This window comes from Vipera berus, assembly GCF_964194415.1.
Source record: "Vipera berus genome assembly, chromosome: 7".
Taxonomy (NCBI): domain Eukaryota; kingdom Metazoa; phylum Chordata; class Lepidosauria; order Squamata; family Viperidae; genus Vipera; species Vipera berus.
In genome coordinates, this window is record NC_138209.1 from 21,253,422 (window position 1) to 21,397,600 (window position 144,179).

The 144,179-nt window shown below is 39.5% G+C and overlaps 1 protein-coding gene across 1 annotated transcript; it reads right to left on the minus strand.

Moving 5' to 3' along the window:
- Nucleotides 1-37,585: 37,585 nt before the first annotated feature.
- On the minus strand, nt 37,586-96,409 carry TACR3 (tachykinin receptor 3; the record flags this gene model as incomplete). The annotated part of the gene is made up of 5 exons (XM_081332064.1): nt 37,586-37,895; nt 43,569-43,765; nt 72,542-72,692; nt 73,535-73,723; nt 95,976-96,409. The coding sequence occupies 5 exons, from the start codon at nt 96,407-96,409 to the stop codon at nt 37,586-37,588; spliced, it is 1,281 nt and encodes a 426-aa protein (XP_081188190.1).
- Between the last annotated feature and the right edge of the window lie 47,770 nt (nt 96,410-144,179).

A 144,179-nucleotide genomic window follows, 5' to 3' on the forward strand; every position in this document is an offset into this window, starting at 1 on the left:
GTTGATCTCCTCTAGGACTGACCGGTTTGATCGCCTTGCAGTCCAAGGAACTCGCAGGAGTCTTCTCCAGCACCATAGTTCAAAGGCTTCAATTCTTTGGCACTCAGCCTTTCTTATGGTCCAGCTTTCACTGCCATACATTGAAACTGGGAAGACCATAGCCTTGACTATACACACTTTTGTAGGCAGGGTGATGTCTCTGCTTTTTAGTGTACTGTCTAGATTTGCCATGGCTTTCCTCCCAAGGAGCAAGCGTCTTTTAATTTCTTGGCTACAGTCCCCATCTGTGGTGATCTTGGAGCCCAGGAAAATAAAATCTGTCACTACCTCCATTTCTTCCCCATCTATTTGCCAGGAATTGAGAGGGCCGGATGCTATGATCTTGGTTTTCTTAATGTTTAGTTTCAACCCAAGTTTTGCACTCTCTTTCTTCACTCGCAACAAGAGGCTCTTTAGTTCTTCTTCACTTTCTGCCATTAGAGTGGTATCATCTGCATATGTTAGGTTGTTGATATTTCTTCCGGCAATCTTAATTCCAACTTTTGATTCATCTAGCCCTGCCTTTCTCATGATGTGCTCTGCATATAAGTTAAATAGGCAGGGCGACAGTATACAGCCTTGCCGGACTCCTTTCCCAATTTTGAACCAATCAGTGGTTCCGTGTCCAGTTCTCACTGTTGCTTCTTGACCCGCATATAGGTTTCTCAAGAGACAAATAAGATGGTCTGGTATGCCCATCTCTTTAAGGACTTGCCACAGTTTGTTATGATCCACACAATCAAAGGCTTTAGCATAGTCAATGAAGCAGAAGTAGATATTTTTCTGGAACTCTCTAGCTTTCTCCATGATCCAGCGTATGTTAGCAATTTGATCTCTAGTTCCTCTGCCTCTTCGAAATCCTGCCTTTACTTCTGGTAGTTCTCGATCCACATACTGCTGGAGTCTAGCTTGTAGAATTTTAAGCAAAACTTTACTAGCATGAGAAATGAGTGCAATGGTGTGATAGTTTGAACATTCTTTGGCACTGCCTTTCTTTGGAATTGGGATGTAAACTGATCTTTTCCAATCCTGTGGCCACTGTTGAGTTTTCCAAATTTGCTGGCAAATTGAGTGTAGCACTTTTACTGCATCGTCTTTTAAGATTTTGAATAGCTCAGCTGGAATACTGTCACCTCCACTAGCTTTGTTGTTGCTCAGCTTTTCTAAGGCCCACTTCACTTCACATTCTAGGATGTCTGGCTCGAGGTCAGTGACCACCTCATTGTGATTATCAGGGATGTTAAGCTCATTCTTGTATAGTTCTTCTGTGTAATTTTGCCACCTCTTCTTAATCTCTTCTGCCTCTGTTAGGTCCCTGCCATTTTGGTCCTTTATCATGCCCATTTTTGCATGAAACATTCCTTTCATCTCTCCAATTTTCTTGAAAAGATCTCTGGTCCTCCCTATTCTATTGTTTTCTTCTATTTCTTTGCATTGTTCATTTAAGAAGGCATTCATATCTCTTCTAGCTATTCTTTGGAATTCTGCATTTAATTGGGCGTATCTTTCTTTTTCTCCCTTGCCTTTCGCTTCCCTCCTTTCCTTAGCTATTTGCAAAGCTTCCTCAGACAGCCATTTTGCTTTCTTGCATTTCTTTTTCTTTGGGATGGTTTTGGTTGCTACCTGTTGTACAATGTTGCGAACCTCTGTCCATAGTTCTTCAGGCACTCTGTCTATCAGATCTAATTCCTTAAATCTATTTGTCACCTCTACTGTATATTCAACCGGGATATGATTTAATTCATACCTGACTGGCCTAGCGCTTTTCCCTACTTTCTTTAATTTAAGCCTAAACTTTGCAACAAGAAGCTCATGGTCTGAGCCACAGTCAGCTCCTGGTCTTGTTTTTACTGACTGTATAGAGCTTCTCCATCTTTGGCTGCAGAGCATATAGTCAATCTGATTTCTGTGTTGACCGTCTGGTGATGTCCATGTGTAAAGCCGTCTCTTGGGTTGTTGGAAAAGAGTATTTGCTATGACCATCGTATTCTCTTGACAAAATTTTGTATTACAGTGATTATATTCACTACCAATCACTAGGAGGCACTATGTGAGTCCTGTTAGGAGGAGGAGGATTTGGAACTGGGACCATCCAACAGGGATGGCACATCTCCCTTGGCATGTTTGGAGAGGCCAGGGGCTGAGGATGATGCTCTCCCAGGTCTCTCAGGTATTGGGGAAGGTGGTTGACCAGACAGAGAGCTTCCTGCCTTCACAGACATAGGGGAATGTTGGCTGCTGACAGGCAGTGGTGCTGATAGGTAGCAGATTCCCCTCTGATGAGGAACAGCTGCCTCCTCCACTCAATCCAAGGGCACGGAGAGCAGAGCATAGGCAAGCCCAGAGAAGGGCTACTTGAGAGAGGATTTTCCCACCCCTCCTCACAAGGAACACCTGGAGTGGAGTGAATTAAGGAGAAGCCATGGGGAGTTATCTTTGTAAGGAACAATTGTTTGTTTTGTCTTACACTCACCCTAGGTTTGACTCATGCGCCTTGCCTTGCCATTTTTCACCTTTTGCTTTGTTTAGCTGTAAGGACTGCCTTTTGTCTTGGACTTTGCCCTTGTAGACTGCCGTTTGCTTTGTCTTAGCCCCAAGGACTGCCATTTGTCTTGTACCTGAACTTTGCCTTGTGGACTACAGCTTGTCTTGTGGACTTGCTTAGCTGGGTGGACTGGACTTGGAACTCTTGTCCTTGTCCTGTGAGCACGCCGGTACCCTGTGGACTTTCTTTGTGATATAGGGGATGTTGTTTGGGGTACTGAGGATGGCTGCCTTCAGGGTACTTTGATTTGAATTCACAGTGTTTCCTAGAGATTTCCAACAATTATTGTGCCCAAATAACATAAGCTGGACAGGCTTTAAAATGGCTAAGCAATGCTATGAAGATGGGAAAATAAAATTGAATATGTAGTTGTAAAAAAAAAGTTCATATATATGACATGTAGATAGATAGATAGATAGATAGATAGATAGATAGATAGATAGATAGATAGATAGATAGATAGATAGATTATATTTATATGCTGATATTCTACTTAAACTTATATTTTTATTTGTGTGCATAATGCATTATATTAGAATTGTGTATCATTGAATCATGACCTCTGTAGATATGTTGTTGTTATTAAATATTTATAAATAAATAAATTATTTTTTTTAAAAAAGATGCTATAATCAGTAGTGCCAAACAATGTTAACATAGCAGACTTCATTTTGTACATGCAGATGGTACACAATCCATCATCTATAAAATTTGTGCTACATGAAGGTTCCTGGAATGGATCCCTCATGGCATCTGGGGACTGCCTCTATCTGGTCATGTTTATTTAGATGGAGTGCTCTTCATTCCCTCATTGGCAGGCACTGATAGGATCATCTGACTTGTTTTCTAGGTCTTGCCCATATGGGGGATCTACAGCAGTCTATTAATTTAATTCCAAAAATCTTTGCCTTACTTCATTCTCTGTTTTGGCACACACATTAGCTGAATGAAGGTAGAGATGAACTTGCATATTAGTTATGACCATGCATTGAATAGGGGCATAAATCTTATAAGGATCACAAGTGAAAAACATTTGCAAAACATTTACATGAAATGGAAACCATTTCCACATATGACAGCTACTCGTTCTTTGTGATTTTCATTTTTTTCTTGTATCTTGTAGCATTATGAAGGACAGTTCCTCTATACAGACTTCATATATCTAAGTGCCTTCATTTGATTCTTTGAATGAATAACTTTTACTGACTTTATATTTCATTTCATGGCTGGAATCAATATACTCACTTGTATTATGTGCAATGCCAAAACAACAAAGAACAATTGTAATGCATTTCTTGATATTCCTTACTATAATTACAGTATTTAAAATATTTAATGCAGACGCAGCAGGGAGTTATATTACAATTCTTTCTATACCCAAATTTCTCAATATGTATGCAATGCTGCTGGTAGAATAACCATAAAAGGCTTCTTAAGTTTGGATCCAAACAGCAGATGCCTTGTTGAAAGTGTGACTGTGTTTGCAAGAGTTCATTAGTTCTGATTCTGCTTTCCTCTGTAACATTTGATCAAAGATTAAGATGAGCCTAATTTCTTTGCCAAGAAAAGTTTGCTTTGCATTTGCATATGTTATGTCTGTAATACTCCTGTCTGTCAAGGGAAGAAGGATGAGAGATAAGAGATACTGTACATTTCTTATGTTGCATTTGCACTGTCTCCTGAATCTGCTGCTTTCTAGATGTGCTAAATTGCAACTGTTACAAACCTCACCCTAATGAAATAATTCATTTTATTCATGGGGTGGGTAGTTAGGATCCTAGAATAACAGGTTTGGGGATTTTTAAATTCATGGATAAATCCTATGTTTTTGTCAAGTGTGGACACCAGATCGGTATATGTGTTTATTTTATTATTTTTTTCCAAGTCCTTTCTTCTTTCAAGGAACAGCATGTCAAGAGTGAAAACCTGGCAGCTACATGCCTTATTGTTTTCATCTTGTCAGCAGAGTAATGGGGGGGGAGGGGGGGGAGAAAATGAAGCTTTGAGTGGGTTAGAGAAATAAAATCTATCCAGTTCTGCAGTTGTTCGTTGAGAAAAAAAAATGTATGGAAACTTTTCAAGGACATTCTAACCACAGACGGTTCTCAAATCAACGAGAATGTCTTTGCATGAACTACGTGGATATCTGGGAGATTTAGCTGGGAAGGTTAATGTTATTTGCTTTGGTTAGAAGTCTTGGGATTTTCGAGTTAGTTTTCCTTTGCCTATATACCACGTCATGTATTCAATAAACCAGTAAGAATTTCAGAAATGAAATAAATCCTGGACTTTATTTGGATATTTGAGCTGGAGGTTAACAGTTTTGTTTGATGTTTACCAAACCCAGTTATTATGGTTTGTAAGGTGTAACCTATGGCTTAGTGCATTATGTGAAACCATTCAGTGGTAATTTATTCACTAAATTATGTTTAGTTAAACCATTGTTTAGAATAATATACTGTTATTCTTTATCATTGGGAAATGAACATGAAAAAGCACAGATTCAACAGACATATTGAACAGAAACGATGGTCTCTATGCATTGGTGTTTCAAATAAGATCCAGATGATCAATCTCAATTGCTGTAGTCAATTTGCAATGGCTTTGGGTTGGCCTCTTCCACATTCTTGTTATAAACGCCTATCTCTCCCTATAAGTATTACAAAAACAAGTGGAAGAAAACTGGCTTATGCTGCAATTATATGAGACATTCTTAATATAATATATGCCAAAGGCCTTAGCACTACTACCTGAAGGCTTTAATGCAACAACTGACAAAAATGATTATATTCTTTATGAACAATATTGTGGCCTCTCTGGTTTAGTCCAAGAGCCAGTTTCCCATTAATGTGAGATTCTAGAGACAGAGAAATGAATTATGCAGGATGGCATCTGACCCAGATAGTTAATAATTTAGACCTGTTAACCTTAAGTGGCACTTGGGAGAACAACTTATTGCACTTATTGGGAACCCCTCTGAGCAATTGAAATTGATTAGTTCATAATCTCCTGTAGGGTCACTAGCATGATATTTAGGTTTAACATAGGCATATTCCTGAGCAGTGATTATTTTCCTCTAAATCTGTGTCTAGTTTTAAAAGACAGATATGTAAATGCAAAAATATTACTACACAGAACTCCCATCAAATTGTTAATTATATCCATGTAAAATTGACAGAGGAATTGGATAGAACAAGCCAGTATATAAATCAGATAAGGTTAATAGTTTATATATTTCCTTAGTTAATGAAATGTCCCTGGAAAGGATCTAATATATATCATCGCCTAATCACTATATTCAAAGATGTACTAGCCAGTAAAATTACAGGTGGCTTCAACTTATGACCACAGCAGGAACTAGAAATTTCACTACTAAGCAAGTGAGTCATACTTGATTTTATGACATTTTTTGTCATTAAACAAATCCAGCTTCTCCCTTGTAAAAGTACCCTAGGAAGTTCGTAAATGGCTATAATGTGACCCTGAGACTCTGTAATCATAGTTGATATGAGAGAGAGAGAGAGAGAGAGAGAGAGAGAGAGAGAGAGAGAGAGAGAGAGAGAGAGAGAGAGAGAGAGAGAGAGAGAGAGAGAGAGAGAGATGACAGGTAGAAAGCTTTCTGGGGAAAATTGATTCAAACCTCCAAGATCAGGGATAATATCATGTTTTGGTGTACTATCTTGATCATATGAGAGAAACTAGCCCTAAATTAGAGTTTCAATTACAGCTCCTGTATGGGAAGTTTATTACATAAATTCCTTTTATGTTTCTGAAAGTTGTAACTTTATAACCATCAAAAACATATAGAGAACCTTCCATATTGGTCTTCTGACATCCCAAATGAAATCTCTAAACTAATTGTACTACTGAAAAATGGCAAAGCCTCCTCCCATTACAGACATTATCCCAACAGAGCTGATTAAAGTAAGCATTGATACAAATTGTAGCAGTTCTCTTTACAGCTATAAATGGTCTATTAAAAATGCTCCTTGAATGTAACACTTTTATTGTTCCTATTTTTTAAAAAGGAGAAAGGTCCGGTCCATCCAATTATTCTATTAAGCATTATCAGTAAGTGCTAACAACATGTTTTTACTGGAAATTAATGGACTGGTTTGACAAGAAGACCATTCTTGCAGATGAGCAAGCTGGGGTCCATATAAAGAGCTGGTGCTTGGTTCTACATCATCTGAGAAATATATATTGCTCCCTAGAGAGCTTTGTATATGGCTTTTGTTGATTTTAAAAAAAAACAACTTTTGACTTAATCTCCAGAGAATGACTATGGTTGGAACCGCAGAGATCTTCTATGGATAGGTGTTGGTTAACATTTATTAAAGTGCTCATAGTAATTAAAGGTAAAGGTTCCCCCGCACATGCGTGCTAGTCATTTCCAACTCTAGGGGCTGGTGCTCATCTCCGTTTCAAAGCCGAAGAGCCAGCGCTTGTCCGAGGACGTCTCCGTGGTCATGTGGCCGGCATGACTGGACGCCAAAGGCGCACGGAACGCTGTTACCTTCCCACCGTAGTGGTCCCTATTTTTCTACTTGCATTTTTACGTGCTTTTGAACTGCTAGGTTGGCAGAAGCTGAGACAAGTAACAGGCGCTTACTCTGTTACGCGGCACTCGGGATTTGACCCGCCAAACTGCCGACCTTCTGATCGACAGGCTCAGCGTCCTAACCCACTGAGCCATCCTGTCCCTCTCTCATAGTAATTACTTACATCCTAATAAGATTTAACAACCAAGGATATCTTTCTTACTTGGTGCCTACTTATAAGGGTGTAAAAGTTGCATTTTAGCTCCCTTATTACTTAATTTCTATATTAATGATATGGTGGCAAGACTCATGAAATTAGAACATTATCCTTTATTTCCTAATTTATTATTTGAAAGCTATGCAGAGTCACTGAGAGTGAGTGGACGGCCATATAAATCTTCTAAATAAATAAAAACATCCAAACCTGGTTGGTAGACCTATTGCACTTCTCTTGTAGGCAATTGATGTGACCATTACTTCTACATCTTTGAGGAAAGCCCTAAAATCAATTGCCTCCTACTGCATAGAGCAGAGGTCCCCAACCTTTTGGGCACCAGGGACCGGCTCCATGGAGAGAGGTTTTTCCACGGACCAGAGGTTGCGTGGTTTTGTGTGCTGCCTGCATCCCATAATTGGGGCTTTGCTTGTGTGGATCAGTTGCTGGCAGGCCACAGCCCAGTACTGGTCCATGGATTGGGTGTTGGGGACCACTAGCATAGACAATGATTTAGTTGTTCTTAGGAAAAAACCCCAAAAATCTTCAAAGAAATTCTCTAAAAGCAATCACAGGTAACAAATAAATGTGAATGTCATAATGGTGCCAAGAAACTAAGTTCAGATCTTCAAATATCTAGGAATTGTTTTACACCGGCTCATGGAGGCCCCAAATTTAATCCCTAAAAAGGAAAGTCAGAAGAAGTGAAGCTTCTTCTAGAATAATTGGCTGTAACACAGCGGTCTTAACACAATAGACTTAATTTCCAGCAAACCCTTGCACGGCTTTAGCAAGTATTAGATTTAATTTAAGTTAAGTTAACGTAGCCTTTCATACTTTTTATAAATTCTAATATTATTTATGTCCTTTTATAGCTATTTGTTTTGTTTTATAGCATTTAGATTATTCATTATAAAATCTAATTGTAATTTTATAAAACTCTTTTGTGTTTTAATACCTGTTCTTTGTAATTTTAAGTTAATAATTTTATAGTGCTCTTATTTAATTCTATTGACATGACAAATTATTTATTTTCCTTAACTTCCTAGATGTTTCTAGTATAATTTAAATTAATCAGATTTTGTTGTTTGGCAGTTAGCTTGATGACAGGTTGCAGTTGGCTTATCTATAATGGAAGCGATCTGGCTTGAAATTCAGAGGACCCCATTCCTTTCTTCATGCAGCACCTCTTTTGAAAGAGTCAGAGCCTAATTAAACTAAGCCATAGAATCATTTGAGCATCTCAAGAAGATTCCTTCAAGTTATACATTAGAAAGACGGGAGTTCTTTTTGAAGGAAATAGGAGGCCATTAACTTATGAAGCTTAAACGTTCAAAAATGTGAAGCAGGAAAAATTGCTTCAGCAGCACTTTGATTGGTCTTTTGAGAAACTTCACAGTAAAAATAGAAAGAAAAAAAATGATTGTAGCCCATTATGAAATGTGTAAAATCTACTTCCACCTCCAGAGGGGAGAAATAACCATATACATAGCAATTATTACTGTGTGCCATTCTAGGGAGGTCTTTAAATCTGGAATCTAAGGCTTTTCTGTCAAAGATAAAAATGTACTCTAAAACAATAATTGGTTTTTTTTCCAAGCAGGAATTGATTTAAAATAAGTTATAGACTTATAGGATTTGTTTTTTTAAATTGCAATTTGTACTGAACAGGAAAAAGTGTCTTATGCGTTTTGCTACATTTGATATAAAAATTGAGTTAGCAATCCTGTTCCTACTCACTGGAGAATAAGTCTCATTGAACTTAATGAGATTTTTATTTGAGTAGCCAAATATTAGGATTCTGTGTTATGATTGCAATCTGTAAACCATAAATAGAAAAACTGTACTCCCCTAGGTAAAGGTATAGGTTCTCCCGCACATGCGTGCTAGTCGTTTCCAACTCTAGGGGCCGGTGCTCATCTCCGTTTCAAAGCCGAAGAGCCAGCGCTTGTCCGAGGACGTCTCCGTGGTCATGTGGCCGGCATGACTAGATGCCAAAGGCGCACAGAACACTGTTACCTTCCCACCGTAGTGGTCCCTATTTTTCTACTTGCATTTTTACGTGCTTTCGAACTGCTAGGTTGGCAGAAGCTGGGACGAGTAACAGGTGCTCCCTCTGTTACGCGGCACTCGGGATTCGACCCACCAAACTGCTGACCTTCTGATCTACAAGCTCAGCATCCTAACCCACTGAGCCACCGCGTCCCTTGCGTACTCCCCTAGATGCCCCAAATTCTGTGGCAACCAACTCTCAGTTTCTTTCTCACTTGTTCTACTATCTATGAGATTTGGGTCTATCTCTTTGGATGTGTTTTGAGCTCTGAACAGTTCTTAATTTATTTTAAATCTGGGAATCAATGCAGCTGTCAAGGAATGCAGATCACTATAAAGATGTAGTTGTGTTTGAAAATGTAATGATTAACTGCATCAAATAAAGCTAATATGATTTAATTAATTTGAATTTAGTTGCCATCTCTGTGCACTTCTCAATGGTTTTTCATATGGCTGGCCTCTTTGTGCAAGGCAAATCAAGCTGTTGCCCAGTTAAATTGCACAGCCTTTATATACAGGTGATTGAATACAGTATAGTTGCTTTCAGAGAGATGACTGCTATATAAATTTGATTAATAAATTAAATACATGCAAAGGAACCCAAAAGGCAAGATAGGACTTGTCTGGTCAAAACTCTGTCCATTTTATATGTGAGTTTGGGGAAAAGAGGAGGGGATTCCATGTCAGGGCATCATGTCAGGGCATCCAAAAAGTTTACCTCTACTAATAGTAACAAAAACTGTTTAAAAAAGTTTAACAATTTTGGAGCATATTTCTCTTCCCAGCTCCCAAGCTTTGACTGAGCATACTGCATCCAGTTTAGTAAATATGGGTACAGATCAACTTTGCCATTAGCTGAAATGTGAATACATTTGTTCTGCGTGATAGAAGTAGATTGATTCGGATTGGAAAGGACTCCACAATGTTTATTATAACAGACCTTTTTTTCTTGAGTAACTTCTTTAATGAAGTATGGCAAGCTTTCCTACTCCCCATTCTTTTGAATTTGCACAAATGTAAAATATGGGTTTTTAAATTTAGTAGGGTTGTCAGAAACACCTGTCTGGATTGGGTATCATTAATACCTGGATGAGCTTCTTCTGTGCACAAAAGAGAGGTAGGATAGGAAATGAAAAAAAAAACATTCTAAAAGAAGGCAGTGGCAAGCTTCTTCCTTGCTGCTGCTAAAAATAGTACATGATTCTGTCTATCTTAGTGTTTCTCAGCCTTGACAACTTTAAAATGTGTGAACTTCAACTTTCAGAATTCCCTAGTAAGACTGGATGGCTGGGAAATTTGGGGAGTTAAAGACCGCACATCTTAAAGTTGCTAAGCTTGAGAAACACTAGTCTACATAGTTATCAGTTTGACTCAAGAGCCTATTTATCTACCCATTTCACCAGGACCAGTTCCTAGTCAACCTTGACTGATTTAAGAAATATAGGTTGGCCCTAAACAATACATGGATAAAGACCAGTTGGAAATTCTATAGCTGTAGACTAAATTTTAAAGATGGGAAACATCCTAGAAGAAGCTTATGGGGAACCTGTTCCATAATGCTGCCAAGAAAACTGCTTATTTGTAGATATAGTCATTGGCAATTGAGCTTATTAAAAAAAATCTTTATTTTTAGCTATTTATTTATTTATTTAATTCAATTTATATACCGCCCTATGCAGAGAAAACTAAATTTTTCTTAAGTGAGATCATGTCATGATTTTTTTCAGCAAGTCACAATGTTGGTTTTGGTTCAAGAAATATGTTTTAAGAGTCAGTGTTGACTGTAATGTGCAAATTTTGAATTTGTATGTGGGAAATTCTAGTTCTGTCTTCAGCCTGACATATCCATTTATTTTAAGGGAAAAGCTATAACTTTGTGGCCAATCTGATAATCTGCATGCAGAAAGTCTCAAATCCACTGCTATCTGCATGTTGAACTGAACAAAATCCATGCTTGAAAGAGACAGCCCATTTGCTTGTAAATGTTGACAAGAGAGGATTGGATGGATCAATGCATGCTATGTTTCTAAATGTACAGTATTAGACGCTGTGTAAAAAGAAGGCAAAGAACAAAATAACAAAGGAAGAATGGAATTATTTCAGATATACAACTGATGGATAAATTATATATTAGATAGGATGTGGACAGCATACATATTATTCTGCACAAGAAATATTTGACTGGACTAGGTAATTTGATTTCTTTAACAATATTATGTAAAGCTTGCTCTATTTAGATCAAGATGACTAGGAGAAGGAACTGATCCAGAGTAGATGGCAAGAGAAAAGGTTTTTTTACCGTAAATAGTTGTAAATAATAGTGATTCTCTCTCAATGCTTACCTTGTTGAACAGTGGCAAATCCATGCATGTGTAATAACTTTACACTGTTCCATGTTTACAATTATTGCTTCCATATATCAGGGATGTGATAGTGAATGAATAAACCTTTATTGTCAAAGTACAACCATGTATACATTGAGATTGGCTGAGCCTCCCTTTGTGCCCCCCACCCCAACTCACAGTGACAACAAACCCACCATCTTGTTACACCATGTGAGCTAATTGCACAACACACCAGCCTCGCAAGTCAATCATACATAAAGTTATTTCCCGTTCAAGAGCCTGACAGCCCATGGATAGAAGCTGTTCTTCAGCCTGTTGGTACAGCTGGCTACAGATACAGCTGTATCTCCTACCCGATAGTTAGTTTGTTGAACAGTGGCAAATCCATGCATGTGTAATAACTTTACACTGTTCCATGTTTACAGTTATGGCTTCCATATATCAGGGATGTGATAGTGAAGGGCTGCAGAAGTAAACTTCACAGTGCATAATGTCCTTTCTTATTAGGGCAGTGATGGTCTATCTGAAGTCCCATGCCTGCACATTGTTTTCTTCATAACAGAATAATAGAGTTGTAAGGACCTTGGAGATCTTGTCCAACTCAAGCAGGAATCATTATACCATTTCAAACTAATGGTTGACCAATATCTTCTTAAAGACTGCCAATGTATCCATGACTTCTGGAGGCAAGTCATTCCACTGATTAATTGTTCTAACTGTCAGGAGATTTCTCCTTAGTTCTAGATTGCTTCTCTCCTATTAGTTTCCATCCATTGCTTCTTGTCCTACCTTCAGGTGCTTTGGAGAATAGGTTGACTTCTCTTCTTTGTGGTAGCCCCTTAGAACACTGCTATCATGTTATCCTAGTTCTTCTTTTCACTGAACTGGACATATCCAATTCTTGCAACTGTTCTTCATTCTTTTTATTTCGACCCCAAACCACCTCAGTGATGCCCTCGATGTGATGCCCCGTTGCCTGGAAGCAGTTTGGATCTGGATGGGGAGGAACAGGCTTCAACTCAACCCTGACAAGACTGAGTGGCTGTACGTACCGGCATCTCGGGATATTCAGAACATTCCATCTCTTTCTATAGGGGGTGAGTTATTACCCCCCGTAGATAGGGCTCACAACTTGGGAGTCCTCCTAGATTCACAGCTTTCTTTGGAAGACCACATAATAGCTGTGACTAGGGGAGCCTTTGCCCAGGTTCGTCTGGTGCACCAATTACGGCCCTATCTAGACCGGGATGCCCTGCGTACGGTCACTCATGCACTCGTGACCTCTCATTTAGACTACTGCAATGCTCTCTACATGGGGCTGCCCTTGAGGACCACTCGGAGGCTCCAACTGGTACAGAATGCAGCCGCGAGAGTTGTGTTGGGAGTCTCCCGATACTCCCATGTTACACCTCTACTCCGTGAGCTGCATTGGCTCCCAGTTGTCCTCCGGGTAAGATTCAAGGTGCTGGTAATGGTTTTCAAAGCCCTACATGGCATGGGTCCGGAGTACCTTAGGAATCACCTGCTGCCAGCGTCAACTTCCCTCCGTCCAGTGCGCTCCCACAGAGAGGGCCTCCTAAGGGTTCCGCCGTTCGGAGAATGCTGTCTGGTGGCTCCCAGAGAGAGGGCGTTCTCTGTGGCCGCGCCTGACCTATGGAACCGTTTACCGGTTGAGCTCCGGATGGCTCCTGACCTTCGCTCCTTCCGATGCGACCTAAAAACCTATCTGTTTGAGCAATCCAGTCTGGTCTGACGGGTTCTGTTGTAATTATTGTTTTAAGGTAACTTATTTTCTACATTAATGTTTTCAATATCTGTATTTGTGCATTTGATATTTATGTTACTGTTCACCGCCCTGAGTCCTTAGGGAGAAGGGCGGTATACAAATCAAATAAATAAATAAATAAAATAAGTTTTATCCTCCAGTCCCCAGTTGGCTCTTCTCTGCACTTCCTAGAGTCTCAACATCTTTTTTTATATTGTGGTGATAAAAACTGGATGCAATATTCCAAGTGTGGCTTTAACGAGGTATTATAAAGTGGTATTAACACTTCACATGATCTTGACTAAAATGGACAATGTGAAATTTGAGCGGGCCCCAAACAAGGAGTATACAGTATATCGGAGGTGGTGACCCTTTGAGAGCTGTATGCAACGAAATTTTATTTTGATGTATGCCGATTGGTGTACATTCAAAGTGACAATAAAGTTATCATATCATATTGATTCCATTCCTCTGTTAAGTCAGCCTAGTACTGCATTGGCTTTTTTGGCAACTGCAGCACACTAGGGGCTCATATTTAAGAGATTGTCCACTAGGACTCTGAGATCCACCTCTCAGTTAGGTCTTGAATGGATTATTTAGAAGTTCCTCAATATTCTCATCAATTTGTCATTTTTGATATGGTAGAATGGGGAAAATAAATACACTGGGATTAATCATATTGATTATATTTGAATAATATACTTGTTCTTAAATGTAAATTAAATCACTTTTTGTCCTAATCATGTTTTTAATAAGGTAGCCCATGGCACATCATCCAAAATCAAATGTGTCACTCAGCCTAAAAAATTGCTGTGCATCCCCATTAGATGATTTAGGTATACATTGGGTATTGTTGCCTTGAACATACAGTATCAAATAAGATATAGTGGATATCTATTAATGAAAAAATAAGTACAGTTTACTGATCACAAGAGGCAATAAATGACATGACAAGTTAGCAACTCATAAAGGCAGTTTTGTATTATTAATGTATGAATTAAAAATCAAATTGGAATCTAGTAATTAGATTGCAATATGAGTAAGGCTATTACTAATGAGTTGGAGAGCTTGAGGGAGGAAAGAAAGAGAAGGGGAGGATGAATATAATAAAAAAAAAATAATCTTTTGCATTGCACCAGTAATGATGACAGAAAAACCAGGCACAATTTGTTAAACGGCTCTGTGCAATTAGTTTTATCCATGACATTAATGGAAAAATCATTTTATTCAGAATATGATTTTTTGGACATTTTTATATGTTTTTGGATTGAGTCAAATTTAATTTTAGAAAAGTGAAAAAAGATTCAGCATACTTAGTTGCGATACATAGAACAATTAAACTCAGCCTTTCTTCCATTTTAGGAGCAATAGGGGTTGCCAGAAAGAAGAGGGAGTCAAATTATTCTCCAAGGCACCTGAAGGCAGGACACGAAGCAACGGATGGAAACTAACCAAAGAGAGAAGCAACCTAGAACTAAGGAGAAATTAGTTCTGATACTTAGAACAATTAATCAGTGGAACAGCCTGCCTCCAGAAGTTGTGGATGCTCCAACACTGGAAGTTTTTAAGAAGAGATTGAACAATCATTTGTCTGAAATGGTATACGGTTTGTTTCCTGAGAGGGGGTTGGTGCCTTCCAACTCTGTTATTTGGTTATTCTGTCTGTTAATAAACAGAATATAGAACTAATAACTACAGTCTAAATCTGTGGGCCAATGCATGAACATGTTGACTGCAAATATAATCCAATATATGCTTTCATGGGAGTAACTCAATTATTTTAATTAGCAAGAATACATTAATACTCTCTGCTTGCCCATTGGAAAAGAACACACAGGCATAATTTGTAACCAGTCATCATGCTGATTGGATATGATGGGCAGTGGAATCTAATATAAATGGAAAACAGGAAAACTGATTCAGGGAGATTTTGGATTTATTTCCTGACCTCAACAATAAAACTAGTCTTTGTCCTTGCACAGCCTTTCACACTGCCTAAGTAGGCAAGTGTTGAAGGATATTTTGGGGTCCTCAACTTGGATGACCTGTGACTAATTATCTCCCAACTCTCATTTTATTAGCATTTTGTTACATGAAAACTGTGAATAAAATACCATTTTATAAAATATGCAGCATATAGATGTTAAAAGGTCTGTAGATGTCTCTTTCAGTGGAATCAGCCATGATCCAAAGCATTTCCCACAAAGACCTTATCAGCTCTGCAATTTGCTATCTGGGTGCTGACAATTAAGATAATGAAATCAAAGTAAGGCAAACAAAATTGAGTGCATTAATTTTGGAGAGAGAGAGAGAGAGAGAGAGAGAGAGAGAGAGAGAGAGAAGAATAATTTGCATTTGATACAAGATAAGGAACCTTTCATCTCAGGTCTTGGGGTGACATAGCAGTACATTAGTTATTCAACAGCAAGAATTCAAATTTTGTTAAAACAATCTAATGGACAGTGCTGTGACCAAGGCAAGTTAAATATTCAATTTTAATTGAAGACCTGCAATAAAACGTACTTGACTTTAATAAGATTATCTGACCAGAATATTAATATTATATTAAGTAAAGCTACAAGGACTTAAATTTGGGGAGGGTGTGGTTGGAATCATAAAGACTGTTAAAGACAGGGAGTATCTGTATTTAAGGATCAAATCCTAGCTAAAATAGCAATCCTATACATTTATGAGAGAACAAATATAATCGATATCCATTAAAATGACATATGAACTGTTTCCAGTTAACAGGATCAGCTCATCTTCTCAAATGACAAACTCATGGAACCAATTGGAGAGGCAGAGAGGAAAGAAAGAATCCATTTCACTGTTGGTTGCCATCCTGCTATCTGATAGAAGCCACTAAATGAGGCCTCCTTACTTATACATTCAGGATAATACTGAAAGTTGGTTGTACTTCTGTCCTATTGAATATAATGTGAGCTATTATCTGGGGCTAAGTTTTTATATTACATTGAAAGTCTGTCCCTAAGCTGTTCAATATATTCTATTGCTGACCCAAGCACAATTCAGACTATACAGTATTAAACTAGATATAAAAGTTTCAATCATGATATTGTTCTTTATAATAAGTAAAACAATATCCTTTTGAGTCAGGTTTGGTGCTGAGTTAAAGGTTATTATGCCATTCCAGGTTTCTTGCAAACAGTATATAAGTAGCCATGCATTATTTCAGGATTTATTTTTTACTTCCCTGTCTAGCCCAGGAGTAGGCAACCTTGGCTCTTTTATGGCTGGCTCAGGAATTCTGGGAGTTGAAGTCCACAAGTCATAAAAGGGCCAAGGTTGCCCACCCCTGGTCTAACCTATAGCCCTGGAATCTTTTGATGATCTTTTATCAGTACTAATCATGTCTAACAGTGATTAGTTTCTGGGTTCAGCTCTTAGCACAGGGTTGTCAAACTGCCAGGCCGCGGGCTGGATGCATCATGGCGAAACCGTGCCCACCCCATTGCCAGCAATGGAAAAAAAGTTGTGATACGTCGCAACACATCACATGACATTGCGAGTTTGGCACCCCTGTCTTAGCATAATTCAGATGTTCAAATTTAGAAGCATCCTGCCAAGAAGATGGTAAAATTGAGCATTTATTTAGGTACTCAATTTTACATAGAAACGCTTGTGAACTCATGTTGCTGAACTTTCTTACGTAGGTCTCTTTTTCACTAATCTACTTTTTTCCACAGAAAAAAAGGGATATGAAAGAGAAGTGCTTTCTCACATTACCTCACTTACCAGCTTCCTGTAAAAAGCAGCCAAAAATTAAAAAGCAATTGATCTCCTTTTCTTGTGTTCCATCTTCAAACATATGAAGTCATTTCTACAACTTCTACCATAGCTTTTTTTTAGCTTAAATTCATCCACCGAAAACTCCCCTGCTTCATCTGGTTTCTCAGCTTGTCTATTTTACTTTGCCTACAGTTACTACTTGGATGCCAAAACTAAAGTCACCAAGAAGAGCTTGAAGTTCTCTTCTCTCCAGTAAATTCCTGTCTGTAATGTACATTAGTATTTACATCACCAACTTTTTCCCATTTCACCATCACAAGTTCACCCATGGCTTGCAGTATAACACTCTTTGGAAAGTCAACCAACAGGAGTTGGCAGTATAAGAGTCAAAGACAAGGCTCAGATAGACACATGCTCTTATTGCAGATACAGAAAACAGATCAGCTATCTCTCTCCATTTCTGGTGAACAGAAAGAGGGGACGGGTGCTCTGGGTTTTCAAATGCCCCCCCCTGTATATTTCTCCCTATACAAAGTATATGGTTGGAATGCCATCAAAGTCCTCATAGCTATGCAGATTGCATCTGGCAGCTCTTTCCTTAAACATCTCTCATTTTTTTCAGCAATGAAGTCATCTGTCCCATTTGATTTCCTGAGCAGGTCCCAAACATGCAAATAGCATCAATGGATGGGAGTTTGGGGGATAGAATTCTCTCATCAAATCAAACTGCATGCCGGAACTGATTGGTGTATAACCCATTTGTCTCAGTAGGTGGGATTCCCCCCTAACCGTAGGATCTGGATAGTATTGCATCATGATTCAGCTCTCCATTCAGGCAGAAGGTCATATTCACATCCAAACCCTTTGACTGTTGATTCAGTAGTTGACTCCAGATTACTCACAAATAAACCTTCAGTATGCTAATTAGCCAAAATAACATAGTAAAATCTCCCCAACCCATTAGGTACATGCCATCGTGTCATCTAAATACCTAATGTTTTCCCACAACAGTTCTTATATATTTGGCTTCTGAGTAAGTATGGTCGATTAACCATTCCAGAAAATTCTTTCTTGATTGAAGTTTTTTCAATTTACAAACAGGGAACTGGGTTTATATAACTCTTAATCATCACACAAGATCTTCTGTACAGTAGGGGTCTGCCAGAAGACTCTAGAGTGGTTCTCTGAAATAGTTGGGTGTGTCATCCATAAGCTAGGAGATAGGGCTGCAACCATTTTGTTGTTAATAAGAGCATCCATTTTGGAACTTATTTTTCAAACTGATAATAAGCTGCTATGCCTTTCCAGGGATTTTAACTGAAAGCTGTTATCTAAATTCCTACGAATAAATATATAAACCAAACCAACTTGACAGCCATACTTTTACATTTCCAATCCTTGAGTTTGTCATGGGAGAGAACTTGTGTGCAAAGTATTTGTAGCGTTGAAACAGATAAAATTGTTAGGAAGCAAAGTCAGTCACTGTGTCTGTCTCACAGGTCATTTTTGAGAGGAAAAATGGAAGAAGATCATGTTTTGTTTGAAGCCTTGATCTTCTGCACAAAAAATGTGCCATAAATTTAACAAACAAACAAACAACCATCCAAAGCCCAAATATTGGCTCCAGACTGAAAAATACTAATGTGTTGTTTTCTTTTGGAAGCACTGCCAGACAACTGATGAAGGGGTAGATGTACTGACACATTACAAAAACCTTCTGGGACATATTGGTCTTCCATTTCAGAAGTTGCTCCATTCAACAGTTACCCCTCTTCAGGCATCCTAAAACAATTGTATCCAATTTAGCTTACATTTTAACAGAGCTTCAAAATGTTGTTGGTTGTTCTTGGATCAGGTTTTTCTTCAGGCTACAGTACATGTTCAACTTCAAAGGATGAAAGAACAGAATATTTTTGTTTTGGTGCAGACTTGTCAAGAATGTTATTCACTCAGTTCTCTCTCTCTCTCTCTCTCTCTCTCTCTCTCTCTCTCTCTCTCTCTCTCTCTCTCTCTCTCTCACACACACACACACACACTCAAAAGTTTCAGAGTTTCATCCTCTTTTTTGTTTAGTTTGTCTTCCCATATATTCACAGCAGCTGAATAACAATAATGGAATAAAGAAAATACCTATTTTGCAAGAAGAGACAATTGCTATGGGGTTTACAATTTTGAGAGCTTTGTCCCAGCAAATGGCTCTTGCTTTACTTCATCCTACATAAGGTAAAGGTAAAGGTTCCCCCGCACATGCATGCTAGTCGTTTCCGACTCTAGGGGCCGGTGCTCATCTCCGTTTCAAAGCCGAAGAGCCAGCGCTTGTCCGAGGACGTCTCCGTGGTCATGTGGCCGGCATGACTAGACGCCAAAGGCGCACGGAACGCTGTTACCTTCCCACCGTAGTGGTCCCTATTTTTCTACTTGCATTTTTACGTGCTTTCGAACTGCTAGGTTGGCAGAAGCTGGGACAAGTAACAGGCGCTCACTCTGCTACGCAGCACTCGGGATTCGACCCGCCAAACTGCTGACCTTCTGATCGACAAGCTCAGCATCCTAACCCTCTGAAAGAATGTGGACCACCAAGTCACTTATTTACTTGTACTCATTTACATAGCTTTACTTTATTGCAAACAAAAATAAGTTAGATAGAGTTCGAAGGAAGGCCTAATTATTTAGTGAATTACTGTTACTCTTTATTTACACCAGGGACCCAAAATAGGCCTAATATTTTGTATATACTCAGGAAAGATATTGTTATATACTGGGTTCTGTGCTTGATTGAAGAGACAAGGTGGGTGAGTTCAGCAAGAATCATTCTTTATTTGCTTACAGGAACTGAACTGAGAAACAGGGCTGCAAATGCAGCTATTTATACCCTGGCCTCTAGGTGGCGGCCAATAGGTTTAAAGCAACCTATTGCCGCCCTAGAAGCAGCCAATGGCGGCTCTGGAGACGGGTTGTCTGAGGAGTTGGGAGCCAAAGCGGCCAATCAATGCCTGCAGCTATATTTTCCTTCTGCTGATCCATGGAACCTCTCATCATGGCATCAAATTTTTTGTTGTCAGAGTTGTTTTTGTTTTCACATCCTGCATTTGCTTTTCAAAGGACAGGTAATCAGGCCCAGAGGGCGTAGTTCCTGTGGGACACTGATCATTCTAACATAACCCCTTGGTCTGCAGAGTAAGATATAATGTGGGGGAGGTTTGAGGGGTGGAATTATTATCTCAGATGGCACAGGGAGAGAGAACCAAAGGCAGCTTTCAATAAGACAGTTGCAGCAGTATTTAAAGGAAACTGATTTAAGGCAAGGAAACACCCCCCCCCTCATTCCCCACCAATGTTTCTAGTGGAAAGCTGTCTTCAGATTGAAACCCACAGTTTAGGAATTATACAAAATAGGCAGGGTCATATTTCCCTTTAAATATATAATTTAATCTCTTTCATTTCCAATGAAGTAGTTTTATTTTACAAATTCATAGAGTTTCATGATTTTTAAAATATATTACAAATGAATGTTCCTTCAATGCAGCGGTATGTTTTATTCATGGGAATGGATGTCCATTTTATCATTTTGAAGGGATATGGCACTGTAAAGTTTGAGTACCTCTGACTGAGCCTTATAATATGAACAGGGACTGGTAGCTTGAATTGAACCGCTCTTTTTGGGTTTCAATGATAAATGTTTCCTATCTAGTTATAGTGGATTCAGTTCCTTTTTAGCCTGTTTGAAATAGAGGTATAACTAAAATTATAATGTAAAGTGCAGTGATGGGTAAATGATATAGCACAGAACACCATTCCTTGTTTTCTGCTGGGAAATGGAACAACGCCATCATCCAAAATCTTTTCAATATTTTTTATCCATTTGTTTTGAAATGAAACTATTTTCAATTATCTATTACTCTAAGAAAACTATTCTACTATTCCCACTGATAAGAAACATTTGGATGATATCTCACCTGTATCAGGTCATTAGTAGTATCTGCCCAATTATTATACTTTTATACAAATAGCAATAAAGTGAAAGGAACAGAGTAGTAGATGTTAAGGGTTAATTGTTATTTGTGCCTGCCTGGCTGCCTAGCCTTTACTTGCCTCTTGTTTAATGAATTTGACTTGCTAAGTTCTGGGAATCAGGAAAAAGAGGCAATAAATATGCATTTAAAATGCTTTTTAATTTATAATGTAAGGTCAAACAAACACAACAATAACCAAGCACAATAAAAATTATTAAAATGATCTGAACTCTGCTAGAATTTGATACTGTAGGATAATTCAATATTTAAGAGGGCAGGTAAATTAGTTTTCTAAAATTCATGGGCCAAAATTGCCTTTGATATTTTAGATCAGCCTTAGCTTTTTGCTTTCCAGAACTATTTGAAGTTTTGCAAACATTTTGGACAATCTAAGGTTGCTCAGTTGCAATATCATGTATACAATTAAAACATCTCTTCACTGCTCAGTTTGGGCTTGATGCTTTAATTACACGTCAGGTTCCTAAGCTATTAATGTCATTAAAATGATGTTCCTATACTTACAATTAAGTTGTATTAAGTTAGAGGTACTGTAGGTAATTTGCAGGTAATTTGGCATAATGACATAGAATATATTGCTGTAACAAATCAATGTGTTAAGGCAGTAGTTCCCAACCTTTTCTATACCCCGCGCCCCTAGAACGCTTCTGTTATATTCTCGCACCCCTTACAAAAGTTTGAAATAACAGCAACAAATTATGCATATACACTATCATTTTGAGAACCCAAGTTTTCTCATCCCCTGGAATATTGTCTTGCACCTCCAGGGGGTGTGAGCACCCCTGGTTGAGAACCCCTGGGTTAAGGCCTTCAATAATGTTAAATTAGTAGCAAATATCTTAAAATTAATTTAACAAAAGATTCAATTATCTTGGATGCACAGAGCTTGTATAGAAATGATTGCATTTATCCTCTATTTCATAAGAGGTTTTACACAACATGCTAAGAAAAAATTGGTTAATTTGTAGTTCAGTGTGTCATATGAATACAGTACAGTATTTGAGTCATCTTAGATTTTAGGCATAACTCAGATATTTTAAAAGATCAGGTCTTCAATAGTAATTCAATCCAGAAAAAACAAACAAAAATAAAACCCTAATTTGTACACGCACAGTTTGAGCTGGCCAAAATTCAGCTCTGAAGGTAGAATAACAATATATGTCATCAATAACTTCTCTGGCAAAGTCATATTGCAATTAGACCACAACAAAGGGGTGTAAGCATTGTTCCAAATACATCCTAAATGCCTAAAATTTAATAACACATTTACAAGAAATATAAACACTAAGGATCATAGGCTTTACATATAGACCATTTAAGATTATTTCCCTGACATGTCTAAATAAGTGTCCTACCCTGGCAGACAGAAATCACAGATGCACAGGTAAGTCTTATATCTTTATTAAAAACAGTTTTCAAACAGAACTCTAATTGCAAAATGATTTAAATAAACAATCATAGTCTGCCACACCCAAAATACCCTGAGCACAAAAACTCAGCTAGCTTAAATTATAGGCAAGAGAGAATTCAGATTGTAAACAAGGTACTAGAGCAGGGGTAGGCAACCTTGGCTCTTTTATGACTAGTGAACTTCAACTCCCAGAATTCCTGAGCAGGCTGCCTCAGGAATTCTGGGAGTTGAAGTCCACGAGTCATAAAAGAGCCAAGGTTGCTTACCCCTGTACCAGAGTGTCAAACAGATGTGATATGAGGGTCCAAGATCACTACTTAAGAATGGAGGCTAAGGAGTTGAGGAACATAGTAGTAAATGAAGAATTGTTACCATTTAAGTTGTGAGGTGCATGAGCCCCCTTATATAGGGTCAGTGTGACCCTGACCTATTCCTTTGGTGGGGCCGGGTTCTTTCTGGCCTATGATCTTGCTGAACCCTTTTTGTCCAGCCTCCCTCTTTTCCTGGTGGACCCATGCTTTGCAGGGGTATTAGTTCTACCTTTTCTGAGACCAATGATTGCTGCATCTCCTGGTTGCTGCTTCCCCTACCTGCAACTCTTCCAGTTGATTCTTCTCAAGCTGATGACCCTCCCACGATTCATCTTCATCTTCTGAGTGAGCTGGCCATGACAGCAAGACTGAAAACCCTCCTAGCCAAATCCCTGGAGATCTGTTTTGATCAACTTTGAGAATATTAAATGCAACATTGTTTCTATTATTTACTGTGGGAAAATGGTCTTATGACACTGCCAATGGATCAGTTCCACATAATGTATAGTTAGACTCTTACAGCATTTCGATTTTCTATACACAATATTTTCACTATGCTGTATGAAATTCTGAGTTAAGAGTCTATAAATTGGATGGAGAAAATTGCTTGGTCAGAAGTGGAAAAATATATTTGATCCCTATATTATGGACGAGTGATATTCTAGTGCCAAATTTAGTATTAAACACAGGCATTTATGTTATTCAACTAGATGAATATTTCTCTCTAATTACCAAGGAAACAAGTACCTTTTCCATTCATTTCAAGGATGTTCTCTTCTATAATTTTATTAAGATATGCAGATGATATGACTCTAATGGCAGAAAGTGAAAAGGAACTAAAAAGCCTCTTGTTGCAGGTGAAGAAGGAGAGTGCAAAAGTTGGCTTAAAACTTAACATTAAGAAAACCAAAATCATGGCATCTGGCCCTCTCAATTCCTGGCAAATAGATGGGGAAGAAATGGAGGTAGTGACAGATTTTATTTTCCTGTGCTCCAAGATCACCGCAGATGGGGACTGCAGCCAAGAAATTAAAAGACGCTTGCTCCTGGGGAGGAAAGCCATGGCAAATCTAGACAGCACACTAAAAAGCAGAGACATCACCCTGCCTACAAAAGTGTGTATAGTCAAGGCTATGGTCTTCCCAGTTGCAATGTATGGCAGTGAAAGTTGGACCATAAGAAAGGCTGAGCGCCAAAGAATTGAGGCCTTTGAACTATGGTGCTGGAGAAGACTCCTGCGAGTCCTTTGGATTGCAAGGTGATCAAACCGATCAGTCCTAGAGGAGATCAACCCTGACTGCTCTTTAGAAGGCCAGATCCTGAAGTTGAAACTCAAATACTTTGGCCACCTAATGTGAAGGAAGGACTCACTGGAGAAGAACCTAATGCTGAGAAAGATTGAGGGCAAGAGAAGAAGGGGACGACAGAGAATGAGTTGGCTGGATAGAGTCACTGAAGCAGTAGGTGTGAGCTTAAATACACTGCAGAAGATGGTAGAGGACAGGAAGGCCTGGAGGAACGTTGTCCATGGGGTTGCGATGGGTCGGACATGACTTTGCAACTAACAACAACAACATAATTTTATTTTTCATAAGCTTTCCTTTTTACACAGAAAAGTTAAAAGTGAGGTCCAGCAGCACAAATGAATAAAATCTGAATAAAAATCCAGGATTAATTAAAACAGCATCTCTTAAATAGCTGCTTCTGTTGTGACAACATATATTGGAAACAACAGCAGTGTTAAATCATAATGAGACCATAACGTTCTTTAAATACATCATTATATGAGTCATGGAACTGGTCTTTTAGCTTTGTATAGCTGCTGCTTTTATTTTGAAAAATCTTTGTCCTATTGATCTCATTTTTATAGTTTACTGGTTATGAATCAAACTGTTTAATAGACAAGAACTGAGGCAGAATGTTAAGGATGTATTTATTTGGCCAACTTAATTATGTTGGATTCAAAGCTGTTCCTATGTTAAGAAGCCAGCTGTGACCTTTTTCAGTGAAAGGATGGAATGACATCTGTGCTTCAGTTTTTGATACCAAATATCCCTTACAAACAATCCAATAAAACAACAACAACATGCACACAGACGCACAAACCGAGCAACTTGTCTTTGATTCCCAAAGTCATTCATCATATTCAGGTGACATAGTTCATCTGAGTATTCTAGAGAAGTCCCTGTACACCAACAAAACTTGTTCTCAAACTTGTTAATATTTTTGCTCAAACTCTGCTCATTTAATGGAGTGCAAATTTTTGTAATTTATTTTAGAACGTATGTCTTTGGAAAAGACTTTTGGGAAACTGATAACTGACGAAATTCATTTTTACTGGTGTTGACTGGGTATTTGGTACATGCAATAGGTACTATGGCATCCAACTCCCCCCAGAGGGTCAGGTTTTGCATCAGTGATACAGAAGAGGGATCTCCAAGTCTTTAGCTTATCCTACATGCAAAGATGCCTGCCACATGGTTTGTTCAACAGAAAACTATATACTTGTTCCATGTTGTAGTCCTCAAAATCTCCCATTTCAGTGTTATCCCAGCATGTGAACTAGGCAGAGAATTGCTTAGACAATTGAATCCCATTCCTATACCATGCCAAGATAACTATGTTGCAGTCAGTAAAGTTATAATTATAATTTTAATGTTCATAACACATAGTTTTCTTGGATTGAATCTCACATTAATTTTATTTTTCAATTTTTTGTAAACTGAAACATCTCTAGACATGTGTAGATATAACTAATGTGTCTTCTAAGCCATGCCTTATGCTTCAGAGTATTGTACAAATACACTGAGTAGCAGTTTATTCAGTTCATGGACTAACAAACTATTGTTTGGATGTGTAAGCTCAACTGATGCAGGTTTTTTTTAAAGAGATTGCCTAGGATCCCATCAATGAAGGTTTTCCATTAGAAGTGATTTAGACTTGGTTCAGTTCAAGCCGGGAATAAACAACATGGCAACTGCTTTAGAAAGAAGTTTGCAGTTTATTGAAGAGGAGAGCCAGACAGAAAGATTCCTCTGGAAGAAAAGAGAGAGAGAGAGCACATGTAGGAAGTGAGTTTTTATACCATCTGGGGCTCTTGAAGTTGTTTCTTCTTCCTGTTTGAGGCTTTGTATTTCCTGTGTCATGTATTTTGACCTGAGTCTGAGTGTGCCCCTTTGGCATCTGTGGGTTAATCCTATTATGTCCTGTCTTAGAGTTTGGGTGGGGTATGTAGATTTTAGGTGTCTTTGTCTTCCTAAGCTTCTAGCTGGGGGCCTCCAACCTTCCTGAATGGATTTTTAATCTGCATTTCTACAGAGCTGGTTTCTGCTTGGGAAGGGAGACTTGGGGCTAGTAAGAAAAAATGGGCTTGATTTTCGGCCTCTTTAAGATCCTTTGAGGAAATATAATATTCTGTCCTTTTAATATTTCCTTCTCTGCGGGGCGGGGCTGACTTCCCACAGAAGTATGTTGAATATTTGAAATGATTGATACTTGTTATTAAAATAATATAAATGCTCAATTAAAATTGAATTCTAAAAGTTATTGAAGTTTTATCTGAATTACCCAGAATAGGGACACTAGCATTTATAAGTTATTTGTCCCAAGAGCTGCTAAAAATGAGGTTGGCCAAAACATGGTATGATTGATTAGTTGTAAGTTGGAGAATAAAATCCTGAAGCAAGTATTACACGAAGGCTTTTCCTTAATTAACTCACTATAATGAAAACTGGGAATTTACTAGCAGTTTTCAAGATTCTACTTTTACCCCACATCAGCATTAAGGAGATGAGATCTCTGTTGTTCTGACTTACTTTGTTACCAGTTATTTATTTATTTAGCATATGGCAATTACCAGTGATACGGAACTTGACAGCAAACAAGCTCCTAACCTTTATATTCATCTAACTATTAAAATTCCATTGAGTGCTGCTGATGCCTCTTCTTCTAATCTGATCTGGAAACTTTTGCAAATAACCTTCCTTAAAATTGAAGGTGAAAAATAAAGTCAAAAAAATCAGATTGCAAATGCAGAAAAGCATTAAAAATAATTCGTATTTAGGACAAATTCTTAATTTCCCTAATTTCATTTTTGTTCATACATCCAATCAGAAAATGTGGACTGTTTAGACCAGGGGTAGGCAACCTTGGCTCTTTTATGATCCTTGGACTTCAACTCCCAGAATTCCTGAGCCAGCCACGCTGAGGGGAAAGGGAGAGGTTTCCAAGCTGAGCCATGCTGGCTCAGGAATTCTGGGAGTTGAAGTCCACGAGTCATGAAGGTGCCATAGTTCCCCCATGCTGGCTCCAGAATTCTGGGAGTTGAAGTCCACGAGTCATGAAGGTGCCAAAGTTTCCACCATGCTGGCTTAGGAATTCTGGGGAGTTGAAGTCCACGAGTCATAAAAGAGCCAAGGTTGCCTACCCCTGGTTTAGACATTTAAATATATTGTTTCTGGATCTGAGCATTCTTCAAACTTAAACTTTAAATTTAAATTCAAGAGACATTTAAATGAAGTTCAGTTCAGGATTTCATATTCAGGATGGGGCTGGAAGCACAGTTCATACTACTTCAAGGTAGCATGCTTTGCTTTAAGACAAGCGTCTTCAAACTTGGCCCTTTTATGACTTGTGGACTTCAACTCCCAGAATTCCTCAGCCACACTGGCTGAGGAATTCTGGGAGTTGAAGTCCACAAGTCATAAAAGGGCCAAGTTTGAAGACCCCTGCTTTAAGAGAACCAGTGTGATGCAGTGGTCAAGATATCAGATTACAAACTGGATAACTGGGAGTTCTAGTTTTATCTTAGGCATGAAGATAGCTGGGTGACCTTTGATGAGCCAATCTCTCAGTCTTAGGAAGGCAAACCACTTTTGAAATTTTGCCAAGAAAACTGCAGGGACTTGTCGAATGACATACAGTATATGTACACACTTCAGTTAGAAAGTTTTTAAAATATAACTATAGGAAATAACTTTGTCATCTGGTTAATTTTTTAGTGAGCATATAACTATATCAGGGAAGTTATTCTGTTATTAAGTTTATATACCTTGGTTCAAATGGTTGGGTTTACATATTATAGTACACGATAATTTGTTTAATAATCATTCATTGCATTCATGCACATTTAAACTAAAATCTTATTTTACTATGGTTGGGCTTGTACACATTAAATCAAACAAATCACCATATGGATTGCTATACTGGCTCAGTCTGGTCAGTGTGATAACAGCTCTTTTGAGCTGATGTATTGAAGAGCATTTACATTTACATATTTAGGAATACCTGCAAAATTCTAAATGACCAAAAGACTCTTTGCTACCATCTCTTGGCTGTATGGAATTCTACAACCCAGACATTATGGTTTGCAAACCATGATTTATTTTGTGTGTGGTGCACAACCAGCCAAATGTGGTGTCAAAGGTGCTTTTTTCGTCAATATTCAGCCAAATGTAGCTTGTTTCATATTTTATAGTTATAGATCAGTGTGTTTTGCTAATTAGGACTACATCTAAAGTACTATGTGGATTACCCCTTTCTGTGTCTAGACCACCAACTGAGCTGGCATCCTATGAATACTCATTTGGTAAAAAAAAATCCACTGAAAAAACTGATGCTTACTTTTTGAGGAAATATTAACATGATCAGAAACCTACCCAGATAATTGCAGGTTTTGGATCCTATCCCATTTTAGCATACAGTACATCTGCCTGAACACTTAATTGAAATTAGCATGAAAGGTGTGTGCAAGTAAATGCACACCAAAGTGATGATGGATTCACATGCTGCACTAAACCTTGCCTCCGTAACCATGGAGTGATAAATGAAGCACAGCTGGCTGAGCTTATAGGACAGTCAAAGATCTTACTCATTGTTTATAAACCACCAAAATAGGATTCACACAGTATGCTGTAGCAAAACAAAAAATTGAGGTTTAGGGTGTCACAGGACAGGATTATAAATAACTAAAAGGTAAAGGTAAAGGTTCCCCCGCACATGCGTGCTAATCGTTTCCAACTCTAGGGGCCGGTGCTCATCTCCGTTTCAAAGCCGAAGAGCCAGCGTTTGTCTGAGGACGTCTCCGTGGTCATGTGGCTAGCATGACTAGACGCCAAAGGCGCACGGAACGCTGTTACCTTCCCACCGTAGTGGTCCCATGCTTAAATTGCTCTACCTTAAGATAAAAGTTAAGGCTTTGCTATGGCAAAGACTTCTATTTCTTTTACATTAGTTTTCATTTTTTTATAGAGCTCTGAGCTTTTCCTCCTTCATATTTGTAATGGAAAATCTCTTTGTACCCTTATGTAACTCCGTGGATATATTCTGAAGAGATTAGGTGCTTTAGGCAGACACCTGAGACTGTTAAGTTTATACTCAGAATGCTTAATGATGGAGTGTGTCTGATTACAGCAGCCCTGAGCTCAGCTGTGGCTTCTTTCTTTGGAAATCTCTGCAAATCCAAAACATTACAGAAGTTACTGCTAGATGCAAGGCTACTCTACGGAAGAATGCCATAAAATTTGTTGATTTTAAAAGTCCAGAAAAGCAACATATCTTATCACAGAATCAAAATTTATCTGCAAGGGTTTTAAGTTTAGTCAAAAAGAAACAAGTTGAATCCTAAACTTATATTGTGTCTGCACTGCAGGAAGTGATAAAAAAAATCACCATCAGCATTAGTACTTCAGTGAGCATTTTATTATGGAAAGTATTATATTATCAAGCTTATATAGCTCAGGGATGTCAAATTCTCAACTTTATGTGATGTGTCATGATGTATCATGACTTTTTTTCCATTGCCGGCAATGGGGTGGGCGCAGTTTTGCCATGATGCATCTGGCCCGCAGGCCAGCAGTTTGACACCCCTGATATAGCTTGAGTCAAGTGGTAGGTTTCACATATTATGATAAACCATTTGTTTAAGGTTATCTCTGATTGTAGTTTTGAATTCTGTGTAGAAAGCACCAACATCCTTGAAGAGATACGATAAAGGTTTGTTTGAGTTGATTAGCCCTTGCTATTTTTGTTATATACTTTCAATCTAATTACCTCTCACCTATTTTTGCTTAGTGAAAGCACAGCATACAATACAGGAACATGGATAATTAGGAACTGATTAAATGGGTAGAATATCATTAACCTTTTTTACACAGCCCAAATATACCTGAAAAGGAGAATTGTTTTCCCCAAAGGCAAGGAATTACCAATGAGACAATGAAAGGGCTAGTGTATGGCAATAGTCCTGTTTGGCCACTGTGTGTTTCAACATTGCATGGATCCCAAATAGCAGAGGATACTCATAGTTCATCTAAACTTTAATATGATTAAAGGTGAATATACATGTCCCAATCTGGGTCAGTCACCAGAACCAGAGGTTTTGTCTTCCAAGCTTTCAGACTCAAACCCATCTTCAGGGAACTTCTCTCTAGCAGTGTGTGTGCTTTGGGCTGTTTTGTGTGGGGTATGTGACTTTTTAGATGTTGATTGGCATGTTGATGACTGGCTGTTGTTTGCTCCTCCTGCCAAACCCTCGCCTCCTAAGTACTTGATAAGCTGGTGGTAAATCAGCACTTCTGTTGACTAAGGAGGGGCCGTTTCCCCTTAATATGATTTGTTAGACTTTAATTTAGTATAGGGTCATCAATCTTAAGATAATGTGATATAAAACATAAACTAAATTGACCCCTCCCCCAAGACATCAACAGTCTTGGAAAACGGCAACATACAATTATGTTCCATTAAGGAATAAAAAAAAGTTTTAGTCTTGAGAATTGTGTCTTCAGGTTACATTCATACTTGCCTGTTCACCAGGATTTAGACAGCTGTAATGTGGATGGTTACAGCCATTTAATTTATTTTATTTATTTATTTTATTTTAATTCCATTTATATCCCGCCCTTCTCCGAAGACTCAGGGCGGCTTACAAGCTTGAATGGGTAACTGATATTTGGCGTGGAAGGAAAGATTAAATGGCTCAAGAGTCAAATGCAGAATAATACAAGCCACTTAGGGAAGAACAGCTGCAAACCTGGGCTTTTAATTAAACTCTATGTAGTTTCATAATGGCAAAAGACTTTACTCCTGAGTGTATGCCATAATGATTCCACTATGATATTTTACTGTGTGACTACAAAAATGACTTCTAATAAAAACATGCATAAACAACAGTTTACAAAATCATTGAATTACTTTTGAAGAAAGAAGCAGGACAAGTGTTGATTTTGTCCTTTGATCTTTTCTATTATATCTTTGTTACAAGTGGACTAATTAATTTAAAATGTGCTCAACTCTATGTAGTCTAGTTTCCATAATCTCAGACAACCATTGACTAAAAACCGAGCTGACTAGGGATTATGAAAGTGGATTTCCACTTGTTTGGAGGGCAAGAAAAGATGGTTTAGAGATTCCTTGCTCCTGAGACACAAGGTATTCAATGCTCTCCCTACTTTAGTAAGCCACAAATAAACCATGGCTAAAACAAATTAAAATGGTCTAAGCCCTCTATAACTTGGTCAATGAATCAGGTTCAAAACACATCATGAGTTGGCATGACATATTAATCCAGTGCATGTTTTCTTTGATTTTAAAGGGAGTTTAAAAATTAAGAGAATCAGTGTCTATGAACTTTATATACATACCTAGGACTGGTATATTATTATGTTTACCATGGGAAACACAAGATAGGAACCATTTTAATAACCTCCCATATATATTTAGAAGAAATGACTAGCCATGTAGTACAGATAATATAACAATAACCCATATAACCTCATGTTGTCTCCTGAAATACTAGTGTGGGCATTATGCAGGAATGGAGAACAGGTGGCATTGTTGTTTAATGTTGTTTAGTATTCTATTACAATATTTTTAAAAAAATGCTTTGACTCTTTTAAGTTACATTGCTGATTCCTCTCCTTTTGTTACAAAACAGAATTGGAAAAGTAATTATTATAAAACACCGAGAATAAATGATTGGCAAGGAATAGAAAAGAAAAGAAGAAAGGATGAACAATAAGATTAGCAATATAATAAGCTATTTAAATTGGACATAATAAACAGAATGCACAAGCTAGCAGAACTAAGCCACACAGTAATAAAGAATTCAAAATGCTACTATTGGGAGACCAGCTAGTCAGAGGCACTCATTTCTCTTCACACAAATTGTTTTCAGAAGATAAAGATAAAATCCCTTCAAGTTGAGTTGGGCCTCTGGACACTACTGAGAGCTGACAGAGCCCACCCCACCCCACCCACTCTAGTGGTCCCTCACCCACACAATAATGAGATCTAACAAGTTAAGCTTTTCAAGATCAGCCAAGCTGAACAGTTGTTGAGAACAAAATCTATGCAGCTGCTTCTGTGTTCCCTTTTGCAGTACTCTAAGGAGTCAGATTGAGTTTGAAGCCTTCTAAAGATTCTGGTTCTGTCTAGGAACACTTCACATTCATCCTGCTTTACCTTCAAACAGTGAAGACCATCCAAATTCAGTACATACTTAGCACTGCAACATTTCCTAGGGCTTTCAAAATCTTCCCTGAGCCCCTTGTTTCCATCACTGATTTTAATTTAAGGCCCTGGTTCTCAGCCACAATATTTAAATTCCTTGGATTAATCAAAACAATAAGGTAAAGGTAAAGTTTCCCCCGCACATGCGTGCTAGTCGTTTCTGACTCTAAGGGCCGGTGCTCATCTCTGTTTCAAAGCTGAAGAGCCAGCACTTGTCCGAGGACGTCTCCGTGGTCATGTGGCTGGCATGACTAGACGCCAAAGGCGCACGGAACGCTGTTACCTTCCCACCGTAGTGGTCCCTATTTTTCTACTTGCATTTTTACATGCTTTTGAACTGCTAGGTTGGCAGAAGCTGGGACGAGTAACAGGCACTCACTCTGCTACGCGGCACTCGGGATTCGACCCGCCAAACTGCCGATCTTCTGATCAAGAAGCTCAGCGTCCTAACCTACTGAGCCACTGCGTCCCTATAATCAAAGCAATACATAATAGTTTATTCCTCCAATTTACATTAATGCTAAACTTTAAACCCAACGGTATAGTTTGTGAAGAAACATAAAAGAAAATAAAAATAAGATTTGATGGGCACGCTGTGGGAGTTCCTGCATCTTACGAGACCTTTGCAGCTATTCTTCCAGATTGTGGCAAAAAAGAAAATGTCACAAGGTGTCACATACCAATAAAACAAATACAGAGCTGATAAATTGCTTGTATGCTTTCTGCAACATTTGAAACTCAGGATCTCTTTCAAGCAAAATAGCAAAGTTCTACCAAGAAGTGCATCTTTTATATACAGTAAATTCAAAAAAACATAAAATATTAAAACCTGTACAAACAAATTGGCTTTAAAATACATTAAGGAGAAAAATGTCCCTGCCAAATATGCAGTCTTACAGGTAGTCCTTGATTTACAACAGTTTGTTTAGTGACCCTTTGAAGTTACAACGGCACTGAAAAGACTGACTTATAGCCATTTTTCACATTTATGACTGTTGCAGGACCTCCATGGTCACATGACCAAAATTCAGACACTTGGGAACTCATATTTATGACGGCTGCAGCATCCCTGGGTCATATGTTCACCATTAGCAACCTTGACAAGCAAAGTCAATGGAGGAGCCGGATTCACTTAACAACCGGGTTACTAACTGCAGTGATTCACTTAACAACTGGGGCAAGAAAAGCTGTAAAATGGGGCAAAATTCATTTAACAAGTGTCTCATTTAGCAACAGAAATTTTGGGCTCAATTGAGGTCATAATTTGAGAACTTCATGTGCTTATTAATAATCTTCAGATTCATATTAGGTAGTATTCCTGTCACTGCTGCATTTCACTTGTGTTGCCTAAAACTGTCTGGTACTTTAAATGCATTTGAGTACTGAAAGTGGCAGAGATAAATAACATGCTACTCTAGGAGATAATGGCCCAAATAATGCTGAAGCACACCAGAAGTGGCCAATTATCTTTTCTCTAAATGTCACATTTTGTTATCTATTTACATTGTTGGAGAGGATATTAGAGCATTACAGGTGTTATGTACTGGGCTTGTGGTGTTACACGACGTGCGTTGCTGGAGCGGCTAATGGCTCCCCAGTAACCTAGACAAGCTGTCTCCGGTCCTGTAATTGGCTAGCCCCTGGCGGCAAGCATGGGTTCAAACCTATTGGCTGCCACCTAGGGGCTAGACTATATATTGTGGCTGGTTGCAGCCCAAGCTTCGGTACAGTTCTAGCAAGAATAAAGAATGAGTTATCTTGTACTCAGCCTCATGTCTTCCTTCCTGCACCAAAGAGCTCATGACTTAACAACAGGATATGGTGATGATGTGTAGCAGAGTGAGAGGGGTTGAGACTGATTTTTTTTCCTGCTTTAAGGGATGTTTGCAAATTTGAAAAGTTTATTTTCACTGATCATAAATGTGACAAATAGGTGTATCAAACCTTATTTTTGGACAAATAGTCTCAACCAACCCATCAGAGGTTCAAGGTTTTGGTTATGATCTTCAAGTCCTTACATGGCATGGGTCCGGGGTACCTCGAGGACCACCTGCTGCCGGTGTCAACTCCCCTCCGCCCTGTGCGTGCCCACAGAGTGGGCATCCTCAGGGTGCCTCCGGTCAGGGAATGTCGACTGGTGGCCCCCAGGGGGAGGGCCTTCTCTGTGGGCGCTCCGGCGCTATGGAACCAACTGCCGGTTGAGCTCCGGATGGCATTGGACCTTCGCTCCTTCCGGCGCGGTCTGAAGACCCACTTATTTGAACTAGCTGGTCTGGCCTGATGGGGGAACGTTAGGGTTTTTAATGGGTCTTTTATTGCTTTTATTGCTATTGTAATTTTTAATTGGGCATTTGTTTAATTTCTTTTTAATTTTTGTATTGTTATTTATATATGCCCTGTTAACCGCCCTGAGTCCTTCGGGAGAAGGGCGGTATACAAATTTAATAAAAGTAAAGTAAAGTAAAGTAAAGAAAAAGCCTCCAAAACCTGCAGATTTTTAGTGATGCATCTTGAAGGTTCTGAAGTTGCAAAATTGTTCCTTATGGAATCAAATATTGAATAAAGTCCATTTCTCAATAAATTATCTCTGCCACCTAAACCAAAGAGAATATCCAGTTACTGGCACTCCTTGGGCCAAATATCGCTGGACCCTAGGACTTGAGTCTCAAGCACTGTCTTTTATTGCTGAAGTTTATCTCCTGCAATTTATGTTGATGTCTAAAACTGAACTCTGTCTGCTTTGGGAAGATGGACTGTGGTCAAGTATATTTGTAAGCAACGTTTATTTTTCCATATGATTTGGAAAATACATCTTCCCAGGGCTTTTTTCCTCATAGAACGCTCAGAACGGAGTTCCGGCACCTTTTTTGGATGGAACCTTGTAGGGTAGGCAAGGAGGGTTGTATGACATGTGTGAGTTCCGGCACCTTTTTCTTTTACAAAAAAAGCACTGCATCTTCCTAATTAGAATGTAAGACCCCATTGTAGAGTAGAAGAGACAAATTATGCTTAAAATTTCCTGCAGCTCTGCAAGTTTATGGGTAATTCATTATTTCACCATTTCTAGTATGCATGCACAAAGAATTTTAAAACATTTACAACACATGTAAATGCAACTACTCACAAGTTAAAAGCCTACAGGATTGGCAATTAAACATTTAATACTACAATAAGATAGAATCTTCCACAGCTCACAAGGACAGTCAGGTTGTTTTGTTGCACTCACAAACCCATCCATCATCTAAATATCACCCCACAGTAATGAGTGACTTCAATCCTTTTGTGGTCTGAAAGGGTGCAAAGAGTTTAAACAAGGATTGGAGAATACTGGACAATTGGGGGATGAAGTAATTCTAAATTTCTTGAACTGCTGGAACACATTGGAAACAGTGCTATCGAATTTAAAATACACAAAAGAGAACTTTTCCCCAGGACTTTTGACAGCTATATTTGATTAAAGAGAGTACTGTTCAAAGTATGAAAACCAATGGAAAAATGAAAGAATTTTTTTTATAATTGATAATTGATCCTTTTAGCAACTATAAAAAACTTTAAGTTGTTTTTTCTAAGCTTCAATATAGTAGAAGCAATCCTGCTAGAAGATATTTTGGAGATAATTAAAAGATACCAACAATTCAAAGAAGATTCCTTGTACACATCTGCAGAAGGGAGCTGGTGTGTTTGCAGATGATGAAACACACATTGAAATGCAAATCATATGTATAACATGTGTTCATACAACCACAAGATGCAAATAGGAAAGCCTGGGAGTTACATTGTAACTTTGGAATGTATGTTTTGTCATTTCCATGACATAGCAATTTGCATTGGATACCTATGGATATCAATGTGATTAACAAAGTTAAGAAAGCTATCACACAAGCTAACCTGAAGGTCTAGTGCAGGGGTCAGCAACCTGAAACAGTGAAAGAGCCACTCGGAACCGGTTCCCTCACAAAAGGAAAAACTGGGAGCCGCAAAAAATGTGTGCACATGCGCGTACATGCGCGCATGCACAGAACAGGGTTTGACTGAAGAGTGGAGCCAAGGCGAGATATGCACCTACCCTGCATATTTGAATTGATTGGTTGAACTTTTTTAGTCCCACTTTTTTTTTTGGACTGCACATGGCAGAGGACTGGGAGCCGCAGGAAACGGCTGAAAGAGCCGCATGCGGCTCTGGAGCCGCGGGTTGCAGACCTGTGGTATAGTGTGATACAATGAAAAGCACTTGTTGATTTTTTTTCTATTTAAATGCAACCCAGACATTTGTTTGTCTATGAAAGTAACAAATGGGAAAACCTGCTTCATTCTGGTCTTATTTCGTGAACATGTTCCATACCTGCTGTGCAGTTGATGGGGCAGGAAATCAGGTGCAGGACAGATTAAAAAAATAGTAACAACTGCTGTGTCAGTTTAGAGCCCTTGCACTCAAAGTTGGCAATCTCAGGTTTTCAAAAGAACAGAAGCAATTTATCAACCGGTACCTCAATGTTAAAATAATTTTATCCTCCTAGAACACGTACATGATAAAATCAGTAACATTGAGGTGTGAGCCACCCAAAGTTGTTTGCTGAGTTGGGAAGTTATATAAATAAATAAATAAATAAATAAATAAATAAATATCAGATTAGGTAACAGCCCTGTTTTTCTTAATTCCAAAGAACAGGCCCACCCCCACATAATGTTATTTCATAAGGTATCGATTAAGAGCAATCATTTTTAGGTAATATTGAAAACATGACACATTTTTGCTGCCCATTTCAGTGGGATATAAATTGTCCTTAATCCCACCTGTTTTATATAATTTACATGGAAGTTCCAATTTATCCCATGGCACTAAGTCACAATGTTGATGTAAACAAGACTCATTCTTTGCCTTTCCCCAAACACAAAAATCAGGTTGGATCAAAGAAGGTTGACGATAATAGGCAAGATATATACACATGCTGTCAGCGCTCCATATTTGAAGCAGGGTTGTTTTCCAGATGTTTGATCCTAAGGCAGAATAGCATTGTATTATTTCTTAGCTATGTGACTTTGTCTCACATCTGTTACAACCGCATGAAAGGCTTTAGGAATACTCGTCCGCTGATGTATATGGAGAGTTGATGTAACCTGACACTGCTGAAGTAGCTTTGGAACTCCTGCATGAACACCCATTTGCGTTGGCTTCTTGTGCTCCTTTCTTGCGCACAGACTTGCTGCTTTCTCCATCGCCGGATTCAAACACTACTGACATGCTGGATTCCATTCGTGTAACTGTGTATAAACTGCTTTGCCTGGTAGGATGGAATCTAGTTGTCTTAAGCTCCAGTTCATCATAACTAGATACTTCAATGAAAGGACACCATTGAAAAGCTCTCTTGAAACCAGCTCGGAACCTGGAAAACACATGCATGTACCACAGTGTATGTACTTGATATTTGACATATCTCATAGCAAACATTTTTTTACAGAAGAATTAATCAAATACAGGTAGTCCTTGACTTACAACAGCTTGTTTAGTGACTGTTCAAAGTTACAATGGCACTGAAAAATGTGACTTATGACCGTTTTTTAAAGATACAGCCTTTGCAGCATCCCCATGAACACGTGATCAGAATTCAAATGCTTGGCAACTGGTTCATATTTATGACCTTTTCTGTGTCCCAAGGTCATCTGAGCCCCTTTTGCAACCTTCTGACAAGCAAAGTCAATGGGGAATCCAGATTCACTTAACAACCGTGTTACTAACTTAACAAATGATCCACTTAACAACTGTGGAAAGAAAAAAATCATAAAATGTTTCACTTGGCAATATACATTTTGAGCTCAACTGTGGTTGTAACTCGAGGAGTACCTATATACATTTCTAGATAACTAAGTTTAATTCTGGGTTTTACATTTTCAGAAGAGTGTATACCAACTGAAGTATGTCCAGAGTAAGAAACCAATACGATAGAGATTGTCAATTCCACTTCTACTAGGAATGGTGAAAGGCTTAGAGATATTAAGCCTAGAGAAAAGAAAATTAAAATAGGAACATGATAGTGGCCTTTAAACCTCAGAAGAGTTGTCCTACAGGAGATGGAAGCAACTTGCTCTTGATTACTCCAGAAGGTAGAATTAGAGCTAATGGATAAAAATTGTAATGAACTTGGCTTAACAGTAGAAGAAATGTTCTAATTGCAACAGATGCGTAGAGACATCTTAATAGCAGAATTGGAAAAAGGACTGGAGTCCCATCTGTTGAAACTACTAGAAACCTAATAAAACAGAATGCAAATCCAGCTGCATCTCTGCATCTAATTTCAAAGAGAGTCAGACTGTGCTGTCCAGTTATCAGGGACTGGTTCCCAGTTTCTTTAATGCACAATGTCATCAGAAGAGCAGAAAACAAACATCATCTGAAAAGTTACAGATTAAATATTTTAACAGCCCTTCCTCCTTTTCAGCTGGTTAATTTACAACTGGCTTACACACACACACACACACACACACATGTATATGTGATATGATCTAAGAATAATATTGTTCTTAGATGGTACTTCACAGATGGTCCTAGTGTAACAGGCAACCTGATTATTAGTGAGGGGGGTCACTAAGTGAAACCACAAATGTGGTTATGATCTTCAGTTTTTCTTTGCTTTACATACCTGTGACTGGCTATAAAGTTTTTTTCATCACCATTGTAACTGTAAACAGTTGCTAAACATGGCAGTCAGTAAACAAGGACTACCCACATTTTCTGTGAATTAAACTCTCTTCATATAGAAAAAGAAGGGGCCAGACTGCTTGGAATTGTACAGACATGTACTTTTGTATACTTTTGTATGTGTGCAGCATTCCAAAAATGCTATTGCTCCATCCAAAAAAGTAATACAGTTGAAGAAAACATGTTTATAACTTGTAGCATTGCCATCATTAGAAAATCCATCACTTTTTTCAAAATATGATAAACTATCCTTGATGAACTGGATCTCTCCTGCCCTTTTTGCTAGCAGGGCCCATTTGTGCCCTAAATATCTACCTTGAAAATACCACTTGAGAGACTAGATAATTCTGACTACAATTTGTTTTTAAAAAGAACATAATTTGCAGTTCCTGGCTAATAGGTTGATCAGGTGGGTGCTATATATACTTAATAAATAATAAAAAATCTGGATGAGAAGGCAGTTCAAACTTAATGCTTTGTCAAATTTTGCAGTGATGGTTATAAAAGTGCCTATCTTGAAGAGGAATGCATAGAAAAGGTAATGTTTTAGGAGTAAATGTGGAAAAGGTGATCCTTTAAAAATATATAAAATACATGCATATTTAGAGTAGATGATATAACAAGTTGAGTAAATCAAAACAAAACTTCATGTACATAGTTTCAAAGCAAATATTGAATGGTTAAAATTTGTTTAAATAAAAATTATAAGAATGATATGGAATGGACTTAGACCTCAACACAATAAACACTGACTCATCCATTTCAATTACTGCTGAGTTACAGCTCAGTTGATTCAACTCATGCCTAATTATACCTTGAATGTGCAAAGCAATATTACAAATAACACTGCTGACCCCCCAAACACAAGGAAATGAAGCTCTCTTTAGATAAATTACTTGCAATATAAATTAATCTTGAATTTGTCAGATAAATAATAAATATTTCAATACATTTTCAGTTTTGATTGGAAGACAGAAAGAACAACATAGCAGCATTTCTATGCCAGATGCAAATCATGATGGGATTATGTGGGTGTTAAATAAGATTGCAACAGGCAGGTTTTTGAACAAGATGCTTAAAGGTTGTGCTTGTTATCTTTCTGTTATCATCTAAAAATATTTGCATATATGTGATAGCAATTAATGTCCCCTTTCAAAAGTCTATCAAAACTGAATTAGGTACAGATTTTTGTTTGGGTATCAATTTGCTTATATTGCACAGACAAGCAGCCTATTCCCATCTGTATTTTTGAATTTTGCTGGCTCTCAGATAGGGTGTCATGTAATATTAGACAGATTCTCTCAGACAGCATCTTCTACTTGGGTCCGGAGTAACTCAGGGATCACCTGCTGCCAGCATCAACTTCCCTCCGCCCTGTGCGTTCCCACAGAGAGGGCCTCCTCAGGGTGCCACCGGTCAGAGAATGTCATCTGGTGGCCCCCAGGGGGAGGTCCTTCTCTGTGGGCGCCCCGGATTTATGGAATCGGTTGCCGGTTGAGCTCCGGATGGCGCCCGACCTTCGCTCCTTCTGACGCGATCTGAAGACTCACTTATTTGAACAAGCCGGCCTGGCCTGATGGGGGATGGGTTGGGATTTTATTGTTGTTTTTAATATATCTATTTATTGTTTTAGTTTGGGCATTGTGTTTAATTCTTTTTTAACTTTTGTACCTTTGTATTTTTATATGTTTGCCCTGTTCACCACCCTGAGTCCCTCGGGAGAAGGGCGGTATAAAAATAAAATTATTATTATTATTATTATTACTTAAAAGTCTGACCAAAAAAGCCACAAAAATGATGAGAGGTCTCAAATATGTGGATTATTTTCCATTTGTGTTTTACTTTCCATATGTATTTATTCATATGAATTGAATGCCATTGTTTTTGTGTGTGGTAAGCATTTGATCCTTTTTGTTGATGTGTAAACTACCCATGCTATTCCATGTAAGCACTCAGAGAACTACAAATTCAAGTAGCATTTAAAAAATAATAATTAGATGACATTGACAAGATGGAGAAAATGCCTTGATATTATGATATTTTTTGGCACTGATTTTGGTCTACCATGCCTGTGCTGGCAAATACCTCTTCTTGTACATACTGTATGTTTTCCTATTGGTTCAAGTTTCATTCATGAAATTCAGTTTGGTTTAAACATTATTTCAAAGGAGAGAATTTCAAGTAAGTTTCCATAGGTCATATTGTACTTTCTTAGTTACAAAAGATGAAAAAAATATTATTTATTTACTTACTTTATATATTCAATTTTCATTGTCCAATTTAACCAAGTACTCTGGGTGGCTTATTATGCCTGTTTCATGTGATTCTACTGAATATGGAGATTATCTCATTTATACCGAATGAATGCAGGGTGCAATTTCAGCCTGTTAGCCCTTACCCTGAGATTATCTTGTCCTCTCCATTATCACTCTCACTGATGAATGGGATATTTCAAAGATTGAGTCTAGTGTTTTCAACTTGGCAATTTCAATATATGTGGACTTCAACTCCCAGAGTTCCCCAGACAACATGAGTTTTATTCTAGGCTTAGAGCTGCTTTGGTGATTTAAATAGCTAATAAATGTAATACATCAGCAAATGAAAAGACGTACTGCCAATAAAACCCTGCCCTCTAAAACAATGACATTGTTTTATGTTTGGCTTTCGCTGCCTCTTCTGCAGGGAATATCTGTAAGCAGGTGGTGGAGACACAAGGGAGAAAAGTAAATTAGCTTTCTTTGAAAGCAGCCCAGGTGGGAGATGTCTTTAATTTAGAAGATTCTGCCTACTCTTGCTTGCTGTCTCTCAGCAATGCCAGGTCCCTTCTTATTCTGAAGCTTCTTATGTGACTACTCCACTAGCCTTGTAATATCTGCATACTGATTTCATCACCGCATAGCTATGTGATAGCTCTCAGAAAATTGCAAGTATTACTGCTGTTTTTCAACTTAATGAAATGTTGGAAATAAATTATCCAAGGGGGCTCAAAACTTCTGTCTTATTCCAGCAAGATAACGTCTGAAAATGGATCAGAAAGAGATCCAATACGGCACAGGGAGAGAACCCTGAAAAAGAAATATAGGGTTTGAAGACAGGCCAGATCAGATAGAAAAACACTACAAAAACAAAATTCTCCAGTGCATCCCTATGGAAGAACCACTCAGAATATTGCTGATGGTTTTATTCTGTCTCTATCCTCTTTTCTGGGTGTTTTTTTTAAATGTAGAGTGCACTGCAGCCGGCTCTCTGCTACTGCTACTGGTTCAGATATACAGTATGCTGTATGCAAACAAAGACAGACACAGATACACATGTAGATTGCAATAAATTATTCTGATATGGGTAACAAAATACTAATGCTTTCTATGACTTGCTAGTAAAATTACCTGCTAGTTGGACATTACTACAGAAATTATGTTCTGCGTACTTATTTTTATTTATTTATTAATGGGACTTATATCCCGCCCTATCTCCCGAAGGACTCAGGGCGGCTAACAACAATAACATATAATAAATACAGAAATTAAGATAAAATTAAAATTAAAGGCCTCTGTACAATAAATTAAAATAAAAATTAAAATAAATTAAAATTAGAGTTAAAAATTGTAAACATAATTAAAATCCCTGTCAGTCCAGGTCAGCCAGGTGGAAAAGGAGTGTTTTGAGGCTGCGGCGAAAGGACTGGAGATCTTGGGCTATCCGAAGCTCAGGGGGGAGCTGGTTCCACAGGGCTGGCGCTCCCACAGAGAAGGCTCTTCCCCTGGGGGTCGCCAGCCGACATTGTCTAGCCGACAGTACCCTGAGGAGGCCTTCTCTGTGTGAGCGTACTGGGCGATGGGAATTCGTTCCCGGCAGCAGATGGTCCTGCAAGTATCCCGGGCCTAAGCCATGTAGGGCTTTAAAGGTAAGTACCAGCACCTTAAATCTTTAAACTTGCCCTATCTTGTTTAAAATTAATGACACAGCAACTCTTGCTGCCTTTTAGGATTCTTGCTCCTGTATTTTTGTTCAGTTACCTCCTATAATTGGTCCCTCACTACTTCAAATGAAATAAATTAAAGGGGATCATACAAATTAGGTGAAGAGTAGTCTTATAAATGGTGAGAAAAAGGATATGGGAAGGAAATGAATATAGATTGAAGAATGTCAACAGAAGTGTATATTTCTAAACAACTGCTCTGAGCATTTGGATAAATAATTCTTTTTATAATACAGAAAGAGAGCTGTAGTACTTTTCTTCCTTATCTCTTGATTTCCAGGATGAAAAATGAATAAATGGAATTCATTTAATATAGATGAATGAAAAAAATGCCCAGGCTTCCAAAGCTCTAAATAGATTACTCTTAAATCACAACCTTACCTTTTATTGAGACAGCAGTAGATAATGGGATTATACATAGTAGAACTCATAGCAAGCCAAAAGGTTGCTAGGTAGATTTGCTGAATATATTTCCACCGATTCCAATTTTCATAGATTCCAGTAAGAATGAAGTAAATGTGATATGGCAACCAGCAGATGGCAAATGTCAATACAACCACAATCATCATTTTTACAACCTGGAAGCAAACAGACAAAAATAATAAAAAAAAGATTTCCCCATTTTTTACAATTCTGTAGCCTGTAAGTGCCTTTTAATATTATCAACATTTGGAAAAACAAAACAGAATGATGAAAAAGGAATTAATTTATTTTGACATTTTCCCTTTTCCTTTGCTCAGATAACAGAGTATTTTGATATTGAATTCAGTCTTCTGCAATGCACTTTACTTATGACCTGAATGATTAAGTCTGACATATGGATGGATAGCTGTTGTGCTTTAGAGGATAGCTGAATCAAATAACCATTGGTGTAAACTAAAGTGAATAAATAAAATAGCAGCTTAACATGCAGCACTATAGATGACATCTCTTGGGAATATTCAGATAGATGGGAAATGCCAACAGAGGAAATAATATTGCTTGGAGTTGAATGTGGAATTCTTGGTGTCCTCTAAACAAGGCTGCTTATTTGCAGACATTTCATTGTCCAAATAGGTAACATCAGGGCCTTTTTTCTCATAGAACGCTCAGAACGGAGTTCTGGCACCTTTTTTGAATAGAACCTTGTAGGTTAGGCAAGGCGGGTTGTATGACATGTGTGAGTTCCGGCACCTTTTTCTTTTACAAAAAAAGCACTGGGTAACATCCTCAATGCAGAAGAGTATGGGGCTTGCTGCTGTTTATATGCAGTAGCTTGCCCTGCCAGTTTTGGTGGGAGTATGGTTTTCTTCTTGGTAGTTTCTTGATTAGAATATTGTTTTCTGCTTGACTGTCTGGTGTTAATCTTTGCTTATCTGAGTGTTGGCTGCTGGAAAGGATGAGTTCTGCTCTTTTTGTTTCTTAGCTTTTTATTGTCTCTTTTGAATGGCATGTAAATATGCTTTATCTCCCCGTGTCTACTGATGTTTGATTTGTCTGAAAGACAAATTTCCAAAAATTCCATGGTGTTTTTGGATTTAGCTTTGTCTAGGATGCAGTTTCCAAGAACTGGACACAATTGAACAGAAGAAGAAAAAAAGATGCTAATAATTTCCCATTTGAAACTGTGGCTGCTCATATGTTGTGAGATTAAAGAATTTTGATTGTGTTTTAGGACTGCTAATGGATGTGTTCATGGATGTGTTCATGGATATCCTAATTGCTGTTAATGGATGTCTTCTGCCTATATAACATTGTTACGGTTCTTCCACTGTATATTGTAGATGACTCCTGATTTGTTTTGTTTTAATTTGGGCTACTGGGCTTTTTTGTTTGTTCAAGATGTTTTGGAGGGTGTTAGTTTGTGTCCTACAGTGATATCATATGGTTGCAATTGTTGGTTGTTTTTGAAATGTTTTGATGTATGGTAGTGTTATCATTTTCATAGTTTGTGTTGGTTGTGCCATAAAAAATATAATCTCCAAAATAATTTTCTTACAATTGAAAAACAAAGACAAGGCCTCCAGTCCCATCCCCACCCACTCAGCTGTCAAAAGATTGCACATCTCTGAAGCAAACACTTTAATCAGTGTGTAATCTTTGAAAGAAGGCTTTTTCTCTGTCTGGCATGCTTCTTTGGTTGATACCTGGTGGGCCTGTGGCTTCTTTGCTATCCTGCACAATACTAAAATTGATATTTGCTTCCATTTACTCTCTCCATTTGCGTTGTCTACCACTTCCAAACAGAACTGTAGGATGAAAGGTTTCCATAACTCTAGTTATGTATCTGCTTTTCTCTGACAGGTATCCAGACTGCTTTGCACCACTACAGAATCAGCCATTTACTCCTGTCACACTTGTTCCACCATCATTTTTAAGGTGTAGGAGTTGGAGCCCAACAAACCTGAAGAGCCCTGAGTTGGGAGGGACAGGTTACACTGTATGTGTGTTTTGCATCCTCTTGCACTTCATTGGGTATCTTGGTACATAGTTATTTAGTATAAATTATTTATTCATTTACATTTAGAGACTGCTGAATTACAATCATCACAAGGCAGCTTACATTACAGAATTAAACAAAAACAGAGATAAAAATCATAAATATTTGAAATGTTTCCCAAAATGTTTCTAAGAAAAACAGACAGGGGATACCTAATTTCCAGGACTGGGAGAAGACCAAGTTTTTAGTGATTTTCAGAACACCATCAAGATGGGAATTTTTCAGACTTTTTTTGGTGGTGGTGGTGTCGTATTCCAGAAGGCAGGAACCTCAATAAAGAAGGCATACATTCTATGTCCTGAGTGTGTACTGAAGAGGCCTGAAGATAATCGAAGAGTCTTGGAGATATCCATTCTTCTAGTTCGTACCGGGTGGGAATATACAATTGAAGAGAGATGGCTCCCAGATACCCAGGACTAATTCTATAAAGGGATTCATAAGTTATAGCCAGCATCTTGAATAGTACCTAGAAGCCAACAAGCATAGCTTGTAAACAAGTGCAGATTGCGAGGCATTGATAACAAATGGGCATAATGTGATCTGCTCCTTATTTCCTAGTCTGCTGTATTCTGGACCACCTGTAGTTTTGAGTAGTCTTCATTGGCAGCCCTTATGAAGGTGTTGTAGTAGCCCAGTTGTGAGATGAGTAGCTTCGGTGACTGAAGGATTATGTTCTAGGAATGGGTGTAAATGGTACACAAGATGGATCTTGTAAAGGCCATCCTGGTCACAGTTGCTGTCTACTTTGAGCTGTTAGTTCCAGATGACCCTCTAATTGCATATCAATTTCAAATTGGGATATATAATCCCATCCAAGACCAAAGATGAAAAGTTCCCAGGTCTAGGAGACCCAAATAACTATAGCTACTTGATCTTGGCACAATTCACCCTGAGCTTGTTCCTCCTTATCCAAATCCAAGTAGCCTTTAAATATTAGTTCATGACATTGAAACCATCACTTGGGCAGCCTAGGATCAAGAAGTATATTAGGTAATCATGGTGTACTGATATATTAGACCCTAAACCAATGGATGACTCACTCATTGTTTTTATCTAAATATTAAATGGGAGTTGAAAGCATTGAGCTCCAAGGCAGCTCAATAGTGCAACCTCTATCCCCAGAAGAATGAAAACTGGCCCCAGAAGAATGAAAACCACTGTAAGAGAGTGACTTCAACTCTGCAAACTGTGGCCAATGGTACTGAAAGCCATTGAGACATCAAGAAGCACAAGGATAGATGCACCATTCCCTTTCATATTCTAAAATGATAATCAAAGAGTCATCATTGCCATTTTGACACTATATTCTGACCTAAAGCCCAACTGAAGTGTGTCCAAATCATAATCTAAGTAATATGTGTAAGCAACATATCATCTATTCTTAAAAGAAGCTTCTTTTAAACCTCTATATCAGGGGTGTCAAACTGCCGGCCCGCGGGCCAGAGCATCACAGAGAAACTGCGCCCATCCCATTGCTGGCAATGGGAAAAAGTTCTGATACGTCACACGACATCACGTGACGTCGTGAGTTTGACATGTCTGCTCTATATTGATTATACTAGGGGTGTCAAACTGCCGGCCTGCAGGCCAGACAAATCATCCAGAAGCTGGGCCCACCCCATTGCTGGCAATGGCCAAACCATCCCGATACGTTGCACAATGTGACGTGACGTTGTGAGTTTGACATGTCTGGATTATACTGTTTAAAATGTTCAAAATTAGAGAAATAATATCAATATATATATAATTTTCCAAATACCAAACTTATGCAAATGTGAATCCTCTGTGGTACCCTTTATGGTGAAATAGAAATATTCATCTTAGAACCAACTTTTTTTTGTTAGTGTCCCATTTCTAAACTTTAGTTCATTCATTTTTAAACTTCATGGCATTCCAGGTCCACTTCTAGATGACCTTAGAGTACTGTTCTCTTATAAAAATTTTCCTGTCTTAATTTTCAGAAGTGTTTACTTTTCTGATTACATTATGGCATCTTTCTTGGACTGAAAAGTGCTGAAAATGATTTTTGGGGGGCATAAATCATAGCATAATTTCCAAGGTAAATTACATCTCTGCACTCCATTACTCCTTGTCCCAAGAGGAAACATCATTCTGTGCACATAACTGGAAGAATTACAGCTTCATTCATCAAAATGAAAAAGCCTTTGGTGATCAGTCAAATTGATTCAATGACTTTCTAAAATGCTTCCCCAGTTTTATTTTGTAGGAAACAGGCAATGGTTTTTAATTGAACATTCATATATTTCAATTTAAAGCACAACATACAGTATGTAAATATATTTTTCTATGTATACATTTGTTTTTCTGAGGAGATTGTTCAAATCAGTCTTCAAGGTCAAGAGCAACAATTTTTGGCCAATCAGTACAGCATTCCCTGATCTGTTTTGTGAAGCTGTGGATAGGACAGTTATTGCAAGATAAAACTGAGGAGAAGACAGAAAGTGAAATAGGAATGAAAGCTGCTCAAAAGCTAGCATTTCCCCTATGATGGCATCCTGTGTGCTGCATTAAAAATATGGTTTATTCTTTTTCTAAAGAATAAGCAAAGAATGTTATGGGACTCACGATTTGCCCCGCATAAACTTTATGAGAATAATTACCACAAAGAATAAAATCTGAAGCAAATTTGAAAAAATAGTCTTCATTGCCAACACATGCTAGGGAGTTTAGAGGATAGATTTGGCACAGCCGGCTTTGACTCAAAGGCAGCTATCAGTGTAAACAGCTGTGAACAGGAGGCCTTGCATGAAAAGATTTTGCATGGAATCCCAGTTGACTCAGGATCTCTGCTCATATTTAGGAGCTTACGCACATCTTTTATTATGTGTATAATGCTAATTTTTCACTGTTGTCTGTTGTATGATCTGCAGCTCCCTCACAAGACCTCCATTCCTCAGACGCACAATTTTTATTGTGTCAATGACCATATGTTGGGAAAGGCCCATTGCAAAAGGGATCACTAAACCAAAAAGGTTAAAATGAATGAACATGAATAAATAAAATGAATGGATGAATAATTAAAAGTTGTAATGACTTTACTTGTGAAGGTTTTTTTTAAAACTTTCCCACCAATGTACAATGCTTATTCTTTCATACACATACCCTCCCATCGATATGCAAATATGGAAGAGATAACAGAAAGGTAAGCCTCAACATGATGGGTTTGCTGTTGGTGGACAAAAGAATTTAGAAGGAAAGGATGCCTGAGTAGGCTGCAAGTTGTGCACAGAAAAAAAAATATTCTGCAGAACTTTTTATCTCTTGTAAGGAAGAGAAATCCATAAAGGAGAACTGTCTCTTATTTAGCCCAATCTCTGGCCAAAGATACAAAACCAGCAAGTGAATACTAAGAGAGTTATTATGGTATTAAAGCAGTTTCTTCCTCAAGAAAGTTGTCAAAATAGGGCAAAGGTTTCATTATTCCCTCCAATCATCTCAGAAAAAAGTATATTTCTTTGACTTTTTATAGCTTAGTGCAGAGATCAAAACTGAAGGGCTGAATAAGTTACAAAAAGTTTGGGGAGGCTAAAAACTAAATCAATGAAGCTGCAAAACATGTATCATCTGAATTGGAAATGATGCTGCTGCAGCAATGCTAGCAAACAGGCCTTCATTTTCACACACATGTTATACCAGGGGTAGGCAACCTCGGCTCTTTTATGACTCATGGACTTCAACTCCCAGAATTCCTGAGTCAGCTATTCTATGCTGACTCAGGAATTCTGGGAGTTGAAGTCCATGAGTCATAAAAGAACCGAGGTTGCCTACCCCTGTGTTATACCATCAATCCATTACTGCAGTGGTTCTCAACCTTTTCTTCACTATGGACTCCCTTTAAATACATTTTGTGGCCATGGATCCCCAAGACTTAACTCAAGATTTAAATCATAACATTTCTTCATCCTTCGCGGGCCCTCTGTGATAATATTGCACTCCCCCAGGGGTCTACCAACCACAGGCTGAGAACCACTGCATTACTAAAATTAAAACTAAAATTGGAGTACTTAAAAATTAAAAATAATTTTTGAAAAATGGAAACAAAAGCCTGTGATAGGAAAAGTGCTAGAGTTTTGATTATCCAGACAGGGAAAGAAGTTCACTGAAATTTGATTTACAAATGTTGACTGAATAAGTGCATGGACATCTAGGGAAGGATAGGTCTAAGAGGTGAAAATAAAGTTTTTCCAGTGATTCATGGCCAGAAGGAATTTTGACTCAGTTACAAATACTTTGGGTATTCAGCTTTGCCACAGGCATATATTTCCTCAGATCAAAGACTTAGTTATTGTTGTGATTCAGAGTGAGCCTGTGGGTTCGGCAGTTGGGTCGGACGACTCAGAGGAGGAGGAGGAGGGGGGTGTTGAAGAGCTTGCTGAGGGGGTTGGACAGCTTGATGAGAGCCCTCAGCCAGGCCCCTCTCACCTGGTCACGATGCAGACCCAGCTGTGTGAGCCTGACAGCGTGGATGAAGATGACCCACAGCTGGCCCTGTTCAAGGACGCCCGATGCAGGAGGCAGTCAATCAGGAGTAAACAGATGAAGGCAATGGGGCTCCTCGGAAGGAGGCAGAGAGAAGCCACGCCCTGAACTGTATTTAAGGGGGAATGCGTGGGAGGGCTGGTTTGCTGAAGGCAACCGCTTGAAAAGCTCCTGTTTCTTGGTTCGTGTCTTGTTCTATTTGTTTTTGTAGCAATAAATTTGGCAGGCGTAATTCCAGCCTCTTGCCTTCTTGTAAAAGGGGTTGTCCCTGCCTTTTCTGCAGGGCCGGTAGCAGGCTGGTACAGAACAGTTTGCCTTCAGCCTCCCACCACTTACTAATATTATGGAGCAGCTACGTGCTGAGAATGCCCAGCTCACCCAGCAACTCACTTTGCTGGCAGCTCAGGTGGCTCAACTGCAAGCTCAGGTCCATGCTGCACCCCCACCATCACCCCCACCCAGGAGAAAATGCCAAGTTGCAATGCCGGATAAATTTACTGGCAATCCAGAACTGTTTCCTGCTTTCCTGGGACAATGCCAGCTCTTTATCAGCGTGAGAGCAGCTGATTTCCCCACTGACCGGGATAAGGTGGGGTTTGTGTTAAGCCTTCTTTCGGGTGATGCAGCTCGTTGGGGCACGCCTCTGCTGGCACAACCTAGTCCATTGTTGGACAACTTTGTGGGGTTTTGTGATCATATGCGTCTGATGTATGAGGACCCTATAAAGACGCAGACTGCTACTCGTCGCCTGAAAGCTCTGAGGCAGGGTCAACGCCCCCTACAGGGCTATATCAGCAATTTTCGGCTGCTTAGCCAGGATTCCGCCTGGAATGAGGCTGCGCTCGTGGATGCCTTCCAGGATGGATTGTCGGAGGAGATGTTGGATGAGCTGGCCCGTGTGGATATTCCCTCAGACCTGAATGGGCTGATCCATCTCTGCCTGCGGATTGATGCTTGGTTGCAGCAGCGAAGGAGTCGCCATGCCACCCCACAGACCCCTGCAGCCCCTGTTGTGCGTGAGCCCCCAGTTCAAAGGGAGGAGCCAATGGAGCTGGGTGCCGCCAGGTCTCGTCTATCGGTGACTGAAATGAACAGACGACGATCGGGGGGGTTGTGTTTTTACTGCGGGGACCCTGGACATTTGGTTGCTTTTTGCCCAAAGAAGCGACAGCGGGCATCAGTGACCGAGTCTGCCCCGAGAAAGTCCCCTACTTTTCTGTCGGGAAACACCCCGAGCCCAATCTAGACGGTGTGATAGATCGGGCGTCCCACAACAACACTGAGCGACGTCTTTCCGATGCTGCCTGTGGACCTCCACGGCATCTGATATTGGAGGAACATCTGATCCTTCCTGGCAAGCCAGAGGGGATTCCAGTCCATGCCTTAATTGACTCTGGGGCCACCACAAATTTTATGGACTCAGCATTTGTGGCCAAATGGGCTGTTCCCCAGTGCCCGGTGGATCCGCCCATGTTAGTGGAGACTATTGATGGTTGAGTGCTCCTGTCTGGGCCAATTACGGCCGCCATGCAACCATTATGTATGGCCATCAGTTCCCATGTGGAGTCCATCCAGTTCTATATCACCTCAGATCTGCATTTCCCCGTGGTCTTGGGACTGGCGTGGCTCCGGGCGCATGACCCACAGATCTATTGGTTGCAGAACTTGGTTACCTTCCCAAGCTTGCAGTGCGTGGACCACTCCCGCCATATCTGTGCCGGCCAGGTGGAGGGTTCCCCGGGGGTTTCCTTGCCTCCCGAACTGTCTGACTTTGCTGATGTGTTCAGTGAGACAGAGGCGGATCAATTACCCCCGCACAGGCCCTATGACTGCCCCATTGATTTAGTCCCTGATGCGCCTCTCCCAGTGGGGCGTTTGTACTCCATGTCGGACCCTGAGTTGGCTGCATTGCGGGGCTTTCTGGAGAAGAATTTGGCTCGCGGTTTCATCCAGCCCTCGTCCTCGCCAGTGTCTGCACCCGTGCTCTTCGTCAAAAAGAAGTCGGGCGAATTGCGGCTTTGCTGCGATTATAGGAAACTCAACGCCATCACGGTGCGCAATCGTTACCCGCTGCCCCTCATCCCCGAACTCTTGGACCGACTCCGGGAGGCTAAGATCTTCACGAAACTGGACCTGCGTGGAGCTTACAACCTCGTCAGGGTTCGGCCGGGTGATGAGTGGAAGACGGCGTTTGGTACTCGCTATGGACATTTTGAGTACACGGTGATGCCGTTTGGCCTGACCGACGCCCCCGCTGTGTTTCAGCATTTCATGAACGACATTTTCCGGGATTTGTTGGATCAGTTTGTCGTGATCTACTTGGATGACATCCTGATCTACTCCCCGTCGCGTGAGGTGCACCATCAGCATCTCCATCAGGTCCTGCAGTGACTCCGAGAACATCGGCTGTTTGCCAAGTTGGAGAAGTGCCAGTTCTACCGGGTGACCATCAATTTCCTGGGTCACCGCATTTCTCCTGAGGGCATCACCATGGAGCCGAGTAAGGTTGAGTCTTTGCAGAGTTGGCAACCCCCGCGTCGCGTGAAGGATGTTCAGCGACTTCTTGGGTTTGCCAACTATTACCGAACTTTCATCCCTGGGTTTGCTGCCTTGACAGCCCCCCTCACCCGGCTCCTGCAGAAGAAGACTCGGTTCCAGTGGAACGCTCCAGAACAATGGGCTTTCCAGACTTTGAAGGAAGCCTTCATGAAGGAGCCCATCTTGAAGCATCCTGACCCGCAACGGCCATTTGTCGTGGAGGCGGACACCTCCGACATTGCCATTGGGGCGGTGTTACTCCAGGCAACGACGCCCAGCGGTACCCTCTTCCCTTGCGTGTACCATTCACGAAAACTGAACCCTTCGGAGCGCAATTATACAATCTGGGAGAAGGAGCTGCTGGCCATCAAAGTGGCGTTCGAGGCCTGGAGGCATCATCTGTAGGGAGCGCGGCATCAAATCGAGGTCCGGACGGACCATAAGAATTTGGAAAGCCTGCAGACCGCTCGGAATTTGAACCAATGCCAGATCCGGTGGTCTCTTTTCTTTGCGAGGTTTGACTTCCGAGTTCGGTACATACCTAGCGGGCACAATCAAAGAGCGGATGCTCTGTCCAGGAAGCCCGAATATTCCCGAGTGGAAGACAAGCTTCTGCCCAGGACAGTGATCCCCGTCGAGTCTTTTGCTGCAGTGCGGGAGCCGGTTGATATACGGGCTCGGATCCGGGAGGCACAGCAGCAGGAGGTGTGGGTGGCTCAGCGGAAGGAGGAGGTGGGGCCAGATTCTCCTTGGTCGGTCACGGATGGACTCTTGTATTATCGTGACCGGCTCTACGTTCCGGGAGGGCCACTCAGGGGACTCATCCTCAGCCAGTGTCATGATAACCCGGCGGCGGGGCATTTTGGCCTGTTCAAGACCCTGAACCTGGTCTCCCGTACCTTCTGGTGGCCCCGAGTCCGACACGATATCCAGTCCTATGTCACTTCCTGCATCCCATGCAGGCAGGCCAAGTCAGCGACAGGGGCCCCGCCTGGATTACTGCAGCCCTTGCCGACACCCAAAAGACCCTGGGGGGCTGTGTCCATGGACTTTCTGATGGATTTACCCCCATCCTCTGGTTTTACGACAGTGTATGTGGTGGTGGACATGCTGACCAAGATGGCGCACTTCATCCCCTGTCGCGGCTTACCGTCAGCCTGCGCCACTAGTCGTATGTTCATTCAGCAGGTGTTTCGGCTGCACGGCCTCCCTGATAGAGTCGTCTCTGATAGGGGGGCCCAGTTTACAGCCGCTTCTGGCAGGAGTTGATGCATGCGTTGGATATCAAGATTTGCCTCTCGTCCGCACATCATCCTCAAACTGACGGGGGAACCGAGAAGGTCATCGGTATCCTGGAACAATATCTGCGCTGCTATGTTAATCTGCAGCAAAACAATTGGGTGGACTATCTGGCCATAGCTGAGTTTGCATTTAACAATTCGCAGCACACCTCCACACAGATGACACCGTTCTTGGCCAATGTGGGATATCACCCCCGGTTTTTCCCCCTTTCTCCCGTGGACTCACCGGAGCCGGCAGCGAACGACTTCATGGCAGAGTTACAGGCGATCCATCGATTGGTGCGACGTCAGTTAGAGAAGGCCAAGGCCGATTACAAAAGGTTTGCTGATCGGTCAAGATGGGATACGCCTCCACTATCGGTGGGAGATCGGGTCTGGTTGTCCACCAGGAACCTACCGTCAACACAGCCGGTGAGAAAGTTAGATCACCGATATTTAGGACCGTTCCCAGTCGAGGCTGTCATCAATCCGGTCGCCTATCGCTTAACTCTGCCACGTTCCCTGCGCGTGCACCCAGTCTTTCATCGGTCTCTGTTGGTCCCCGAGCAACCGGCCTGTCCACTCCGCCGAGCGGAACCTCCCCCATCAGGACCTCGTGATGGAGGCAGCACCCCCGAGTATGAGGTCGCCAGCATCAGGGATTCCCGTTGGCTGAAAGGTCGTTTCCAGTACCTGATTGAATGGAAAGGTTACGGATCAGAGGACTTCACCTGGGAAGACGTGACCGCCGTTCATGCCCCTGCGTTGGTGACCGCTTTTCATGAACAATTTCCATCCCGACCGCATCCGGATCGGCAGACCCGGGGGAAGGCCCTTGCGGTGCGGGATAGTGTTGTGATTCAGGGTCAGCCTGTGGGTTCCGCAGTTGGGTCGGACGACTCAGAGGAGGAGGAGGAGGGGGGTGTTGAAGAGCTTGCTGAGGGGGTTGGACAGCTTGATGAGAGCCCTCAGCCAGGCCCCTCTCACCTGGTCACGATGCAGACCCAGCTGTGTGAGCCTGACAGCATGGATGAAGATGACCCACAGCTGGCCCTGTTCAAGGACGCCCGACGCAGGAGGCAGTCAATCAGGAGTAAACAGAGGAAGGCAATGGGGCTCCTCAGAAGGAGGCAGAGAGAAGCCACGCCCTGAACTGTATTTAAGGGGGAATGCGTGGGAGGGCTGGTTTGCTGAAGGCAACCGCTTGAAAAGCTCCTGTTTCTTGGTTCGTGTCTTGTTCTATTTGTTTTTGTAGCAATAAATTTGGCAGGCGTAATTCCAGCCTCTTGCCTTCTTGTCCCTGCCTTTTCTGCAGGGCCGGTAGCAGGCTGGTACAGAACAGTTATTCTGTTTCTATGCCACATCTATTAAAAGAGCTGTTTAATTAATGAAAAAGAATAGGCTTATTTTTATCCTATGGTCTCTGGGACAGAAAGTCAGCAGGAGCTGCACCAGGTACCAATAGGTTTCTATATACAATTTAATGGGCCAATTGCTATCTATAGAGAAATATAGAGATGGGCCCTAGCTATCTTATCATGGCCCTTCACTAGTAGAGTCTATATATTTTTCTGGGTAATTAGGAAGCATTTTCTAAGGTCACTACCTACCTACTACTACTACTACTACTACTACTACTGCTGCTGCTGCTGCTGCTACTGCTGCTACTACTATTATTACTACGGTAGTGAATGAGCATTCTCTGTAACAGTTCCCTGCCTTTGGAGAAAGCTTGCTCTTTGAAGGCCCCTACTGTCATGGTTTTTGATTAGCAAATAAAAACTTGGATTTTCTAGAAGCCTTTGAGGATTAATTATAACCTACAAAACAATTTGGATATATTGTATAATGACTCTCTGGAGAAATCTATAATGCTGGGAAAGGTAGAAAGAAAGAGGAGATGAGAGTGATCAGCAGCAAGGTGGATGGAGTCTGTTTCAGTGGCAATTGGTGCCACTTTTGGAAAATCCAAAGGACAAAGTTCAAATCATCCTGGAGAAAATTTCTCTGTGATATTGACCCCAATTTGCTGCACATAATCAATAACAAATTTTAACTCATTAAAACCAGTGCTTAACTTGAGGAATTACATTTTGGATTCTGCTTTCTTAAAATTATTTTGTACTGTGTTTATTTGTAAGTTCTATAAGCTGCTTAAAATCTGTTAGTTTTCTGGTAATGGGCAACTGACATTAATAAACAAACAAGGATGTTACTTTGCTAATATTTTCATCTCAAGCAGATGTTTCCATGTTGAAAGAGGGAAATCTCATGTTGGATTCCCTCTCTATCCACCAGGGCTGACATCCAAGGCTGGCTGTTTCTGATAGCTAAAATGCTACCAGTGGGTTGGTATTAAAAAGACACTGTAAAGTTGGCATAATGGGCTACTTAAAAAATTCTTTCCAACCCCGGTCCATTTTTATCAAGCCAGATGCTGTAATTAATAGGCCCATGGGAGGTGGGTCATTTTTGCCTTGACAAGAACTCTGGGTGCCATGGAGGCAGCATGAATCTTTCTCTTGAGGGGAAAAAAATGTTTTCCTCAAATTCTCAAATGAAGACCCCTGCATTACAGCATCTTCAATGTCACTTATTTTCTTTCGGAAACCTCCTGAGCAAAGATTGCAGAGGCTTCCAGAAGTCTCTTCTAAGCCTTGAATGGTTGGAGAAAGCCATGGAGGAGGAAGATATTGCAGAATGAAGCAAACATTTTTCATTTCACTCCAAGAAGCAAAGAAGGTACCACATTTCATATTTCATAAAAGCAGCTTCCAAGTGTGCTTTCCTGAAACCTCGAAGATTTATTCAGCCTTGATCATTAGTCTAGCTTTATTTCTTCTAATTGATTGGACTAAAAAGTGACTATTCTTCCTACATTTCTAATTTGCCAATCTGCAGTAAATAATCAGCATACTTGGGCATGCTGATCAAGTTTCTGGTGAAAGATATGACAGTGGATTAAAAAACCTTTCAGTCGGGGATTCTTGAAAGATGAGTTAGCCAGAAATCAAGGATAAAATTATGCATTATATGTGGAACTCTCTAGGTAAAGAATCATTATTAAGATATTATCAAGGGCTCTCCTTCCTTGAACAAACTCATTTCCTTATCAATTCTTAACAATATTTATGAGTATTGCCTCAATGTGGGATTTATCTACTGTGTATGCTGATTAGGAAGTTTTTACAATGTGAAACAATAGGTAGGAGAGGATATTCTCCTTCTATTCATCAGCATTTATCTCTTATAAATGATCACCTCCCATTGGTCTTAATTTTTCTTTCCTGTGTAAAGTCAGATTAGATGGACTGAAAGCGTCAGTGAGTGTATCTGGAGAAGAGCAGTGATGATCAGATATTTGTTCTTATTCTTCTGTGCCATGATCAGATACATCTGTACCATCTTTTGTCTTATTTTATGATGACATTTATTTGGCAACGTGGAACTGCCCACCATGAGACATTTATCAGTTGCCACAGATTATTGCAGAATGCTGCTGCCTATTTGAAACAGTGCCATTATGGATTGTACAAGATAGATTAATTTCTTCCCCTGCAGATGTGATTTGTTGCTGAAAACTGTGCTGATCTAACACAAGTCCGTCATTTATTAGGAATATTAGTTGGAAGATAAGACTGATTGTTTGGATAAAACATTAGGAAATATATTCTCTTCCATTGGCATTAGGGAATGTCAATGTGTGGAAACATATCTGCATTGTCATGCTTGAGAACAATTCAGTGCTAAGATACACATCATGGCACATTGTCTCATTAAGTGTATAAATCATAAATTAAATGCTGGAAATTTAGTACATTGTTATTTTGTTTGCAGTTACAGATATCAGCATAATACAAGGAAATGATGTGCAAGTAGTGTGCAAGTGCAGAAATGAAGGAATTAACAAACTTAATTTGAATTAGAGATGAGAATGACAATGCAGATGATTCTCTGGAAGATTCTCTTGCCTTTCTAATACTTGGAATGAGAAATATAGAGAATAATTAATAAATATATAGAACTGAATCCTGTCTGGGGGAAAGACAGGAGCAAAATCAATTCTTCCCAGGCATCTCCTCCACTGAGACCACAAAAGACTGATGGAAATAAAAGCAGCACAGATAACCAACCACATTGCATCTGGAAGGATGAGTTTCTACAATTAGGTGGAAAAAAACCACAACTTCTGGCCATAGACTAAATACAGCCAGTATTACTGAAACAGAATGAATGTGCTTATAGATAGAAGCTGAAGTTTTTCTTATTATTCCAAAGATAATGAACATTATTGGAAGGTATTTCCTTGCTCTATTTCCCCCCTGGATTTTATTTATTATATTTATATATTACATTTATTTATTTATTTATTTATTATATTTATTTATTTGCTTATTATATTTATTTGTAAAATTTATTGGCCACCCATCTTATCTTAGGGCAACTCTGGGTGGTTTACAGTTACATCTTAGTTAAAACAAAAATGTTAAAATCAAACCTTAAAACCAAAGACACATGGGGAGGGCAGAGGCAGAGTGGGAGATAGGTGGGATCTGTTATTACTCAATTAACCACCTCCATTGTGTTGTTCCCCCACTGGGGCCACAGATATGAGGGTTAGAGCCAACCTTACATCGGGGAGAGAGGGGCCAGATGTTCCAGAGGGCAGGAGCAACTGCAGAGAAGGCCCTCCTCCTGGACCCCACCAGCTGGAATACTTGGGCTGATTAGACCTGCAGCACACCTCCTCTGGCAGGATGAGTGGTACGGGCTAATCCCGGTGGGGTGAGACGGTCCCTCAAGTAACCTGGACCCATGCCATACCTTGAATTGTACCTGGAAGATTAATTGTTTGCCTCCCATTGAAACAACTGAAAAGCCAATTCACCACCAGGAATATTATACTCTTCTAGGAATACTATACTATACTTTCCCCTCTTAGGTGGCTCTAGGGAAAAAGAGGCCTTGGAGATTGTAAATCCAAAGCTTCTACCTAACAGTGTTATTCCATGTTGTTCTCCTAGCTAATTACCATCGACAGACCTGACCTCCTTCAATCTATCTATTCTCCATTTATAACGATATAGGTGTGCAATTCCAACATCCATGAAATATCTGCTAGTCAGAAGCCCAGCTTGAGAGATTCTTGCATAATTTTGTTAATATATTGTAATATCTTCCTATGCAACTGCTTCAGATATTTAGGATGATGATGCAAGGCTTTTGTTGTTGTTGTTGGTCTCTCTCACACATTCATTAACCCGATCAGATTCAGCTGTTTAATTGTTCCTAGGCTACTCATACAGTGACTATTATTGTTGCAGTAGTCAACAGAGGAAATGTTTCAGTAAGAAAACTTACCCTAAATCTCAAATACTGTATATCATGTCTAAGTTAAATTAAATTATAATTCTATATTAGCTTCATGATCCCTTTTTTGGGTAAACTCTACTAGAATTAAGAACTGAAGAAAGCTTCACAACAACATGTCTTCATAATAATTGTGGGTTCTATTTCCTAAAAAAGAAAGATCTCTCATAAATTGTTCACACTCTTCTGGTTATTATGAGCACATAAAGGAGAATATGAACACAGTTATGAACACTGTTCCAGCATCTTAGTTATAGCCACTGCTTAAATTGCTTCTAATCCAATTCACAGTCTCATCATCTCCCTTCAGGGCTTGGCTAACTTTAAGCAAAATGCCATCCAAACAAGCCTATTAATGATTCAGATAAATGATTGTGGCCAGAAATTTTGAAAAGAAGAAACAATACAGATAATCAGAACCCCCCTCCCCCCTTCCCACAAAAATACAGAGAGAATACCCCTTTCATAGAATGACCCTGCCAAAAAGACCATCTAGAGTTAATAAGGGAATAGGAAATAGGGTAGCCAAACCTAATCTGCAGATTCTTGGGCTTCAATTTCCTCAACTTCCAGCCAGAATGATAATTAAAAATGCCCACTGTGGATTTTGCCAATTGAAATCTAACAGATTTGGTGAACACCAAGCTTGGAAGCTGAAATGCAAGAGAAGTGCAGATGGAATTTATAAATAATGTGGCATCCTGTGGAAATGTATATACTGGTTTTCCTAATATAATTTAGTAGCAGGCATCATAGCTCTTTAAATTATGGACATTTGTAGCATGCAATTTAAAGTTTTGACAATCATATCTGTAGAATTATGCCCATGCTAACTTCTGCTAAACAATTAAAATTGTGCATGGAGGAGTAAAGAATAGTGCATTAGCTCTCCTTTCTCCAATATCTTTTTTCATTATCTCTGGAAATTAAACAAGAATTATTTAGAGAGCGAATCCTGCTACTCTCATATAATCTCCTGGAAAAAATCTGTGTCCTAATTTATGCAGTGAGAACTTCTGATCAGAATAAGGCAGAGTAAGTAATTACTCTGATATTTAAGCAAGAGTGAGACAGCAAACTGCACTGTAGTGTAAACATGATGCTTTTTTGATAACATATTTTAAGAGTTAGATAGATTTAATTAATTCCTTTTTTTGTACGACTACCAAACTTAGATTGAAAAACTCTGGATGACTAGGAAGCGGCCCCACAGAATTAGGTTTTTCCAGTGCTTTTTTTGTAAAAGAAAAAGGTGCCGGAACTCACACATGTCATACAACCCGCCTTGCCTACCCTACAAGGTTCCATCCAAAAAAGGTGCCGGAACTCCGTTCTGGGCGTTCTATGAGAAAAAAAGCCCTGGGTTTTTCTGCTTCATATAGTTGTTCTTCAGATTTGGCAGCTCAGAGATAGCCCAAGAGCCTTATTCATGGTGAAGATTGAAACCTTGACCCATAATACTTTATATTTTCCTTTCAACCTTTGACAATTAATGCAGAGGCTAGGCGAAAACTGAATAGCAGGGTGAAACCCACCAGCAAGAAAAAGGGCCTAATTCCTGCTCTATAGGGCTTCAGTCAGACTCCATTTGGAATACTCTGTCCAGTTCTGGAGACTCCACTTATAAAAAGATATTGATAAGATTGAGCGAGTCCAGAGATGGGCAACAAAAATGGTGCAAGGTCTGAGGGGCAAAATGTATAGGAGAGTATAGGAGAGATTAGAGGAACAGAATACATACAGCCTGGAGGACAGAAGGGAAAGGGGTAACATGATTGAAACCTTTAAATATATTAAGGGAGTGAATAAAGTTCTAGAAAGCAGAATTTTCAATATTAAGCAAAAGGATGGGGCTTTGGAAGTTGGACATCAGAGAGAATTGGAAGAAACTAAAATCTACAATTAAAGGAGAAGAACACATTAAGAGTCCCTTTATACATAAGAGAAGGGATATGGGAAGAAGAGATTATTTGTTGTATATTAAGAGAAGGCAATAAGTTACTAAAATTGTTCAAACTTGTTGTGATGAAGGGGGAAGTCATTTCTTTATAAAATTCTTTTCTTTTTCTTTAATACATGCTTATTTTTCTTTCCTTTCTATTTTTTATGTACCTTCTATTTTTTCTTTTTTAGTTTGTATTAGTTTTTCATCATTATAATTTTTTTAAATAAAATTACTATTAAAATATTAATTGTTATATCAGTGCTGTTGGGATTGAAGATCTGCTTCAAATCCTTACACAAAAACCAAAAGTCTCATCAGCTTGAGGCTCATGCTGACCATCCAGGTTGTGTGCTGGTAGCCACTCTTTAAAAATAGGTGAGAAGATATCAGCAACTAGATTTAGCTCCATAATTGGGCATCTCAAGGGGATGGGAGAAAGACAAATGATAACATCATTTCACATGGCATGACATCATTGTGTAAGCAGCATGCTTTACATACTTGCATCAAACATCATGATATAAGTACTTTATAGTGTCACCAATGCATGCCATTTTGTAATGAGTGCCTCTGTATGATAACTAAACTGTACTAATGCTATTCAGTTAATTTTATTACTCCTCGTATGTTTACTTAGTAAGATATAAATTCTCCCATAGTAAAAAATTACACTTTCCTAGCAAGGTTTAGAAGAGCTTTAGGGACTACAACCAAATTTGGAAGCATCAGAGTTGGTGCTCAAATGTAGTGATATGACCCAAGGCTGGGCACGGAAGCGACACAGATGAAGTGAAGGGTTAACTCACTTGTATTGATCCAACTTTCCCCCCAAATTCCCACTGTTTACTGCAAGTCCAAGAGCAAGCTCTAACCACGAACACACACCTACAATAGTTCCTGGCTGCTAGAAATCGAGGGGAGCAGCACAGTTCAGGAAGCTCGGTCACTGGGCATCCTTGTCACACGGACTGTTTGCTGGGACTGCAGCACAACCCAGAGCAGAGCTGTGTCACTGCGAAATCCCACATGGCAAGGCACGGCACGGCAAGGCAAGGCAAGGCGATGTCAGTAACAGCAAGTGTGGCTAGAAAAATGCAAAGCTTGTTCTCAACAAAACCCCCTCCCCATGGCATTTCTTTAAATCCTATTCCTCAGGTGAGCCTTGTGAAGAGGGGCAGGGCACCCTCCTTTCGAGTAGTCAGGTTGCTCTGCACTGAATCCACCTCCTCTCCATTCTCCGTGCTCGGGGATCAGGAGGGGGAGGCAGTTGCTTGTCTCTGAGCTCTGTTGCTCCTCTACTCTACTGCCTGCCCTTTCCATCTCCTCCCTGCTCACTTGGTCATCCTGTGCCCTCTCTTCCAAGGCTCAAGGGAGCTGGGACTGCCTCATCCTCTGGTCGTTCCTTCTGGCCCAGAGAGGCAGCGCCATCTCCCTCTGTCAGCCCCAGCTCCATCTCCTCCTCCTTCTCAGACCGAAGCTCTGACGGGGCCATGATATGTAGTGTCTCTTAGTTTGATTGGTAAGAATCTCAGGATAAAATATCTTGAGTGATTATAGTTTTGTCACCCTTGGGTATACATTTATGTTTTCTGGAATTTGTAAAATATTCATTTCAATATCAAATATGACCCTAACCTTTTCTTGTATTGAGAATAAGATATTTCTTGATTTCAAGGCTTGCTTTCAAAAACACTCTTCCTTCACAAATGTCATCTGTCACACTAAGTGGTCTTTTCATTTTATCTTCATAGTCAGCCCCCTGGTAATGCCTAACAGCGAAAGGCCTTTGGCACAAGAAAATAAGCTGATGGCTATAATCAAGAAAAGTCCATTAAAAAAGAATTTATTTTGTTACATCGCCTTATAATTTTATAATTGAAAATGGTGTCATGTATTGTGGGTTAGACAGGAGAAGAGAGGAATGTTTGCCACCTTGAGTTTTTTTTCTAAAACTAATAAAGGCAGGATAAGAATAAATAAAACATAAATATATAAAACTTCAATGTAGCACTTTTGACTGGCAGATTCAGCATATATATGAGATAACCTGGATAATCAAATATTAAGCGAAATGGTCAGACTTTCAGAAATTGTTTTCTCACCAGCAAAACCGGTCAGTCCTAGAGGAGATCAACCCTGACTGCTCTTTACAAGGCCAGATCCTGAAGCTAAAACTCAAATACTTTGGCCATCTAATGAGAAGGAAGGACTCACTGGAGAAGAGCCTAATGCTGGGAAAGATTGAGGGCAATAGAAGAAGGGGTAAAGGTTCCCCCGCACTTGCGTGCTAGTCGTTTCCGACTCTAGGGGCCGGTGCTCATCTCCGTTTCAAAGCCGAAGAGCCAGCGCTTGTCCGAGGATGTCTCCGTGGTCATGTGGCCAGCATGACTAGACGCCAAAGGCGCACGGAACGCTGTTACCTTCCCACCGGAGTGGTCCCTATTTTTCTACTTGCATTTTGACGTGCTTTCGAACTGCTAGGTTGGCAGAAGCTGGGACGAGTAACAGGCACTCACTCTGTTACGCGGCACTAGGGATTTGACCCGCCAAACTGCCGACCTTCCGATCGACAAGCTCAGCGTCCTAACCCACTGAGCCACCGCGTCCCATATATATATATATATATATATATATATATATATTTATTTATTTATTTATTAGTTTTTATAAACCGCCCTTCTCCCGAGGGACTCGGGGCGGTGTACAGAGGAAGGAATGTATACAGATTGAACAATAAAAATAATAAGAAACAATAGTGAAAACAAACTGGGACCCCAATTAACGCTATCATGCCAGGCCGGACTGCTGGAACAGGAAAGTTTTTAAGTCGCGTCGGAAGGTACGGAGGTCGGGGGCCATCCGGATTTCGGTTGGTAAGCTGTTCCAGAGGGCTGGCGCACCCACTGAGAATGCCCTCCCCCTGGGGGCCACCAGCCGACATTCCTTGAGCGGTGGCACCCTGAGGAGGCCCTCTCTGTGGGAGCGCACAGGACGGTGGGGTGCTGACATTGGCAGAAGGTGCTCCCGTAGGTAGTCCGGACCCATGCCATGTAGGGCTTTGTATGTCATTGTTAGCACCTTGAACTTCACACGGAAGGCAACCGGAAGCCAGTGCAGCGCACGGAGGAGAGGTGTGATATGGGAGTATCGGGAGGCTCCCAAGAGTGTCCGTGCCGCCGCACTTTGCACCAGTTGAAGCTTCCGAGTGGATATCAAGGGCAGCCCCATGTAGAGAGCGTTACAATAGTCTAGGCGAGAGGTCACAAGGGCATGGGTGACTGTACGTAAGGAATCCAGGCCCAGATAAGGCCGTAGTTGGCGAACTAGTCAAACCCGGGAGAAGGCCCCCTTGGTCACAGCTCCTATGTGGTCTTCCAGGGAGAGCTGCGAGTCTAGGAGGACACCCAGGTTGCGGGCCCTATCAACAGGGGGTAGTAACTTGTCCCCAATGTTAAGCAATGGGACGTTCTGAATATCCTGGCTTGCCGGTACGTACAGCCATTCAGTCTTGTCCGGGTTCAGTTGAAGCCTGTTTCTCCCCATCCATTCCCGGACCGCTTTCAGGCAGCGGGACATCACGTCTAGGGCATCACTGATATTGTTTGGAGTTGAGATAAAAAGCTGGGTGTCATCAGCATACTGATGGTACCCTACTCCAAAACTGCGAATGATCTCACCCAGCGGTTTCATGTAGATGTTGAACAGGAGAGGCGAGAGGACCGACCCCTGAGGGACTCCGCAAGCGAGAGGCCTCGGGGTCGACCTCTGTCCCCCTGTCAGCACCGACTGCGAGCGACCCTGGAGAAAGGAGGAGAACCAACGCAGAACCGTGCCTCCCACTCCCAGTCCCCTGAGGCGTCGCAGCAAGATACCATGGTCGATGGTATCGAAAGCCGCCGAGAGGTCTAATAAGACTAGGACAGAGGAATGGCCCCTGTCCCGGGCTCTCCAGAGATCATTCATCAGAGCGACCAATGCCGTCTCCGTGCTGTAGCCCGGCCTGAAACCCGATTGGTACGGGTCTAGATAAACCGCTTCATCCAGGATCTGAGGAAGTTGGTGCGCCACCACGCTCTCAACAACCTTCGCAAGGAAGCGAAGATTGGAGACTGGACGAAAGTTATTCAAAGAGGATGGGTCCAAGGTGGGCTTCTTGAGGAGAGGTCTCACCACCGCCTCCTTCAAGGCGGTGGGGAAGTGACCCTCACTCAGAGAAGCAGAGATGACCGCTAGGAACCAGCCTCGTGTCCCCTCTCGAGCTGCATAGGCCAGCCAGGAAGGGCACGGGTCCAGTAAGCATGTGGAGGAGCTCAACCTTCTCATAATCCTGTCCACTTCCTTAGGAGTTACAGGATCAAATTCTTCCCAGATGACGTCGACAAGACTGTCCATGTCTTGTTCTTCCATCTCAGCCCAGTTGGAGTCCAGGCCAGTTCGAATCCGAGCAATTTTATCCAGCAGATATTGACCAAATTCCTCGGCTCGACCCTGCAAGGGTTCCTCCCTCACCTCTTGGTTTAATAGGGAGCGAGTCACCCTGAACAAGGCAGCCGGGCGATTATCTGCGGACGCGATGAGGGTGGAAAAATAGTTGGATTTTGCCACCCTTATCGCAGCGAGATAAGACCTGGTGAGGATTCTTAGTCGCAATCGGTCGGATTCGGATCGACTGGATCTCCAACGGCTCTCTAGGCCCCGTCTCCGACGCTTCATCTCCCGGAGCTCCTCGGTGAACCATGGGGCTCGCTGGGATCTGCGTCGGGTCAGAGGCCGCAAGGGTACAACTCGGTCCAGAGCCTCCGTGGCTGCCTTTTCCCAGGCTTCCACTAAGGCATCCGCCGAGCTGTGAGCAGGGGGTGCATGCGTGTCCCTAAGCGCTGCCTGGAACTTATCAGGGTCCATTAGGCGCCTAGGGCGGTACCATCTGACTGGCACCGTGCACCCACGGTGGGGGGTGGCAAGGGGGAAGTCTAGCCGCAGGAGGTGGTGATCGGTCCATGACAGGGGCGTAACAGTTGTGGCACCCCCACCGATATCATCACGCCACCGTCCAGACAAGAACACCAAGTCTGGGTTGTGGCCTCTCTCATGAGTCGGTCCAGAAATTATTTGCAACAGGTCCATGGCCGCCATGGAAGCCATGAACTCCCGAGCCAGTTCGGACGATCCTCCCAGGGACGGTAGATTAAAGTCGCCCAAGACCATGAGTCTTGGGAATTCAACCACCAACCCTGAGAGGGCATCGAGTAGCTCGGGCAGGGCCGCCGCTGCACGATTAGGTGGTAGGTACGCCAGCAGCAGGCCCAACTGCGCCCCTGGGCCGTATCTCAGTAGGAGAGACTCACACCCGACCATCTGAGGGACGGTGGTCTCTCGCGGGCTAAGGGATTCCCTGATGATAACTGCCACTCCCCCGCCCCTCCCATGAGCCCGGGGCTGGTGCAGCACCTGGAAACCTGGCGGGCAGAGGTCAACCAGAGGAACACCCCCCTCTGGGCCCAGCCAGGTTTCCGTGATGCAGGCCATGTTTTTTTTTGTGTGTGTGTATAAATATGTATATTTCATTTGAACAACTGGATTTTCATCCAAAAATGCATTTCAAATGTTTATAATTCAATCTGAATCATGATAGCTCCCACCCTTTTTTAATCAGTACAGTACTGCTGTCTCTGTAGCTAAGTTATTAAACTAAGCTGCCTACCTTTTAAATGTCAGATTTGTCACCTAAGCAGAAAAAGCCTAAGATCTTGCCTTAAATGTTACTAAAATCATTTTGAGCAGTGTATCCATGAAAATGTTAGCATGAAAAAAAAAGAGAGAGAGAGACACAGTCTTTTTTATGAGGTGTGCCATATTTCGATAACCTGCTAATGTTTATTTTGCAGGGGAAAAAAGTGATCAACTTGCAACTGGTGTTCCTCAAGCTGCTGATACGCTACAAGAACACTTGATCATCTTCCACTCTTCCAGTTGTGCTGAGTTAGCTGCCAATATTGTATAGGGCCAAAGAGATATTTGGAAAGAGAAAAAATGTTTACTTTCACCAATTCTATCTAGCTAGGTATCTCTCATCTGTCTATTATATTTAAAAACGGACTATATGTTTTGAGTCTGTTTTGGAACTTTCAAGTCCATGTTGATTCATGTGACTGCCTGCAGAAGTCCCTGAAATTTTCCTGGAATTTTTTTTAATATGATTTTCCATTGCTTCCTTCATTGTGCTGAGAGAGTGATTGGCCCAAGGCCATCGATCTAGCTTTGTGCCTATTTGGGGACGTGTACTCAAGGTGTCTTGGTCTTTAGATTGATGGCTTAACACTACACCAGAGTTTAGTTTTGTTAGTTATTCCCAAGTAGAAAAGTTGATCTTGATGAATAGTCAAGGTAATGCAACGTGAAAAACATTCACAAAAGTAGATATACCTCCTTAATTTCCTCTGGTTGAAGATTCTATTATGTCTACTCTTCTTGAGTTCCCCATATTGAGTGGTTTTCCTGGGTCCCCTGTCTTCTGTAGTCCCAATTGTTTTATACTGTTTCACACACATTGACAAAACAATTGAAAGAGAATAGGATGGCCTCTTTCTACTGTCATTCACCATCCTTCAAAAAACTCACTGGGCCACCATTCCTCTCCAAGTACTCAGCAAAATAACTAGAAAATCAGAAGTTTTCAATTGTCTCTTAAGGTGATTTTTTTTGTATTTTTATAAAGCTGAGCAACAACAAAGCTAGTGGAGGTGACAGTATTCCAGCTGAGCTATTCAAAATCTTAAAAGACAATGCAGTAAAAGTGCTACACTCAATTTGCCAGCAAATTTGGAAAACTCAACAGTGGCCACAGGATTGGAAAAGATCAGTTTACATTCCAATTCCCAAAAAAGGCAATGCCAAAGAATGTTCAAACTATCGCACCATTGCACTCATTTCTCATGCTAGCAAAGTCATGCTTAAAATCCTACAAGCTAGACTTCAGCAGTATGTGGATCGAGAACTACCAGAAGTACAGGCAGGATTTCGAAGAGGCAGAGGAACTAGAGATCAAATTGCCAACATACGCTGGATCATGGAGAAAGCTAGAGAGTTCCAGAAAAACATCTACTTCTGCTTCATTGACTATGCTAAAGCCTTTGATTGTGTGGATCATAACAAACTGTGGCAAGTTCTTAAAGAGATGGGAGTACCAGACCATCTTATTTGTCTCTTGAGAAACCTATATGCGGGTCAAGAAGCAACAGTGAGAACTGGACACGGAACCACTGATTGGTTCAAAATTGGGAAAGGAGTCCGGCAAGGCTGTATACTGTCGCCCTGACAGATTTTATTTTCCTGGGCTCCAAGATCACTGCAGATGGGGACTGTAGCCAAGAAATTAAAAGACGCTTGCTCCTAGGGAGGAAAGCCATGGCAAATCTAGACAGCACACTAAAAAGCAGAGACATCACCCTGTCAACAAAAGTGCGTATAGTCAAGGCTATGGTCTTCCCAGTTGCAATGTATGGCTGTGAAAGCTGGACCATAAGAAAGGCTGAGCGCCAAAGAATTGAGGCCTTTGAACTATGGTGCTGGAGAAGACTCCTGCGAGTCCCTTGGACTGCAAGGCGATCAAACCGGTCAGTCCTAGAGGAGATCAATCCTGACTGCTCTTTAGAAGGCCAGATCCTGAAGCTAAAACTCAAATACTTTGGCCACCTAATGAGAAGGAAGGACTCACTGGAGAAGAGCCTAATGCTGGGAAAGATCGAGGGCAATAGAAGAAGGGGACGACAGAGAATGAGGTGGCTGGATGGAGTCACTGAAGCAGTAGGCGTGAGCTTAAATAGACTCCAGAAGATGGTAGAGGACAGGAAGGCATGGAGGAATGTTGTCCATAGGGTCGCGATGGGTCGGACACGACTTCGCAGCTAACAACAAAAAAGCTCATATTTTTTCAGATCCAGAGAAAGTATAGGTACTGTACATTTATTGGTTCTCTCCTAAACTACTGTCCTCCAAAAGTTGTCAAATGCACGTTGAGACAGAAAAGTGCTAGCTGTGCTTCTGACATTGGCAATGTTTCACTAATGAAAATGGGGAAACTTATCACCCAAATGTTTTATCCTACACATTATGCAAAAGTATATATATATATATATATATATGTATGTATGTGTATATATATATATATATATATATATATATATATATATATATATGTATGTATGTGTATATATATATATATATATATATATATATATATATATGTATGTATGTGTATATATATATATATATATATATATATATATATATATATATATATGTATGTATGTGTATATATATATATATATATATATATATATGTATGTATGTGTATATATATATATATATATATATATATATATATATATATATATATATATATATATATATATATATATATATATATATATATATATATATATATATATATATATATATATATATATATATATATATATATATATATATATATATATATATATATATATATATATATATATATATATATATACATACAGGACACCATGAAAACCATGGACAAAAACAAATTGATAAATGGGACCTCGGGTGATTTGTTCATTTTGTACAGAGCATTTAAAAATCTATAGCAAAGCCAGAGTCAGAACAGTGGAGAAGGCTTTGGACCAAGATCCTACATTATTAAAGTAGTAACTGAATATGAGCTCATTTTAAGCATAGTTGGAACATTTTTTTAAAAAAAGAAATCTCTTCATCATAGAGACAAAAAGAAACAAAGGAGAAAAAGAAAATTAATAAACAAATGGAAAAAAGGTAAGATAGTATTTTTTATTCCTTTGATCCCTATTCATATGATTATTTGGAATAATCCAGATAATTACATATTTCTTTAAAATCATGCATATTTTGGGTGATTCACACTTTAGAGCTCTTCATTACTGATCAAATGTAACCTATTTAAATAATTGCAGTAGAAATGCAAATGCAAAGTGTAATGGCAGAATATTTTATTATCATTAGGGACATCTAAACCTCTTGAATTGCTCTCAATATTAAAATGCATTTTTAAAACAGATTATTAAAGACTATTTAATTATAGATAATAAACAATAACAGATTATTATTAGCTACTTGCAAGGGTTCAAATAAATATGATTTTGCAATGGAAAGACAGTGCCATCCTGGATTTACAATTTTAGATGGATTAAATGTGTTAGCTGTCTCTGTATAAACTTGTTCTTTATTGACCAAATGAAAAGACCGATCAATATTATTCTTCATGGTCAAGGTTTAATGCTGTCTGTATTGGAAAACAGTGAGTTGGGGTGGAACTAGATGCTTTAGGGGATGATTTAATGTCAGTGTAGTCATGTGTCTTTCTTTATAAAGGACAGGCTCTCTTGGGAGGTTCAGTAGAGAATAATCTTCCATTTGCAGCACCTTATTTTGAAGGGTAGGGAATCTGGCGCCCTCCAGATATTGAACTATGACCCCCATTAACTTCATCTAGCATGGTCAGTGATAAGACTCTGATAGCTGCAATTCAGCTACACTGCAAAGGTTATAAGCAATTCCCAATACAATTTAATGATAAAGAGGTTCTAAAGTTGTCTACTAATAATAAGTATTGACATTTTTTAGCTTTGAAGCTGGTGAGGACTCCTCAGAATGCCATGGACAACCTAGAAAACAAGCTAATGGATCACAGAAGAAATCTACCTAGAGTTGTCAATTAAGCTACAAATGACCAAGCTCACATTACCCTACTTCCGTCATATTATACAAGGACCTAGCTTTCAGGAAAAGGTTCTCAAACTGGGAAGGGTGGAAGAAAGGAAGCATCAAGGTGGACAGATTCAGTTATACTGTTGGGAAACCTAAAGGCCAGGTTAAAGACATATTGCCATGAAGAAAGTTTACCTAAGTGATAACTAGGAATAGAAAATGGCTTGATGGCACACAATCAATCACTCAGCAGATAGGCAAGTTATCTAGCTTCGGTCTTCTCTGTTGCAAGTTACAATGTATTTTAAATGAATAGTAATTTTTTAAATTTTACATGTATGAATGGATACAATCTACATATGCACATTTTAGGTACCTAAATTATTACTTCCTATAAAACAAAGTTTGCTGCTAAATATTTAAAACCAGCTTTGCCACTACTGATTAGTGCACTAGACATTGTAGATACTTTGGCTGTCAATTGAGTAACAATATTCCAGAATTAACAATAGGCTCTAGTGAGCCGGTGTGAGCAAGATTCAGCACATCCCTGCATAAGACACTATGTCTTCCTTTCTGGGGAAAAAAGTAGTAAATCAAAATGGAAGATATAACAACACTGCCTCTAAAAGATATCAAGAACACATTTTATATTATAATATGTTACAACCGAGAAAACAGAACCCTATGGCATTCTTAGAACATCAAGCTCTAGACTCTTGTTTATCACATTCAAAGCAGAAAGGTCTATTTAATGATAGAAAACTCAGCGATTTAGGACTTTAATCAGGAAATCATCAAAAGAGGTTGCACTGGAATGCACCACAAAATTAGTCAGTTGACTTCATAAAATTTGTATCACATGGTATTTCCAATTTCAAATGCATTAGAAAACTTTTAACTTCTATATGTAAGTGCCTACCAATATAACTAAATCCTGAAAACTTCATTAAAGATTTTTTTAAAGTAGAGATGCTACACGACAGCCAGAAAATAAATGAGACAATAAACAAATGAAACATAGGCAATGTCAATATTGTATCTTAAATCAAGTTTTATTATTTGCATGAAAAGTGGTGTAGAGAGATGGAGAAAAAAACCCCAGTGGTTTTGAAATGAAAAAGTTATGAAGATGCATAAATTATTGTTGCTACTGTCTTACTGCATATGGCTCTTCCTGTCCATTCTGATCATTGAGAGGGCTTGCTGAACATCCCAGCCTTAAGTGAAGAAAGAAATGTGTGCAGTATTCCTACATTGTGGAATATGTTTCCATTGGAGAACTACTACATGGCACCTACCCTTCTGACATTACAGAAGATGCTGTAGGACCATTATTTTTCATTGGGTTTTTAGCCAGGAATGAAAATTTGAGCAGCAATCCCTTATCTTATCTCCTTGTTTTTAATGACTTCCTAATACTTTATACACCACTTACTGCCTGAAGATAGGGATAGCTTATAAATATTGTAAAATCTGTTAATAATTACTAAACAAGAAAGCTGAAGTTTTACAGTACCTTTCTCTTAGCTTTCAGCTGCTCATGGTATTTGTCAGAAGTATCACCTGGGATCTCTCCACCCCATAGGGTAATTCCAACAATTGTATAAGTGATGCCCATGACAAGCAGGGGGGAACAATAGACTAACACGATCACAATGATATGATACCTAGAAGAGAAGAACATGAGCCTGACACCAAAAACATTTTTTTAAAAATGCTGTTGTTTGTGCTTTTAAAAGCAACCAGCATTCCTCATGAATGTAATATCAAACCTTGCAATAGTTCAAAATCAGTGGGGAACATTTCAAATAGTATTGATTTCAACATAGCTATCATTGAATAAAATAATTACAATGATTGATTTCATTATAAAAGAGTGGAATTAACAATTTCAAAGATGTAATATCTCATTAATTAAAAAAGACCATGATTTGGTATAATATATAAACCAGCTCACCAACGCAAGCATGTCTGTGTCATATGTATTGCTTTGTTAATACTTATTATCTATTCTGTACGCCATTCTGCACCATGCTCCTTTCCCTCCACATAACCCATTCACACACACAAATGCAGCCATCTCTATAGCAGAATATTCTGGTGAACTGTATGTAATATGCTACATTACTAATTATACAGTAACAGACTTACTCATATTTGAAATAATACAGAACTCTATATGCGTTTTCACAGATGAAAAAGCAAAGCCATGTACCACTTCTTCAAGTCTTCATGGCTCCATGTTGGGAAAGGCTAATTTAAGAATCTTATTTGGAAAGATCCTGTTCCACAACATCTGCGATTTTCTGATGAGGTTCTGTTGAAATCTACCTCTTCCACTACTATTACAATGAAGTGCAACTATGGAAATAATGGACTTGGTTGAAATGTTCAGTTCTCTCAAGCTGTCATCTTTAATTTGAATCGCTATGGCAGGTATCATATTTCTATGCTTTTGTAGGCAAAAGAAGCATGCAAAAATATTCAACTATTTAAAGTGTTGACTTACGTAAAACGTTGTTTCATACCACCTGGCCAGGAAACATAGCACAGAGTTCGTCCTGGCACCACTTGAGTCTTAGAAAAGAGACACTGAGGAAATGCAAGGAGGAACGCTAGAATCCATATACTTGCAATCACTGCTTTTGTAGCGGTGGCAGACAGCCTGGGCTTCAAAGGATCAATAATGGCCATGTATCTGTTAAAACAAACAAACAAACAACAACCAGTAAACAGCACAGAAATTATTACAGAAGTATGGATAGTAGGAAATTGTAATTTGAGAGCTGCTGTTTTGTGCTGAATCACAATAGGTTTCTTCAATGTGACCCCTTGCAAAATGCCACATTGCAATTCTCTGCACACCTGGTTCTGTGAGTTCAATCCCAACACACAGATGGCAGCACTTAAGAGATGGGACCTGGAGCATGCCTATTCTTTCCATCTAAATTGCTGTTGCCAACTTGCTATAATCAGTTGTTAATCTAATTCAAGGTAATGGCTCAACCTTCAAAGTACATATGGACTATCTGAATTTTATTCATTCCAGATATACTTCACGATCCTCTTTAACTGTTTTGCTCTGAGTAGGTCTGAGAACGGAGATGATCACCATATTGGGAAAGGGACTTTTTAGTGATAGTATCCAATTGATAAAAATCTTATCCCCAAAGAGATTTCCCTGATATTCTGTTAATAATATATCATTCATATTTTTATTCTCCAAGGCTTGCAAACATATGCACATTTTAACTAGCTTAATTTTATATACAGCTATGTTGTATACCTTATTTACTGTTTTACTTGCTAAATCCAATCCTTTTTTAAATGGATGCTAGATTTTTTTAAATAATTATAAATCTTTAAAGGGACACTGTATCTGCCCAAATGTTAATACCGTAAAATGTTAGTAAAAAAAGAAAACACTGTATTTTAAGCTGCCTTCATTATACTAATGCATGTGGAAGGCAGAAAATAAATCGATGAAAACATAAACAAATCTTGGTTCCAATTTTTTCTCCTTTCTTTCTTTGTTGTACTGGATTACTTCATTATACATTAAAAAACCTTGTTGTCCAAGGCTTGTAACATAAATATACAAAAATTAAGGGGAACTGTACTTTCTCCATGACATACACATATCCATCTTCTCATTCACAATAAAAGCCTATTCAGGGGCCTTGGTTTCTGTGGTCAGACTGTGGTTCTTGCTCTCCTATACTGTTCCAATCCTCTCCGTTTGGGAATTTTAAATGCAGAACACTGTTGGAAAGAACACACAGCAAAAGTCCTTATAGCTAGCCACTTACTGATATCTAGGAATCATATGGAATCTGTTTTAGACCATCCCAGCTCTTCTTCCTGTTGCTCCATTTACTAAGGCAATCTAGTCTATTCTTATAATCCAATAGTTCTTGTCAAGAGAGAACACAGCACCAAATATTTACTTGTCTGATTTTTCTTTGTGAGAATTTAACTCAGATGCAGTGGCAGGAAAGGTGAAAGGGCTTAGAAGACATCACATTTGAAATCTCCTCCATTATTACTCCTTCCCAAATCCTCCTTTAGAGCTATTCCCAATGCCTCATGCAAGCCAGAAATAGAGCGTTAGCTGTATTAGTCCAGGTCTTCTTTCTGGCTTGATTTTTTTTCCAGTTTTAAAACATCAATTGTAAATAAATAAACTATCTGTAACGTAATGTGAAAGCCTTTTCATAGAAAACATACTTCCAAATGTTAACCATTTTCTCTTTGATGATCTATTGTCCCTACAAGGAATGGTTAAAGAATTTGGCATACTTAGCATATAGAAGAGAAAGCACAGGGTAGACGTAGTAGCAGTCTTCAAATATCTAAAAGGCTGTCCCACAGAAGAGGGAGCACATGTATTCTCTATTGCTTCAAAATGCAGGACCATATCCACTGGATTAAAATTACAAGGAAGCAGGTTAAGGTTGGGCTTCAAAAAGATCTTTCCAACTATACAAGCTGTTAGCTCATTGAACAAATGGAGCATGAGGTGATGAGTTTTCCTTCGTTAAAGATCTTTGAACAGACACCGGATGGCCATAGTGTGTGCTACACTGAACAGGTTCAGTTCTGATGACCAGCATTGTTCTTTCTGATTCTTATGTTTTCTATGAATAATAAAATACTGCCAGTGAATCAAATGTATACCTCGGGGTTCATGAAAACAGCACACATGAGCACAAAGGCATTCTATGTCTCCAAATGGCATCATGGTCTCAAGATTAAAATAGATGACAAGGATGTTTGGGATTTTTAAAATACCCAAATCTCAAACTGAGCAGCCTTATGATTATTGGGATAAATTTTGGGAATGATTATGGCGTGACCATTTCATGATAGCATTTGGGAACCCACAAGGTAGGTAATCTTTGACCTGAAAAATGTATTATTATTTATAAAGACCTCCAGAAATGCTGAGAGGATTGTATGTGATTAAAGGATAAACTTCCATCTGAATTGAAAAGTAAAAAATGAAAGCTAATTTGTCTCAGAAAGGTAAACTGTACAAAAGGGTAATTCTGAAGAAAACGTAAATTGCATGGTTCTTGTCTCAAAAGCAATATTCATTATGTCAGTAATTCCCCAGATTATCCAAGGAATAGTAGAGGATGTTTTTAGCCATTTTTGAAAGGCACAATTGCTCAATACTAATTTTGTGAATTCAGTATTTTCCTGGTCTAATTTGCTATGTCTGCTTTAAAAATGTGATACTTGAGTTGATTCTTGAATAGATTGACTAGACAGCTAAAATTTCAGAATGATTTTGAGAAATTATGTGTATTTTTGTACTATTATTTGAGTAACTTTCACAACTTTTTTTTCCTTCTCAGGAAAAGCTTTCCTTCTAAGATAGAAATGGCAACATTATCACTCACAATTATTCAAAAATCTCCAGAATTTTCCCAATCCTTTTTCTTCTATCAAACATCTTTATTATGTTCATAAAGATTTAATTTTTGTTCTGCTTTAGCTGCTATCTATATTTCTATGGGCAATAAATTTTGCCAATAAAACACTGAATCTATATCCTGATATTGCAATATTCTGTTAGTAATTGCTTTATATGGATAAACTAAAGCTACCTTATAAATATACATGGGGTGTGGGATAAAGAGGCTTCATAAAATGGCAATCAGTAACGTACTGTATTTTTAATCTGTTGATAGCATCTGCTTGAACATACAATGTAACAAACACAGCATAACCTTTATCGTCAGGAATGAAGCAGGTGAGACAGTATCCAATGGTTTCCAGGCTTGAGGAAATTAGTCATGGTCAGCATAACCTGTCTCCTATGGCTATGAAGAGAGTTGCCAAATATCCAGTGGCTTGAAAAGATGGGAGAAAAATACCTTAGAATCAAAAACCCTTTTTTCACAGTCCTATACTTGGGCTCTTGAGTGTGTACCAACACAAGCAGATTTTATGCATGGTACCTTCCATTTAGCCTGCAAGAACGAAACTAATCTAGCATATTGTGTCTATAACTCTTTTCTTGAGAAGCAAGTTCCTGAGTGTGGGATTAAGTGTCTGAAGCCTGAGTTATGAACACAGAAGTGCTGTGGAACTGAATATCCTCTCCAAGTCCATTCTAGAATCCAGTTGGCATAAAAGATACCAAATGAAAGATTTTGTTCACAATGAAATTTGAAAAATTCTATCATAATCTGCATTGATAAAAATCATACCTTGGCTGTTCATGGACAATGTATACAATGAATTCAAAGTATCAGAATCAGTAAAATTTTGAATAGCCATCTGTTGGGTCACTGTGCCCTAAGCAAGAGATATGTCAATGGTAAAGGGCATCATATCATAAGTACAATATCTGATAATAAGTAGCATGTGTTGGAAAAAAATGCTCTGTCTAAAATTCCTGAGAGCTCACAGCATCCCTCATATTAATGATATCTGTGGATGCTGGAAGTTTTAGTTCAATAACTAAAACTTGGAAACTAATCAAGGAGAGAAGCAACCTAGAACTAAGGAGAAACTTCCTTACAGTTAGAACAATTAACCAGTGGAACAACCTGCCTCCAGGTTATCAAAGGTCTAAATATCCAGATAAACTTTAAAAGTCCCCATTTCCCTTTTTACAGTTGTTCTAAAGAAACAGATCCATTTGCACAAACCTACCAACATTTTCAAAAAAGAAGCGAAAAATTTTGCCCCTATCCCCTCTAATGATATTATAATACCACTGCCATAACTTTGGCATCCATATTTTTTTGTAAAAGAAAGTGTGACTCTTGTTTTTCTATTGACAAAGGAGTTGAAATTATTCTTGGCCTGAGTAAGTCATAGGAGAAATCTTTTATCAAGAGATTTAGCCAACTCAGAACAAAATACTTCCTGGGCCTATATTGTGTTACAAAAGTATGCTAGGAAAATGGATTTTTTTATCTCCTTAACAGTTTTAAATCTCCTTCATTTTCCTCCTGACTGTTGTTACACTAGGTAGCTCTTATGAAGCTTCATGGTTATAAGTATATTACATCCTATTGGGTGGTGAAAAGGCCCTACATTCTACAGACTGTTTTCTCCAGGCTAACATGTTGCACTCAGCCATGCTTGAGCTAAAAATTGTTTGTACTAGTGATGCTTTCAAAAGTCAAGAATCCTTATGTGGTTTTTTTTTAGTATCAGTCAAGTTTTATCAGGTGTATGAAGGCAAAGGGATGCTAAATCAAAATAAGAATAACAAAGAATCTCATTTCCAGACTAATCACATCTTTGCAAATAAGAACATTTGACTATTTAAAAAGTCAGAAAATCCATTATCATGTTTGCTGTTCTGAGAAAGGAGTTTAAACAGATAATCAGTTTTAAGGAGGGGGTTAGAAACGAAAGGAAAATAGATTGCAGCAATATAAATAATTAACGTAGGAAAACCTATGGATGCAGCACAGGCATTATTGCGCTGAGCAATTAACTAAAAGTGTTAATATCAGAAATACTGGCCTGAATTTAATCTAGGAGAAATTATATCCATTTGTTAGTGTAAGAGGGAGCTATCAGACCTCGATTCCAAAAGGCTGAATAACCTTAGATGGTAACAAAGAGGCACAGAAAATCCAATCCTTCTCCCCACCCCCCTGTATTAGTTCTCTACACTTCTGCAGCCCAGAATAGTAGGCTTAGTTTAAGACATGTATAATATTTTTTTTCAAATGAATGCCTCTATTGAAATATGCTCTACACCATGTTCCAAGTTTGATATTTATACATTTCTGATGAAGAATGCCTTGTGCAACCAAAGTTTGTCAGATTTATGATTATAATGAATTGTCTGCTTTCACCTAAAGCTCTACCTTTCAAACTGCCATCTCCAATACATAAAGGACAACATAACCAAATATTGATACAATAAGACAATGAAATACGTTCTATTAAGTTTAGTCACTTAGTGGGAGTTCTTTGAAGGCTCCCTCCTGTGGTCCAGCCATGTCTCTGGGTAACCTACATGAAGCATGATAGTGTACCTAATGCCGTATTCTTTGATCATGTCCTTATCCCTGACTTCACCATACTACTTCTCCCTATTGCTGTATTGCCTACTAAAGTCCTAGGATCTGCAGCAGCTCCTCCAATCCATTAACTTCCTAAGCTTGGCATGGCTTCAGAAGCTCAAATGAATTGAAATTAAATGAATGAAACTGATGCATGCCTTATTTTTTCACAAGCACTCCAACCTACATACTTCTCAGAAAAAAATCACATATCTCACAGTCCCGAAATATGTTCTATAGGAGCCTGTCTCTGGAAGATTTGGAGTGCTGTGATTGGATCTAGTGACTTTGTCAACAGCTATATAAAATTACAACTGATTTTGCTTTCTGCTCATCCCTATCCTTTTATATGAGTGTACAGGCAAAATCTACTTTTACTTCCCTTCGGGAAATATTTCTAGGATTTTACTTTAATCTGTACTCTTCTTAGTACGCACTCCCCATCATAAGAACTAGGGGAAACCACAGGTTAAAAATTATAGTGAAATCCCGCTTCCTGACAATTCTTACAGTTTCATGAAAATAATACACTTGGAAATGTTAAAAGAGTGCTGGGATCAATGCTAAACACTACTCTATTAAAAGCTCCATTTATTCTAATACAACTGAAATGAGCTTGCATCACATAATTTAAAAGAATGCAATAGTCTTCAAAGACATAGACTCAGATCCATCTAAATGTGGCTAAGATGCATATGCTTGGGTCACATACCACTTATATTTTCTAAGATTCTTTATATATTTTTCTTTTTGAGTGCTGACAGCAGGTAAGAATACAAATATTTTCCCCCAATACACCAGAAATTTAAAGGCTGTAATTGCCACAACACCAATAATTCAACATTTCCTATTTTTCTGTAAGGAGACAAATCTCAAGCAATAAAGGAAGAGAAAGGAGGAAAGACACTTTTTACCATGTTCAAAGACCCATAACCAATATTATGAGCTTTGGGTGGGTAGGTGGGGGAGGGGGAGAAGGAGAGATAATATTTATGAAGGCTTACTTTGCTGTACCTAAACACCTAAAGATCTTATGAGACTGATTAGTTCCATTTAGAAAAAGCATTAGAGCAGAACAAACTACATCCTGAATAGTGAGGGAGACAACAATAGGTGTTATCTCACAATGATGCAAATCTGATGAAACATATGTCATGATGTGATGATATAAACTTTCATGCTTGTAATATATACAAATATTTGAATCATATGGTTTTCATCATAACATTACAGTACACATTTTGTCATTTGCCAAGGGTGTCTGGCTCTGCAGAACAAAAGATAGCTGGATTTCTCAACTGCATTATTTTATTTATTTATTTATTTTAGTCCCATTTATATCCCGCCCTTCTCCGAAGACTCAGGGCGGCTTACAATCTAAGCACAAATTAAATGTGCTTAGCAATAGCCTTCATTCTATGTATATGCCTGCTTATTAGGGCTTTTGCCCCCCCCAAGCGGCATTATTACAAAGTCAGCTTATTGCCCCCAACAATCTGGGTCCTCATTTTACCTACCATGGCTACTGAATGAAGACATGGTTTCCCTTACTAGTTTACTGAATACAGCCCATTAGGCTAGGCAGGGCTTTTTTTCTCATAGAACGCTCAGAACGGAGTTCCGGCACCTTTTTTTGGATGGAACCTTGTAGGATAGAAAAGGCGGGTTGTATGACATGTGTGAGTTCTGGCACCTTTTTCTTATACAAAAAAAGCACTGAGGCTAGGTGTATGCAACTGCTAAACCATAGCTTTGGTTTAGAAGTTGGATGAAGGGAACCAAGGGAAACTTTATTACGGCATAGAGTACTACGTGAATCATGTTAGTGTGAGCTTTTTAAGATAAACTAGAACGTACAGCCAAAGTTAATAGAAACCATGACTTATGTGAACTTATTTAATGTCTTGTTTATGCTCATACTGCTATCCTGATTATAAGCCCAGCTGTCTACTGATGTGCAAGAAGAGTATGTTACAGTGAAAAAGGCCAGAAAAGTAAATATTTTTCAAATGCATGTTGCTTACATATGAAATTCATTATATATTAATCACATTCCCATCTCTCAAGAAAACAAAGCTGGCTGGCATATCACAATCAATAAAAGTGGGCATATAAAAACAATCATTATAAAACCCAAAAAACATTAAAATATACAAACATTTGCAAAGGACATGGTAGCTGGGAATTTGGGGAGCTGTAGTCTCAACTAGTCTGCATGGAATCAGGAAAAGTCTGTGGATAAAACATCTGTTTGAAGCTTAAGTCAAAGGTTATTTACCTGAAGGCAAAGTTTTGTTTCTGCCAGGCAACTAAACCACCAGCAATGCAATAAACCTCAATTTTCTTCCCCAGAAGTAGTTTAATATGTATCAGGATGATAATGTGTAAAGCATTGTAGAACAGCAAAGTGGACTGCAGATTTCTGCCCCAGTGAATTTTATTTGAAGAGCATTTGAGATAAATCATTGAACAAGCATTTCCTTTGATTAGACAACTCACAACTGGGACATTTTTTAATTGAAGAGATTCTCATTCCAATGTTCTATGCATGAAGCATCAAATATATTTTCCCTTATGTTTTAAATTCTCCTTTTTTGATTCTAGTAATCAATGGCCCATTCAGATTTACTATTTGTAAAAAAACAAATGCTACTCTTACTCATTACTGTAAAGATCAGCAAAAGAGAACTCTTGTGATGTGCATTTTGTACACTGGAGGCATAAAAAATTAATTATCCATAAAATGATTTCTTATTAACAAAAACAATTGCAGGGATCTCAAGGGGGCATATTAAAAAGAGAAAGAACCAATCTTCCTTAGCACCCACGTATACAAACATTTCACTTTAAAAAGTATGAATATTTTTCTGTCAAAATTCAGGAGAAATCATCAACTTAGGCTTCCCACAGCTTTAGTAATGTAAACGTCAGGGACTTCTGCAAATTTTATTCTTTCAAAATCTGTGCATAATTATCTTTATACAACTTGCAAGGAATAGAAAGCTGCAGGGATAGGAGGAAAATATATCACAGTTTGTAGGCTTGAACATCATTTTAAAAATAAAATAGTGAGATTTATACTCCAGGGCAGCCAAAACAGAAGAGTTCCATTCTCCTGATATTTTCATTAAACAAATCGAAATATACAAACATGAATCAAAGATGTATCAAAATTGGATTTCACCACCACCTTATAAGTCAAGAATATGTGACTTGGATCATAGCCAGCAATATTTCTTGACATTGGCCAACTGATGGTTTAGTGAAGAGAAGCAAGACAGAAGGACTACAATTTCTTAGTGCAATAACTGCTAGCTATGGTAATTCAGAGCCATGTTGCCTATAAACATGAAGACTACAGAACTATCACAACGAATAAACATCAATGGGCTTATTTTCCATTCTTTCTTTATTTTTTATAATTACCTCTTTAAAGCCATTTTATCCTTCGGCATTGCCACAGGGAAATATATCAGTTATACTACATGCGTCATTGACACAAATCCATGTTTTGATGGTTTACTAGTGATGGCATACTAAATCAAAAATCTGATTGCAATTCTATCCCTCATAGCTACTTGTTAATTGCTGCCAAAAATGAAAGATAAGACAGATTTCTTTCTCTGCCTTTGTCACAAGTTGATACCCTGGGCTTTGTCTTAGGTGATCAAGAGCAATGGCAGCTTGTCATAGCCTCACAGAGCTTCAGTAACACATAAAACCTAAGGAAATGAAGAGACACTAAAGTAATAGTTCCCAAACCAACTTTCATGCATTGTTTAAGGATTCAAAGTACGCTACTTGGATATAGACGCAATATTTCATGGAGCCTAGCCAATCTAGAATTTTTCCAAGTAGAAATTGGAAGATTGAGCTGTATTTTCAGCAGTTGTCTCCTGACTTTACATTGGTGTCAGCTTTGAAATGAATGCAGAAAGAGAAACATCTGATGGACAATGCTGAAAGTCAAAAGACTTCTGATTAACAAAATATTGTAGTGCACATAGTGTGCACACCGAGGAAGAAATGTGGCACGGTGCACCCATAAGAATACATTTAGCACAGGTCTATAGGTTCTTCAACCTAACACATCTATTCCTGTAATTGTGTTGCAGACAGTCATGCAACTGCTTTAAAGAGTTACATGTGGGTGCTATGTGCATATCATTGCACATTCTGACACTTCTTTTCAGCTCTGAATCCAAAATCCTAATGTAATAATGTGATAGCCATCAGGGGATGAGCTTGACCCTGATGCTGTCATCTTTATATTTATATGAAAAATGATACTATTTGAGTTGGAGAGAAAAAAGATAATTTGAGAAAGTGTCTCAGGTTTGATCCTTCCTATTTCATTTATAGATAAAGGGATAGAGGGCGGAGGTGCATTCAGACCTGCAAATGTCTTTCACTGTAACCCTATCATAAAAGTAGTGTTGGCATTCATAAGTTTGGTTTCCTAGTATGGTCTACCTCAAAGGCCTACAACAAACTTCACCAAAATGCCAAGATAGCCACTGGTGTCCCAAATATTTATTTCAATAATCATACTCTATATTTATCATATTAATGGAGAGGGGTATTGATTTCACTAATGTGTGTCCATAATCTTTCAAGTGCCATTCTGCACTTGGTTAACCATAACATACCTAACTATTTCCAAACTGTTATCAAACGTTTCAAAACTAATATCATCAGTTCCCTGCTATGTGGCACAAAGACTTGTCACACTCATGACCTAAATTCTAATGGGGCAGCCCAGTCCAAATCCTGGTTTTGTTCTGAATGCCCTGCTGAGATTGAAACCCAAGGATTATCTCTTTGCATAACTACTTGCTGTTTTGCTGGATTCATGCACTACAGTGAAAATTTGGGGGAGGGACAGCATCCTCACCTGATTGATTTTGTAGCATGTTTTCATATCCTTGAATTGCTGCAGATTTAAAATATTAAAAGGCTTTCACTTCATTATTTGGTACCGCTTAGTTCCAGGAGAGGCTGGTTTGAACTGGAACAATGGGTCCTTCGCACAGACATTCAAAATGGTTTCACTAAAACTCCTTCCCACTTCGTGCATGCAGCACTATTGTAGTGGAGTTATTTATCTAATGCTAAGTAATTAGCAAATATCTTTTGAACACAGGAGAGATTTTGCCTGTTACAGGGTCCTGCCAACTTTTCTGGAGGAACAAATCTGACTTTGTTCTTGTCTGCTGGAAGAAAGAGAGTTTCTTGTGTGCTTTTGCAATGCCCCTTGTGCACAGTTTAGCAAACTGAATTAATAATGCATCTCCATCTATAGCCCCGTTAGCCCAGGAGAGGAGATTATTAGCTTCCTCTTCACTGACAAATCACCAGGTATTTCCAGAGGGATCATACAAGGTGTTGTAATTGCTGCAGCTGTTAGACATTTAACTGTCTAGTAATTTTGTTAATTTGCATGTTTTTTTAAAAAAAATTGATTTGCCTGTCTATGTACATTTTTATTTATCATTCTTTAGCTTTGTTAACATGTGCATCTCCCTCTTTGGTTCACATGCTTTGCTCTTTTACCATAAAATCAATTAAAACAAAGTTGCTAGAAAATTAGTGTTCTTGCTACAACCTGCAGCAGTAGTCTTTCCTGTTCACTTTCATGCATTACAACTCAAGCAAAGCAATAATTTGGAAGAACTGCTGTGTTTTACATTGACTAGCACTATTTATTCTCTTTATCCTCTTGAAATGAACTCTTTAAATCTCTGCCCCCTTACTATTGGAAACAAAATAATGTCATTCAAACTTTTATCTTCCTTCTCTGGGAAACACACGATTATTATAGAAATATTTTATCCTGCCCTGTCACATGAAAAAAAATAAAGCATTTGTGATGGACATGGTTGAAAATAAATCCCATCATTTTAAAAGCAAGCAATAAGAAAAGGGCAGCTAAGAAAACCAATTGCAATATCAAAACCTGGCTTTAAAAACTTATCTGAATTTGAAAAATTTCTTCTAGGCAGCTGAGAGAGCTTGAGGGGCACAAAAGTAAGAGTTTCATAACTTAGAGGCTGAAAGTACATTGAGATGTTCTGCTGTAACTAGCCTTGGACATTTTAACAGCAATCACTAGCACCATGAATTACTTTATAAAGCTAAAGGTTTCCCTTGGGGTCTATGACAATTCACCATGGCCAACTTGCCACGGCCAGCTCACCACAGCCAAATGGCCACAGCCATTGCCACAACCAACTTGTTGTCACTCTAGGACAACTCGTCATGGCCAACTCGCCACAGGAGAAGAGTTACACTAATATCAAAGAAATGGTGAAATACAATCATTAAAGACGGGATGCAAGAACAGGGACAAAATGAAACATAAATGGCAAAATTTAAAATAATTTTTAATTTATTTTAAATAATTAAATTGAATTGTTAAATTGCCCCCTCAGCAAGTTGCCCCACATCGAGTTGGCCATGGCATGTTGTCCTGCATTGAGTTGGCCGTGGTGAGTTGCCTGCGGCAGGTTGGCAGTGGCAAGTTGGCCACAGCGAATTGGCTGTGGTGAGTTGTCCTATTCCATTCCCTGTCCAGTCATGTCTGACTGTAGGAGGCGGTGTTCATTTCCGTTTCTCAGCTGAGGGAGCCAGCATTGTCTGAAGACACTTCCGTGGTGATTTTTTCAGCATGACTCTGAATGAAACTGGCAGCCATTAAAATTATTTTCAACATATCCACCCTTATGGGAGCATCAGCTAACTTTCTATTCAATCTGGACCAACTAAATGCAGTCTGTTAGAGAATGTATAACAATAATTCAATCTAAAAGAACTGTGCCACCAAGGCTAAACAGAAGCAGATTCTGTTAGTTGCACATTGGCCAAAACTGGACAATTTCTATCTGGCCAGTTGGAAACTCAGTGATAAAGAAACAATTATTAAGAATCAATACGCTGTGATGTTTGATTCTAAAGGTGAATGCTATCTCATCCAAAATCTTCATATCCTGGAAAACCTGTCTCACCTATATTAAGCTAGAATTTGTATGAAATAAGTTTCAATTTGTTTACCCTTATTAAGCTGTAATAACAATCAGTAGTAATTCAGAACAGAAACAGAGTCTTTAGAACGTGGTGGAAAGAAAAGAATGTGCTGTAGTTCGCATGCCAATAACAGCTCGATCCAGATCTCTAGCTGATGTCTCCAAGTGCTTTTGTGTAATTTTAGGAACTGTTGTGAAGGGAGTTCCTTACCAGCCTGTCTATTTTGTGTAGTGTGTCAGAATGAACTTTACTGTTTTGGTGCTGAAGGGAGCAGGTAGTAAAAGTGGGCATGTCTTACTTAACATCCACCTTATTTAGCAATAGATATTCTGGTCCCAATTATGATAATAAGGCAATGACTATTTGCATTGGCAAGTACTAAGATGTTAAGAATTGACCGTTAAGGATCTTTGTTGCAGGCAATCAAAGGTGGCCCTGGCAACGGTCCTTCATTTAAACAAAGGAATTATCTTAACAGAATAACAGAATTGGAGGGGACCTTGGATGTCTTCTAGTCCAACCACCTGCTCAGAAAACCCTATACCATTTCAGACAAATGGTTATCTAATATCTTCTTTAAAAACCTGCAGTGATAGAGCACCCACAACTTCTGGAAGCAAGTTGTTCCACTGATTAATTGTTGTAATTGTCATGTAATTTCTCCTTAGTTCTAAGTTGGTTCTCTCCATGATTAGTTTCCATCCATTGTTCCTTGTCTTGCCTTCTGCTGATTTGAATAATAGGTTGACACGCTCATCTTTGTGGCAGCCCCTTAGATATTGGAACACTGCTATCATAATCACCCCTAGGCATACCCAGTTCTTGCAACCACTCTTCATATGTTATATCCTCCAGTCTCCTAATCATCTTTGTTGCTCTTCTCTACACTCTTTCTAGAGTCTCAACATCTTTTTTATATATGAAACATCTACAAGAAAATAACCAAGCTCAGAGAGCACCAAGGACCCATCTAATACAATTTCTGAGGTCACTATCCAGAGCCAGCAATAAAATAAATGCAAAAGACTTACTCCATTCTAGCTGGAAACCTTTACTGTCTCGACAAAAAAAGAACATTTTTTCATAGTGCATAATCCTGACCATGCCCCAAACACCCTTTTTTAAAAAAATAAGAAAGAAGTAAGTATATATTACAATGAGGAAGACTGGGAGAGAAATGCATTATCAGATGGCAACATTTACACTGGAAGTTACACTACTGTTATTTTAAACCGTTAGGAATTACTCCTGGAGGTTGGGGACAGTCTTCTATGATTTCTGATTTTTTTGACTTGGACCTGGAAAGTGTTGTCGCTATTTTGGCTTTCAGAATATGCTTAAAAGTTGAACTGCAATCTTGTGTTTTCTGAATGGTACTGGGGTTGCACTAGTAGGACTGTAATACATTTCTCTCATTATTTGACAGTAGCATGAATCAAAAGAGCTCAAAACATTTCAGAATGCTGAAATTCAAAACTGGTACAGAAAGACATGAGTACACTAAAATCACACACAGAAGAATTTTTTTCACAACTATCCCAAGTATCTACAATTGTTACCATTTGGGAAAAATATAATGGGTCCCTTTATGAAAGGGCAACTCTGCCAGAACGAAAAATTGTTGTTTCACAAATTAGCTGAAGCCCTGAAGCAATTTGAATTTTTCTTCCTCTTTCCTTACTCTGCACACAAATGGAATAGAGAATTTCAAGAGGCTATGGATATACCTTTCCACATATATCACAGAAATGTATAAATTTTCAAATCAACAAAAGGAGAGAAGGCTTAAACACTGTTATTCTCTATCAATACTTCAAGCTAATTTAATATAGATTAATTGGATGTTTTCTTTTATGCTTTTAAGATATTTTATTTTTATGAACTTCTATGAACTCGGGGAAAATTGAGGGCTCTGGCACAGGTAAATCAAGTAATCAAGGAATGAGTGAATACAAATATATGTGGATGTAGTGCTGACTTTTAGAGGTGCAGATCTTAAGCATCATATATCATTAACAATAGCTCATTCTCTAGTTACCAATATAAGGGATAAAAAGAGAGGAAATATCATTAATAAAGACCTTGGCTTGGTTTTATCAGCAAACAAAACGCTGAATTCTGAGAATATTGTTTTGATCCATTAAAAACACTCCCTATTTTAACACCAATCAGTGGCAATGTAGCAGAACAAACTGGTCCGTTTATAAGCCTAATGGACCATATGACATGGCATCTGCATAGAAAGAAAATTATTCCTGGATAAACACTATATCTCTCAGCATGATTGCAGAATAATTAACTTGATGAAGCATGCTCCATAATCTTTTCCTTTACTAATGTAGTGAGCTTCGCGAGAAGATTACAGAAATTTAGCAGAATCAGCTAAATGTTTGAAAGACACAACATTCATCTTAGTGTCAAACAAGGCTCTACATTCAGCCTTCTTCACTGGCAGCTATTGCCAATAAGGTGGCCAAAGGGAATGTACTGTACTGCTGAACTGACGTACAGATGGCCGTCATTTAGACGTCACAGCTGGGACCTGCAACTTGTTGTTAAGTGAAGTGGTCACCAAGCGAAACTGTGATTTTACTTTAGCTTTCCTTTGCTCTACAGACCTGTGAAGGTCATAAATGCAAGGTTTGGCCACAAAGTTACTATTACATCACTGTCGCAACTGTGATCAGTCACTAAATGAGGCAGTTGCTAAATGAGAGCCACCTGTATTTGTTCATCATTTGTTCACCACTTATGATAAAGGCCAAAGTGATGCAATTAATACTTTTTCTTCAGCTATAGTGAGGAGGCAGAGCACATTTTTGCATGAAGAAAATTCCTACTTTAGTTTCTGCCATCACCAATATAAAGTGGCTCAGAGGGAAGGGATGGGAAAGACCATTCCATGAAAACACGAATGAACAGTTGCTGCCACAAATATACTGAATGCCTTACATGTTAAAATCTCCAGCTGCTTTACCTAAAGCATTTATTATATTAACAAACAACCAAGACTGCATTTCTAACCTGCTCCTTCCCTGCAAGACACGGTCCAACCACAAGCAAAACTAATGAATGAACATTGATGTCAAAATGGCCCCCAAGCAATCAAATTTATATACACCCTGATATATTTACAATGGTAAAAAATAACCCTTGTACAGTGATAAAATCCTAAATCTATGCATTCAATTTTTCCTGCCAACCAGAAATATTTATAACAAAACAGCCTCATCACCTTACCTTATTAACCACCATTCTCAACACCTGCTCACAATCAGTCTCTCTTATTAAAAGTTTTCAGATCTTTCTCAAACGCATCAAGAGGTGTGAAGCTAGAATGGGTCAGGAAGAGAATTCATTGGTCTAAAATTGGCCCTACCAAACTGCCTGATGTCTGAAGCAGCAAATGCTACTTAAGAGGGTTATGGCAATGATGTTAAAGAACAGAAGAATATATGCAACAGGAAAGCTAACTTGTACCCTCTACCCACTGCCAACCAGAAGTCATTCTAGTTCATTTCTGTATGTGGAATGAGGGGAATGAGGGTGGCCAGTGATTTCTTTGTACTTGGTTTCAAAATATCTTGGGTTGATTGAGTTTTATTTATTTATTTTATTTTAATTCCATTTATCCCCTTCATGGATTACTGCCTTGTCGTGGCGAAGGGGCTTGCGTAATTCAATGAAGCTATGAGCTATGCCGTGCAGGGCCACCCAAGACGGACAGGTCATAGCAGAGAGTTCTGACAAAACGTGATCCACTGGAGGAGGAAATGGCAACCCACTCCAGTATCTTTGCCATGAAAACCCTATGGACAGTACCAAAAGGCAAAACAATATGACGCTGGAAGATGAGCCCCTCAGGTCGGAAGGCGTCCAATATGCTACTGGGGAAGAGCAGAGGGCTAGTACTAGTAGCGCCAGAAAGAATGAAGCGACTGGGCCAAAGCCGAAAGGACGCTCAGCTGCGGATATGTCTGGTGGTGAAAGGAAAGTCCGATGCTGTAAAGATTTTTTCTCCATAGGAACCTGGAATGTAAGATCCATGAATCAAGGAAAGCTGGACGTGGTCAAACAAGAGATGACAAGACTAAACATTGACATCTTAGGTATCAGCGAACTAAAATGGACAGGAATGGGTGAATTTAATTCAGATGACCATCAGGTATACTACTGTGGGCAAGAATCCTTCAGAAGAAATGGAGTAGCCTTCATAGTCAATAAAAGAGTAGGAAAAGCAATACTGGGATACAATCCTCAAAATGACAGAATGATCTCAGTTCGAATCCAAGGCAAACCATTCAATATCACAGTAGTCCAAGTCTATGCCCCAACCACCGGTGCTGAAGAGGATGAAATTGACCAGTTCTATGAAGCCCTACAGCACCTTATAGAACTAACACCAAAAAACGATGTCCTTATCATCATGGGGGATTGGAATGCTAAAGTAGGAAGCCAAAAGATAACTGGAATAACAGGCAAGTTTGGCCTTGGAGTGCAAAATGAAGCAGGGCACAGGCTGATAGAATTCTGTCAAGAGAATACGATGGTCATAGCAAACACTCTTTTCCAACAACCCAAGAGACGGCTCTACACATGGACATCACCAGATGGTCAACACAGAAATCAGATTGACTATATGCTCTGCAGCCAAAGATGGAGAAGCTCTATACAGTCAGTAAAAACAAGACCAGGAGCTGACTGTGGCTCAGACCATGAGCTTCTCCTTGCAAAGTTTAGGCTTAAACTGAAGAAAGTAGGGAAAAGCACTAGGCCACTCAGGTATGAATTAAATCATATCCCTGTTGAATATACAGTAGAGGTGACAAATAGATTTAAGGAATTAGATCTGATAGACAGAGTGCCTGAAGAACTATGGACAGAGGTTCGCGACATTGTACAAGAGGTAGCAACCAAAACCATCCCAAAGAAAAAGAAATGCAAGAAAGCAAAATGGCTGTCTGAGGAAGCTTTGCAAATAGCTGAGGAAAGGAGGGAAGCGAAAGGCAAGGGAGAAAAAGAAAGATACACCCAATTGAATGCAGAATTCCAGAGAATAGCTAGAAGAGATAAGAATGCCTTCTTAAATGAACAGTGCAAAGAAATAGAAGACAACAATAGAATAGGGAGGACCAGAGATCTTTTCAAGAAAATTGGAGAAATGAAGGGAACGTTTAATGCAAAAATGGGCATGATAAAGGACCAAAATGGCAGGGACCTAACAGAGGCAGAAGAGATTAAGAAGAGGTGGCAAAATTACACAGAAGAACTATACAAGAATGAGCTTAAAGTCCCTGATAATCACAATGAGGTGGTCACTGACCTCGAGCCAGGCATCCTAGAATGTGAAGTGAAGTGGGCCTTAGAAAAGCTGAGCAACAACAAAGCTAGTGGAGGTGACAGTATTCCAGCTGAGCTATTCAAAATCTTAAAAGACAATGCAGTAAAAGTGCTACACTCAATTTGCCAGCAAATTTGGAAAACTCAACAATGGCCACAGGATTGGAAAAGATCAGTTTACATTCCAATTCCAAAGAAAGGCAGTGCCAAAGAATGTTCAAACTATCGCACCATTGCACTCATTTCTCATGCTAGTAAAGTCATGCTTAAAATCCTACAAGCTAGACTTCAGCAGTATGTGGATCGAGAACTACCAGAAGTGCAGGCAGGATTTCGAAGAGGCAGAGGAACTAGAGATCAAATTGCCAACATACGCTGGATCATGGAGAAAGCTAGGGAGTTCCAGAAAAACATCTACTTCTGCTTCATTGACTATGCTAAAGCCTTTGATTGTGTGGATCATAACAAACTGTGGCAAGTTCTTAAAGAGATGGGAGTACCAGACCATCTTATTTGTCTCTTGAGAAACCTATATGCGGGCCAAGAAGCAACAGTGAGAACTGGACACGGAACCACTGATTGGTTCAAAATTGGGAAAGGAGTCCGGCAAGGCTGTATACTGTCGCCCTGCCTATTTAACTTATATGCAGAGCACATCATGAGAAAGGCAGGGCTAGATGAATCAAAAGCTGGAATTAAGATTGCCGGAAGAAATATCAACAACCTAAGATACGCAGATGATACCACTCTAATGGCAGAAAGTGAAGAAGAACTAAAGAGCCTCTTGTTGCAGATGAAGAAGGAGAGTGCAAAACTTGGGTTGAAACTTAACATTAAGAAAACCAAGATCATGGCATCTGGCCCTCTCAATTCCTGGCAAATAGATGGGGAAGAAATGGAGGTAGTGACAGATTTTATTTTCCTGGGCTCCAAGATCACTGCAGATGGGGACTGTAGCCAAGAAATTAAAAGACGCTTGCTCCTGGGGAGGAAAGCCATGGCAAATCTAGACAGCACACTAAAAAGCAGAGACATCACCCTGTCAACAAAAGTGCGTATAGTCAAGGCTATGGTCTTCCCAGTTGCAATGTATGGCAGTGAAAGTTGGACCATAAGAAAGGCTGAGCGCCAAAGAATTGAGGCCTTTGAACTGTGGTGCTGGAGAAGACTCCTGCGAGTCCCTTGGACCGCAAGGCGATCAAACCGGTCAGTCCTAGAGGAGATCAATCCTGACTGCTCTTTAGAAGGCCAGATCCTGAAGCTAAAACTCAAGTACTTTGGCCACCTAATGAGAAGGAAGGACTCACTGGAGAAGAGCCTAATGCTGGGAAAGATCGAGGGCAATAGAAGAAGGGGACGACAGAGAATGAGGTGGCTGGATGGAGTCACTGAAGCAGTAGGCGTGAGCTTAAATGGACTCCAGAAGATGGTAGAGGACAGGAAGGCCTGGAGGAATGTTGTCCATAGGGTCGCGATGGGTCGGACACGACTTCGCAGCTAACAACAACAACAACAATTCCATTTATATCCCGCCCTTCTCCGAAGACTCAGGGCGGCTTACAAGCTTAGCAGTAGCCTTCATTCTATGTATATGTCTGCTTATTAGGGCTTTCACCCCCCCCCCAAGCGGCATTATTACAAAGTCAGCTTAATTGCCCCCAACAATCTGGGTCCTCATTTTACCTACCTCGGAAGGATGGAAGGCTGAGTCAACCTTGAGCCTGGTGGGATGCGAACCTGCACTAATTGCAGGCAGCTGGTGTTACTTAAGGAGGCATTAGCCCACTGCTCCACCAAGGCTCTAATGACAGTTATGAAGTTATGAAGTATTTATTATATTTGCTTTCAACCTTCCTTTCAAACTGAAAACAAGGCAGTGATTGTGAGGTTTGCAAGTTATTTAGCATCCCGGCATTGACTGCAGCTATTGTTGCTTGACTTCATCAAGGGAGCATATGCATATCTTGTGCTGTTAATCCAGAATCTTAAATTATGCTGCTATTGTTATTGCGTAAGTATTAAAAAGTGAGCAATTGGGTACAACTCTTCTCTGACACACTTCTTTCATCCTGGAACTCAAAGTGGCACACAAGGAATGGCAATATGTCTTGGTATAAAAATCTGGGACAGCTCAAGAATACCATTTTAATATTTTTCATTATAATGTGTCTTTGTTCCATCTCAGAGCTCAGTGAAATCTTCATGTTTTAAAGGTGAGCATTAGACAGACTTAGTCTACTACTTTTAAAAACTAAATAATTGAATATACTTAGTAGTGGATCTTCTAATAATTTCTCACTCCCTGACATTGTGTAGTCAAAATTGCATTTGTTGCATCGTCACTTCATCTGCAAGGTTCTTCAGATATTCATCATTCAATTCTAGCTACACCTTATTATTTAAAAACAGAAAAAGAAACCCTCCATAACATGAACTGAATCTGGGCATATATACAGTATGTATGTTAAAACTGACACTTGCAAATTAAATTGTTTTAATTTTAGATTAAATTTTAAGGGAAATACAAGTGAGTTTTTTCTCCCTCTTTTTAGCCACCAAACTGATACAAATGATTAATTCACAACAGTATCAGCAGGCAGTGAGGCTAGCAATCACGTGTTTATTTGAAATGAAAATATATGCCTATTCAAAAGTAACCCATTATGTCCATTGATCCACTAGTTAGAAATTAGGCTGAGTTAGACATGCAGATGCCTTTGAACGTCCTCCATTTCCATCTACAAGACTGAGTTATAGTAGTTATCTAGTAAAACTTCACAGAGTAAACCAGTTTTAGAAAAACTGAATTTGGAGATGTGGAACAAGGTGGATTTTTGTCTGATCTGACAGGACCATTTTCATTTTCAGCACTTCCCCCCCCCAAGGGTAGGGGAGAGGAAGAGGAAGAGTCCAGGATCCAGTGACAAATAGTATTGCTGGCTGTTACTTCAGTTCACAAAAAGGAGCTTCAAGGTGCTTCAAAATATGCAGGTGTGCAAATATATTATGTCTTTGCATCTTCCAAAGAATGTGATACCTATCATGGGATACTTCTAGACTGCTTTATGGACTTCCAAAGAAGGGCTAATTTTCAACATGTCAAAGTATCTTTCAGAATCAAATCCAAAGCACTGTATAGTCCTAACCATTATTTCCAAGTGAAGAAAAACAAAATGACGATACTTTTGAGAACTTGAAAGTACCTGAGTGGAAAACCCAGTCATAAATGTCTATGTTTGTTTATCTTCTCCAGAAATCGACATGTACAAACAGGATTATTAGCAGTACATTTTAGAAATAGAGGTATTTCTTCATATCAAAGATAACAGAACTTCCTGACTCATGATGTTTTGCTGCCTGTTTGCTTTAGATTTTAAAAGGAAATAATAGGTACAAATGTAAAAGATGTAATATGTGGGTCTCTCTTTCAGTCCTTCCTCAACTCCTCAAACCATAATCCAGGCTTACTTCCTTTTACTAACACAACAGTCCTGAGAGGTAGGTAAGGCTAAGCAAGATAATGGCTTGCTTAGCATTTCCAAGAGACATCCATAGACATTGTCATACAGTAGTTCTAGCCTGATCCACTATCTGCGATCCTGATTTATGCATTTGCAAAATAGCAATGCCTATCACTTGGTATATAACGAATGCATCCCTTTTATAACTTAGACATAATTACAAAATATCTAACTTCAATTAAAACAGGGGAAGATATTCCTTTTGCAACTTTGTACACATGCCAGGTTGTTATTGCAATCAAGATAATTGTAAGCAGTTATGGGGGGGGGGGAGGAGAAAGAGAGGAACCAGTAATTCAGTAGATCTCCAAGTGGGGTAAATTGGAAGAAGACAGAAAGGCAGAAATTAGAACAATTGCAATAGAAAAACCTACATAGAAAAACTGTGTTGGTGACGCTCTTTAAATTCAATTGAATTTAAAAATTCAGCTGAACCATCCTATCCACCCTCAGCAATGCCCCCTCCTAGAGTTTCAAGGGGGTGGATTTTAGCTCTGCTAAGAAATGTGACATTGACAAGAGGGAAATTTGAATGGCTTGGTTTTCTAGAACTGGTGAACTGTTCGGTGTCTACGGGTGCTTCCGCAGCGAGTGAGGACTGTCCGGAGAAATGGTGCTGAAAAGGCTTTGGGTGGCAGGAGAAGAGGCTGAACTTACTGCCTTAGCCTTTGAAGAAGATCTGGATCTGATCTAAACAGAGCCTCTGAATCAGAGCGCTAGGAAAATGCTCTAGGGAGGAGAGGGAGACTCGCCTCTTCGCACCTCTCCACGGTCCCACGTGGTCAGCCGCAAAAACACTGGGCCAATCCAGCTGCCCTCCCGACGAAGGCAGTCAGGTTTTTCTAAGCTTTGGGGCGCCAAGGCGATGCCAACTCAGGGCACGAGGTCTGCCCGTATATAAAGACGGGCGGGCAGAGAAAGGAGGCGTGATGCCGGCAAACACGCTGGCGGCCCGGGATCGATCGGGTCCCCCGGCGCGCTGACCGTGGGTTCATCCCGACCCGTCTGCCCGCCGCCCCGCTCTCACCTGTCTACCGCGATGACCGTCATGGAGTAGATGCTGGCGAAGACGGCGGTGATGGGGAAGAAGTTCTGGAAGCGGCAGTAAGCCTCGCCGAAGTACCAGTCTCCGTGGAGCGCGTAAATAAAGTTGACCAGGGTGTTGAAGGCGGCCACCGAGGCGTCGGAGAAGGCCAGGTTGACCAGAAAGGAGTTGGTCACGGTCCGCATGCGCTTGTGGGCCAGGATGATCCAGATCACCACCAGGTTGCCGAAGACGGCCACGGCCACCACCGCGCCGTAAGCCAAGGACCAGAGCGCCAGGCACCACGCCGGCTGCACAAACTGGTTGGAAAAGTTGGCCACCGGCGAGGACCAGTTACTCCCCGCTGGCGCGGACAGGCTGTCGTTCCAGCCGCCCAGCTCGGCGCCACTCCAGTTGGCCGCGGGGATGGAAGTCATTCTGGCTCGGAGGAACGGCCCGCCTTTCTCCACCCTCCCGATCCAGGACACCGGGCAAGCGCCTGTTGGGGAAGTCAGAGGGTCTCCCCCGCCCCTCCACAGATGGGCGCCGCGGCGGTGCTCTTTCCCGGAATGCCGGTCGGAGAAAGGGGCGAACGGTCGTCGAAGCCACTTATATAGCCTCGCGGAATCCGGAGTTGAGGATGATCGACTCCATAGGCTGCTGGGGCGGCTTCTCCCCTCCCTCTTGTGTTCGGTCCCTCCCCTTGGCTGGCTTCAGCCAGCGGCGGGCGCTTTGAGCTCGGACGTCTCTTTGAGGAAACCCCACCGAAACGCTGTGGTTGCCTTTCTTCCATCCTTTAACTGATACTTATCCCTGCGGAAAGCCCCTCCGCGCTCATCTTTCCCACCGCCAGCGCAACCCAGCTTCTCGCCTTCTTTCCCTCGTTTCGCCCATATGAAATCTCCTGCGACTCTAAAGCCACTCTCTCGGGCTCCGGGGCCAAGGATCCAGGGGAGGAATGGTAACCGCCAAAGATGTTTCCGAATTTCCCCTGAAGATGCTCAAACTTCACAGAGTGAACTTGGATTCTGGTCAAATACACTGTCCACATAAATTAATAAACAGCTGGTTGACACTTGAATGGGAAATGCCCCTCTTTCCTCTAGAAAACAGTCCATGAATGGTCCAAGAGTCACGTAGGACCTGAAGGAGATTTTATTTAAATAGAACTCTGAACGTTCCAAGACAGATTTTTCCCCCAGACATCTTCTCTTGCTCTATTCAATGGAATTCATGCCCAAGTAAGTTTTCCATTTACAGTTCCTCTGGTTTTCTCAAGCATATTGTTTAATTCTCCTGAAAAAGAGAGATGCTTCTCTTTTTTTGGTTCTTTATGGCCCTTCTAAAATGTGTCCTATAAAAACCAATGGGGCAACCTCCTACTGCACTCTACTAAGATGCCCTTAAATTCAAGATAGAAGTGATCATTGTGATAGAGATAAAATGGCAGCTGTGATATTCCACTGGGATAGGGAGAAGCTAAGTTAGGAATTCAAGCAGAATTTCTTAAGGAGTAAGGAAAGCTCCAAGCCTTTGCCACCCGACTTCTGGCTTATTAGATATTTAATGGATGATACATTTCACCCTTGTCATCCTCAGTTCCTCAGCTAATCATCATGAAATCAAATGTCAGTGAATATTTGCTTCAGTGTCTAAGATTAGCTTTTATCTCTCCCATGTTTACATTTGTATGCAAGTATCAACAAGTGAAGCTTTTCAGAGCAAAAAGATAATACAATTTTTAATAGCATAGGTTCTCTATAGCCATTTGACATTTATGAAATTCTAGAATCTCACCAAAATTCAAAACCCAGACTGATTTGTCTCTGAGAAGAGCAGGATGATCCAGCTGCCCAGGAAATTTTGTTCCCTAAAGTAGAAAGGTGGATTGGTGGCTCTCCACATTTTGCTAAACAAAATTCCAAGTTCTCTTAAAAATGGTCATGTTGGCTTAGGTGAATTGGAAATGTAATTCAGCAATATCTAAAAGGTCATTGATTTTTACCCTGCTCTAAAACAGAACACTGTAAGTCTATATCATCCTCTACTACCTGACCACTTTTAAAGCGAGATAGTCAAGCCTCACCTTAATCTTCTCTATGTAGTCTGTTCTTTTATATCTTACTTGTAGCTCAGGGAAGCAAGCTTGAGCCATACAGTATGTCTTCCCATCACCTTCACGTCTATTGTGTTCACATAACACACACATCTGTGATTAATTTATGTGTATTTACTTGACTAAATCAATAGCCTCATTCACAGAACATACTAAGCCATAAATAGATTGCATTTATGGGGTTTGCATAGCTCATTGACATACAAACTAGTCCACTGTAGGTTAGTTTAGCATATTATGGAGATTAGAGAAATAGTACAGATTTTATTTTCCTGGGCTCCAAGATCACTGCAGATGGGGGCTGCAGCCAAGAAATTAAAAGACGCTTGCTCCTGGGGAGGAAAGCCATGGCAAATCTAGACAGCACACTAAAAAGCAGAGACATCACCCTGTCAACAAAAGTGCGTATAGTCAAGGCTACGGTCTTCCCAGTTGCAATGTATGGCAGTGAAAGTTGGACCATAAAAAAGGCTGAGCGCCAAAGAATTGAGGCCTTTGAACTATGGTGCTGGAGAAGACTCCTGCGAGTCCCTTGGACTGCAAGGCGATCAAACTGGTCAGTCCTAGAGCAAATCAACCCTGAATGCTCTTTAGAAGGCCAGATCCTGAAGCTAAAACTCAAATACTTTGGCCACCTAATGAGAAGGAAGGACTCACTGGAGAAGAGCCTAATGCTGGGAAAGATTGAGGGCAAGAGAAGAAGGGGACGACAGAGAATGAGGTGGCTGGATGGAGTCACTGAAGCAGTAGGCGTGAGCTTAAATGGACTCCAGAAGATGGTAGAGGACAGGAAGGCCTGGAGGAACGTTGTCCATAGGGTTGCGATGGGTCGGACATGACTTCGCAGCTAACAACAACAACAACAACAACAGAGAAATAGCACCAGCTGAGCTTCTAATCCTTTACTACCATACCATTTAAGGATCTCTGCCTTTTTACTGCACAAAACAACCCCTTTTTAAATGTTGTCTTTTGATTTTTCTCATATTGTCTTGAGTTGCTTTTGAGACTACTTGATAAGCAGAAAAAGCATATAAATGTGTAGATGATTGGCAATTGGCATCTGAAGACATAGAAATTGTTCAAAAAGTTGGCTGTCTCAGTTGTCCTCTGAAATACAGTATTTCAAGTAATAAGGGAAATAGCACTTTTCAAGCTGCAGCATTAATTTGAGCAGTAACGAGAGAAGGCGGCTAATAATTATAAGACAAATAGTAATTAGAAGGCATTTCAAACTAATCAGTAATTAATTGCGGCCATCAAGATGAAAAGATTGATTGGCTTTCTGTGACTGGGCTGGCTGAATGTACTTCACAATCATATCACTCAAGTAATTTATATAATGGGTTGGGCCTTGATATGGAATGGTTCTACTGTTCTGTTAAAGCAAATTATAATCTAATTCATTATAATTATAAATATTATAGTGATATAGTACATACATATGCAGTGATTGTATCTATAAATATCAGTAAAACTCAAACAGCTGTTTAGACAAAAGTACAAATGTTCAATAATCCAACATGGCCATTGAAGAACAGCAAGAGAAAGAACAGAAAAGAAATCACAGCAGCACAAAAACTTTTTTTCTTTAAATTATTGTCACTTTCCTGGGTCTGTGCATTTGTATGTGTGAGGAATGTCTACAGTTAGCCTACAAATGTTGACTGATTGACACATGGTTTACCATTCTTGGCAAGCTTTCTTTCCAGCTCTCATTAGCTCTTTACTCTCCATCCATTCTAAACAGAGGCAGACGACAGTCTGGAGCAAATCCAAAGGAGAAGCAAAATAATTTAAGGCAGTTTGTTTGGGGTCCCAGGGCAAAAATAAGGCCAAGCCAATATGGGTTTGGCTGGGACATGGCCTGTCAGAGATATCTGGTCTAGATTTATAACTCTGCAGTTTAGGAAAACTCCTGTCTTGAACAATTGAGATAGACTGAAGAAATGAGGACGATATTGGATTTCAATAAGTGGCAAATGCTTTTTCAAGCTATGGTTTGCTTGGCAATCGGGGAAATGGAGCTAAATCAATGCCAGCATTGTAGGGGTGGATTGTGATACAGACCTCTGCAGAGTCTGTGCTCATTCTGACTTAGGAAAATATCGCAAACAATTCTTCTGGAAGTTAGCTTTTTTAGCTTTTTCTTTATCCTTTCTTTTTCCCTCTTTCTGAACCTGAGTTAGTATCCTTGCAACTCTTTTGCTGGATATGCACTGTGATGTTTTCTTCTATCTAATTCTATACTTTTGCCTTTTGTATTTCACATAAATATATCTGCTAATTGTTCCAGATAAGTACTCAATTTTATATTCTTACATGATGGATATTCATAAATTCAAGTCCCAACAATGACAAATCAGAAAGATAGACAGTTTTTCCTTCTAAAATAATCTTCCTTTGGCTTCATAGACTCCTGTCAGTTTAGAAGTGGCACAAAAGTTCTCCAGAGACAATTCTGAAAATGAATCAAAACAATCAGGAGAGAAAGAGAGAGAGCATATAGCTCAAAACCCACTGATTTTGATTTATACTGATTACCAGGTGGCAACATGAGGTTGGATTTATTCTGTTTGGACTCATTATACAGAGAGATCTTTCTATGGTATTTAACCCTCTATCAGAAATCAGGTCCTTTTATACTCATTTATCAGACTTGATTTTAACATTTAAATTTGCCTGCAAATTTCATCCCTTGTTTCAGTCCAGGATAATGTGGATCACTTCTTAAACTCTAGGTCAGGTTCCTAAGTGAATCTTATCAATGTAATAACCCTTTTCTAAATCCCAGGCCTTGTTTAAATAGCTACAAACTTATAATTGCTCTTGAGATGGTGTTTGCTTATTTTGTATCAATTACTCCAGTCTACACTGCCTAATTCCAAGGCTGAGCCCCCCCCCCCAAAAAGCAAAAGTCTGGGCAAATAAAAGCTTCCAAGACTCTTAATTTTACTACACAGTTTTCACGGCTCAGAAACGGGAGTGGTTTAGTGCAGAGGTCCCCAACCTTTTGGGCACCAGGGACCGGTTCAATGGAGAAAGGTTTTTCCATGGACCGGAGAGTGTGTGGTTTTGTGCGCTGCCTGCATCCCACAAATGGGGCTTTGCTTGTTTGTACGGACCAGCTGCTGGCATGCTGTGGCCCGATACTGGTCCATGGACTGGGAGTTGGCGACCCCTGGTTTAGTGGATTGAGAATCTCAAAGTTCATTGTGCGATTGGGGGCCTGTCATTATCTCTCAGTCATTATCAACTTTGTAGGATTGTCACTGAGTGTCTAAAAAAGGGGTGATCCCTGTGCTACATGATGCCTTGAGTTCCAGAAAGAAAATACAGAGCATAATATAAATGTCACTTAGTATCAATTTAAGCAAAATGATTCATAATTAAGAACTAATTATTCCCAGGAAATGACTAAATCCATGCAAGTGCAGTGTGATTCTCCTTAGGTGCATGATTCAAATGGGTATGTTGTATTAAAGAGTGACTTGCCATCTTCTCATTTTCTTCATAGCAAAAGATAAAGGTAAACTATTAAATGAATGAATAGTAAGTTGAATAAGAAGATAAATAAGAAGATCTGAAGGATCCATTCCAAATTTATACCATCCACTATCTGACTTGCCATTTTGGACTGGTTTGCCTTTGATAATATTCCAAGCTTTTGCCCTGCCAAATTACCTATTTATGGTTCAGTTTTTCTCATGTAAACTGCTTTAAATCCCTTATTCTCTAGCCAAATGACAGATTAGGGAATTTGAAATACTAACTTCCTCTCGGCAGGAGAATTGATTGCTGAATTTTTTTTTACACATTTGGTGATGTTTTCACCCTGCTTCACTTTCAAAGTTGGTTTATCTACTTTATTCACAAATGTTCCCATGAGACCTTGTTTGTTATGGCATCCTTGTTTGTGTGAAATTATTCTCTTGAGCTTGTTAGCTCTACTTGCTTCCCACTGTGGAACTGTTCTCCTAAAACAGCAAAATATCATGGATGCTATTTTTCCTAGGTTTTTTTTCTTGCATATGTATTTTTAAGAGCCTTGGTGGAGCAGTGGGCTAATGCCTCCTTAAGTAACACCAGCTGCCTGCAATTAGTGCAGGTTCGCATCCCACCAGGCTCAAGGTTGACTCAGCCTTCCATCCTTCCGAGGTAGGTAAAATGAGGACCCAGATTGTTGGGGGCAATTAAGCTGACTTTGTAATAATGCCGCTTGGGTGTGTGTGTGAAAGCCCTAATAAGCAGGCATATACATAGAATGAAGGCTACTGCTAAGCTTGTAAGCCGCCCTGAGTCTTCGGAGAAGGGTGGGATATAAATGGAATTAAAATAAATAAAAATAAATAATGCTAAAACAACTGTGATGCATGTGAAACAACCTGATGAAAAGAAAGAGAACATGTGAGGGCACTCATAATTACAGCAACCTGTACAGTTAACCTGAGAAATAAATTAATCAGTTCCATTGTAGTTGTTTTCCTTTGCTCTTGCCTTGGAATAGGGTAAACAGCCTGGGCTGAAAGTAAGCCACCATAAATTCTGAAAACTGATGGGACAGGTTCTTATCATTCTGTGTTGGAGAATATGGGAACACAGTACTAAGTTTTTAGTCTCCTCATAATTTAAGACAATTGTCTCTTGAATTGATTTCAACATTAAGAGAATCTCTTTCTGAAGTTCATTTACATTTTCTTATTGATTATCCATGTTTCTACAGATAGTCTTTGACTTACAACAGTTCGCTTAGTGACTATTCGAAGTTACAATGGCACTGAAACAAGTGCCCCCCAAGCCACAGCTGAGCAAGACACCTGCCTGCCTGCCCGGTGGCGCTCTTCTTCCTGGCCGAGGTTTTCATTGTTGTGAGCATTTCTGTTCCCCAAACGGCAGTGGGGGTGGGGTGAGGGGAGTTTGGTTTTTATTCCCCCACATCTGCTGGGACAGATCTGACCCTGGGACACTGTGACCGTCATAAATATGAATCAGTTGCCAAGCATTCAGAGAATGTAAATCACAAGACCCTGGAGATGCTGCAACATTCCAGCTGAACAGCGCTTCTTCTGGGCTCAGCGCCGAGCTCCAGCTGGAGCCTGGCACTTCCGCTGAGCCCTGACAGCCCCAAAGAAGAGCTGATCCTGGCGCTTCCGCTGAGCCCTGACAGCCCTGCAGCTCCAGCCATCTCTCGCTCAGGCTTGTGCGGTGCTACCACTGGTTCAGCTCATTCCCTTCCCCACTACCACTTTTCTAGGATGGTTGCGTACCACCTGCCAGGTGCCAATGTACCATAGGTGGTACCTGTACCACTGGTTTAAAAGCCCTGGTTTAGAAACAGTGTTGTTGATGCCATCTGTTTTAATCTCATAATGAGCCATTCTTCATTTATTGACTATAACAAGAGAGTGAATCAGCACCCTACACCTTCCAAATTTGATGAAGCCAAGAGCTATTGGAACTGACTTCTCCAGTTCAGTGTTCTTGGTGGATAACAGTTCCCTTCAACCTGTCATCTGGAGAATAATGGGGAACTGTCATCAGACATTTCAGATTGAGGAAGACAGCAATGGCCTGTGGCTTTGGCTATGCTATGCCAAACATATTGATGGGCTTACATAAAGAAGTTAAATTTTATATAAAATCTGTATTTGATTTTATATTTTATGTTAAATGTATAGCGCTTATTATTTTTAGATACATTCTAATAATCTCTCCCACTGATTATGTATTTAACATTTTAAATAATTTTTATTACTTTAATGACATCTTGTTAAGATTTTGGTTATTTCTGGTAAATTTTGGAAAACAGAGTTACATGGGTGAAATGGGTGGCTATATAAATTGAGTGAATGGCTGAATGAATGAAGGGCTGAATGAATGGCTGAATGAATGAATGAAATATATGACATCTTCAAAAAGCAAAATATATTATTACTGATTGTTGAATTAAAAGAAACACTCTGACTGCCAGATATCAATAATACTTGGTGGATGGAGAACAATTCATTCAGTTTTTATGTTTAGCATGAAGTCAGCTAACAGTTTTATTGGACTGAACTAAAGTATCTACTTGTAGACCACAAGTGAAAATAACAAAATATATCATTATTATTTCTGTAACCCTATGGGTATGCATGGTGCAGTTTGTTACAGAATAAAAGGAGTCAGATCCTTTCCCTCAATAAGATTATGCATTAAAACTTGATTTGATTGAACAACAGAGAAAAATAAGGCAGAAGAGGAATGTGTGATTATTACTCATATTTTAGGTTAAGTTGTACAGAAGCATTTTGATATTATTTCTAAAAATCAAGGGACCCAATGAAAATTCTAAAGGGAATAAATTCATAGTTAGGAATAAAAGCTACCTTGCACTGAAATCTTTCTGCAACAGCTTTCCATCTATTATGTTCAAGAACTGAGTCGATTCATTTCTAGCCTTGCCCTAGTATATTTGAAAGTGCATTTAAGTAAGGGTTGATTTGTTTTTTGAAACTTACTGCGATGTTGTGCTTGTGGATAGTTCTCAAAAAGGTGATTTTCCAAAGGCAACTGGACTTTGTTTTTCCTTGAAGATGTTTTGCTTCTCATCCAAGAAGCTTCTTCATTTCTGACTGAAAAAAAGCACCTTCGGGACAACCATGGCTCTGGTTGAGCGAGAATCTCCATAAACATTATGGATAGTTCAGTTACACATTGAAAAGAATTCTTGCTTACCTCATGAAGGTATTGGCACTCAGTGAATTTGGCTGGTGAAGAGATTTATTTAATTTGCACTAAAAATGGTGGGTATTGTCAGGATTGTATCAATGTTAGCCTAGGCAATTAAAATTCTATAAAACTGGTTAGTTATGTATAGCACAAACTCTACCTTGTTTTCTTATTATGTTTCACTTATTCTATTACTGTCAATTATAGGAAAAGGGCAAGTGGCAATCCAGTATTCTAATAGCTACAAAACTTACTCAGTGACCTATCTGTATTTTGCACTTGTAACTGGTCTTTCTAACACTATCAAGTGAAAATTCACTTGATTCAAGGATTAGAAACTTTTTTTTAATCAGTAAAGATTCTCAAGAAACCAAATTATGCTGCCATCATCGCCACTAAAAAAAATAGGCTGTTTGTGTAAACACAGCACATAAACCCTGGCTAGGCGGTGTTTATCTTATCAGGTCATATTTCCAATATGTGTCTTTTTTATATGAAATAAAGACTTCACTCTACAAAAGAGAAGCATCTAATTATACAGATGCTATAACCAGCATGCTGATTTCATGGTGAGTGCACCAAATGAAGAAGAGGAAGACTACGTTTATTAGTTCCAAATCTGGCAAATAAAATTAAAAAGAAATACCAAGAGGCATCAACACTTACTGATGCTGAAAAAGCAACAGTGCTTATCTCTTTTATGCATTACACAAGCCTGAGGTTCCTTTTGCTTCTAGGCAATGTAACATCAGCTTTGTTGTATTGTTAGCAGTCTGAAAAATGGCAAAGCTATTGAAATTCTCTGGCTGTCCCCAGCAAGATGTTCTTAGTAGAGAGTGACAAGTCATCAACATCAGTGTAATGTCCTGTGTTGCCATCTGCACAAGCAATCATTTTCTAGTTGCCAGTTACTTTAACACATCTTAATCAGGTATCTTAAATTCCACTCAAATCAACAACCCAGATCAGCACAAGAAATCTGAGCAGCCTAATCAGCCTCTAGGACTGATCCTTCCATTCAGTAGTGGCCGATTCCCACTGAGCTAATCTGGCAACGGGCAGGCCCAAGCCCAAAGGTGGTTGAGTAATCCATACACTTTCACTTTTAATTTCATTCTTTCTCCCTTAGACATCCCCTTCTCTTTATTTCCTTTTGATAATGTCTTTCAGCCTAACAACAATGTAAATTATGAAAATGCCATTGATAAAATCAGTCAGAGAACGATATATAGAGAGTGTGTCTAAAAGGTTTGCTAAAGAAAAGTCCATCTGGCTTCCCCTTGGGAAAAATTTCCAGAGCCTTGGTCTATCCTAGTTATAAATAGAGTCTGCTTAAGTCTCAATGGAGATAAGGATGAATTACAGGAGAACAAAGAGAAATTATAATGTAGGGATTTAGGAGGGAACAATCCTGAAATTGAAATCTAGCATTGAACATGACCTAGCAGATAAGTTGACTTTTCCTGCATGGATGGGAAAGATAAAAAGCAGACAAATGACCTAACAGGTTTTGTGGGGCAGAAAATACTTGCTTCTGAATCCCCTTCTGCTTTGCCTCTTTATGGATGGGGTTCTTGGTATGTTCACTCTTATTGGGAGATTTGTTTGGATCAATTTTTTTTAGTAGCATCATGAATTATAAACAGAAACATACTCTCTGTCAATGCAGTTCTTGTATTACTCACATTACTCATAACACTGCTATGTTGTTCTCCCAAATACATGTAATTTGTACTTAGATAAAAATATTGCAAATTTCAGGCTAATCTTTGGATTGGTTTTATTAATATCTATTCAGCATCCCTGGTGAAAACAAAAGCTTCATGCTCCTTTTAGTAAAAGAGGTAGATTGGCCCATTCAGTAGACCCTTTGCCCTGCCTACTGTACTAGTAGTAGATTTCAGGACATAGTTTTACAACTTGCTGCTAAGTATATATTATCTCAACAGAGCTCAGAGGGGAAAGATTGAAGTCTGTATTTCAGTTAGGTGCCCCAGTCTCCAGAGAATGTAACATTACTGCATTAGAAGTAGATATAGAAAAGGGATGCTACTAACACCTAAAATGTTTACATGGAACAATTTAACACACTTGCTTCCCCTATTAGCACTCCATTAAAATAAATGATTAGGCAGAGATCTTGAACTAAACTATCTGTGAAAATAAATATCTGGGTAATGATGCAGCCGTAGTATCTCTTCTACAGTAATAGCACCATCAGTCATAGCTGGAAGCAGAAGAAAGCAACCGTAAATCAAGTGTTGAAACTTACAGCTCCTGATCATATGCTTATTTCAAATCTACCTACTCCTGAAATGTTGGACAACCTTGGCCTTTTAATTGGGTTACTTACTGTATTATAGAAGTGTGTTGGATCTAGTCTTGAATCTACTACTTCCAAGACTTGGGCCATACCATATACTATATCTGCTGAGATTGAATAATAGGGTTATCTTTCAGGGGTAGTAAGATTCAAAACAAAAAAGGAAAAGGGTTCCCCTTATGCCTGTAGTAAGTAGGCAAGCTTCAGCAGATGTTGGATTCTATTTTTTTGTTTTTTAAAATTCAGTTACTTAATCAGTCAATAATACATCTGGAATAATACAAATTGATCAATTACTAACAATACTATAAGAAAATCATGATATTGCATTGGTTCTACTGGGGAAAAGGGTATTAGGAATCTGAAAGCAGAAATGAAAATGATCTCCTGGTCAAGGAAGAACAAAGACAAAAGAGCCTCCTCATCTTCTTCCATTCTAAAATATTTTGGGGGAAAAAAATTCCTTGTTCTTCCTTTGTGTAAATACAATAACATCTGACAATGTTTCAAAATTCCTATTAGCTTCATTCCTTTTTTTTGCACATGTTTTTTTCCTATACTCAATCACATTTGAGTTAGAAGAATGGTCTCCTGGATTAACTTTTTGTTTTGCAACTGAAACAGTTTACAGTTCCTAGAACAGTGGTAAACCTTTTCAGCTGTAAAACAAAAAAGATTGTCAGGTGTTATTGTGTTTACACAAAGGAAGAACAAGGATTGTTCTAGGTCAGGGTTGAAGTCCATGAGTCATAAAAGAGCCGAGGTTGCCTACCCCTGTTCTAGGTTGTAGAAAAGTGAGAGAATGCAAACCATATGGAGATTAGAGGAAATAAATCTACCAGCCTGTGCCTTCTTTAAATAATTTTGCTTGAATTAGAGGCAGATTGAGGACAAGAGGAAAATCAAATAATCTTTTTGTCTCAAGTTTTTTACATTGAGCTGATAATTTCATTTGTCACTGGCTGGTTCTCATTAGTGAAGCAAGTGAACACAACAGAAAACAAAAGTAATAAACTTACAAGGACAGATAAGCTTTAGTGTATTGTTCCTTTGCAAGTACAAAATACTGTTTGTTTGATTTGAAAAGACTGGCTTACTAAAATCTAAAACATCTCGTTCGTGGTGAAAAGTTAGGGTTCATATAACTTTGCTTCTATCCAGTGGTTGTTCAGAGTTTTGCAATCTAGATATAGAAGATTTAACAAAGACAGTAGTAAAACACATTAAAGAAATTCATATATAAAGAGCAGAAAAGATGAGTTTGTCAAAAGATCATTCCATTTGTAACACACAGGTGAAACTATTCAGTACTCTAATGTTAGTGTATCTATAGTTCCAATCTCTGCAAAGTTTAGCCCATTGTGACAAAGTAAGAACACTTATATTTTTGAGAGTTCAGTTTTTATTCCTAGATTCTCTCTCATTCCATGCAAGAGAAAGACTGATACAAACAACACATTTAACCTCTATATCCAGCTTAACAAAGCAATTTAATGTAACATTCATGCACAATGTAATAGACCAAATTATGGTTTAACTTGATAGTCTATGTTACATAACATGGTAAGATGATGGATGGATTCCCATAAATGCTAGTTATAAATTTTATTTTCTTTGTTGGGTGTGTTTTTAATTAAAATTAACTGCCCAGCAATACCAGGATGAAATGGGCAACCATATACATTGAACACAATAAATAAATATATGAACCACAAACTCTCCAAATCATTTTAACTAATATACTTCACAGAGTCCACTAAAAAGAGAAGAAGGTGAAGGAATCTGTGGAATCTTGTAGTCCAGGGAGATTTTTTTCCAGAGTGCAAGATTTCAGTCTAAACACTCATGAATTATACTGTTGCACATTTTCTGCTGGTAGATACTGCTTATAAAAACAATAGATTTAACAGTCTGACATAATTGCTTACCTTTATGTTCCCATAGATTATTTGCCCCATTCAAGCAAATAGCTTAAGTGAAACTTGAAGCAGGCAACCAGAGAAAGCTAACAGAGAAATAGATATGCATTGGCTGTATATTTTTGGGAAAAGCTATAATTGTTAAATTTCCAGTACAGTGAAGAATTTAAGTGAATAAAGCTTTACTCTATGACATTCTTTGACCAAAGTGAGGTAATAAGAAAATATGGGACAACTAATCATGATGGGACTTTCAGGAAAGAACCTTGACTATTCTTCATAAATTAGATAGCGTTCAAAGGCATTAAGTTCTCCATTCCTAAGTTAAATTAAAAGGCAGTTGGGTTTGTTGCAGTCCAAACCTGGAACAACCAAGATTATCTGAGTTTCAATTCAGCGGAGCCACAGTTCACATATCATTTTCAAACCACAATTTATTCTGAAGAAAACACATTTCCCATTGTGCACCTTATAATACAGTATAGAGGTAACACTGATGAAAAACATGCATGAAAATTCTTAGTGAATGATAAAGTGAAAGAAAGTGTCAATGAGAAAAAAATGCATGTTTAAGAGTGATTGCTGCAAAACATTGAAAATCAGAGAAAGATATTGCCCAATGTATAAAGAAACAAAACAATTGTGCAACATGTTGCCAAAGAGTGAAAAGAATGGCTTAGACAACATACCTGGAGAAATAGTAAAAAAACCTGACATGATTTGTTTATGGTGTGTCTTCAAACTTGTTTATATATGAAGATTGCATCTGTGCCTGATGTCTGGAAAAAAGCTGTTATTGTCCATGAATACAAAAGATAAAGTAATGAATGAACACAACTTGTATGGTGGAATTCATTTTCTAGGTGTACCCAGTGGTAGGATTCAAATATGTGAACAACCGGTTCTCTGTGTGGATGCCACTTCTGGAAGTCCATTCTGGGCCTGGGCAACAAAAAATTAGCTAGCCGTTCTGCCGAAGTGGTGCGAGCTGGCTGAATCCTACCAGTGGATCTACCTGATAAAGGCTATGAAAAATGAGAGTGAACAAAATTTGAGAAGGTTCATGCAGCTTTATGTCAGTCAGGAAACATTCAACTCAGACTTTGGCTTGTTAATAGATCACTGAGAAATGGATAAATGCAAGAGAGTTGATTTTTCAGCTCTTGGTATGGACAAAGCATCCATGATCAAGTAAATATATTTGAATATGTAGATATGATTACCCCCTTCATGGATTACTGCCTTGTTGTGGTGAAGAGGCTTGCGTAATTCAATGAAGCTATGAGCTATGCCGTGCAGGGCCACCCAAGACAGACAGGTCATAGCAGAGAGTTCTGAGAAAACGTGTTCTACTGGAGAAGGAAATGGCAACCCACTCCAGTATCTTTGCCATGAAAATCCCAAGGACAGTACCAAAAGGCAAAAAGATATGACGCTGGAAGATGAGCCCCTCAGGTCGGAAGGCATCCAATATGCTACTGGGGAAGAGCAGAAGGCTAGTACTAGTAGTGCCAGAAAGGATGAAGCGACTGGGCCAAAGCCGAAAGGATGCTCAGCTGTGGATGTGTCTGGTGGTGAAAGGAAAGTCCGATGCTGTAAAGATTTTTTCTCCATAGGAACCTGGAATGTAAGATCCATGAATCAAGGCAAGCTGGACGTGGTCAAACAAGAGATGACAAGACTGAACATCGACATCTTAGGTATCAGCGAACTAAAATGGACAGGAATGGGTGAATTTAATTCAGATGACCATCAGGTATACTACTGCGGGCAAGAATCCCTCAGAAGAAATGGAGTAGCCTTCACAGTCAATAAAAGAGTAGGAAAAGCAATACTGGGATACAATCCCCAAAATGACACAATGATCTCAGTTCGAATCCAAGGCAAACCATTCAATATCACAATAGTCCAAGTCTATGCCCCAACCACCGGTGCTGAAGAGGATGAAATTGACCGGTTCTATGAAGCCCTACAGCACCTTATAGAACTAACACCAAAAAATGTTGTCCTTATCATCATGGGGGATTGGAATGCTAAAGTAGGAAGCCAAAAGATAACCGGAATAACAGGCAAATTTGGCCTTGGAGTACAAAATGAAGCAGGGCATAGGCTGACAGAATTTTGTCAAGAGAATACGATGGTCATAGCAAACACTCTTTTCCAACAACCCAAGAGACAGCTCTACACATGGACATCACCAGACGGTCAACACAGAAATCAGATTGACTATATGCTCTGCAGCCAAAGATGGAGAAGCTCTATATAGTCAGTAAAAACAAGACCAGGAGCTGACTGTGGCTCAGACCTTGAGCTTCTCATTGCAAAGTTTAGACTTAAACTGAAGAAAGTAGGGAAAAGCACTAGGCGACTCAGGTATGAATTAAATCATATCCCTGACAAATATACAGTAGAGGTGGCAAATAGATTTAAGGAATTAGATTTGATAGACAGAGTGCCTGAAGAACTATGGATGGAGGTTCACAACATTGTACAACAGGTAGCAACTAAAACCATCCCAAAGAAAAAGAAATGCAAGAAAGCAAAATGGCTGTCTGAGGAAGCTTTGCAAATAGCTGAGGAAAGGAGGGAAGTGAAAGGCAAGGGAGAAAAAGAAAGATACACCCAACTGAATGCAGAATTCCAGAGAATAGAAGAGATAAGAATGCCTTCTTAAATGAACAGTGCAAAGAAATAGAAGAAAACAATAGAATAGGGAGGACCAGAGATCTCTTCAAGAAAATTGGAGAGATGAAGGGAACATTTCATGCAAAAATGGGCATGATAAAGGACCAAAATGGCAGGGACCTAACAGAGGCAGAAGAGATTAAGAAGAGGTGGCAAAATTACAGAGAAGAACTATACAAGAACGAGCTTAACATCCCTGATAACCACGATGAGGTGGTCATGAGTCAGACATCCTAGAATGTGAAGTGAAGTGGGCCTTAGGAAAGCTGAGCAACAACAAAGCTAGTGGAGGTGACAGTATTCCAGCTAAACTATTCAAAATCTTAAAAGATGATGCAGTAAAAGTGCTACACTTAGTTTGCCAGCAAATTTGGAAAACTCAGCAGTAGCCACAGGATTGGAAAAGATCAGTTTACATTCCAATTCCAAAGAAAGGCAGTGCCAAAGAATGTTCAAACTATCGCACCATTGCACTCATTTCACATGCTAGTAAAATTATGCTTAAAATCCTACAAGCTAGACTCCAGCAGTATGTGGATCGAGAACTACCAGAAGTACAGGCAGGATTTCGAAGAGGCAGAGGAACTAGAGATCAAATTGCCATCATACACTGGATCAAGGAGAAAGCTAGGGAGTTCCAGAAAAACATCTACTTCTGCTTCATTGACTATGCTAAAGCCTTTGATTGTGTGGATCATAACAAACTCTGGCAAGTTCTTAAAGAGATGGGAATACCAAACCACCTTATTTGTCTCTTGAGAAACCTATATGCGGGTCAAGAAGCAACAGTGAGAACTGGACATGGAACCACTGGGAAAGGAGTCCGGCAAGGCTGTATACAGTCACCCTGCCTATTTAACATATGCAGAGCACATCATGAGAAAGGCAGGGCTAGATGAATTAAAAGTTGGAATTAAGATTGATGGGAGAAATATCAACAACCTAAGATATGCCGATGATACCACTCTAATGGCAGAAAGCGAAGAAGAACTAAAGAGCCTCTTGTTGCGGGTGAAGAAGGAGAGTGCAAAAGTTGGGTTGAAACTTAACATTAAGAAAACCAAGATCATGGCATCCGGCCCTCTCAATTCCTGGCAAATAGATGGGGAAGAAATGGAGGTAGTGACAGATTTTATTTTCCTGGGCTCCAAGATCACTGCAGATGGGGACTGTAGCCAAGAAATTAAAAGATGCTTGCTCCTTGGGAGGAAAGCCATGGCAAATCTAGACAGCACACTAAAAAGCACAGATATCACCCTGCCAACAAAAGTGTGTATAGTCAAGGCTATGGTCTTCCCAGGTGCAATATATAGCAGTGAAAGCTGGACCTTAAGAAAGGCTGAGCGCCTTTGAACTATGGTGCTGAAGAAGACTCCTGCAAGTTCCTTGGATCAAACTGGTCAGTCCTAGAGGAGATCAACTCTCACTGCTCTTTAGAAGGCCAGATCCTGAAGTTGAAACTCAAATACTTTGGCCACCTAATGAGAAGGAAGGAATCACTGGAGAAGAACCTAATGCTGGGAAAAGTTGAGGGCAAGAGAAGAAAGGGACGTCAGAGATTGAGGTGGCTGGATGGAGTCACTGAAGCAGTAGGCATGAGCTTAAATGGACTCCAGAAGATGGTAGAGGACAGGAAGGCCTGGAGGAACATTGTCCATGGGGTCACGATGGGTCAGACACAACTTCACAGCTAACAACAAAAACAACAAAATATGATTACCATCCAAGCTCTAACCAGGGCCAACCTTGGTTAGTTTCCAAGATTGGTTAGGCTGCTGTTAGCAGATGAGACAGAACAAAGCATTTCAGGAGAACCTATGCTTCCAGCATTTTAGGCAAGCTGTTCTGATATTTCTTCTCCAACAGAGCTAACAAGTAGATAAATTAAAGGTACTGCTAATTGGAGGGTCATACTGTGTAGCTTTTATTACAAAACATCCACACACTATGCAACCTTTAATAATAATGCTATTGATTTTTCCTTTTGTCTCTGATTGAATCAGGAACACGAAGTCCAGGAGTTTAGTTACTGCAAGATCCTGTAGGAGAATTTATAATTTGAAATCTTTAGCTTTCCAATTACAGAAGTCCAGTAATCAATCTCCTTGTCTCTCTCTCTTTCCCTTCTCCTCCTCTCTCTGTTTTTGTTTCATGTATTCCTGAGGCCCAGTGACAGACTTAGGACACATTACATATTATTTTACAAGAGCAGCAACCTTGTTTACTTTGGTTCCTTGAAGACTTTCAGGTGGAGGTTTATTTTGAACTTCGATATGTTCTAGGACATAATTTTGTGATATGCCTCTTTGCCATCAGTGCCTGAACATTGGTTTAGGCATCTGTGTTCATTTATCTGAGACCTCTGTGGTGAAGGCAGATGCAAATCACCCATCTCCACATCCTCTGTGAACGTTCCTTTCATTCACTTATCATTTCCTAGTCCAGTATTTCACTGGTCAGTTTTCTACTTTTAATGTAGCTGAATAACTCTTATAGTTGGCTTTATATTTCTAGCCAAGTGTTCTTCAAACTCTTTGTCTCTCTTATTACTGTCATATATACTAATTTAGCCTGTGCTTATGTTTATTTCCAAGTCTGAGAAGACTTTAGTTTCACTGAAAGAGCTCTTCTTATGTTTTACAAACACCGTTAACAGCATTTGTCAGCTACACGGGTCTCCTCTTGTATCCCTCCCCCCCAAAATCTTTTCTGCACTGAGATATATCTTCTGCCAGGCTTCCAGAGCTGTAGTTTTAAATAGCTTCCATGCAGATAGAAGTGATTGGATCTTGTTAATTTTCCCCTAAACTTCCTCTTTTTTTAATTAGTGCCCTAATTTGTGGGAGATTTCCTCTCCTGAAATCTAGGATTTCAGTGCTAGATTTTGGCCACTAATTCATTTGCATTTTTCAACATTAATATACAATTGAGAGCAAAGGTTTATCTTTCAGGATTGATGGGCAAACTGTTGGAAAAAAAGTTAGGGAACTTTGTGCATGGTAATTGAATCAAGATGGTTGTATGTGCAAAGATAAAAAGTTTAGGCTTTATCCACAGGGGAGGAACGGCTGGTGAAGATAATGGAACTTGCTGTGATGGCTAAATTGACAAGAAAACCGATAGTATCTAGGTTTGTTGCTGGCTGGCAAGATTTTTTTTTGGCCAATAACAATGGGAGAACTGAGGTCAGAACCCAGATTGGGTTGTGTGTGAATGTGTATGGATTTACCAGCAGTTTTGGATTAGGTTTAAATCTCACCCTAAGCCATAGTTGTTTAATCTAAATCTATTTTATTGCCATAATTTGCTTGACTTGAAAGATGAGACTTAAAATATGTTTTTAAAATTGGAATGATCACAACATGATATGTGTGTGTGTGTTTGTGGGTGTGGGTGTGTATATTACTTTTTGTTTAGAAAGAATGGCCATAGTTTAGCAAGAAGAGCTCAGAAGACTGAAGAGGAAAAAGAAAGGCCAGATATTAAAATTTGTTGCCAATATTTTGGGATTATATTATCTGAATAAACCATCTAAAATAAAAACATATCATGAACTTTTAAGAATGTGAACGACTTGCACAATGACATCAAGAAGAAATAAACAATGCAATGCAAAAACGAAATTTAGTACCAACCTTGTGAAAATAGTAGATAATTTTATTAGTGCGTGGTAATAAAAAGAAAGTATTGCAAAGTGTAATTTACAGTACTACCTCCTCTGATCCACGGAAATCTTTTCTATATTTTGTGTTAGGAAAGCCATTGGCTATTCACTTCTCCAGACGATGAAATCTATGATCTCTGTAAAATGCAGGATTTGATGAATTATCAATAAACATAGATCCTGAATAAATGAATGGATATATGAGTGAATGGATGGATGTATTGACTTGCTGTCTCCTAATAACTCTGGGTGGAGTACAGTTTAAAAAGCAAGTCAGTAAAATGAAGATTTAAATTATATGCATCCAGAAAGGAAGGAAGAAAAAATACAGAACAAACAGAAAAGCTTACAAGGACTTGCCAACCCTTATCCTAAGCCTAAGGCGTGGGAGAATAGTCAACATTTCAATATCTTTCAAGTGTCATCAGGGTGGGAACCATGCAGATCTTGAGTGGTATGCTGGAAGGAAGGCACTATGAAAGAGAAGATGCACATCTGAGGTCCCTATAGGTGACATTGATTAATTGGGGGCACCTGAAGCACATCCACTTTGCCAGAATTTATCTGATGGGCAGAAAATGTTGGAGATAAGCATTCCCTGAAATAAACAGGTTCTATGCCATGAAGACCTTTATAAAGGGAAAACAGTGACTACGGAATAAATGGTCTCAAGTTCTGGGCTTTTTACTTCAGAACCCCTACCTCAAATGCACACCCAAATCTGCTCAGCTGTCTCATGTGAACGGGTATTTTTTCTGGAACAGTCAATTATTGTTAATCTTCAAAATCAACAAGATTTTCAACAGCCAGTAATGTTTATGCACATAAAAGCTCCAAATAGCCATATGATGATGATTGTATCAAGGCCAAAAAGGCTGTCTTAAAAGCAATAAATTCCTTTTGTCAGGAAAATTCTTTGAGTGCTTGTCAATTACTTTAGATTCAGAAAAAAATTATAAAGACTCTCTGAAGGAAAAAAAGACAGGCTATAAGAGAGAATCGGAGGAATTTATTTTCAGCAAAAAAAACAACACAAAACTTCAGGACTCCTTACAGATCTTCAAATTTAAGTAATGTGTTATATCTAATATTTATCATATTTTCCCAAGAAAGTTTGCCCTTCCTATTTATTATCCATTAGGAATCAGAATTTTTGCAAGGCTTTTGCATTAGTCAAGCTGGAAGTCCTTCCCTTGGCAGTCCTTTTTTGGATATTTTAAGGGTACTGCTATGTATCTTCAGCTATGTTCATTTGGTGATAATTCAATAGAACTCTCAGCTGTATGCTACATGGATTCAAGACTTTTCTTCATTTATATTATCTTCAAAAATTTTCTGGGTAGAGGGTGTGAATTTCATTTAATATTATTTCTTTCAGACAAGGACTGAAATATATCTTGCCAAGTCACCCAGTTTTGGGCTACCATCTGTACAACATGTCACACCATTAATTGTTTTGAACTTCTTATAGCATTATTTTTATTCATTATATCAGTTCTTAATTATTTTTAGATTCTATTATAAACAATTTTTTCCTGTTATATACATAGAAGTATGTAACAGGTCACCGGTCTACAAGAAGAAAGCCCCAGAAATGAAAGTAGCTCAAGTTTACCAGAATTGGGTCACTAATAAAGGAAAATTAAGTCTTGAGTATTAATTGGCTCCAGTTTTCAGGTAAAAATTGCATCTAAATAATTCAAAATTACAAGGGGGATGTGCGTTTATGCTCCATAACTTTTCTACAAAATGTGATATAGCAATGAGAATGGTGCCACATCAATCATTATAAATTTATCTTTTTATTGATATCAATAACATAACTTCCCATTCATTTATTGGTTTTTTCATGTAACATTTTCATGCTTTTTCACTCTTCAAGAGGTTCCACTGTTGTAATCTGGAGCCCAGTAGCTCTGCCTTACTTTTAGGCAATTCCAAATCCCTGAGCAGGTCATTTAGTTCACTCTGTAAAATTAGATGTGGTTCAGGAGGAGCGTGTAGTGGGCTAAAGTTTCGATGGTGCCCAGTCAGCTGCATCCTGCTCATCATCTTTATCATCTTCTGAGTCTAGAGAGTAGGATTCTGCTAGATCTGGAATTGGCAAGTCCCCACCATGGGATACAGGATGAGTGCAGACGGAATGTTTGGATATTCCATGGTCCACTTCTTCTTTCTTGAGATCCCTTTTACAATTGGGGAAACCATGCAAAAATAGCAGTCGCTACTATGATTGGTTGGTTCCCTCCACACCACTGGGACTGTGAAAGGCATGGACATTTTCTTCTTGTTTAGCCAATGATGCAGATAAGTTGCACATGTAATGCAACAATAATGAGGGGTCCAACTCTTGTCCTGATGCCCTATTTTGCATCCAAAATATAGATGGTATGCCCTTTTTTACTACTGTCACCATACTGCACTTTTGAGTTGCAAATGTAACCTCACCACAACTGTAGCAGAAGATATCTGTATTGTTTACACAGTTTTGAGGCATCTTGGCTTCTGAGGGAAAATATCATGCAATTGTTCCTTGGAAATATCAGGCAATGACACTTTCACAAGGCATCAGATGTAACTGTATGATGCGTAGATCTGACCAAGACAAATGTGCCTTGCAATAAAAGAACAATAAATTACAGTTAAGTAATAATCTTTAGTCTCAAAGTGAAGATAAATTTATATGCTTCAATGTGGTACCATTTTCATTGTTCTGCCATATTTTGTTGAGAAGTTACAAGGCATCATGATCATTAGACACCTCCCTCCCCTGTAGGCAAATATACTCACCTGTGTATAAATCTTTATTGTGAAATATCTTGAACACTTTAGCCAATCAGTACTTTTACCACCTGTTTTCTAATTCATCTAATCAAAATACTGTATGTAAGAATTAACACAATTTATCTCAGAGGTTGATAATTTCCCAAAATTTGTAGACCAGTTATTTTATTGTACCTGGCTTTAGGTCTGTAATAAAATGATTTATTTTGATTTTGAGCATCTCAAAGCACACTGGAAGCCAGTTGCCAACCAGTGCAGTTTGCAGAGCAGTAACTTCCTTCTGGACCAGCTGTAACTTCTGAAGGCAGCCCTATGTAGAAGGCAATAATCTATTCACAAAGTGACTAGGGCATGAGGGAATGTCTGGAGGTCTCCCCAGTTCTGAAACTGGTGCAGTTGGTTCACAAGATGGGCCTGTGTGAAGGCCCTATTAGCTGATACCCACTCTTCAGGCAGGAGCTGGAGCCCAAGGATCCCCCAAGATTGCATACTGGTCTCAAATGGGGAAGCACTGCCCCAAGACTAAAGGTAGAGAAACCCCAGGACCTAGGGGTCCTAAAATAACCCTAGTCACTTGGTCCAGATTGATGCTGAGTCTGTTCTTTTCTGGCTAGACCCAAACAGCTGCCAAACATCACTTGGCCTGTAATCAATATTCACTATTGAGTATCATCAGTATACTGATCACACCGGACTCAAATTGATGGGTGACTTCATCCAGTGGTTTCATATAAATATTAAACATTAGAATAGAGAACAAATAAAGGGCCATGAATTCAATCTCTCCTTCTCCTCAACACCAAGCGAAAACAACCACAAAGAAGAAAAAGAACTATTGTTGGATGGTGCTCCTTTCTGCACCCACCTGGAGAATAGAAATTGTTATGTAATTCTGCCACAAGTGAAGTGTGAGGTGGTTTCCCACTTGTAGAATTGTTTCTTCCTCCTTCTTTCTGAAATCATTTAAGACTAGAGAAGTAGCTGCCACCATCTGGTCCTTATACTGTTGTGATGGCCAGACAATATTTGAAAGAGTATATTTAAATGCTCTTTGTAAAAAAGGTAAATTAAAAGAACTAAAGTTAAGTAGACATAATTATCAGCATGGGAACAGACATGAAAACAGAATTTAATAATTTTCTCTAACTCTCAGGAAAATGTCTTCCCCAGAGATGGTCCTTTTGTGGGGAAAAATCCACCTAGTTCCTAGTCAAGGCAACTACAGAGGATGTCTGTGTCTTCCTTGGACAAATGTTCTAATATCCTCTGGAGAAGGAATTTTCTTTTGCCAAAAAGATAAAGTTTGGTTCCAAGACACTCAAAGAAACTATAATATTGTCCAGAGATGGCTGTTAAAATGTAATTATACATCAGCTATTTTTAAATTCTAGCATGTTACAAGTAAGAGCTAGAAATGTAATTAGGTCTAGTATTCTAGGAAAAGTAATAGTAATACAATTAATTGCAGCAAATGTATAGCTTTGAATTATCAGTAGCAACAGAGGAGCTTTCTGATAAATAATGGCTAGACTTAAGTCATAATGTCCACTCAAGGATTTCTGAAAGGTTTGTTTTTTCTGTTAACAATCTGAGCCTGGAATTCTGTGCACAAGTCTGATAGTGTTTTGGGCAGCCTCTCTGTGATTAGATCTTCTGAAGATGTTTGATTATTATTTCTGTGGGCAAATCTTCTGAGGGGGCCTGAATAAATCTTCAAAAAGGTCCTTGAGGTCATATTATGGGCACACCTTTTATAAGGTTTTTGTGCTCAACATTTAGGGGAAAGGTATGCACAAGATAGAATGTGGGAGAGAAGTTTAACATGAAGAAAGTAACACCCATTTCTTATCAGTTATGCATTACTAATCTGGACCAGCAGAGAAGTTAGTAACAACCAGGGCTTTTTTTGTCATAGAATGCCCAGAACAGAGTTCCGGCACCTTTTTTGGATGGAAACTTGCAGGGTAGGCAAGGCGGGTTATATGACATGTGTGAGTTCCGTCACTATTTTCTTCTTCAAAAAAAGCACTGGTAACAACTAGTAACAAATGTGCACTTGTGTTCTTAATAGTGCTGATAAACTATCTATTAGCTCCTGCAAGGTAGTTCACACAAAAACCACCACAATTCTAAGGTTACATTAACAGAATCTTGCAAGACTGAACATACTTCTACCCTTGTTTCCTTTCAGTCTCCAGAAAACTAGGGACAATCCTTTCTGAAAAGTTTCCTATGTCATGTCCTCATCTGAAAGCTGAGATATCTTTAACATACTGGTGTTCAGTCTGCAGCTCTCCCTCCTGTCTCCCAAGATTATTCCCACATACCGTTACATCATCTTTGATGGAAATCAGAAAAAAAAATGTGTTCCTAATTAATAAAGCAATGGACTCTTTTACCAACTTAACAACAGAGCACATGTTTTCTTCAATGCTGACACTGATAAAGAGATTGTACATTAAGATTATAGCAAAACAAAACAGAGACTACCCTCTTTCTCCCAAAGTGTGTGGACACAACTTGAGCAAAGTCCAATTCCCTGTTCTGCTAATCTCATCGGAATCAGAAAACACCATTTTGCCTTTAGACCAGGGGTGTCAAACTCGCAACATCACGTGATGTGTCGTGACATATCACAACTTTTTTTCCATTGCCGGCAATGCGGTGGGCGCAGTTTCGGCGTGACATATCCGGCCCATAGGCCGGAGGTTTGACACCCCTGCTTTAGGCCAAAACTCAGTGATCCAGTCAGATCAGAAGAGAATAAACCCCACATACCTCTCACACACTGTAAGCCAACAAGCAGTCATAATAAGGAAACTGCAACATGGTTACCTCACAGATATTTCATTCCTAATCAAGGGCATGTATCTAATTATCTTAGCATTGCATCTCCAATTGTTTTCCTTGGTTTCTTCTGCAAGTGCAGCTTTTCTTTTACAACAGAAATAGACCCTATTTACATTAGGGACTCTGCCCAGCTTCTCTCAAAATTGCTAAAGAATCAGAGCCCCAGGATTCCCATCCACTGTCCTCAATTCTTATCAAAGTGTTCACCTTTTCATTATCCTGTTCATTTCTTTTGTAAAGCCCCACCACAGTTGAATAAACTGTTGGCTATTTCTCCCCAGTGTCGTGTATCTTCTGATATTTTCCACAACATAATAAAGACAATATAATATACTGCTGTATAAAAGCTGGTTCATGGAGAAAATCTATTTATCTGGTTCCTAAGAAGTGACACTGAGTTGAGGGCACATAGTCAGACAATCAATAAAAGCAGATGATACTGAATCTACAAAGTAGATGCTGTTCCACATCCAGTCTGCCCTGAGACCAAGAGAAAAGATTCTGGAGGAAACATTGCTTAATTTGCAGTGCAACTGATCAATATGACTGAATTAATTTGTATCTCAAACTATTGGGCAATATGCCAGTGCTTGGTAGTAAATCATCGCTATTCAGACATTTCACTCTTTGCTTTTGTAGTGGGTTAGTTTAGAAGATTCTCAGATATGATTTTGCTGGACTAGATACTTCATTTCAGAGAAGGATGAAGCTTGTAATACAATCGCTGATTGCATCTGGACCTGGTTCAATTTTTAGACTTGATCAGCTCATCTTGCTTTTCCAAGCCATGTGGCCAGCCTGTTGACGGTTTCAGAAGTCAGCTGTGATATAATTCCATAATGGTTCTCTGTAACCTGATAACTGTTGGTCCCAGACTTGCAGTTTCAACTCAGCTTAGCTCTGTTTTTGACTTTTGAAGCTATTCATACTTGGCATTAATGAACACATGGAATTAGATCTTTCCACAAGTATTTTCATCAGATACTTTGTTCATATTTCTGTATTTTTGTAGATGATTGAGAAGTATGGTAACCAGGGAAGGGCAATTCTCAGATGGGACAACCAGACTGTCAATGCTTTCTTGAACAATTCCATCCTTTCCCCTGGTCTGTGGTTATGTTGAAAGTAAGGATGTATTTAAGTCTTTTAGTCTAATCTGTTTCTATATGAGTTTGTTTTCTTATGTATTCCGCAATATTCTCATAATGACTTAAACTTGTCCATTGATTCAGATGGAAGTAGCCATCTCTTGTTGCCAAAATCCTCTGACAAGTTCAGGCATATTCTAGGGCCTCTAGCCTAGAGATTTTACCCTATTTTGATTCTCCTCCCCAGCAGCAGCCCATCGATTTTAGAACTGCATGGCCACAAAGATAGAGACCTTCAGCCTCCCAATCCCAACTTAGAGAGGGATTTGCATTTTGGCCAGGGTCAGGCCATACACCCCCAATCAAAGAAAAAACCTGAATCCAGCGGGCCAGAAGGCAGCCCAGTCACTGTGTCCCTCTGGTTCCCTCTGCTCACCCTCTGGGCACAGACGCAATCACTGCTCCTCTCCATAGCTGGGGCAGGACTTGCAAGTACCTCTCTTCTGCAAAGCGGCACTCCCCCGGTGCTCCCACCCACCACCATGCTGGCAGCCCCGACTAAAGGCCACGTGCTCCAGGCTTGCCCTGCCAAGAAAGTGAGTGGCAGCCAAGGCAGTTTGTCAGTGGCACTCAAAGGCTTCCCAACTTTACTCTGGCATTTTGGGGTTGGAAAGCGGAGGGGCAGTGCTGCATTTGTAGGCCTGGCAGCACCTGCTGGGAAACCTCCTGTTTCCCCCCCGCCCCAGCTACCTCCTTCGGAGCCTTCCTGACTCTGACAGGCCTGCCGGCATAGATCCACCAGCTTCGTCCTGCAAAGTGTGGCTCACCCAGTGCTCCTGCCTACTGCCATGCCAGCAGGCCCATCGGAATCAGGATGGCTCTGAAGGAGGTAGCTGGGGGTGGGGGTGGGGGTGGGGAAACAGGAGGCTTTCCAGCAGGTGCCACCAAGCCTGCAAATGCAGCGCTGCCCCTCAGCTTTCCAACTCTGAAATCCCAGAGTAAAGTTGGGTAGTCTTTGAGTGCCCCTGACATGTTGCCGCATCCTTCCTTGGCTGGGTGAGGCTGGAGCATGTGGTCTTTAATTGGGGATCCTGGCATGGCAGGCGGGTGCACTGGGCAAGCACCGCTTTGCAGGATGAAACGGATGGAGGTACTTTCAAATCCAGCCCTAGCTATGGTGAAAAGCAGTGACTGCATCTGTGTCCAGGGGGTGAGGAGAAGGAAATGGAGGGGCGTGATGGCTGGGCTGCCTTCTGGCCCACTGGATTTGGGGGTTTCCTTTGATTGCAGGCTGGGGTGGGCCAGCCCCTCGCTGTCTCCAGGGTGGCCCTGGGCCAAATGTAAACATCCCGCAGGCATGTCGATCCCCTTCTCCTTTTGTCTTTGGTGTAGCTGCAACTGACTCCTTTCCTCAGGCTGCATGCAGCTTCCAGAAACGCCAATCAGCTGGAGTCTGGTGTGGATCCTGGGTGTTCAGCAGAGCCCCGGCAACACCGTGGCTCCAGCTGGCTCTCCCACAGGCCTGTCCTCCATTGCCGCCACTTCAGCTCATTACCACGCTACTCTTTTACACTTTTTTACACTTTTTTTTACAGGTGCTTTTCAACCCATTATAAGTGTACCACCTGCCAGGTTCCAACGTACCACCAGTGGTATGCATACCACCAGTTGAAAAGCCCTGGTATAGAAAGTCTGCAGCTTTATCACTTCAGATTTTTTTTAGTATTATCACTCCCAGAATTTTCATTCATGATGCTTGAAGGGAATTTTTTGGTTTGTTATTCAACACATCTGAAGGTTACTAGACTAAGGAAGAGTGGTCTAAGGATGCTTTCATACTGTTTAAGAGAGATAGCACTTTTTGAGATTTATTATCTTGGTCATAAATCATTAACACAGTAATGGGGAAAGAAATAATGCTCCAACTGAGGGCTATAAATTAGGCAGAGGTGTGTATGTAGTTAAACCTGGTGTTCTTGCCTGAAGTTTTAGCACAGCATCATAATAAATCTGTTTGATGAGAACGGCGTGCGAATCATATAACAAAATCAAAAATCGCGGTGGTACATTCAGGGCAAGTGCATCTGAGATTCCTTTCATCTCAGCATGTCTGGCTTAGTTCAGTGCAACACTTGTTTTGCAGCTGTCTTTCGCAGCACTCTTTTCAAACTGGGAAACTGTCCTATCTGTACACAAATTACTAGTCTACAAGGACAGATTATTCATCTAGGGTTTGTAATCTGCGCTCTTCAGGCAGAAATCAGGTGTTCAGTTCAGCCCTCCTACTCTACTGAGCCTCCACGCTATCAACCCCCTCTACCGCAAAGATCCTGCAGGAGAAGGGCAGTGTGGACAACCGTGGGATCTGGCAGGGTGAGAGCCGTGAACCATAAACACAAAGCTTTAGCTGTGTCCCTGCATAACAGATACAGTGCCCTTGCTGACCTTAACAAAGACATTAAGGAAATAGGTCAAGGTAATTGTGATGATAACTCAAATAAGCAGGGGACCATGGACCGAGATGAACTTGTTTTTGACAGGGAGAAGTGCGAATCAGGTATTACACATCAGTCATGCAAGAAAAGAAAGGTACCCAAAAAGAGAAGCCACCTTCTGGTTGGTGATTCAATTATAAGGGATGTAAATTTAGGAAAGGATACAGAGGTTTCAAAAGAGGTCAGGTGTCTTCCAGGTGCTACTGCCAGTAGGGACAAGAAGCGTATTTTCAAAATAGTCAACAATGCCAGCAAAGACTGTGATGTGGATGCCATTGTACATCTTGGCACTAACGATCTGTCCCAAAACGATGTACTCTCTGTGCAGAATGATTTCCAGAGCTTTTTTCAATTGTGAAAAAACTAAGGTTCTACATTTAGGCAGGAAAAATCAAATGCACAGGTATAGTATAGGTGGTACCTTGCTCAATAGTAGCAACTGTGAGAGAAATCTCGGAGTCCTAGTGGACAATCACTTATTTATTTTATTTATTTATTTTTATTTTATTAAATTTTTATACCGCCCTTCTCCCGAAGGACTCAGGGCGGTGAACAGGGCATATAATAAAAATACAAAAATACAAAAGTTAAAATAGAATTAAATTAATGCCCAAGATAAAACAATAAAATATACAAATATTTAAAACCCTAAATTAACTCCCCATCAGGCCAGGCCAGCTTGTTCGAATAGGTGGGTCTTTAACCCGCGCCGGAAGGAGCGGAGATCCGGTGCCATCCGGAGCTCAACCGGCAGTTGATTCCACAGAGCCGGGGCGCCCACAGAGAAGGCCCTCCCCCTGGGGGCCACCAGCCGGCATTCTCTGACTGGAGGCACCCTGAGGAGGCCCTCTCTGTGGGAACGCACAGGGCGGAGGGGAGTTGACGCCGGCAGCAGGTGGTCCCCGAGGTATTCCGGACCCATGCCATGTAAGGACTTAAAAACCATCACTAAGACCTTGAACCTCACCCGGAAGACAACTGGTAACCAATGCAGCTCGCGGAGCAAAGGTGTAACATGGGAGTACCGGGAAACTCCCAAGACAACTCTCGCGGCCGCATTCTGTACCAGTTGGAGCCTCCGAGTGGTCTTCAAGGGAAGCCCCATGTAGAGAGCATTGCAGTAGTCAAGACGAGAGGTCACGAGCGCATGAGTGACCGTACACAAGGCCTCCCGGTCTAGATAGGGCCGCAACTGACGCACCAGGCGAACCTGAGCGAAAGCCCCCCTAGTCACGGCTACTATATGATCTTCTAAGGTAAGCCGCGAATCCAGGAGGACTCCCAAGTTGCGCGCCCTATCCACGGGGGGTAAAGACTCACCCCCCATAAAAAGAGATGGAACATTTTGAATGTCCCGGGATGCCGGAATGTACAGCCACTCAGTCTTGTCAGGGTTGAGTTGAAGTCTGTTCCTCCCCATCCAGACCCGAACCGCCTCCAGGCAATGGGACATCACAGCGAGGGCATCACTGGGGTGGTTTGGGGTCGAAATAAAAAGTTGGGTATCATCAGCATATTGATGATACCTAACTTAAATATTATTATTATTTATTATATTTTTATACCGCCCTTCTCCCGAAGGACTCAGGGCGGTGTACAGGGCAATAAATACAGAAACAGGATACAAAAGTTAAAAGCGATTAAATAAATGCCCAAGGTTAAAACAATAATTAAGACGTATTAAAACCCCAACCCTAACCCATCAGACCAGGTCAGATTGCTCAAATACATACGTTTTTAGATTGCACCTGAAGGAGCGAAGGTCGGGGGCCATCCGGAGCTCAACCGGCAAGCGGCTCCATAGGTCTGGCGTGCCCACAGAGAACGCTCTCCCCCTGGGGGCCACCAATCAACATTCTTTGATCGGAGGCACCCTGAGGAGGCCCTCTCTGTGGGAGCGCACTGGACGGAGGGAAGTTGACGCCGGCCGCAGGTGTTGCCGTAGGTAATCCGGACCCATGCCATGTAGGGCTTTGTAAGTCATTACTAACACCTTGAATGTCACCCGGAGGGCAACCGGCAGCCAATGCAGCTCGCGGAGCAAAGGTGTAACATGGGAGTATCGGGAAACCCCCAGCACAACTCGCGCGGCTGCATTCTGCACCAGTTGGAGCCTCCGAGTGGACTTCAAGGGCAGCCCCATGTAGAGAGCATTACAGTAGTCTAGACAAGAAGTCACGAGCGCATGAGTGACTGTACGCAAGGCATCCCGGTCTAGATAGCACTGAGCCAGCACTGTGCTTCAGCTGCCAAAAAAGCCAACACAGTGCTAGGCTGCATTAACAGAGGGATAGAATCAAGATCGCGTGAAGTACTAATACCACTTTACAATGCCTTGGTAAGGCCACACTTGGAATACTGCATCCAGTTTTGGTCACCACGATGTAAAAAAGATGTTGAGACTCTAGAAAGGGTACAGAGAAGAGCAACAAAGATGATTGGGGGACTGGAGGCTAAAACATATAGGGAACGGTTGCTGGAATTGGGTATGTGTAGTTTAATAAAGAGAAGGGTGAGGGGTGACATGATAGCAGTGTTCCAATATCTCAGGGGCTGCCACAAAGAAGCGGGAGTCAAGCTATTCTCCAAAGCACCTGAAGGCAGGACAAGAAGCAATGGATGGAAACTAGTCAAGGAGAGAAGCAACCTAGAACTAAGGAGAAACTTCCTGACAGTTAGAACAATTAACCAGTGGAACAACCTGCCTCCAGAAGTGGTGAATGCTCCAACACTGGAAGTTTTTAAGAAGAGACTGGCCAGCCACTTGTCTGAAATGGTATAGGGTTTCCTGCCTGAGCAGGGGGTTGGACTAGATGACCTCCAAGGTCCCTTCCAACTACTACTTCTTCTTCTTCTTCTTCTTCTTCTTCTTCTTCTTCTTCTTCTTCTTCTTCTTCTTCTTCTTCTTCTTCTTCTTCTTCTTCTTCTTCTTCTTCTTCTTCTTCTTCTTCTTCTTCTTCTTCTTCTTTTTCTTTTTCTTCTTTTTCTTCTTCTTCTTCTTATTATTATTGCCAAACAATTACCAGAAAGCTTGTTTTTGTTCAGTTGGTGAGTTCCAAAAGATCCCATTCTAATGGCAAAACCCTAATATCCAGCTATAGAGCAAGGAGTAAGAGAAAACAGGAATATGAAGCCAAAGGATTATAGATCAAGTAGAGAGAGAGTTATATCTTATAAGAAAGGAAACTTGAGGGAATGTTGATTTATAACCAGAGTAATTAGAGAACCTAATACCTTTTCTTTGCAGTAGCTAATTATCTCAGTTCTTTTAAATAGGCCACATGTTCTTGGATTTGACCCTTGCCCAAGCCAAAGCCTGAATGCTAAATAACAACAACAACAACAACCCCTCAGTGAGGCACTACCTTGATGTGGTTGTGGGGCTTGTGTACTTTGAGGAAGATGCAAGCTATGCCAGAGGTTCGACTATACTGGACAGGTCTCATCAGAGGAGTCACACAAAGAGTGTATCTCCCATAAAAAAAATATGGTGAGATGTAAATTTCAGAAAGCCATACTGGCTCAGATGTCGCCTGAGTTAACAAGGTCCGCACTAGATGTTGGAGTTCCTGGATATCTGGTGAAAAATGGGTTACAGGACTCAGGACCATTGGCTGAGCAACCAGGGCCAGCAGCTGCAGAACTACTGGAAGAAAAGGTGTTTACCCGTCACAAATATACAGTGATTGAAAATAAAGAAATAGTGATCTGTTATTATAGATTAAGTCCAACAAGAAGAGGATATCTAAAATGAATGCAACAGTTCTGGAAAGAACAACATCCAGAATCAGAAATAACAGAAAAGAGACTAGCAGATCAATGCCAATTTATAATATGAAATAAAGTATTCACAGAAACAGAATTGGACAAATTGCAAAGGTTTATCCAGGGAAAAGAAATCAAAGCCTTGCCAGAAGTAATTCAGAATGTAGAGAGAAACCTGGGGGAGTTGGCAGTGAAGGAATCCAGCAGAGATATACAACTGTTCTCATTTAGAAACCAGGCACCTCTTCCTCAGGAAGAACAAAACCCTCTAACTAAAAAAAATAAAAGAATTGAAACAAAGAATAACTGAGCATCTAGAACAGCACAAAAACAACAAACTAAGGCTGCCTGCATTGAAGCTTGTTCCAAAGAAACAGTTAACACAAGCATTAAAAGATGCAAATACTGTAATATCAAGTATAAGCACCAATTCACTGCAATAAATGAACCAAGTAATGTACAGCATAGCTGCAGTTATTATAACTGAATACCTGGGATGCAAAATCAACAAAGAAGAAAAACAAACAAACAGTGCACCAGAAAAAATGGAAGGTTAGACTAGAAAATAAGATCAGCAAGTTAAGATCACATGCAAGCAAGCTAGAGCAGATGAAAGAAAAGAAGCTGAAGAACAAGAAGACCAAAGAATACCTAATCAACAAATACCACTTAGAAACAAGGAAGATCAAGGAAGCACTGGAAATAATAAAGCAGCAAATAACAGCTACAGCCAGGAAAATCAGTAGATACAAAGCTCGAATTACAAATTATAGCCAGTACCTCCAATTTCAATCCAATCAGAAACATTTCTATCAATCCATCAGTGGAGAAACTGCAATGAATCAGTCAGTACCTGACAAGGAAGAAACAGTGCAGTTCTGGAAGCAGATATGGGATAACACAAAGAAATACAACAAGGATGCAGCTTGGTTAAAAGAGGTGGATGCAAATAAAACAGAAGTTGAAATGAAAGAACTAGTAATAACAACAAAAATGGTAGAAAAAAGAGCAAGGAAGATAAAAAATTGGTCAGCACCAGGTGAAGATGAACTGCATGGGTTTTGGTTGAAACATCTAACTGTTATATACCCACTCATTGCCAAGCAGTTCAACAATATACTACAAGGAGGTTGCTTCTCTTTTTGGTTAGTTTCCATCCATTGCTTCTTGTCTTGTCTTCAGGTGCTTTGGAGAATAGCTTGACTTTGTCTTCCTTGTGGCAGCCCCTGAGATATTGGAACACTGCTATCATGTCACCCCTAGTCCTTCTGTTCATTAAACTAGACATACCCAATTTCAGAAACTGTTCTTTATATGTTTTAGCGTCCAGTCCCCTAATCATTTTGGTTGCTCTTCTCTGTACTCTTTCTAGAGTCTCAACATCTTTTTTACATTGTGGTGACCAAAACTGGATGCAGTATTCCAAGTGTAGCCTTACCAAGGCATTGTAAAGTGGAATTAATACTTCACGTGATCTTGATTCTATCCCTCTGTTAATGCAGCCTATCACTGTGTTGGTTTTTTTGGCAGCTGCAACACAGTGCTGGCTCATATTTAAGTGATTGTCCACTAGAACTCCAAGATCCCTCTCACAGTTACTGCTATTGAACCAGGTACAACCTGTACTATATGTGTGCATTTGATTTTTCTTGCCTAAATGTAGAACCTTAGTTTTTTCACCTCTGAATTTCATTTTGTTACATAGTGCTCAACGTTGAAGTCTGTCAAGAGCCTTCTGTATCTTAAGCCTATCTTCTGGAGTGTTGGCTATTTTTGCCAGCTTGGTGTCATTTGCAAATTTGATGAGTTCCCCGTCTATCCCCTCATTCGAATCGTTGATGATGTTGAAGAGCACTGGGCCCAGAACAGAGCACTGGGGCACCCCACTACACACTTCCCTCCATGTAGATACGGTTCCATTGAGGACCACATGCTGAGTACAGCCGGTCAGCCAGCTATGAATCCATTTGGTGGTGATGCTGTCTAACCCACATTTGTGGTCTACTTTATCAAATGCCTTATTGAAGTTCAGGTAAATTATATCTACAGCATTCCTCTGGTCCACTTATTAAAGTCAGCATTCATCCATTCTGAATCTGAATTATTCATTTTACGAATTGCTTAAGGACTGAGCATCAGTGTCCCAATTATAGGCTGATAATGCACCAGGTTCTCCCTATTTTTTTCTCCACCCTCACAGTCTGAAATGGCTTTAATAGTTTTGCAATTCATGGCTCTCAACTGAATCTTTAGCATTTTTTTAAAAAAAAATGACAGGTAGCTTCTGGTAGCTGAAATTCCTATAATCTTATATCAGTTTCTTTGAGTTATATTATTTGCTTTACCTTGTGTGGAGAGAAATGATTTGTCCCTTGCACTCTTTCAGCCAAGTTGAATTCATGGGTTATCTGCAGAAAAAGCCTGCTAGTTATCTTTAAGAAATCTGCAATTTGATTTTGTGACTATTGGATTATGATAGTAAGATTTCCTGGGGAGCTGATTTTTGGTTTGTCAGAAGGACATATGAACTCAATTCATATGTCAACACAGAGATATGCCATTTCTTTAGAAATTATCCCTTTTTTGAAGGATTTGTTTTATTGGGCATGTAATTTTAGCATAAATATCACCTATATTTTTAAAATACATTTTTAAAAAATCAAAGGGAGAAAGTTAAATAAAGAATTAGCAAGGATCAGGAATGCTGATGTCATTATTTTGGGTATTTCTATTTTCCATTTTCAAGACAGTTTTCCAGATATTCTTGCTTTTCCTTCTCTTCCTCATCTTTGCTTAGTTATCATCATCTTGTATTTTGTGAATTTCTTTCTCATCTGAATGGTTTCACCATTAACTATCAATGATTTTGTCAGGGACATGCAGTATATAAATATTTTTTATTTATGGATACTGTAACTTGCTCCAGGCTACAGACAGAGAAAAACATCAAAGGTCTCCCCCTCAAAAAAAGATATTACTAACTACCTCCCAATGGTATAATTAAACAATTGCTACATATTAAAAATCTGGTCATGAAGGGCTGGCTGTTTTAAGGAATTTATGCAATGCTAAATGGAGATGGGGAGGTCATATGAGGGCAGAGTGTTACAATGCATGGGGGCCAAAAAAAATTGCTAACTTGTCAGTATTCCCCTATTTTCATGGAAATGTTATAATAAATGAATCCATATGAATTCTTCCTGTCTTTAGAACAAATATTTTCATGGTCAAGTATTCATGGCAATATATAATTCTATTAGCACGAATAGTATGCTTTATATTCTGCTCTGTTGCTCAGTTGATGGATTTAAGAACTAGCCAAGTCCTGTTTCCTCTTTATTTTACTTCATCCTGGTTCTCAACAATGAATTGCTTATATACTTTGTGTGTGCTTGGCTGCCAAAGAAATGGATGTACATTTGAAAAGTAACTTTTTAAGATGGTGGCACATTAATTTTAATTGATTGAGAAATGAAGTAAATGAGGTTAAATTGCTGTTATGCATCTTGGACTAAATTAACAATCATAAACATATAATTTAAATTTTAAATATTCCTTTCTACCATCCCTTAGAATTTGCTTTAAAAATATTATCTGGGACACCTTTAGTTCTTTAAATTCTTTGCATATTCAAAAGCAATTGTTTTTGATTTTGAGCTAATGAATATTTTGTTGTTGTTGCTTTTCATGTGCATTTATTTTGGAAACAAATTAAAAGCAAAGCGGCAGAATATATAGAAAGAGAACATATAAAAGTGAAATAGTTACAATATATAGCATCATCAGTAGTTCTACTTATCTACAATTTATGATGAAAAAATGGAACCTAAGATAATAAGAAATACTGCATGTTACTCATATATTTGTACTTGCTTTTCCTTTTCAAAATTATTGCAAACACAAAGCAAAGAAAATGCAATTAATTCTAATGAATAATTTTAGAGATGTCCATAGTGTTTCTGAAGGAAGTGACATTAAAAAAGAATTGATTGCTAATCTCATCATACTAGAGATATTCAAAACAGCAAACTTGAATTTTTTTTTAAAAAAAAAAATCTGATTTCCCCTTAATTTATATCTTTCTTATTTACTTTCTCATAGCCTTGATTTGGGCATGATTTCAGTCATATTGGTTACAGGTATCCATCATCTGGTACAAATAACCCGCTTTTAAATAAATTCCCAATATGAATTTTATAATACTGGTATATTATTGAATTTGGAATTTTCCTTTTTGAGTTCATTACTCGGGACTCAAATGCAAAACCTCTGTTTCTCATGCTGAATCACTTACTTCAATCACATTGAAAATGTTTTGAGACTAAAACTGGGTTTTCAATTCAAAACAGAGCTGTTTTCAACTGAAAACGTCCATAGCATTTGAGACAGTCAGAATAACTGTACTGTAAGGTTATAAATCTGAAACGTTTTGCAGACCCCGACATCATAACACTCTTTCTTCCTTTAATTAATATTTATATTATTTACAAAATATTAAAACTGTGCCAAACAATAATTGTGCCTACGTTTAATTAGCCTACATAATCCTTCCTTCTGTCACTTCTCTCTCCTTTTATGGGCAGGAACAACGTGCTCAGTCCAAATACAGGAGTAATTTAAACAGTAGAATTTCCATATGTGGCTGAAAGGAAGATGACCATGAATTTATGATCCAACCACAGAGTACACATAAACATTATAAACACATACCCCAATTCTGTGCAATGAAAACTTCCATTTCTTCCTAGTCAGTGCTGTTATTTCCAAATGAAACTAGCCCTTTCTTATAAATTATGAATGTGCTACAATTCTAGGCACATAGACAGTATGCATATGTCTATATGAATGTAGGAAACTACACTAAAAAAAGAACAAGAGCAAAGAAAGAGTGATTGAGAAAGATTCCAAATGAATGAATTAAAATTAATTGCCCATAAAACATTCTCCATTACAAAATTAATTGAACAATCACCTGCATATATCAATTTCTCTTTCATGCACAAACCACTCCACACAAGTATGTGCATAGAAATACTCTCTTTTGTCCTCCAAGTGGAAACCATAAAAGAAAAAAGCGTGATGATAATAGCAATAATATTAATTTGGATTTATAACTTTATATCAAAAGATGAGAGAAGAGCCTAATGCTGGGAAAGATTGAGGGCAAGAGAAGAAGGGGACGACAGAGAATGAGGTGGCTGGATGGAGTCACTGAAGCAGTAGGTGTGAGCTTAAATGGACTCCAGGAGATGGTAGAGGACAGGAAGGCCTGGAGGAACGTTGTCCATAGGGTCGCGATGGGTCGGACACGACTTCGCAGCTAACAACAACAATCAAAAGACTTAGGCTGCTGTCATAAAAATACAAATACAAAATCAAATATACAGATGCAATACATTGGAGAAAAAAATATAAATGTAGAGATGGGTTGGGGCAGGGAGGATTAAAAATGTAAACATACTGAAGGGGGTCAGACAAATAACTAGGCAGGGGGGAAAGGTAAAAGAAAGACAACTTTGCTACAATAAGGGTTGAATTCTGCAGTCACTTCTATGCAGCTAACCCTTAAAACGTATCCCATTTCTCAGCAGCAGATTCTATAATCATTTTTCAATAGCTCCTTCTACTGTTATTGGGAACTATTAAGATAATATCTTCAATTCACAAAAACCCTAATTATTTGTGGTGGGGGTGAAGCATAATTCTAATGGGTAAATATGGTTATATATGGTTATATATATATAATATTTAGTTTCTTCTTTGGAGTCCTTGGTGCTCTCCGAGTCTGGTTGTTTTCTTGCACAGGTTTCATTATCCAATGCACTGAAGATGGGTAATGAAACCTCTGCAAGGGAAGCAATCAAACTAAGAGAACACCAAGGATTCCACAGGTCAGCTCAGGATTATAAATATTATTTTATATTATTTTCTTCTTTTCCCTACCTGTAGCTTTCCTTCCCTTTGTCTGTATTATTTCTCAGAAAATACTGGTTAATCTTCAAATGCCATAACAAGATCATTTTGTTGCTGTTGTTTTCTAGAGCTTTCTGTCTCTTTAGTGTTAACAGATATGGACTGCAAAGATCCAACGGGCTAGTAGAGAGTAGCAAAGGAAATCTGAAAATTCTAGCCCTTTCCTTCCTTATTCTTTTGCAGCCCAGATTTGGTAGCTCTAACCTTTTTCCTTTTCTCAATTTAATATAACGATACAAGCAAGTAAGATATTTTGCTAAAGAAGTATGGTAATGCAACATTGCAAAGTTATAAAAATATGAATATGAATATGACACTATGAGATGAAAAAGGCAGGATCAAAGCTTATCATTTGGCTCCTGGCAAGTAGACATGATTTTATGCTGAGGTGCACAAACCTCTCCATTATCAGAAGGAAGAGAGGAAAGATGAGGGACTTCTGGGTGTGTGCTTAGTCCTCTGCCCACTTCATGTGTATGCAGGTTGCCTTTAAGGACACAAACTTCATAAGGTATTTTTCTGAGCTGCTGATGTGAGGCAGCTCTTCTCTTAAGCACCCCAGCAAAGCTCCTCTTCTGAAAGGGCATTTTGCTTACAAGCTTAGAATCACTATAATCCATGCAGGAATTGTTTTATATGAATGGATTCCCCAGTGGAAAAGCAGCCATGTGGTTTTTCTTCACCATGGTAACTAATGCTACAATGTGAAATGGGACTTGCTGTTCCAAAGTATGAATGAGGCATGTAGGTAGCAACTTGAGACTTATCTATTGTGTTTATTGTAGCATATTATGAAACGGTAAATGTTTAGTTTTGCTTATAACTAATACCCAGAACTGTAATTTTCCCATCAGTCTCATACAAAATGTGAAAATAAATAGCAGTATATAATGATATGCATTTGGTATATGATATGTATTTATGTACACATATGAACATAAATTATGTATTTATGTGTACATATAAACATAATGTACCCAAATTATGTACTTATGTATGTATACATCTATAGACAATATATAGATGTATAGATAGATATAGATAGATATAGATATAGATGATATAGATAGATATAGCTATAGATGATATAGATATAGATGACTTTACTGTAATACAAGAATAGGTAAATAAATAGGGAAATTGTTAATTATGGAAAAGCAAGTATTTAAAGTATTTATAAGGTGACAAAAGCTTGGTAAGTATCATAGTGTCAATTACTTGGCTTCTTGCTAGTTAATTTGTTAGTTTTAGAATATAGAACCAACATCTGCTATGCAGTTAAATTATTGATTTGCAGATGGTGATACTTAATAAACAGCAAGAGATAGCATTGTCCTGCTGATAGTAATAGAAAAGATATCTTTTCAAAGAGGATATTGTCTGCAGCATTGGGTATATCAGTGACCCATACCAATGTTCAGGAATTCTTCTCACAGCCTAATCACTTCTCAACAGCATCACGTCTCCTTGCAGACTGTAAGGCAGCCTTATCATAAGTCCCATAAGTATTCTTAGAATGTAGAAATAGCAGAATGCCTGCAATACAGTTCTTTCTTTTAAAGTGTACCCTCGTGTCCACAAAAGAAATGTTTAGTGGTAAACTGCACCATCATTATCATTTCCCTTCGGGAAAGGGCGGTGTATAAATCTAAATTTATTTATTTTTTATTTTAATTCCATTTATATCCCGCCCTTCTCCGAAGACTCAGGGCGGCTTACAAGCTTAGCAGTAGCCTTCATTCTATGTATATGCCTGCTTATAGTGGCATTATTACAAAGTCAGCTTAATTGCCCCCAACAATCTGGGTCCTCATTTTACCTACCTCGGAAGGATGGAAAGCTGAGTCAACCTTGAGCCTGGTGGGATGCGAACCTGCACTAATTGCAGGCAGCTGGTGTTACTTAAGGAGGCATTAGCCTGCTGCTCCACCAAGGCTCTTGGTAAATAAATAAATAAATAAATAAATAAATAAATAAATAAATAAATAAATAAATAAATAAATAAATAAATAAATAAATAAATAAATTATAGCTACTTTGGAAATAGGCATGTCTGTCCACGAATACTCACAAAAATGGTCAACACTTCAAATATGCCACTTGCTCACAAGGATTGCCAAATTGAAGCTAATCCGAGCTTCCACCTTCAGTGGCGGTATCTTGCTTAGAATGATGCTTTGCAAGTAAAGAAAAGGATATGCTAGTAGGCAGAAAATCCCCTAAATAGTTCCTCCATCCTCTTTCAGTCAAAAAACAACAAAAATAATTATTGTTGCTCTCTCAGACTTGCTTACCTTTATGCCTTGGTCTGATTTGTGCTGTTCAATGTAATATTGATTGCAAAAATGTGATTCTTTAGGGTCAGAAATAGAATTTCAGATTAGTATGGGATATATTTCAGCTTTAGAAGAAATACATGAAGAATAGCTGGTATTACACTTGAGAAGAGTGTGGAATAGCTGAACTTTAAATTATGGTTTTCACATTAATTTAATAATGATGGATTTTACAAACAGCATACATTTGCTTCATTCTCACAAGTTATTCGGCAGTGTATATGTTTTCAAATATTCTGGAGGAATATTTAAACTAAACAATGGGGACAGTGAGTTAATTGATACAGAACATCCCTGTGCCTGGCAATCTAAAAATTATAGGGCTATCAGTGCATGTAACATAGATGTGGGTGTGGACAAGAATATCAACCTTGCTGTCAAGCAAAATCAAGCTTTTAATAGTGAGTGCCACACAAAGTGCACTAACCAAACAGGTGGTAAGCAAAGAGGGGAACTCAGGCACCACACAGGTTATGTAGAAGGTAAAGACAGGGTCAGTCATAAAGGACTCAAATGTCTCTACACCAAAGCCGCCCTGAGTCTTCGGAGAAGGGCGGGATATAAATGGAATTAAAATAAAAAATAAAAAAAATGCACAGAGTATGAACAGTAAACAGGGTGAACTAGAAATTCACGTTAATGAAGGCAGATATGATATTGTTGCCATTACAGAAACATGGTGGGATGAAACCCACAAATGGAACATACAGCTAGAGGGATTTAAATTATTTAAAAGAAACAGACCAAATAAAAGAGGAGGTGGAGTTGGTCTCTATGTAAGAAATAACTACATCTCTACAGAAATGGAGCGCAACAATGATGAAAACTGTCTTGAATGCATTTGGGTCAATATAAAAGGTGGGGGGGAAATGACATTGCCATAGGTGTATACTATAGGCCACCCAACCAAAAAGAGGAAATAGATGTACTTTTTGCTAGTCAGCTAACTAAGGTATGTAGGAAGCACATCACAATAGTAATGGGGGATTTTAATTACCCTGACATCAACTGGGAGACAAACTCTGCATCAAGTGGAAGATCAAACAGATTCCCGACAAACTTAGCAGACAACTTTGTCTCCTAAAAAGTAGAGAAGGGAACAAGGGGATTAGCCATATTGGATCTAATTCTTACTAACAGAGATGAAATGATAGAAGGTGTTGAAGCCACAGGAACCTTGAGGGGAAGTGATCATGCAATATTGGAATTCAACATTATGGAAGCACAAGCAATAGCACACAGTCAAACTAGACTCTTGGACTTTAAGAGAGCTAATTTCAACAAACTTAGAGAAACCTTGTGAAGAATTCCATGGATGAGAATTCTAAAGGGGAAAACAACTCAAGAAGCTTGTGAAATTTTGAAAAGTGAGATTATAAAAGCCCAATCTAGCACAATACCAACAAAGAAGAAAAATAACAGCTCTCAAAAGAAACCAGCAAGGCTGTGTAAAGAACACTCTGATAAATTGAAAGATAAAAGGGACATGTATAAAAAGTGGAAAGAGGGGCACATAACTAAGGCAGAATATCAGCAAATAGCCCAAGCCTACAAAGATGGAGTGAGGAAAGCTAAGGCTCAAAATGAACTAAGGCTTGCAACCAAAGTCAAAAATAACAAAAAAAGATTCTTTGAACATGTAAAAAATAAGAAAAAGTTAAAGAAATGATTGGTCCACTAGTGGGAGAGAGTGGGAAGAAGGTGACAAGCAACAGGGAGAAAGCAGAACTATTTAACTTGTTTTTTGCATCTGGCTTTACACAAAGGGAAAAAACAGCCCAACCTATCAAAAACAATGCCATAAAAACAGAATAGAAACACAAGTTAAGATAGGCAAGAAAATGGTAAGTGAGGACCTGTCCAGCCTAGATGAGTTCAAATCACCAGGACCAGATGGATTACACCCCAAGGTTCTCAAGGAACTGACAGATGTGATCTCAGAACCACTGAACTATATTTTTCAAAGATCCTGGAGCACTGGGGAACTAGCAGAGGACTGGAAAAGAGCTGATGTAGTTCCCATCTTCAAAAAAAATGGATCCAGGAAATTACAGACCTATCAGCCTGACCTCAATACCTGGGAAGATTCTGGAAAAGATAATCAAACAATGAATCAGTGAATACCTAGAGGCAAACAAAGTCATTACTAAAAGCCAACATGGGTTTGTTAAAAACAGATCATGTCAGACAGATCTTATTGCATTCTTTGACCAAGTGACAAAATTAGTGGACCAGAGGACTGCTATGGATATAATTTACTTGGACTTCAGTAAGGCATTTGATAAAGTATTTCACAACCTACTACTTGATAAGATAGAAAAATGTGGTTTAGACAGCATCACCACAAGATGGATTCATAACTGGCTGACCGGTCGTACTCAGCATGTGGTCCTCAATGGAACTGCATCTACATGGAGGGAAGTGTGTACTGGGGTGCCCCAGGGCTCTGTTCTAGGCCCAGAGCTCTTCAATATCTTCATCAACGATTTGGACAAGGGGATAGATGGGGAACTCATCAAATTTGCAGATGACACCAAACTGGTATGAATAGCCAACACTCCAGAAAACAGGCTTAAGATACAGGAGTATCTGGACAGACTTGAACACTGGGCGCTATCTAACAAAATGAAATTCAATGGTGAAAAAAGTAAAGTTCTACATTTAGGCAAGAAAAGCCAAATGGACAGGTATAGTATAGGTGGTATCTTGCTCAATAGTAGTAACTGTGAGAGGGATCTTGGCGTCCTAGTGGACAATCACTTAAATATGAGCCAGCAATGTGCTGCAGTGCTAGGCTGCATCAACAGAGGGATAGAATCAAGATCACGTGAAGTATTAATTCCACTTTACAATGCCTTGGTAAGGCCACACTTGGAATACTGCATTCAGTTTGGGTCACAACAATGTAAAAAAGATGTTGAGACTCTAGAAAGAGTACAGAGAAGAGCAACAAAGATGATTAGGGGACTGGAGGCTAAAACATATAAGGAACAGTTGCTGGAATTGGGTATGTGTAGTTTAATGAAGAAAGGGACACGGTGGCTCAGTGGGTTAGGATGCTGAGCTTGTCGATCAGAAGGTCAGCAGTTTGGCGGGTCGAATCCCGAGTGCCACGTAACAGAGTGAGCGCCTGTTACTCGTCCCAGCTTCTGCCCACCTAGCAGTTCGAAAGCACGTAAAAATGCAAGTAGAAAAATAGGGACCACTATGGTGGGAAGGTAACAGCGTTCCGTGCGCCTTTGGCGTCTAGTCATGCCGGCCACATGACCACGGAGACGTCCTCGGACAAACGCTGGCTCTTCGGCTATGAAACGGAGATGAGCACCGGCCCCTAGAGTCGGAAACGACTAGCACGCATGTGCGGGGGAACCTTTACCTTTACCTTTTAGTTTAATGAAGAGAAGGGCAAGGGGTGACATGATAACAGTTTTCCAATATCTCCGGGGCTGCCACAAAGAAGAGGGAGTCAAGCTATTCTCCAAAACACCTGAAGGCAGGACAAGAAGCAATGGATGAAAATTAATCAAGGAGAGAAGCAACCTAGAACTAAGGAGAAACTTCCTGACTGTTAGAACAATTAACCAGTGGAACAACCTGCCTCCAGAAGTGGTGAATGCTCCAACACTGGAAGTTTTTAAGAAGAGACTGGACAGCCATTTGTCTGAAATGGTATAGGGTTTCCTGCCTGAGCAGGGGGTTGGACTAGATGACCTCCAAGGTCCCTTTCAACTTTATTATTATTATTATTATTATTATTATTATTATTATTATTATTATTATTATTATTGTTATTGTTGTTGTTGTTGTTGTTGTTGTTGTTATTGTTATTGTTGTTGTTGTTAAAAAATTTTTAATGTTCAAATATTTTTTAAAAATTAACTATTACAAATGCTGTGTCTGCTCTTCTAGTTTTAGTAATATTTTTCTGATGGCATCTCCTTGTGGCAGTTAAAACCTAAGTAAGTGTGGACTAGAATAAGCAACAGCAGTCAAAAAGTCATTAAAATACTACAGTATATAGTATTTTTTCTTTGTCAGATAAGAACCCTACAACATCTGCATTTCATATTTTTTTAACAGATCAGAGACATCTTTCACAGCCTGGTTCTTTTTACATTACAGCTTGTCCTTGAATCTTTCACAGAAGGGCAATAAAGATGATTAGGAGATTGAAAGCTAAAACATATGCAGAACAGTTGCAGGACTTGGGTATGTCTAGTTTAATGAAAAGAAGGACTAGGGGTGACATGATAGCAGTATTCCAATATCTAAGGGGTTGCCACAAAGAAGAGGGGAGTCAATCTATTCTCCAAAGCACCTGAAGGCAGGACAAGAAGCAATGGATGGAAACTAATCCAGGAGAGAACCAACTTAGAACTAAGGAGAAATTTCCTGTCAAGTAAAACAATTAATGAAACGGCTTGTGTCCAGAAGTTGTGAGTGCTTCAACATAGGATATTTTTAAGAAGAGAGTGAAATGAGGTTTCCTATTTGAGCAAGGGGTGGGACTAAAATAGGGTTCCCCAACCCCTGGTCCATGGACTGGTGCCAGAAACCAGGCTGCACAAAATCATCGAAGCCCCCATCCATGGAATGCAGGCAGTATGTGAAACCATGCCCCCTCTGGTCTGCAGAAAAACATCTATTCATGGAACCAGTCCCTGGTGCCCAAAAGGCTGGGGGCCACTGGACTAGAAGACTTCCAAGGTCCCTTCCAACTCTGTTATTCTATTAGGAATAGGAGAAAAGAAATTTATTCTAATGGAAATTTCTTATCCCAGAGACATGCCGTGGTTCTTTATATAGCTACTGTAAATGAAAGTATCACCAAATGCAGTGGCACCAAAGAGCTTTTCTTTGAGATATTTAACAACACAGATGGAAGTGCCTTAGGTCATAAAAATAACAAGTATGAAAAAAGAGCTTAAATTATTCTGTTTCTATGCTTGTTGTTATGGGTATCCAAGTTTGATCAGAGACCTTTAAGCACAACTTTCACTGACAATTTCCCAGATTGAGAGAGGGCTGGATTAGTCTATTTGCAGCTTGGGCACTTTTACCTTTTTCTAATTTTATTTTTGCAAAGTCCTATTTCTTTCATTGTATTAAATAGAAGGAGTTTATTACTACATCCTCCCTGAAAAAGACATGATGACTAGTCTGAGGGCTGTTTTTGCATATCTATTTATTTTCTTTTGCAGATCTTTTTGAACACTTGAATAGGATCCAATTGAATGCATTAATTATATTATGCATTTTGTGACTAATTTTATGAGTTTGGGGATTTTTATTAAAAAGTGAAAGCTCATAAAATTCTTATCTATCTCCATTACTACCTTTTTGCTAAATTCACCATTACTGAAGAATTCCAGCTTCATTTGTCATAATTCTTATTTGTTTCAATGATGCTGTTTTGGCCACACATAAATGCCATTGGGTACATATATCAGAATACAATAAGAAAGGATAATGGTCCTATCTTAGTTATAAGGCCCCCAGAGGAGATTTGAAGAGTTCAAATCAGAAAGAATTCCAGAGCAGAAGAAAAAGATTACTATATAAAGAAAAGGCAGGGCTGACTTTCATGCTAGAAGATAATAACATGATTTTCAGGACCTTGGATAGATCATCTTCTTCTTGTGCTATATCCATTATCGGACGTTGGCGGTCATGTTAGCGATCCTGTTTTTATCAGCAGCCGCACAAAAAAAATGCTGCTGAGTTTTGTCTAAACCAGTTTCTTAGATTTTGAAGCCATGATGTTCTTCTTGGACTGAGAAGTCTTTCCAACAAAATTCTTGTCTTCTCTCAGAACATTTTTCTGCCCCTGAATATTTTATTTTTGAACTCCATTCCCTAAAGATTCAGGTGCAGTAGTCATATTTTAATTGTTTTTAAAACCAATGTTAAGTTTGAAGACTAATTTTCTATCACTTTCCTTTACACTGATGAGCATTCCAAGGCGTTTAGGAAAGTTTATCTGGTCTGAACTCAACAGTTTTTAGGTTAAGGGTCTCTACTTGAATGGTGAGTGGGAACCTTTGGTTTCTGCTTATATGCTCAGATTTCAGCATCTCTGTCCAAAAGGTCAATAGCATCACAGGCTGTCATAAAGATGGTGAGTTTTTAGATTAAATCCTATGATGATGGATTGAAGTAACTGAATTAGTTTAGTTTTAACAGGAAGAGGCAATCAAGAGATGATATGATAGCCTCTTCAAATATTAAAAAAGCAAAACAAGACCACCTGATGTTATAAGTAGTTTAATGACAGACCTGACTGCCTCTGAGGTTGATAGATTATCCCTTATTATGGGATGTAAGCCAGAAGCTGAACATTTGCTGAGAAATGTAAATTGCTATTTTAAAAAGGAGAACATGATCTCTTTGTAGCAGTTCTTGCTGTACTAAAGAGTAATACAAGAGATTTCCCTTTGTTTTTAAAAACACATTATACCTTAAGAATCTAATGTAACCCTTTTTCTAGGGAGTGGGGAGAGTATTTACAAACTGTACAGACATTTTGTCAAATAAATGCTTGGAAATTATATCAAAGTTTGTGTGCTCCTTAGCACTGTAACTTAATTAAGTATAAAATTAATTTTAATCCCATTTGTCAATTCTAAAAGAGAAAAAAAAGGAATGAGAGGGAGGGAAGGAAGGAAGATTGAATCTATTTGTGGTATTTTATAATTTAGACATTGCAGCTGGTATCCAATATAAACATTTAAATGGAACATTATAAGTTTACTTCAAATGAGTATCAGTTTTTTATTAATCCCAATTGCTAGCTCCTATTTGATATTACTGATAAAGTACTAAAATGAAAATTGAAATAGTCATTCTTTGCAAAGATTTTTGTGAATGTTAGACTGTATTGTCTCCATAGAATGTCTATGTAGTTTCTCAGTCATCCAAGTCATAGTTGTTCCCAACTAAAGGTCCTTTATCAAAAGACATTTCGCTTCTCAACCAAAAAGCTTTTTAATTTTGACTGAATGGTGGAGGATGGAAGGATTTATATTCCTAGCAATCATGTGGTCATTAGCATTCATTCTGAGAGTCATTGAAGCCACTTGGAGATTTATCTGTGCCCTCAGGATCACCTCAGTAGTGCAAATGGATGTTGACCCTTCTTGGAATTGTTGAAAGGACTCTGTTGTAAACAGTAGGTAAGTGGTGTCGTATCCCTCCCCATGTTAAGAGAGGACTGTTCAGTCTTAATGTAGATGGCCTTCTTGACCCCTCTTTCAAACCAGTGGTCCTGTCTGTCCAGAATCTGGACTTTGCAGGCTTCAAAAAAGTGACCTTTGTCTTTCAAATGCAAATGGACTGCTAAATCTTTTTCTGATAACATTGTTCTCCTATGTTGTGCCATGCATTTGTGAAGTTTTTACAGTATAGCTTCATCCAGGTCTCACTGCATTGCACTGCATATATCACATTGCTCAGTGTGTGTCTGGGTGTTTTATCCTTGGGGTGAACAATCTTCTTTTGG